At 35.0% G+C, this 124,247-nt stretch overlaps 2 protein-coding genes and 1 non-coding gene across 7 annotated transcripts; all 3 read right to left on the reverse strand.

The window, feature by feature from the left end:
- Window positions 1-276: 276 nt before the first annotated feature.
- LOC123717766 (rho GTPase-activating protein 6-like) lies at window positions 277-107,307 on the reverse strand. 5 transcript variants are annotated; one of them, XM_045673940.1, is made up of 15 exons: window positions 107,212-107,307; window positions 72,599-72,871; window positions 59,795-59,907; window positions 49,856-50,012; window positions 35,104-35,217; window positions 27,850-27,980; window positions 15,574-15,744; window positions 9,777-9,924; window positions 8,886-9,108; window positions 7,443-7,610; window positions 6,004-6,117; window positions 4,885-4,983; window positions 3,205-3,307; window positions 1,628-1,863; window positions 299-630 (listed from the first exon to the last, which is right to left on the reverse strand). In XM_045673940.1, exons 2-15 carry the CDS (start codon window positions 72,639-72,641, stop codon window positions 360-362), a joined length of 2,091 nt encoding a protein of 696 aa, XP_045529896.1. In that variant the 5' UTR covers window positions 72,642-72,871; window positions 107,212-107,307; the 3' UTR covers window positions 299-359. The 5 variants fall into 5 exon arrangements, with proteins under 5 accessions (XP_045529894.1, XP_045529895.1, XP_045529896.1 ...); XM_045673941.1 differs by lacking the exon at window positions 107,212-107,307 and adding an exon at window positions 107,090-107,105; XM_045673939.1 differs by lacking the exons at window positions 72,599-72,871; window positions 107,212-107,307 and adding an exon at window positions 60,206-61,539 and having other exon boundaries at window positions 298-630; window positions 49,856-50,007.
- Window positions 107,308-111,289: 3,982 nt separating this feature from the next.
- Window positions 111,290-111,361, reverse strand: Trnam-cau. The gene has a single exon. It is a non-coding gene; the product is annotated as a tRNA-Met (tRNA).
- A 3,688-nt stretch (window positions 111,362-115,049) lies between these two features.
- On the reverse strand, window positions 115,050-121,748 carry LOC123717798. The gene is made up of 5 exons (XM_045674003.1): window positions 121,626-121,748; window positions 120,245-120,314; window positions 119,761-119,866; window positions 118,713-118,907; window positions 115,050-115,700 (listed from the first exon to the last, which is right to left on the reverse strand). The coding sequence occupies exons 1-5, from the start codon at window positions 121,685-121,687 to the stop codon at window positions 115,489-115,491; spliced, it is 645 nt and encodes a 214-aa protein (XP_045529959.1). The 5' UTR covers window positions 121,688-121,748; the 3' UTR covers window positions 115,050-115,488.
- Window positions 121,749-124,247: the final 2,499 nt, after the last annotated feature.

The raw sequence follows: 124,247 nt of genomic DNA on the forward strand, positions 1-124,247 counted from the left end.
CATTTTGACAAAACCTCACCGATATCCAGATTTAACGATCTGATAAACGAGATAGTCCTGGATAACCTAAGCGAGGACCACACTATGAAATCGATATTTAATGCCTGCAACGCACCCGCTATTTCTCTGCCATTGAGTGTCTTTGGTCACTTAACATCAGATGAGTCTACCCGTCTTCCCCTTATCAAATAATTTTGGAATAATTTTGTGATTCTTATAATGTGTTTGTCACATTTAAACATATTGTTTTATGTTTCTTGTACTAATGCATTAAAAAAATATTAACCAGCTGTTTAGGGTTCAATAATAACACACATGATAAATAGTCGTTTATGTATAAAATCAAAGTATACAGTATGTCATGCGGGCCGAGTCTGTGCACTGGAGATTAACTCTCCCCGCTTGTAAAGCATTGTCCCATCTCTCCTCTCGTCTTTGACTAGATCTCTCCTGATCTGTTCATCTCTTCTGACTAGATCGTTTCTCACTGGTTCTTCTTTTTTTATGGTCTGGTCGTTCCGGATGACTTCTTCCCGCCGTATTTCGCGAGATATTCTCGTGGCTCGTGACACTGTTGTCTCGTCGTGTTGTCTCACTATGACTGCGCGCGCGTCTGATGTGTTTCGTTCCCTGAAATCAGAATGATTTTTAAAAGAAGATCAATACGGCGTGCTTTAGCAGTCCCTATGCGTACTGAACATCTGGATTAAACTTTCTCTCTATTGCTTTACGTGAGAGTGCCGTCCACGCTGACCTAGTCTTAAGACACTTGCGTTATTTATTTTATGTACCACCCCAGTCAACCTGTCTGGCATGTCCTCGAAGTGGATCACGCGTGCTGAACAGCAATGAGCGTAATGAAAGAATGAAAGTAAGTGCTTTTTCAGTGACGATCGCGAACGATCTCCCACTGATGCTACACCTGTAATATCTCCTTACACTGCCAGATTAGAGTTAAAGTCAACAGTGTCTTTCCCCTTGGCGATGGAATAAGATATAATGTCTGAATATAAAAGGGAAATAAAATTCTGAATATTTTTATAGTTTGATTTCAACACAATGTTCGCATAAGGTGCTGTTAAGAAGATTGGAGTATGCATATGGCTCTCTATAGTTCTCTTCTTGAGTGAAACTTAAAGAGTAAGTTAAAAACGGTGTAATGTAAACGGTTTCTGATGACAGATGGCTCAGAAAGACCCTTACATAGAATGGCCCAGAATGAAGAAAAGGGAATGCCCACCAGAAGCCAGAAAAATGGTGGGAAGGATTAGTATATTTTTTTAAATTAATTCACTATTTCATAACTCCAATCCAATGAATTCTATTCAAGAAATCATCTTTCGTCGTCAATTAAGTATTGTGTTTCTACTACTTAGGGAATGTTGCATCTATTGTAGAAATAGACAATTACAAAAGGCTCATTCACAGGGCATACCAGATAGTTATATGTAGCAGGATGTACAGGTGTACAAAATAATCACATGAATCGGGATCTACAAGATAATCATGTATCATGTACAGGGTTAATACACAAGACGTTCCTTTTAGAAACTCAATTTACAGACGAGTTTGACAATTTGAAACGGTTTCATTAGTAAGCTTTTTTCAAAATCTTGTTTGTTCTCACCGTCCAAGAGTTACGAGTCTCTCGATATCATTTCTTCTTTCGGGCGCGCGTGGGGGCGGACTGGCCGGCGGTGATGAGGCATTCGACACCGAGGCGGGCGAGGCCGGTGATGAACCGACTGCCGAGTCACGTTTCGCTGACGACGACGACCCAGAGGTGGATCTGCGCCGCGGACGCATGGCCGGGATGTGCAGTGATGCTGTGATCACACATTCGTCCTCTGAACACGGGCCAGTCTGGAATTATATTTATTCTAATTGGGGCAATATCTTTGTTTATTCTTTTTTTACATTGTATGCCTAAATTCTAGAGTAGAATCTTAACATAAGTGACAACACTCCCTTACGAAAAAATTCAAGTGTACATATTTTTTAATTAATTAAAATCAATAGCGGATAAAAAATTTAAAAGCACTCCTAACAGAGCATAATTAAAGCGATTTTATTCCAAAAGCGGGACACGTAAAGAAATAGGACGAATCTAGAATATATAGAATACCGTGTCAAACAATTAAAATGGCGAGAGACATACCTATTTACATAGATATAAATGGACTAAATCTAATGGGTATCCAAGACAAGGCAAAAGAAACTGAGGAAGACCATGGATCCGATGGGAAGACGATCTTAAAAAGTAGCAGGTCCACATGTATATTCATAATTAGTTATTAGGTATAAGAACTTGCTTGTTTGAAATATAGGCATTCATAATAATAATTGATTTGCAAGAATATGGTACAAAAATGTTATAGTGGTACAATCTATGGTTCGCTTATTCTTTCACACATAATGGCGTGCAAATTTGTCTTAAAAGGTAGAATAGAAGTTTACATTATGAGTCATATCCTTATGGTCAATTCCGATATTATTTTATCACTACATTATTAAAATATATGTTTTAATAGAAAAGTATAGTAGGAAGGGCTTTGAATGTTTTTAGTAAATCATTATAAACCTTGATCATTTCTATATATACACTTTTGCCGTCTTATAGGTAGATTGATCCCATTACTAAAACACAATTCTGACGGAAATCAATAAGTCTGAAGGCGTAATAAGTTATCCAATTGCAATAAGTTATCCGTTGGAGCCTTGTACGGTGAGTACGATGACATCTTAGTTATTCCAATGAAATTGAAATAAAAACTGAATTTGAAATTCCTAAACGATTTGATATCTTTGATATCAAAACTCTCATTTCATTTGTAAGGACCTTATATTTATGTTTTTGAAAGAAAACATTTTTTTTAAACGGATTAAAGCTATTTGTATTATTATAAACATATAATTATTTATAATAATACATAATAAAATATTATAAGTTTATAATAATACAAATAGCTTTAATCTGTTTAAAAAATTGTTTTCTTTCAATGTGTAAAAGCTGTGTTAACCAAAGACAATTTATGTTTTTGTGTACGAATAAGTGTAATGAATGTTCATTCATTCAACTGATGTTATGACACTTCGTTGTATAAAAGGGCGATCGCGTTATCGCTTCAAAGCGATGTCTTCCAGACCACTGTGAGAAACAAAATCAAAATGAAATGTTACCTACGGATATAAAAAGAGATATACCTCATTATAATCACTGGCCGAGTCGTTGGAGTCCGGCGCTGAATCTCTTAAAGGTGGAGAACATATAACGCCACTACTCGTACACTCCTCACTGCTTCTGACCCTGTAAGGGACGAGTACATCATTTAATACTTTAGTAAATTAGGTTAGACTTAAAGTAGTGTAAATAAAGTGCGTGCGTACAAAGTACAGATGTCAGAAGTGGAACGTAAATTAATTACTTAAGCAAAAGCCCCAATAGATGTTCGTGTACCATGTATTTGTATATCTATATTCACACTGTTTACACACGGTCTGCGTGCTGACGATAATGATGAAGTAATGCAACAGAATTGCTATCTAAAGTTCTAATATGTATAAACGAATGCATCAACCAATAGCGTGTAGTTTTTCTCGATCTCCCTTTCTCACTCTCTCTCAATCGCTCTCTCCCTTGTCTCCGACGAAAACGCTGCACATCTTTGTGGCGATCCGTAAAAAAACTTATCCCCATGAAAAGAAGTTTTTAAAGAAGTGTCGCTTCAAAAAAACAGTATTTACCAACCTGTCTTGTGCCATCCTAAGTTCTTGTCCCTATGTGACATTCATAATTTTTAAAAGTTAACAATTGATTTTTTCTTATTATCCTATAACCTTGCTACATATACAAAATTAATTTAAGAAACTTAAATGATAGGTTTTAGGAAATTGCCCCCCTTCACAATCACACTGCCCCCTGTGGAGCATGGGCTATACGTTGGAAAACACAGGGCTAGATCAGAACGTTCTTAAAATCAAATATGTATGGCTGTCGTAACGATTTGTATGATTCAAAACTTGCTGATAAAAAGTGGCAGAGAGTTTCTTGCCAGTTCTTCTTGGCCGCTTTACACCCTTGACTTACGAACTGGTAGTAATTCCAATGTTAATTCAGAATCAATTTAACATCTTTTCTGTTGACGTTCATAAGTATACTTGGCTACCTATATAAAGTTAGAGTGAAAAAAAATCTTAATATATATAAATCTCCTGTCACGATGTTTGTCCGTGATGGACTCCTAAACTACTTAACCGAATTTAAATTAAATTGGCACACCGTGAGCAGTCTGGTCCAAGTTAAGAGATAGGTTAGCTTAGATCTTTAATTATAGTCGCAATTTTATTTTATTGCAAATTATTTGTCTATAATTAATTGACAGTTACAATTATCTGTTAACTCCAAAAGATACTTTTCGACTGGATTGAGTAAGTAATCAATAGATGCCACTGCTATGTTAAACCGACAAACGTGTCATATAAGCTACAATTCAATATCATGATTACCACGTGTTATTGAGGCTAAAGTATAAATTCAATTTATTTTGTAGTAAACGAAATACCGTGAAATACAATTATTTCTACTTTTTTTAATTTTTGGTGTTAGCATAGCCAACCACGTGTTACTAAGACAGAAGAGTAAATCATATTCAAATTATAGTGACGATAATACAGTGAAATTATTCTTTCGTGTCACGGTATCAAGGCTAACTAAAACCACATTAGGGAGAAACGAAGTTCGCGGGGGCAACTAGGATGTCTTATATACATATATTTTTTATGTAATAGAAATAGTTGATAGTTTGATAAATAAATAAATGCATAAATGGTAATAATGAGTTGTCTACAATAAAAACAGTACACAATAGAATTGTAAATATATACCGCGTAACAATCGTCATAGCAGAAGATAGAGAGCCAGACGACGTATCCGAGGCGGCGTCTTTTGTTCGCGTCCGTCGAACCGGGACACGATCATTGTTCCTGCAAAATGATATCAATAGATATTATTATGTCTGGTAACTCAGGATAGCTATAGCTCTGGTTAGCTCACGATGAACTCATGGTCACACTGTTGCACACGTAACCCAACTGGACACAGTATTTATCATCTTATCCAATTTTTATATGTACTAGGATGCAAACTAGTAGGAAGTTCAGCCGATGTTAAGTGATGGACAATGGGCACTTAAGAGACACAGAAGGCTCGTAAATGCAACAACTTTTAAGAATTAGTACGCTCTTTTCATAAAGTGGGAAGCTGGTGCGCGGCAGAAACTGCCTTAAAAACGTTCAGATGTAGAACGACGGACGGTGAGGTGATACGGATGGTATTTTCTATTCTGCCGGAATGTCCGAAGTTGTGTTATTCTAGCCGCATTTATATCACTGCCTTTTGAAGAATGTATTTCAGGAGTTTTAATTATTTGATACATTCGTGTGTTACGTGTGTGTTGTGTGTTGTGTGTTGGTGGACAATTATTGATACTCTAGTATAACACTCCTCTTTTCCACCGCGTCGGTGATTACCCTTATGTGTGACACGGGCGTGGTAGGTGGAGCCGAACTAATTCATTTATTCGTTATTTTCTTTACGCAAAGTAATAATCAATATAATGTTTTGAGGCTTTGGACGTTTTTTTTCCATCCTGCCGTCTATAATCTTATATGGTGCTCGCATCACGCGCTCCTATAGGTCGACATCCTTTTAATTAAATTTTAAGGTCTGTATATATCGTGATCTAAATGGAAAAAAACAGCCTGGTTAAAAGGCCGGCAACGCACTCGCGAGCCCTCTGGCATTGAGAGTGTCCATGGGCGGCGGTATCACTTAACATCAGGTGAGCCTCCTGCCCGTTTGCCCCCTATTTTATAAAAAAAAAAAAAAAATACTTGGTAAACATTATTTATCAAATAACAAGTCAGCCTGACGACTTATCATGTACTAAAACAATTGGGATCAAGAAAAAGAAAAGTTGGGAATAATAAAAATTGCTTGCTTACATATTAGAAGGCAGAGGCTGTGTGGTAGCAGTCGCAGTGGCAGCGTGCAAGAAGTGGTCTCGAGCCCACACTCGTCGCACACCACTCTCCGAATTTGCGTTGGCCTCCGCTGTTCTGTGGACATCCGCTCTTATACAATACCCATCACCATGCACATGCCAACACAGAACTTGCAACTCGCAACGCAGTTCTGCCGCAGTCGGTTGATTTACTCTAAAGGACCTTCTGTCTTCAGTGATTACGTAATTAGTTAACCTGACAACATCTTATGAATGAAGCCTTTCCAACTTATTATTTAATAATGAATCTACTTAATCTTCCTCGGATTTCTCTTACGACATCAGCCTCCTCCAAAATTGTCAACTGTATTCTGTCCTTCTTAATGGAGCTGGTACTTTTCTAAGACGTCTTCCCATCGGATCAATGGTCTTCCTCAGTTTCTTTTGCCTTGTCTTGGATACCTTTCTTATATCTTTAATATGTTTAGTTAGTTACCGATAAGTGATGATACCGGTAAATGGACCTATTATCTCTTATCGTACGCCAATCGCCATTGTAATTGCTTCACGCGGTATTCTATATTTTCTGGTTTCGTACTATTTCTTATTTTTGTTAGTATTACTCTGTCCCGTATTTAGAATTCTTATAGTGACCTTATCAATATTAATTTACTATCTAAAACAGCCAGAATTTATTGGGGACTAAATGTGAATATTATCACCAGTATATACCACCACCACACATAATGGAGCTTATTAATGCTGCTGCGGCCTGGGCACCACCTGTGTAAATCCTCTATGTACGCAAGCTGCGCAAGCTACAACGAGGCTTCGCCCAGAAAATATGTAGGTCCTACAGGACGGTTTCATTAAACTCCTCGAAGTAGGTACACTGCCCCTGGATTTAAGATTACAAGAGGAACCTACTATGTATGAAGACAGAAGGGGTTTATCTCCGAGCGGATTAGAGGATCTTAACATAAAACGAAGGTCATTTAAGGGTCTACCACACCCTGCAACAAGCCTACATTTTAAGATTAAAATTTATACCGATGGTAGCAAGACCAACTAAGGAGTGGGCGCGGCTTGTTCAAAATGGGAAAATGGAAGTGAAAAGAAAAATCAAGCTATCACGACATTGTACTGTATACCAAGTTGAACTAACAGCCATCCGCAGTGCAGTCGATGATGTCAAAACTCACGCGCGTCGCTGGAAGCCGTCACGCACGAACGCTCTCTAAATCCTCAACTACTAAAGTATAATCTAATCGAATCTCCTAAGTAATAATATTTCTTATACCGCAAAATTGCGTTAGCAGATGGCGCTGTTTTACATTTAAAATATAAAATACATTTAAATCTGAATATTAATTTAAAACATTTGTTAATATGTGTATATTTTTATAATATGATAATATAAATACTTGAATAGATACTAACTCGGCTCTCCGAAGCAATAAGGAATCTAGGTGGGCAGGCTGCGTATGCGCAAGGTGGATGTAAGCTTCGTGAAGGAGTTCAGCCGGAAGTGTCCACAGTTCTGTCTGCCGCTCAACTAGTTGTCGGACCACGTTGATCACGTCTGTTCTCTCCGCTAGCTCTTCCGCGCTGGAATATTTAATCTTATAAAAAATTGCTACTTTCAAACCTAGTTTTTTTTTGTAGAAAACAATATAAACTTAAAAAATATAAAAGGCCGGCAACGCACTTGCGAGCCCTCGGGCAATGTGTCTATGGGCGACTCTAATGTGATCGTCTTGCCCGTTTAACCCGTTATATAAAAGAACAAAATCGGTGTATTCGCACTGTAATCTTGTCTCTTTCTAGCAAATGATGATAACACTGTGCTGAAACGAAACGGATGATTACTCTATATAAACTGTACCAAATGAATGCTATCGAGAACAAAATCTGTTAGGCATAAAAATCAGGGCTAGAAAGTCAATACAATTAATTAACTAAACCAACAAAGGGCTGGAAAATGCCAAATTTAAAAACGTCCAGTTCTAATTCGCACTTGGAATGACAAAAGCTCGATGTTGAAATATGTATTGCAGTTTAAGTATTTATTTAAACAAACCAATTCACAACGTTGAGGATGAACACTACTAGATTTATTTTTCATATGGAAAGAGATTTTATAACGTGGATAAGGTGATTTTTGAACCACGATATACAAAAACCTAAAAAGTATATAGTAGTATATAGTAGTAAGTAATAAAATGATACCATTGACACAGACTGAGTCTACTATTATATATTAACTAAAATGGTAAAGAAACGTAAAAACTATAAAATCAATGGGCTGAAGACATCATAAGGGTTTCAGAATAAATGAATGGAGGAAGCAAAGAACAGATCCAAATAGAAAATTTAAGAGGAGTCCAGCAGAAAAGGAATAAATGGAAATAACTATAAGTAACTCGAGTGGCGTAACTATACCATCTGGGGCCCGTGGCAATGTCTTTTAATGGGGCCCTATGAGTAAAAATCGTCACGCTGTACTCAGTTTAATTTTAATCAACTTCGAGATTTTCAGCATACTCAATTACACGTTGTATATGTCCCACTAATACCAAAAGAACTTCTCTCTTAGGTAAGAGGAAATGGTCTGGAGCCCTCACGCTAGCCTAATGCGTATTCCATTCATCCATAGAACATAATTCATCATCATTATATTTTCGGTAAAGGAAACGTGGGGAAAACTGGATACATTTACAGTGAAAAAAAAAATTGAGCTCGCGGCCTGTTGGGCAGGGGCTAGGGGCCCGTGGCATTTCGCCAGCTCTGCCACCCTATTATTATACCACTGACTTACACCCATTTTATTTGTAAATTTTATAGTATGAAATGGACTTCACTATTAGTATATGTTGTGCGTACCTTGCGCATTCATTTGGCTTATTTTTATGTAGAATATTGGGTGCGAAGATAGTGGCAATGTTAGCAGCATCCATCTTATTCCCCGGCTGGTGATCATCAACAGAGTGTGATGCCAATTGCGACAGGAAGGAGAGCAGAGCGTTCAATGTATCCCTGTGAGCTGATGGTAATAGCTGGACTATGTACCTTAGTGCTTCCCATTGCAAAGTCCTATTGTGGATTTCTGAAAATAAAAAGTATTTTCTATGTGATGTTGTTCTCACTAAAGGCGTTGTGTGGAAAATAATAACTTGTACAGGTACCGGCAAACATCTTGAACAAATGCAGCAATGTCCTTGCCTGTGAAAAATCAATTTTTAGGTATCACTGGGAGGGGGGTGTGGGAGAGTGACGTTCGATGCCGTGATTGGTTAATCAATTGACGTTTGTGTCCCGCGCTGTGTAAGATGCGCAAACTTTCCCCCACTCCCTTGTTTAATGCTCTAGAAGTTTGCCGGTATCTGTATAAAGCATGTAACAAAATTCACAGGTCTTTACTAAAAAGTGGATAAAGAATTCTACATAAACATACATATACAAGAAACAAGTTAACAAGAAAAGATAAATTAACATTTAATATGTAGGCGAAATCCAGAAACCTAATTTCCTGCTTTATTTAGGTTTGGTAGTTTATACTTTTATTATTGACTGACTGCCAGCAACACATTTGGATCTTAATTTTGGTATAGCAAAAAAAAGATTACACAAAGCTGTTGTGTTTAACTTCTGTTGTTTTCAATAAGCCTAACAGCTTTAATATTTTTGTGTATCGTTCTTAAATCCCAATTCCAATTATGTTGGTACATTAATACCGTAATAAAAGAAGAGATAGAGAAAGTAACCTTCACTCACTCTGAGTCTGCAAGAACGCACAGTAGAGATCTCTACATAGCAATGGATCTGGAAGGTCTCTTAGGAACTCTTTAAGAAGTGTTGCCACGTCATGAGGTAGGGCATCGTCCAGAGCACATTCCTGGCCCCTCTCCCACTCTTCCCGTAGCTGAAACATCATTTACTTAATTATTAATTAATTAATGATTTAATTTTGTTATAAATTTAAAGACACATGGCCCATGGGCACATTTATTGAAACGCTTTTTGTTGTTGAAGTGTTTTTGATTATTTATTAAGATATTATTTCACTTTCTAGATAGTTTTTAATTTATGTAAATCTAGTACACAGTAAAAACCATGTACTACAACAAATCTTATTTAGGCAATTAACTTTCTCCTAAAATATTTAACAAAACCTTAAAATATTTTCTTACAATGAATGTTTAGTGACTAAATCAAACATATCTAAAATCTTTGGCATATGTTTTGATTAATTGTTGAAAATGGTTTGGCGAATTACTTAATTTAAAGACGACACCGCACTGCAATCTGCATCTGCATCTTTTTTATAAATAAATCGGAATCCATGGTGTATCTGCCACTTATTCATTTGACTAGTTAATTATTACCAACCTTGAATAACAATAAACAATAGAATCTTAAGCATAGATTGGCTAACTAGATGGCGTTTGTTCATATTAGTTCATTATTGCGGTTTAGCAGCTCATACTATATTTTATTGTTATAGGGATTTTCTATATTGAGTTTTTATTTCTTCTTTCGCGTCTTTCTTGTCCCTACCACGGTTGATTCGAAGAGATTCGAAGCCATTAATAACGAAATATATAATAACGATAACAATGATAGTAACAATTCTAATTTTAATGGAACTTTGAATAACCTAAGTAGTAATAAGGTAAGATAAAATAATTGTATTATTTGTATTCATGTCTATGATAATAAAAGCCTTTTGTTAAAGTTTATCTCATTTAACTTTATTTAACCAATTTCTGTTAAGTTGCATACAATTGATCATTTTTCGAAAAATAAGGTCATAAAGAAGTTTCACTTCTTACGTGTGTACACTGTACATGCACACTTTTTTTTAATAGTTCTTTTCTTACTAGGGTTGCCTGCAAGATACGGCTTGTAATAAGGCAGCCCGTTGCATCCTTAATGTTATATTTTTGTGTTTTAAAGTAACGAATTTTAAACATATACGTTATTACATATAATGGCGCGTGTCGTTTGTGATTGGTCAACAATATCTAATCATAGACCCGCTAGACATTGTCTCTTCCTTGTTAGCAAGATTGTTGCATTTACTTTGAATTCCCTGAATTCTTAAGAGCGTAAATTTAGCTGTCGTACGTCTTTATATTTACAATTATTTAAATTATATAGAAGAAGTACTATTTTAATTTTTAGTTGGTTGGTTTTGACTGTATTTCGTCTTTGTTTCTGATAGTCTTATGTGACTGACATCCTCGATTTTTGGGTCTAAGTCAAGCTGGTTTTCATACAATGTTTTCCCTTCCTCCAATCTAAAGTATGGACCACTAACTGGTCAGGAGGCGTTAGTGCAGTGGCAGTTAAGCCCCAGTGCCTAAAATTAAGAAGTTGTGTATTGCCGCATCGGCCGGTATCTTCGTAGTAATTTAGAGTAGATTATACCTGCTTTTGTAGTTTAATATACGGACTTTTCGCATCGCGGATTGCAGTGCGGTCACTCACTATGCGCTGGGCAGGTGCCAGGCGTAAGATGGAGTGTCTGCCCACACTGACTAGTCATCGCTTGATATTTCCATATTTCTTACATACTTGCATCGCGTTCTTGGTTTTTGAATGGCTTATGGATCCTCAATTTCTGTCACCATGAAGGTTTTTAGGTTACCTGAACTGCTAATATGAGAGATTTGAAGTCTATTTTCCGGAGAGGTGATGCAGTCGAGATTGGACATTATTTTTAAAAGATTTTGGATAGCTAGCTAAAAAGTATACTCAGCATCCCTTGGTATTGTGTAGAGATGTGCGCTCTTTGCATTTTCCACCGCATTTCCTTCAGCAGATTATTCAGATTTTCATCGGAGGCAGCATTTTCATCAACAGACGCCGAAGCGGTTAAGGCGGTCGCGGTCGAAGTTTTTCCGCAACAATTCGACTGAACAATAGGTTCTTGAAATTCTTAAAATGCCGGCAACGCAATCGCAAGCCGTCTAGCAATGTAAATCTAAACAGAATATTAACTATTTAAAATGGCGCCATCAATGGCAGAGGGCTCGCGAGTGAGTTGTCGGGCTTTTTAAGAATTCTTATGCTCTTTTCTTGCGTAAACGTAATCTAATAACTTACGTAACCAGTTTTTATATGTATGTCAAAGGTAACGATGTGTAAATAAATACATTTGTAAGTATTGAATGTTAGGAAATGAATATTATATATTTTTTATCGAAACGTCGAAAATCCCAGTTGACCCAGTTCAAAATTATTTATACACATCTCTCGTGTAGTGTTTGTAATCTAAATGAGGCAACAATCCACGCTCAGACCAATTCAATTAATATGCAATCAATTTTACATACTTTATGGCCAATTCAATAAACATATATATATGTCTGTGTATTGGCATTAAACAGAACTTATGTGTATAAAGTGTAGTATCGAAAAGAGAGTTCTAGGTCTGAAATTGAAAGATAAGAGTGAGTAAAACTAGAAGAAATAAAAGACATGACAAAACTTAGAAAAGACTGAAATGGAAATGGACAGGACACATTATTAGAAAAGACGAAGAAGAAAGATAAAAGGACGAAAAAAGCAGAATGGCTTCCTCGTTATGACAAAAAAAAATGTGTGTGTGTGTCAGCTACGACGCACGATTGGAGTTTACTCCTTACGAACGATAATTATGATATATATCGAATAGAAAAAATGGGTAAATTAACGCATCTGCTAAAATGATAAGAGAAACAAACATATATCTGTAATTATTCGGATTATTTATATTACTTCAATAAAGCGTATTACATAAAGTATGTTACAAAACAATATAAATAACAATAATAATTGTGTTCAATTTATACAAATCCAATTTTAGAGAGAGAATGAGTTCAATCCTACATATATATATGTTTGTCTCTTTCTACATAACGCCTCAACTTTTCGTGTTACACTTGATTTTACTCCTCATAAATTTCCGTACCGGGCCTTATAACTCAAATCGTTTCTTAAGGAGTAAACTCCAAAAATCGAGGAAGAAAAGAAAATATAAGAAGATGATATAAGTAAAGAGAGAAAATAATCGGCTTGCTGATTAATATAAACACTATAGAATTTTCTTGATTTTTATACAGAACTGTACAGAAGTTTGGCTACCTGATATTAAGTGAGGGCCTATTGGAGGGCATGCCTATCCAGAAGATGCATTTCATGGAAGGAAATCACGGATTAACGTTAAGGAGTGGACGGATATTACATATGCCACAGGACAAGTTACGATTTTTAAGACTGACGGCCAACCATTCAACACCTCAGTTCACTGGAAATAATCCAGATTTGTTTTATATCAGGTTCATTTTTCCTACATTACTCGAAGGGTCCTATCAGGAATTGATCACTTTTAAAATTGTATCCATAGAAAAGAGGTTGGACTTGTTGTATAAATAATAATTATCAAAAGCCCATTTTACATTTGTCCCCCAAGTGGGGCAGAGCATCCAGCAGTGAAAGCCAACCGGCGGATCTCTCAATTTCACTCCACGTCATTCCAGCTTCGTTCGCCTTTCTACGTTTGTTTTGCTATCGATATGGATAGTATATAGCCCGTTATAATTACGTCTTGACGGTCGAGAAGAAAAATTAGATTCTACATGTAATGTTTTCATAATATTATTAAAGATTTAACATACAATGCGTTTTTTCTATAAATCTGGCCCTCCACTAGAATTTCCTAAACTTTGTGACCTTAATTAACCAAGACCAATTGTGAATATTATAACATCCTTAGTTTTACAGTGAGTGTTTGTGTATTCTGAACTATTTCAAGGCTCCCCATACTAATTCCTTCTTCGTACGACGGACAATTGTATACCTTTCTTTTCGTTAAGAAAATTTAATATGTGGTACGTATTCAGGGTTTATTATTTAAAGTTATACTTAAGTTAACGGTCACCGAATTGTCCCTTGTGGTACATACCGCAAATTGTAGATGTCGCTACTACAATATAAGATTATATATTTCCAATCAACCTATTTTCTGTCGTAGTAACGGCCTTCAAATGTTACAACAATGTTGAACAGTTGCGTTAATTGGTGTTTTGGTTAGTGTTTGACGTTAAATTTGGTTAAATTTAGTTTTGTTTGCTTTGAGAGTTGCACGTTCATGTTTCGCAATTAACTAATCAACATTGTTGGATTTTATAATTGTGACATCAAATACAATGTTATTAAAAGGGAAGCACAAGTCTTAGTTGTTAAAACAAGATGTATGTACTTACATTATTATTTTGGTTCATCGCATCACGTCAAAGACATTAAAGTAACTCAAACTCAATATGTAGGTATATACACTTATAAATGTTAACAGAAAATATGTGAAATTGTTTGTAGATTTGCATTTACTACCAGTTCGCAAGACGAGGGCGTAAATCGGGCCAGAAGAACTGGCAAGAAACTCTCCGCCACTCTTTTTATTCGCCAAGTTTTGAGTCATACGAATCGTTTGTAAAGCCGAAGATTAGGATCATTTAAATAATCGTCAAATTTATAAAAATCTTTATTGAATCATTTATGTTTAACGAGAATTTTGAATGTATTCAGTGATAATTCTCTAATGTCGTTTGTTGTAAAAACGAATACAATTTCCATATAAGGAGTGGTTTATCTTCTGGAGCCTGGTTGGTCGTACACTCAATTTAGTTCTGTTTCGAGTATTATATTGCTGAACCTCACTATTTGTTTTAAAATCGCTTATATTTTTTTACATACAACAATTCTTCAAGAATGTATTGACCAGATAGTGTAATAATATTTAATTCCTGGAACTTATTCCGTACCGACTCCCTTGGGGTAACACAACAGATACCCCGAACAGCCCGCTTCTACAGCACAAATATGGATTGAGCCTTTGCAGCATCGCCCCACAGTAGAATACCGTACGACATAACACGGCTATCATACACAATTTTAGTCTTGTCCATATTAGTTAAATGTCGGAATTTCTTTACTGCATATGCTGCAGAGCTCAGCCTATTCCAAAGAGTGTCTATCATCTATAGGTGTGGGCCCCAATCGAGTTTACTATCTATTGCCTAGGTAAAGGAAATTTCGTTAAAGTTATAAAGGGTTGTTTATCTGTGATTTTTATAAAAAAAATATATTTATTTCGGCAAATTGGGATTTCATACTTCGTCTCCTTGTAGCTCTATACATTTCGTCCATCGTAAGTTTGAAATAATAGGATTTCTGAAGGGTCTCAATAGTTATACCTTCCAAGGATTAGATCCTATTGCCCATAATATGAGGTTTCAGTGCTGACGTCTTTTCGACCCTAACCTCTTTAGCAAATTTACACAGTTAACCACATTTTAACCATTGAAACTAATAGTTCAGTTCAGTAGTTTGTGATGCTTTTTTTACGCAAAAGTAATTATTTTATTAATATTAATAATTATTTTATTTTTATTACTATTAACGTTGTCATTAAAATGACGATGATTGTCTGATAAAAGTAAATGGTGTAGTTTGTCCAAATTTTTTCAACTTATTTATTAAAAAAATATACTCACTGAATTATCAAACAGCTGTACTTTCAACTTACTTGTCTCACTCTCTTCTTTGAAGCGGAGACCCGGAAGAGGCCCATGGTATGAAGACCATGTCGGCGAAGGTGAGCCAAGCAGGCGGAGACTAGTGCTGGAACTCTGGGTCTGCCTCCACCTGCCTCTTCTAGACCTGCCCAGCCCCAATCCCCCGAATCACAGGATTCACTCTGAAATTTTTTTCACTTTACCTTAGTTTTCTTCCGAAAGGACAAGATGTATTGTTAAATAAACCCGTTTAATTAACAAATTGAGTAAAAAAATCGAATAAAAAAACAGAAAATTTTGAAGATTTATATATTAATATATCAGTAACATTACGATAACGTATTATATATATTAGTACATGTTTGACATTCACGCGTGGCAGGAACTTTACAAGGCTTTCGTGTGGACACAGGTCCAAAAAAAATACAATTCTAGACTAATTATATAGTATTTAGTGGCAGTTCGTAATACCGCCTTAGGCAATCCACTGCCAATGTAGGTCTATAAAACGCATACATTTATTATAGAACATTTCACAAACGTTATCATCTGATATTAAGTACCCATGGATAAGTACCCTCTCAATCCCAGCTTTTGCATAACAATGCGGGGCAACCACCTGAAAAACCCTAAGACCTATGTCGAGGTGATACGGGTGGAATCTCGTATTCTGCCTCGACGTCCGATGATGAAACTTTTATGGCTTTGAAGGCATTTTATTTTTCGCTGAGATCCGCTTCTTTCATAGACAAAATTGACTAACTAATGCAGAAATCTGAAGATCCAAGCGCACAGATGGTGGGTAGTGACTCCTCTTTTGAATTACTCTGTCTAGTGATGGAAACTGCTGAATACAGGTCAGCAGGTATTAAAGGTCCTTTCGTGCTTTTTAAATTAATATAGGAAAGAACCAATGACAAGCAAAGATGGGATGGGCTTTGGTCTCACCTTCTTCGGACGAGCAAAAACGCGGAAAATATTAAACGAAAGAAAGAAAGAAAAACTAAATTATACACAATATACAGGACATATATAACGGCTTTATAAAAGTCTTTCCTCCAAATTCGATTTTGTTCCCTTTGTAGGAGACTCTTATGCCGTGGGGTTCAAGTTAGCTTCAAGCGCTTATTAAAGACTTAAGTTGACGCCTGGTAGATAGTACTGGTGACTCCAGAGCTGGTGGTTTCCTCGCTCAACGAATAAGTATCGTAAAACAGGGAGGAAATTCTGCCAGCATTAAAGGTACACAGGGACCTTTTTAAATTTGTTTTAATATTATTTTTATTATGTAGGTTAAGAAAATTGTAAATATTGTATCTTTGATCGTTATGAGTAGGTTTTATAAATAAAAATGAATCACAAACATTGATTTGTAAACGAACGTAAAAAACTTACCAACAATACATTTTTTCTTTGGTTAAATAGGTATTTTTTATCTGTGATGATTCTGTTTCTATATAAATTACCACTTGTACGAGTTGTTTCAATAGAAATGATGTTTCAATGCATCATCAACAGGCACATAATGAAAGCCTAAACGGAACTAACATGGCTATTTCGAAAGACCTAACACCATCGTAATTTATATTTTAAATAACATAGTTTTGCTTTGACATTGTCTCCCCATCGAAGTGAGGGCTCCACACCGTAGTTATACAGATAGCCATACAGTCTTTCTTAATAATCATCATCATTATCATCTTTTATTAACTACGATTTAACGGTGTCTTGGATGTTTTTCTTCTTTATAAATTGTAATGAAAGATCTCACTCTTCTAGAGCATTTACCATGAAGAGTGTTCGGAGGAGTTATTCGACGTTTAGGCAGAATATGAACCACCACCCGTATCAGCTCGACCTCCGTCGTTCCACAGGTTTTGGCGGAACTCTCGGTATAGTATAAATAAATTATGATCCATCCTATAGGAAAGGAGGTGACCAGCCTCCTGTTCCTGACACCGTCAACTTTTTGAGTCTAAGGCAAGCCAGTTTCACGATATTTTCACGTACGAGCGTATCTTAATTGCCCACATAGACAGATAGTCCATTGGTGCAAAGAAGGTGATCGAACCTACGACCTCACGGATGAGAGTCGCACGCTGAAGCCACTAGGCCAACACATCTCTCAAGACAGGTACATATGCAACTCTGAATCACCTGTCTTGTCTGAAACATAGAAACCAGCTCATTATATACATAGAAAAACGTTCACCCGTTGGTAACGAATTGCTCTATTTCTGTACATAGCGTCATAGTATAAAATTATCATGGCCTTTTATTAAGGCCAGGTAACCAGATACGTGACGTCACGATGACGTCACGTGACGTCAATTTTAGCCTATTCCATTATGTCTTAATTACACTAGCGGGCAATGAATTTAGGCGAGTTTTTTAATTGGATTTACATTTTATAAACATTAAAAGGCCGGCAACGCACTCGCGAGCCCTCTGGCATTGAGAGTATCACTTAACATCAGGTGAGCCTCCTGCCCGTTTGCCCCCTGTTTTATACTTAAAAAAAAAAGATTATTTGATCACTTAACCATGCAACATACGTATAATTTATATTTACATAACCTACAAAGAAATAATAGTAACAATTATTTATGTTTATTTAACCAAATACTTAAAAAAAACCAAGCAAATACAGATTAGGTATCAGGTAGGAACCTAACAACGCTTTAATATTTAATAATAATATTTTTATATTTGCGTGTGTGTTCGAGTTATTTGTAGTTCCTTCGTATTATTTTAGATTATTTTCTCTTTTGTGTTGTAACTGTTAATTAATATCTTAAACCGTTTGACAGTCCGTTAATAACAAGAACAATTAGATTCAATTTTTACACTGCCAGTGACCTAATTTCTATTTATTATAATGTAGGTTAAGAAATAAATACTGTACGTATAGATTTGTGTGTTGGAAATAAATATTACGTTACCTAGTTATTGATTTATGATTGTTGTTAATAAGGCTAATTCAAGATTTAACTTGGCGCCTGGTAGATAATATCGGTGACCACGGAGCTGGTGTATTCCTCGCTCAACGAATAAGTATCACAATACAGCGAGCGTTAATGATACACTTCCACAGGTACCACAGTTTTTAAATTTGTTGAAACTTTCTATTTATTAATTTTTAACAGTAATTATATATATATTGATTATTGAAATATCTACAGAATTATAGTAAACAGTTTCGTTTTGTGTTGATGCCTATAATTTTTCAATCACAAAGCCTTTCGTCCTTGACAAAGGGTTTCTTGCACTTTCATTTACGCCGTTAGCTATTGCTCAGGTACACTCTCTTTCTTCAGTCGGTAGCTCATGTCTGAGCGTTGTGGTTAGCAAGGAAACATCTGAGTGGATCATCTGCTTGCTTCGGTTTCTGTCCAGCATTTCTCAAGATTGGAAATCGGGCTTTATTATTATTATTGGAGAGGTGGAGGGAATGGCGAACGACAGAATCCCATCGTTTTTGCTGAGCTCACAACCTGGTGGCAAGAGAAGTGGTAGAGCGAGGCTGCGTTGGTGGGATGCAGTTGTCAAGGACCCCGAAACAATAGGAGTTCGAAGTGGAGTGCGATTGAGATAACGAAATAGACATGCAGAGGCTAAGGCCCACAGGGGATGTATAGCCATTTATGATGATGATGATGATGACTATAATTGTTATTATTGTACTATATGGAAGCATTCAAGTATTACGTCACGCAATATTTGTAGATTCTTGACCCTTAATTCTTACCTTTTACTATTGTATCCAATAGTAAAAGGTTTCGTGACCACCCCCAGTGACTCTTTATACCTCAAAATTACCATTATGGGGTATAAAGTACTGGAAAGTGGAAAATAATATTAACAATAACGCGTAATTCAATCCCCGCCCCGCATCGTAACGTTTTACAAGTGGACCCCCCCCCCCAAATTCGTTACGTAATACTTGAGCGATCCCTATGACTTACAATCAAATTCAATATATGTTTATTACAAGCTGGTTTGATTGTACGCTTAAACATTACATATTAAACGCATCATTACTCATTTTCAAATCAAGAGCGTAAAACGAGAACGGGCAGGAAAATGTCCGCGAAAATGTTTTGATTTTATCATTAACAAATTGTGTCACGTACATAACATTTGTCCGTGAGTGTAACTGGAACAGCTGGACAGCTGGGTGCATTTTGATAGCTTTTTTATGGACTTCCGTAGAGCGTTTCGTTATAACAAAAGTTTATGCAAACAATTCATCTTTCATCAATAGTATATTTTAGTAGCGAATGTTATAAGCCATTTGAATTTCCAAGTCACCTAATAAAATATGATACGTTATATTTTTTATAGTATGCCTACGCCCAAAAAGGGCAGTCATCGCAGACCATGGACACCTAGTTTAGTGGGTGCGTTGCCTGCCTTTGAGGAAGGAGTATACTCATTCTTTAAACAACCTTCACATTTCACTAAATGTGGAATCGACTCCCGGTGGAGTTCGCAAAAGATAATGTCTTGTAAAGCGGACTGTGGAAGATTTCCAGCCGTTAAGTTGATGCTGATGAAATGTTGACTTAGTACCGCTCGTACGAGGCTCAAAGGAGGAAGACCAACCCAAATAGCTTTTCACAACACTACAGGTACACTCTCCGTAGCATAGACACGCAATGTCTCTACGTAAAGATCGCCGATCAGTAATTCGTAGAAGACTGACAATTCGACAAGCATGTCGCTGAATTTCTTGAGGTATTGACGAATTTTATATTTACACGCCCAGGTCGAAGGCAGTCCTTCTATGGGAATGTTTGTCCCAAATAACTTATTAGAAGACCCGAGAGACGTTATCCTACTTGAAAATCTTAAACTCAAACGATAAATAATTCAGACGGCTTGGACTAGGAATCGAAACCAGATCGTTTAGTTACTAGTACTACGCGACTAGTATAGGTACTAGTATTGTTTAGCATATATAGATATGTAACCTAGATACCTCCTGCTGCGCCAACTGCCGGGCTGATTTGTTGACATAACTGATTCAATCAAATCGGCCCAGCCGTTTAATAGGAGTTCAGTGACATACACACGTGTTCTTTAAGCGCTTTATAATAAGCATAAGTCTGTTAGTTTAAACGAGATAATTAAAACTGCTGGAGCCCACGAACATAGGCTCCACCAGCTCGTGAATGTCGAGAATATTCAACTTGACAACACGAGCCTAGTACTCTCACTGAACTGACTGAAAAGGACAAAAACCACCAAAGAAATTCAGCATTAAATATTTTATGTAGATAAATACTTGATAGATGAAACAAGGAATCTTATTTAATTCCAGCATAAGCCCCTCCTAGCGCCATCCATTCCTCGACTTCCTCTCAAGTAACTCTCACTTTTGTCTTTTTATACAATACAAGGCAAACTGGCAGGAGGCTTACCTGGTGGTAAGTGATACAGCCGCCCATGAACTCTATTACTTGTGAGTGCTTACCGGTGTTTTAAAAATTAGTGCGCTCTTGTGAATTTCATCTTAGACACCTTGGACCAGTGCTTCCCAAACTATTTTGTACCACCCTTAGCCTTCCCAAGATTCTTAAGACCCCCCTCCCTATGAAAGATACATAACTTTTAATATCTAAAAATGAATTTCAAAGAAATTGTTAACAAAACACATTCAGTAAATTGTAAAATATAATGAAAAATTTACAAATAATTTAAGAAATTATACATTTTCGAAAAGTCTAACCTAATCAAATTATTTATTGATTAGGATAATGAGTAACAAGAAAAAAAATGTATATAATAATAATTGGTTATGATAATTGTATTATATATAATAATTTTAAAGTATAAATCTGTACTGTATATTCAAGATTTGTAAAGATTGTAAATAAACAGTATTCTCCATGTGAAATAGGACGCAAAAAATTATGTATTATTAACTATTGTAAGGTATAACTAACCTAAAGTCAGACCAACACCAATTACAGAGGGAACAGGTATAAATACCGGCGGGTAAGTTTAAAAAAATCTTACCTTAGGGGCTGTGTATAGTAAGGTATCCTTGTGTAATTATTTCTAAACTATTTTGATTTCTAAACCGAAAAGCCGCTTGTGGTGTAACCTGGACTCCCAGGTTAAGACAAGGAACGAAGTACAATGTATGTTTTGGCATGATTACACTATTCCTTTAATATTATTTTCAATCTGCTTTCTGTCTAGACATTTTTGCCATGGTCTTTAATTTTCTAGACTAGGATTAGATTATAATTTTTACCGGTACTCCAAAAAGTAGGTACTAAAAATACACGTGATTTTTAGTGGGGGGTAGGAAGAGGGTAATCTTAAACCTCACCACGTATCACCACGGGGATGGGAGGGATTAATTAATGTTAAAAAAATCATCACGTTATTAATGGACAGCCCCTTAGACAATTGACAAAAGGATATTGACCTGTTCGACTCGAGTGTGGTGTGGACAAGAAGAGCTCTGTCATCAGAGTTCCTCAGTATCATAAATAGTGTATCATCAAGTTTTATACGTGTATAACCCTAAGTGTTCTTCAACTTATTTTTAGTTACTTTATTGTTTTTTTAAAGATCTCACGGGGGGGCAATTTGATTGTTAAGGGGGGAGATCGAAATCAGCTGGATGTAGCACAACGTGGAGACTTGACACTGAAGCTAACCAAATAGGAACCCAATATATAATCTCTGTGCAGCAAGAATCAAGCGCAAGGATCTCACTAGATGAATATTAAAAAATATTTTTTTTCAGTGTTCCGTTATGTTTAGAAAATTTACATTTTGCATCACTATCAATTTCCCAGTGATTTATTCCTGAAACCTACCATTTCTTAACTGAACAATTTCACAATAGAACAACAACTGAACATAAATTATGTATAATAGGAATAATAGGTAGGCTGAGGTGGGGCACGATACAAAAAAGGTCGGGAAACAATGATATAGATAGTTGTATTCAAATGATTTTATTGTTCCCAAAACATTTAATTATTAAGGGTCTGTTTGACAATGTATGAATAAAGTACCAAATAGCTATGCAACACATAAATTATTTGAAAGATAAAAAACTTCGCTCGGACTATAACTTTTGATTGACTTTATGTGACGAATAGCGCTAACTGACAGCCGTCAAACGTAACAATAGTGTTTATCCTACCAATAAGTAATAAATAGGTCATTTGGAACTTATGTAGAACTTATCCGTACATTGTGAAACACTTTCTAATTAATTATATGTAATGATTAGTTTAATGACGTAAAAAGAACGTTATATTTAGTAAATTATAAGTTGTAAATCTTTGTCAATAAATATATTTTTTATTATTGTTATTTATTTGAGGTCTCTATACGGCCTTATATTACTCAATATCTATTGGACCCAAATTTACGTAAGGCAAATAAAAATGTCATATAGGTTTTATAACAAATGTCTTTCCATCCATCACCAAACACTAAACAGATATATTGGCTTATGTCATGTTATACGACGCCCACTGATCGTCTGTGATCGTGTCTGCCATCTCCAATACGTCTTTATGGATTGTTGATTGGTCTATTTATGTCTCAAGTGCAAACGTTTCCCTGACCGTGTGTTTAGCCACTTGCTGTTTACGCACGGAACATTTAAAATTAGATTCGAATTTTGAAATAGGTAAAATAGCGCCGAGAGACTTACTTTAAAAGGTGTTCTAAATTTAAAACATATACGAACTTTGTTTCGTCTGAATATTATTTTTAGTTAGACTACCTTTTCAGTAGCTACGAACTTAGTATTGTCTTTTGTTAACATAGCTTTTACACATTAAGAAAACACTTTTAAACCGAATTGAAGCTATGTATTATTATGATAAAACCCGTCATCTTTTAGTCGATATCAACTCCGGGGAAATAAATACAAATAACACAACTTTCTCTACAGCTGTGATACTTTTAACATTCAACACCTTTTGTCTTCAGTCACCGTGACCAGGCACGCTGTAAAGCCCGCGAAACGTCAGAAATTTTTAAATTTAAAATTATGTAAATAATTATAAGTTTATAATAATAATACATAGCTTCAATCCGGTTAAAAAGTGTTTTCTTAAGATACAAACTTATAAAACATTTTGCTACCCCATAGAGATAGGCTTGTCTGGAACAAAAAGCTAAGTACTAAATAAACTACAGTTTTTTTTTCCATAAAAACCTTCGTATAAGGAATAAATAAAAAATATTCAAATCAGTCCAACTTACCATTTACCAAAATCGTATTTATTTTTGTATATATTTGTTGGTACGACACAGCCATAAACTAAAATATTTAAAATTGTACGAATTCTCCTTACCACGAGTTGTACTAACAAACATCAATAACAATCACATTAATTAAACAGATTTTAAATATTACCAAGATATTTTTTAATTCGTAGAAAATCTTTCAAACAGTATATATGTTTAATTTAGTCTTTGGATATTTTAAATACACAAATGTATATAAACTTCCAGTAGTATCTAATTTAATGGTAACCGTAACATATCTGAGGTCGTAGGATTGAACCCCGGCTTGTCACCAATCGACTTTGTATGTGCGTTTTTAACAATCGCTCGTACGTTGAAGTAAGCCATCGTTCCTTATGCCTTAGGCCCTAACCGGTGTAACACAGAAGCCAGATTACCTGCTTGTCTATTAAAAAATATCACGAAATAGATATATAAATCTTATAGACCTAAAAAGGTTGTAGCGCCTGTTAATATAAACGTTATTTTTACATTTTTTATATTTGCTCTAAAATATCGAACAAGTGAAAATAAGGACAATTAAAATATGTTATAGAAAGGATATGCACGTGTGAAAATTCAAATCAGATGCATATGCAACTTTCTCACAATCGAGTATCCCATATCGCACCACAACTCACTCTTTGTATTGAAGACGCACGGGGTCCGCCATGCATCCGCGAATATACAATGTAAATACATAATTATGTAGGAATAAAGTAATTTCAATGACATTTCTAAAACGAGTCAGTGAAAGGCTTCTATGGAGTTGCTGAAAATGGCTACAAAGTCATTTTTTAATTAAAGTCCATTATCCGACCCAAATAAACCGACCTACTATAACTTAACTATACTACTATACTATAACTATTGTTTAATATCGCGATTCACTAATACCAATCTATTCCATTAAGATTTGTAGGTGATTAAAATTGAGGAGAATTTGTGATTTTCATAAGTAATTTCAGCAATGGATTCAAACGTGTAAAACAAAAAAAACTTGGCGATTAACAGTGGCGGAGAGTTTATTGCCAGTTCTTCTCTTCCGTTCTACGCCCTTGATTTGAGAACTGGCAATAAATTTAAAATCAGAAGCATTTAATGTATTTTTCGACGTTCATAAGTGTACATAGTACATATATGAATAAATGATTATTTGATAATTCAATTTCGATTCCTGATGCAATTTAGTAAACCGTCTTGAATTTTCGTATACTTTGCTAAAACGATGCTAAATATATGAAAAGTGACACAAATTTACGAAAAACAGATGTAGTATGTGACCTACTTTGTAAGTATCGCAATACTGAGAGAATACTTTGTTAATATAAAAAGATCTTTACTTATATCTAACCTCAGGGTTCAAATCACAATAAATTATTTATTGAAAAATTCGACTGAACATTTTTATTCCTTTTATTTGGAAAATAATTTTGGGCCTCGCCTGCACACCTTTGTTGTCTCAACGCCTCTAGACCTCTAAATCTGACCTCGTCTCACCCAACTAGCTTCTGCCTGATACATCACTATCAGGTGGTTATTTCTAATTCGCAGAGCCATCAATCCTTATTGTTTTTGATTCGTTATGATCAAGCATGGAACGGTTCTTGCTACTCCAAAGGTCGACGGTAAACTAAAAGATAGGTTGCTCTCCTGTTAAATATGGCAGGAGGCTCACCTGATGTTTAGTGATACCGCTATAGACACTCACATTGCCAGAAGGTTCGCGACTGCGTTACTGGCTTTTTAAGAGTTGGTACGCTCTTTTCTTGAAGGACCCTCGTTCATTGGTTCGGCTTATTATTATAAACATTATATCATTTTGTGCTACCTGTTGTGTCAACTCTTAGGCGTGAGGTTCAACTACACAGGCGATAGTTAAAGATTAAAGTTGGTATCTGGTGATAAAGGTGATCCCAAAGCTGGTACTTTTATCAACGAATAAGCATCTGCCACAGGGACCACAAATTTTAAATTTGTTTCAAATCCTTTAATTTTTTTGTATTACTATGGACGTTTATACATATTTATTCTCATTACAGACAAAAGACACTTACATGAGAATTTTACTATATAATACTAAAAATTTAACACGTCAGTAACCCACTGAAGAGCTTCAAAGATGAATAAGCGAAGTAGAACTTGGGTGGACTTTCATTTACGTAGATAACTGGGATCACTCAAGCGATGGTCTTTTAGTCTTAATTGAAATATTTCCAGGCTGTCTGCATTTTTTATATTTTATTGAAGTCTGTCAAACCTTTTTTACCGTTATTGGTTCTATACTTATGTAGAAGTACATTATGAGGGCATCGTGAACTGTGCTTCTGAGTTTAATTTATTTTAGTGAAAGTAATGTTAGCTTGTGTATTTAAAATTTTGTAGATTAATAAGCTGTATTGTATTGAAATAAGAAAATTTTAATGTATATTTTTGTTCGGTATATAACGTTTTCTTCGGGTAAACGTGTGTTTTTATATTAATATTCAGCTGGATAGGCCCAGGTGCATTTTACGTGTCTTGGCTCACTCGCGCCAACTATTTCTGAACTTACAAATAGCAAATGCCAAACACCTATTTACTATTTAAATATCCATTTAATATAATTTTCTATAATTTCTAGAACAAGTAAAATATGCCAAAGTTTTAGCGTGTATTATAAGCGTATTTATTAGTAAGTATTATAAGCGTGGCGATTATCTAAATAGGAGTTACGCCACAACAGTAGCAAGATATAGGCACTCCCTTCAGCATAATAAGGATATTCATGATTATCATAATTCACCTTGATAATACGTGTTTAAGAGTTGTTCCCACAATAAAATGTATGCTCCTATTTACTGCACCTTGCTGATAGATCGGAAACATTCATTCAACTGCTTCTAAATATGATAAGAAGCATGGAGTGAGAGAGTGCCAGTTCTGCTACGCCCTTGATTTGAGAATTGACATTGAATTGGAATCCTTTTCAATAGCAAACAATAAGTTTTTCTAACGAGCAACTTTTGGGGCGGTGTAGAGAACCACCGATTAGCCAGCAGATCAAGCGCCGCAAATGGATAGGCCATACATTCCGAAGGGATTCCAATCGTATCCGTTCAGTCAATCAATCCGTTCCAAGCAGACGCTTGATTAGAACTCGCAAAGAAAGCGGAAACGTGGCCGTCCCAAGCAAACCTGGCAGAGGAGGCAAAGAGAGCGAGAAGGAACGAACGCGAAGACTCAGTGCGGACTCCTTCCTCCCTGGGTTATTAGATGGTAAGTAGTAGTTAGTATTTAATTTAAAGCTGTAGCCCGTGATATACAGTAAGTCCTGCGTATCTTCTGTTTTCTGTTTCGTATATTTTGTTTAACAATATAAATTAGGCTTTGAATGTTGTGTATGAAAGTGGAATATGTATGGTTGTAAAATTATTTATAAAGAAGTTGAAAAACAAAAAAAAACCTTCAACGGTTTGACTTTTTAAAATTTGTGCATTTACATAGAAACACACACTGGAAAGCCTTATTCCGTCACCCAGCTTCTAAACTTAAACAGAACTAATCTTAAAACATTAATGACAATTAAGGACCATTGTCTCCTTAATAAATATCTCTTTGTCCTAGGCGCGACAGACAGCCCCATGTGCAGAGGCTGTTTCAGCGCAGAGGAATCAGTCACCCACGTAGTCCTGGAATCTGAGGCTGTGGCTAAACAACATGCAGAAATCCTCGGAACAGTGAGGTCGCTCCGTGAAACTTGCGAAGTTACCAAGAGTCCTCTGTGCTTTTGGAAGCAGTTAGGCTGGGTTAGTTAGCCAGGACTTTACGTACATCGGACCTACTGAGCGTCTATGTGCAGAAACCGAGTCCACAAACCATACCATACCATACATAGTCAACCTATTAAAGTATCTGAAAAATTAGCCTAAGCAGTCACTGGATGTGCTGTGCTAATCAAGGTACATGACAAAATCTTAGTTGTACATTGAAGTGTTCCGCCAATCATACGAAAGTCTAATTAATTAGCTATTACTTACATCATCTCCTTTCTCAAGTGTGTTGAGAGAGGCGAGGGAAGCCCGAGATCCCGTGTGTTGTTGTCTTCTTAAGGCACGTTCTGTCTCCACACATTGCGCCAGAGGGACTCCAAAAATGCTCCCAGTTGCTTCTGCAGAACGGAATTTTCATGTAACTAATAATCACCAATCTTTGTTCCCTTTGGAGTAGAGACTGGGTGTTAAAGTGAACGCTTAATAAAGATATAAGTTGGCGGTGACTCTAGAGTATACTATATAGTATAGTAGAGAGTATACCTCAATAAATAATTATATAAACATCTTAACTAAAGGTATCTCAATGTTTAAACATTTTGTCGTCGATAAAGTTCTCGCTCATTCCATTATAAAATGTATAGAAAAATTTCAAGTAATATATAAACTAAAACCGTGTTATTTTTAAATACACAAATATACAAAAAATAAATCAATGGCGCTACAACCTTTCTAGGTCTGGGCCTCAGATTTCTGTATCTGTTTCATGATCATTTGGTAATCTAATAGGCAAGCAGGTGATCAGCCTTCTGTGCCTGACGCACGCCGTCGACTTTTTGGGTCTAAGGCAAGCCGGTTTCCTCACGATGTTTTCCTTCACCGTACGAGCTAATGTTAAATGCGCACATAGAAAGAAAATCCATTAGGCCCAAGCAATTGTGCTTATCCGAGGGAGGTGAAACGTTTCCGCACAAGTAGCATCCCATACCACAGCTTGTTCCAATCTCCAAGTGCCTCCATGTCATAATCTCTAACCTAAGCCGTGTTCTAACAAAAAAAACTAAAATTTCTATCCTTTGACTAACAGTATTATCAATTTGCTTAAAATCTTTATTTTGCATATGTCAGAAGCGTTCTGGAGTATGCGAGTGTTAGCTGGTATAAATATAAAAGAGCTGTAGAAAATATACAAAAAAAAGGTTGGTAAAATTTCTTAGTTTTAAAAAATATCAATATTTCGATAGGTATGCAGGTTCTAATATATATTTTAATTTAGACTCATTAAAATGCCGGCGGAGTCAGCAAGACTTGCTATTTTTACATGATATTCTTCATGAGTTGGTGTCATAGTTAGATATAACTTGAAACATTGGCGAAGACAACAGCAAATAGGGGCTCCATTAGCTATCGTTAATTTCTCTTAAAGCCTCATGCAACAAGATACACAAAATTGTTCCATGGGCCTCGTACGAAATCGAATTACCTGCAAAATTCACCAATGTTTCGGGTTTTATCTAACTATGACACCAACTGTGATCATATTGATATTTTCCACCTCACGAAAGAAGATGTGAGGATATATTTGAAGAGGCGTGAAGAATCTGATTTTGTTTAAGCAGTAATTTGATACATTAAATATTATTTGTTGTTTCAAATGTTAAATATCCGTTTTCTTAATTTACAACTAATATTTTGTCCAATAATGTCCTTACCTGTTTTCTGTTTAATACATATTGTTTATATATGTAATGTTGGCTTTGTATATTGTCTAAGTGTTTTGTTTTATAATATGTATGTTAGCCGTAAGATTACTTATAATTAAATAAATACTTAGACAGTCAATAACTTATATTAATATTGGTGTGATAGTTCTGTAAAAGATTCATTCATTCTTAGCAAATTCATTCCGATGGCTTACTTAAATGTAACAGGAGTCAAACGGGCAGAAGGCTCACCTGATGTTAAGTGATACCACTGCCTATACACTGCCGTCACCCGCATGAGCCGAACTCTTCAGAATTGGTACCCTTTTTGCTTGAAGTCGAATTGGTTCGGAAATACATAGGTTTTCATCAAGCGAGTTATTCTTGCAATCAAATTTAACTTCATAACTAAACAATATTTATGACGTATCAATCCTCATCATTATTTGTGTAAATATTGATTATAATTTTCAAATAAGACATCATTTAACATAACCTAACCTAATATCAAACCTCAATAACAAATTGGATTTGTTTCAATTTGGGGTGACTCTTGCCGTGGTCGTGGCTTAAGTGACAAGCGCTAATTAAAGATTTAAGTTGAGTTGAAGGTCGCAATACAGCAGGAAATGCTGCCAGCGTTAAAGGCTGCCATAGGGACCGATCTTTTTTATAAATACTTTGTAGGTTATGAAAATTGTAAATACAAATTATACCTAACTTAAGACTAATAAGTAATTTAAGTTTAACCTAATTTATTAAAAAGGATATTTAACATAGTTCAGTATGTTCATAGTACAGTGATTTAAAATTTTATTAGAGACTAAACCCGAATTTTAGTCTCTAATAAAATTTCTTTTTAACCATAAACCAAACTTTGACCAAATTATCTTCTGATTCCTGTATCTGTGTTCTGTGTCGGGACCCGTCATGCAAATAAATAAGACTTACGCTACACTACAATCGACCCATAATGTAATGAAGTACTTAGTTTCTGTAGTTAGACGCCCATTTGGTCTGTAGTACATCAAGTCCTGGCTAATTAAGCCTAGCTTCTTCCAGAAGATCAGAAGTTACCTGAGCACTTGACAATCTTGTGCGACCTCACTGCTTCTGTTCGTTTGGAAGCTACAGCTACGCAATCCAAGACTACATGGCTGACTGATTCTTCTGTGATGGTACAGCCTCTGCACATACTGTCTGTCGCGCCAAGGACATAGATTTTATTAAGAAGACAGTGGCCTTAATAAACCTTTACAGAGATGTCTCACTGGTCCGAGGATTTCTGTTCATTCGGAAGCCACAGCCACGCATCCGTCATGCAAATCCCATGTCATGTGGAACATGATAAAGGTTGCAGCTCCTTACAAACGTTGTGTAAAACAAAAAAAACTTGGCGATTAAAAAGAGTGGCGGAGAGTTTATTGCCAGTTCTTCTCTTCCGTTCTACGCCCTTCATTTGAGAACTGGCAGTAAATGTAAAATTAGAAGCATTTAATGTATATTTCTTTTTTTTTGACGTTCATAAGTGTACATTGTATTACCTATACGAATAAATGATTTTTGCCTTGACTTTGCATCCTGGACTGCGGTAACTGATTCCTCCTGACTCCCTGAAGTCACGGCACATACTGTCTATGGCGTGAAGGACAGAGTTTATTAAGAAGAGCCCGTAATAAAATATAATCGCCCCATAACCCATTGGTCCAATTTCGCGGAAGAGGTATCGCACGATCTAAAAGCGCGCTCGGCATTGTGCAAATTTAGCGCGCTCATAATAGTTCGACGCGAATAGACGGTGAGTATCACCTAGAAACGGTTATTACCCGTGAAAATATGTGATTACCGATTACAATAGCTATTTATTTACACGCCACGCTGTAGGTATATAGGTCGAGAGTGAAATTCAAAATACAATTATGCTATGAAACATTTTTATGGTCCTTTAAACTTAAAAATGTTGGTGGTAACATTCAAAAGAATGTTGGCGGATTTTGTTATCGTTCATGGGTCTCCCCATGAGAGTTATAAGGACTGGAAAATGGACTGGTGTTGCAGCGCATTTGTGTACACTAGGTGAACCTCAACAGCGATAAGCCGCCGTGTCCGCGTCAGTCTGGAAAACGTTTCAGGGTTCATAATTCAAGGTGTTCCTAGTCTAATGATTTCCCACTATGTGTTTTTCTATAGCATAGAGAGACAGGAGCCTATACGATACGGTTCCCACTGCCTCGCAATCTGCGTAAATGTGATCGCCCCGAAGTCATCAGTGTGAGCATGTCTACCAGACACATGCTGAAACTGCAAAAGCGTGGCAGTCCCAACGTCATCCCAAAGGCGGTATTTACGCTCTAGGCACTAAGGCAGCTTTCAACTAACCCATAGTATGCTGGTGTAGAAATTAAAAGCCTTAAAAAATGTGTTTTTTTTATTTTAGCTTACATCCGCAGTATCGCGTGGATGTCGCGTTAAATTGAACTAAAACCCTCCTCAGGATTCTCTCTGAACATAAAATAAAAGTTATTCTATATGAAAATCACCTCTTTATAATTTTTTTTTTAAATAAACAAGAAATCTTCTCATAGTGACAATTTTTTGCGTTTTATCTAACGAGAATAAAATAAAAGATAGAACAACTATATGAAAATCACATTTTTGTAAAATATTTTTTTTATTCAACAAGAACAAGAATAGTGAGAAGATTGAAAAGGATAAAACCATTTGAACTAGTGAATTAGTGTTAGTGTACTTTAATATTAAGTGCTAAACAGTGAATGAAAAAATGAAAACACAAGAACAGAGTGTCTTCCCTTTAATAGAGACTATAAGTAGCGTTATTGGACACTTACTTATTACAATCCTTTTTAGTAAATTAGGTTAGACTTAAATTACTTATTAGTCTTAAATTAGGCTAGATTGTAATGTTCCATGATGTCGTAGTAAAGACACATGCATATAAAAAAAAAAAATTCAACAAGAAATCTAACAGTGACTAGACTATTTATTTTAGATTTAGTTGTTTAACCTAAAACAAATCTAAAAACAGTTATAACGAAAATTACGTTTATAAAGCAAACTTTATTAACTCAAAACCTCTTTTGTTATTCATTGCCAACATTCACGATATATTTTTATACTGTTTACTTGTATCACGGCCATTATATTAATGTTCATTATGGAAAAAGTTACTATCTAGGTCAAGCTGTCAAGAATTTTGGGTCGTACCCGCACAATATCACTCGCCATCTCATTCTTTCACTTAACGTTTAATGTTTGTTTCTCTTTCGATCATTAACACAAATTATTTTCTGGAATTCAGCATTGTAAAATTCGTAGCGGTTTTGTAATACAGGTTTATTCAACAAAGTGGTTCGAATTGTCGACGACCTGTCACTTTTCCGCTAAATAAACACCCTTTGTAGTTACTACTCTCTTCTTAAACACTCTCCTTAAAGCATCAGCTTGTATCGGAGTACTAGGCATATCAAATGACAATCAGTTTTGCGGTCATTTCGAAGGCTACGTTGAGCATAGAAGCTTGCTGTGCTCAGCAGGGCGAGACGGTACTTCACTCCGGGCCACTGCTTGCAACCCTGTAAACTGCAAATTCGGCTCCACATGGAGTACTGTTCTCACCTCTGGAGAGCAGCTCTCCAGTACCAGCTCCTTCCGCTTGACCGTATTCAATGAAGAGCGATACGAATTGTCCACGAACAGTTATTTTCCTACATCTCTTGGCGTTGCGAAGAGATGTCGGTATCTCTGCATCACTTTAATCTAACCTACAGCTGACTTCATCCTTGGACGTCGTTCCACTACTGAGCTACTACTTTTTTAAGGTATTTTTTGCTGCGCATCACCTATATGTGGAACCAGCTGCCCGCCGAGGGTCTTTCAAGAAAAGAGCGTACCAATTCTTAAATTACCGGCACTCGCGGTCCATACCACTCTGGGATGGAGTATCCATGGGCGGCGGTATCACTTAAAATCAGGAGAGCCTCCTGACCGTTTGCCCTCTGTGTACAAATAATATTTTAATAAAAAATATATATTGTATATTTTATCTACCAAAAGCTTATCTAAAGTCAGGCTGGCTTTAATCGTTTTAAATTGCAATAAGGAAAACTGTCTACGGACATTTCCTATGTATTGGCGAAAGTATGTATGACTAGAAACCAAAGAATTTGTCGATAATGTTAGGCGCCACGTACACACGCTATTATTAGACACACTTTGTATGTGAGCAGTGTCAGTCATCACATCTTGATATATGAAACAGTTTGAACGCACGTTTGTTGTAAAATTAGCTTTATTGTGCTATAAATAGAGGCGAAATTGTAGAAATTTTAATTACATTTTGACATTTACTAAGAAATCATAACAGTTGTATCTTCGTTACTATAAGAGTTATATCTGGCAATGTGAGTAAGTGTCCATGTGCGGCGGTATCACTAAACATCAGGTGAGCCTACAGCCGGCAAACTGGCTGGAGGCTGCTACATAAAAAAATGTATTTTTATTATAGTGTTAACACAATTTGGAAGAGCGATATTAGTGAAAATTTTCCTCATACAATAAACAATTGTAAATTTTCCACTAAAACAGTCGTATATCGTTTGAAAACCAATAAAATCCGAACACTGTACAGTCGCTCGGTTAAATTAATAGATCATTTTGATTTATTAAACGACTACCACCTCGTAACTTATGCCCGATTTTTATAACCAAGGTTTTCTAATAAAACAGATTTCTAACAGATAGTTACACTAATGATAATTGAACAATACATACATTACATAGCTTAATCCGGTTAAAAAAGTGTTTTCTTTCAATACATACATATTTATAGATGGCAAACGGGCGGCTTTCGGTGGATTTGGGAAAACTGATGAGAGTAAATTTTTACGATGCGCGCGCACACCGTCACAAAAAACCGACACCCTGAAGTATGCTAACTTTTGAAATAAAAAATGTCAATTTCTTGAATTATGTACAAATACCTTTTTGTGGCAAACGGGCGGCTTTGGGAAAACTGATGAGAGTAAATTTTTACGATGCGCGCGCACAAACTTTTGAAATAAAAAATGTCAATTTCTTGAATTATGTACAAATACCTTTTTGTGGCAAACGGGCGGCTTTGTGAAAACCGATGAGAGTAAATTTTTACGATGCGCGCGCACAAACTTTTGAAATAAAAAATGACAATTTCTTGAATTATGTACAAATACCTTTTTGTGGCAAACGGGCGGCTTTGGGAAAACTGATGAGAGTAAATTTTTACGATGCGCGCGCACACCGTCACAAAAAACCGACACCCTGAAGTATGCTAACTTTTGAAATAAAAAATGTCAATTTCTTGAATTACGTACAAATACCTTTTTGTGATAATTTAACTTGATAATAATGTATTAAACACCTTTTTTCTATTGTTAGTATCGTTATTTCTACAAACGTAGAATAAGGCGAAATATAAGAATTTTAAAAATATTTTTATCTTGTTACGCCAATGAAGTAAAACTTCTAACTCGTGTACATAAGTTCACACATATGTTTTTATCTGACCTGACCTCTGTTCATACCTCCTTTCTCTTGGTGCACGTTACAACTCTATGGCTCCGGTTTTATCTTCTACAATGACTATTAGTCTACCATTATATAAGCAAACTTTACAGTCAACTGGCAAGCTATTCAGATATTATGTAATGTAATAAGAAACTGTAGTGGTCATAGGTTTCCATGCAAACAGCATGTATATCTGTTTAATTTGAATGAAAAAGACTATATTATAAATGGTTATCCAAGGATTATATAAAGGTACCTTTTTCCTTGTCGGCATCCTTCCGACTCTGGTCAAAGAAGCCAGTTGTGAGCGCTTTCCTCTTGAGAAGGTACGCTCTCCGCTTCGGTTTTGTAGTCACTGCTGACGTGTTATCTGTGGATAATTTATATAATATTAAATTACCGCTATAAGGTAAATCTATTTACGATAAACTGGCTGGAAACCACAACTTCTCCCGCATGGGATTTTTTGACAAGATTTTTGGAGCTCAGATAAATAAACTTCAAATTTGAAATCTCTCTTTTGGGGTTGGGTTTTGAGGTCAGTTACAAATTAAGTAGTTTAACTCAAAGTGATGTCGTTGGAAATAATATACAGTAATTTATTTAAGCGTGTATATGTCAGGTATATCGTGAATAGAAGTCACATCATTTAATTAAAATATATAAAGAAAGATAGAGATGTACAGTGGGATGACGAGCGTAAGGATGTCAGTAGGATGTAGGATGTAGGGAAAAATGTTCTATGTTTTGCTTAGTTGACTGATCGAGTTTATTAAGCCTACCCACATTTTTCTCTAATAATTAATCTTAGTTTTACATATTAACTCAGTATGTGAATTATGTATGCAATTCTTATGAGAAATAGTTATTCTTAAACCGGATAAATGCTCAAGATAGAGAGATGGAGCCGATTGGAGGAGGTCCCGGCTCTTTAAATAGTTGTATATAACTTAGGTTTGTTTTGTAAACAGTTTGTCTCAAGGTATAAATGAGGTGTATGTAATTAAAAAAAACCCGGCTCCTTATCTTTTATTTTTGATTATTGTTAATTTATGTGTTTCTGTGTGTGTGTTTTGTTAGTAATAAATGTTATGTCTATGTCAATCAAACTAGAAAGATTAGGTTAAGTTTTTTTTTCCAAAGTAATCCACTCTGACATAACTCTCACACTGCTTGACTGTATGTTAATTATTTATTTTTCTATAAAGTCTATAGTTGCAATATTTGTGATCACCATGTATCTACATAATAATGTAGTTATCTGCTGTTGTGTATTGTTTTTAGCACAAATACATGAGTAAATAGCTGTACAAATTTGAATTTGAAATTCCTAACCAAAGAGGAGGTATTTGAGGTCAAAGTGGTCAGTACGACAAAACGCCAATTTCATATGTAAGGGCCTAATATATTAAAAGAAACAGGGATCCCTAACAAAAATGCCATAATATAACCCACGGTTTACTATTATCCATACAAAAAACTGTCATCGCGTGCGTTGTGGAAACTATTGCTCATAGAACAAAAAAATCAATATATACAAAATAACCGAACAATGTATCCATGGGCAAATGTATGTTGGCCTATCCCGAGACCCGAACTCCAAAACATGAAATTATTTTTCTGCCTCAAAACAAAACTACGTCAAATGTTGTGTATAGGGAAGTTCTACAAATAAATCTCTTCTCTAACATTATAGAAGAAAATTTGCATTTTGAATTTTTGTTTTTATTTCCAACAATTAATAATAAGCTTAAAATTCGTGGACTGAAAAAAAATCTCATTACCTACTTAAAATCAAGAATTTATCAATACCTATACAGTATTTTAAAATTTACTTATGTCGGACTTTCTACGTAAGTCATGTTACGAATTTGTATATTCGTTGAGTAAAATCTGTATATTGATTAGATTATGAATATGTGTATCCAAAGCAGTGTTGGCTTAGTGGCTTCAGCGTGCGACCCTCATCCGTGAGGTCGTAGGTTCGATCCCCGCTGTGTACCAAAGGATTTTCTGTCTATGTGCGCATTTAACATCCGTTCCAACGATACAGGGAATCATCGTGAGGAAGCCGGCTTGCCTGTCGACGGCGTGCGTCAGGCGCAGAAGGCCGATTACATTTTTCGGTTAAGCGCCATCTTTTCCTTGATGGTTAGATTTGATGAGATTCGAAGCCATTAATAACAAAAATATATAATAACGATAACAATGATAGTAATAATTCTATTACAATTAATGAAATTCTGTAATAATCTTAGTAGTAATAAGGTTAAAAAATTATGTTATTTGTATTCATGTCTACGATAAAAGCCTTTTGTTAAACTTTATTAAACCAATTTCTGTAAAGTTGCATATAGTAGATCATTTTTCGACAAATAAAGTCATAAACAAGTTTCACTTCTTACGTGTGTACACTAGTACACGCACATGTTTTTGGAGTTATTACTCAGCGAATAAAACTACGACCTATCAGAGCAGCGCAACTTCATCGAGTGACAATATTACTCCGTTATACATACTTACGAGATACAATAACAGACACAATAAAAATACTAATAACTTTTATTTAAATGTAAAATATCCCAGTGTAAGTCATTAAACAAAGATTCGTAGTTCGATATTTGTTTTGAACGAGTTTTATGACAAACTATTTTGGTACTAGTTTTTTTATTGAAGGCAACGTGAACATTGTAAACAATGTCGACACGACAAAACACGTTTTGCTGAATCTAGATTTACAGTTGTTAATTAAAGGCAAAGTCTAAATTCCATTAATAGTGAAAAGTACAAAAACTCTGTTGATTTCGTAATATTTGTTATAACTATTGTTAAATTGGATTAAAAAACGCGATATTGGTGTTACAGTCGGTGTACTGAAAGACTTCTAGTGAAACTTCCATTACTTATAGGTTGGCCGACAATTAGGCGTAAAGTTATACCTTCCAAACAGACAAATATACAGTATTAAAAATATTCTTAAACAACATAATCATAATTAAAAGTTTATTAAAACAAATTTTAAATGTTTGGTCTCCGTGGCAGGTATACTTTATATTTAAAAATAATTAACTCTGATAAATAGTTAATACTAACTTAATATGTAATACACACAGACATAGACATTACATTTATTACTAACAAAACACACACACACAGAAACACATAAGAATAATAATAGAGAGATAACAATTTTTTTAAAGAAAAAGCTTTAATTGTGTAATGCGTGTGTGCTGTGGTTGTAATTGGCCCTGGCTCAGCATTATGCTGAGCTGCAGAGTTGTACCACAGCGCTGGTCATTCCGCCAGAGACCACAGCATAATAGGTGCCGCCCTACTACATAAAAAGCCTACGAGGTGCCCGAAAAGGGCAGTCAACATATACTCATACTCACTCACCCATAGACAACCATTTTTAATTAGTTTTGTGTATTGCACAGGTTCCTACTTGTTATAAAGGTGACGTGATAGAAAATAATTACAACATGCATCGCGACGTGTCACGAAGATAATGCAGTGGGGATAGATTATATTTAGAAAAGCGAATTCCGACATTCCTGCTGTAATACGATACACCTGTATGACCTGTTAATGTGTTTATGGATTCCAAATGTTTTCGGTTATTTCAATAGTTTAAGGGCTAAGTAAAAGTTATGAATATATATACATAGGCATCGCGTGGCAAGCTAGGCAGAGGAGTAATAAATCTAATTCCTAAAAAGGATTTACCTAAACTTAGAGTCTGACGCCGGGCCCGGGAGAGAATTAACAACTACTCCGGAAATATCCTCATGATATTTAGCGACCCACGTCATCTCTTGTGATAATCATCTTACTGACATATTTGACAATTCTATGGCAGAAACTTTTCAGCTGCGATCTGCGCTCGAGCAATTCGGAGAATTCCAGTCTCAAGCTCCAGACGGCACCTGGCTCTTTCGAAAGTGGGACACTCATCGTTTAAATGAACCACCATTTGGTTGTTTCGTCACAGTCACACACGGGGCATGACTCCAGTCGAAATCAGTGAAAACATCTAAAACCCCGTGACAGTCAATTAATAAAACTATTAAAATATATCTATCACTCTATTATGATGATAGATGGGGATATTTGAGATAAATATGTTGATAAGGTGATAAATGGAAAACGGGTTTATTCCGTGATTGGACTGGATTCAATCACAATTCAACAAAACCTGATATTTCTTTATAATTTCTCATCCCCATATCAGCAGAGGATTCGATATTTTATTAATTTTCAAATGGTGGTCCCTCTGGTGGTTTAACTATTGCGTTCATGCATCTTTCCCTAATATATGACCAAGGGGCCGATGGCTGACCATGCGTTATACTTGTGAACGGGTGCTACTTGTGGTGATTGAATTCGTGTATGCGGTGATATTAGTTATTTCGACTGTATTTGCGTGTTGTTCCCACGAGAATGTAAGTGCGTGCTCCTATTTCACCATGCCTCCTGCTGATAGAGGAGCTTTGACAATCTGAGCCAAATCTTTGTTTTTAATTAATTTTATTATTATTAATTACTTAAGATGTCATGAGGAATATGTTGTAATGGTTGCAGCTCCTTACAATGTTAAAACAAAAAACTTGGCGATTAAAAACAGTGGCGGAGAGTTTATTGCCAGTTCTTCTCTTCCATTCTACGCCCTTGATTTGAGAACTGGCAGTAAATGTACAATTAGATTTTTTTATTAATGTTCATAAGTGTACATTGTGCTACATATATGAATAAATGATTTTGAAATTTGTTAACAAATGTAAAAAAAAATCAAGTGATTAATGGACAGCCCCTAATGTTATCTAAGCCCATGTTTTAAACGATTCAAGTCAGTTGTTACCCAGCTTCAAGCTAAGTGTTTCACTTAACATATATCTGAACATATCTACCCACCACCGAACTAACTCAAGGTATTGCTAATAGATTTTAATAGCAACGCTTTTGAAATACTTTATTTTAAATAAAGGCGTCTAAAGACACATTATCAATCCATATTTCAGTGGTTATCATAACATTTCGATTTCACGCGCTTCAAACATATTTGATGGACATTCGTTAAATCATGTTGCCAACTCGATAAATGGTTACCGTACACAAGCGATATTATTTTTATGTCTATACAACATTATCAGAACTTGATTTAATTTAAGTTCACGACAAGAGCTGTCGTAGAGCGGATTTAATTTGTATTATTTATATTAATTTCTTATTGGCTGTCATATGTTTTTAAAGGCCGGCAACGCACTCGAGAGTCCACTGACATAGAGAGTGTCAGTTACTTTTTATTTTTCGTGTATACTTTTTTAGGTTAGTTTGTTTTTTTGGACCTGTTTGGTTTTGTCTTAATAACATGTAATATGTATTTTTTTCTACATTATGCTGTCATTAAAGCTACACTGGCCCAGGGACAAAACATTTTTAAATTTGTTTATATTTCTATTTCCCTAATTATTATTACTATTTAGGTTAAGGATATGGCATATACTGTATATTTTTCTGTTGTAAACAAATAACATATATATTTGCCCTAATGGACAAAAATACATAAAAGTTTTTGAGCCAAAAAAATAATGAGAGTAAATTATTAGGAGGCACGCGACACCGTCACAAAAAACCGACGCCCTGATGTTAGCTATAGTCAAATTTTTTTACCTAGATAATGCATTATAATAAAACTTTCAATGTTTTAATATCTTTTTTCTATTGTTAGTGTCGTTTTTTCTACAAACGTAGAATATGTCATAAGATAAAAATTATGAAAAAAAAAATTATCTTGTTACGCCAAACAAGCATAACTTCTAATGCGTGTGCGCACATGTTTTTTCTGTCTTGGTCAGCAAGGACTCATCTGAGTCGACCGGTTTCTGTCCAGCTCCTCTCTTATAAAAGTAATGACAAGTCTTTCACTTGATTCATGGATCTGGTTGGTTAACGGTGTCGAGATCTTTGGCCTTCTGTGTTACCAACCATAAACAGTTGCTCAATGTGGTTTTAAAAAAATCTCTCTTCATTTCTAGAACATAATTTAATTTGAATTTGATCTAACCATATCGTATATGCGTTGTACGCAATTCCACAAACGATTATTATACCGTAGCTACTATGAACTGTTTATGCATTCCTTGTCTGATAAACATCACACGACGATAGCCAGACAAAAAATCATCCAAATTTATCACATTACTGTTGAGTCTGATCGATTTTTACATTATCTTCATTAGTGTTACGTTCTTATACACATTGTTAAATGGTCCAATACAGATCAGTAACCTCACACAGGGCATTAACATTGTCTTTCCTTCATTTCTAAGGTTCAAAATAAGCAGAATTTTCCGAATTCCGTCTGCAAAAACCAACCTAGGAGTTGAGGCTCTGATTCGAATTCTTCGTGAATATGACAAAATAAACTCTACTCATCCAGAGCTTGATATAGTTGGTAGTGAGCTGATCGATTTACTGTGTCAGATTAAAGATCACTATAACATACGTATGTGACGCTAAGAGAACATATACTCTAGGGTTGTTAGGTGCCTCTATCTGATCTGATCCGATATTCACGTCACGCAATTTTTGGAGATTCTTGACCCCTCCCCCCTTCGTGAAACGCACCGTAACTTTTTCTGTATCCGATAGTAAAACGTTTCGTGATCATCCCCAGTGTCGAAAATAATATTATCAATAACGCGTATTTAATCCCAACGTTTTACAGGAGCGAACCCCTAATTCGTTACGTAATACTAGAACGCTGCCTAATCCGCTATTTTTTTTAAAATTAGAAGTAAAAAAATTATAGTTTTTTTTTACCTTTATTTATGATTTGTAAAATTTATGCTTAACATAATTGTCATGTATCTTAGAACAGATACAGTTCTCAGTACTACCAAAGTAATAATGCGCATACATATTGTTCCACTTCACCCGAATTGACTCCTATTTGTTTCGAACAAGGTGCAAAATCCAAGTGAATACGACTACTGGCGAAGATATGTATGTGCGTTATTAATTTGGGAGTACTGTACTCTAGATATAGCATTATATATGATGTGGTGTAATCTAATTAGTGTTTAGATTCAAATATTATATTAACAATTGCTCCTAAAGTAAGGTACGGTCATTAAAGTCAAATTAGTTCAAAACTGTTAGTGGTTAATACGATTATTCAACTATCTGTCAAGATGTCGCCATTTTGTCCCTGTTCCTCGTTCCTGTCATACCCAGTCCGTCATACATACGTTTATTACAGTATAAATTACAAACTATATTTTTTCAATTACATGAAATTTACGGTAAAGGTAAATATTACAGAATGTACAATTAAAACGACACACTTCCAACTAATTTTTTTAGTCTTTACTATTTTTTTCAAATGTGTGCTTGTACTAGTGTACACACGTAAGAAGTCAAACTTGTTTATGACTTTATTTGTCGAAAAATTATCTACTATATGCAACTTTATAGAAATTGGTTAAATAAAGTTAAATTAGATAAAGTTTAACAATTATATACAGGCTTTTATTATCGTAGACATGAATACACATAATATTTCATTTTACCTTATTACTACTAAGATTATTTCAGAATCTCATTAATTGTAATAGAATTATCACTATCATTGTTATCGTTATTACACATTTTTGTTATTAATGACTTCGAATTTCTTCGAATCAACCGTGGTAGGGACAAGAAAAAGTAGGCATATAACGGAATAATGTGACGCGTTACCGAAAAATGTGACGGTAAATTTTGTTCCAACGCCGATAGTGAAACTTCACTTCAAAATACTCATTCGCATTTCTGTAAACAATAATCAGAAAAAAAAGAGTTTACAACAGTGCAGTGAAAACACAAACTGACACACAGTAGTAATAATAACATGTAATGGAAAACAATACGCCAACATTAAAAATAATTTTGGTTAAGATGATCAGCAGAACTCTTTCCTAGTGGGTTCAGCGTGTGACACTCATCCCTGAGTCAAGTAGATCAATGGACTTTTTGGGTATGTGGGCATTATACACACGAACGTGAAGGAAAATATCATGAGGTAACCGTCATGCATGTACGTCAATCTACGAGTCACAGTAAGGTCGCCAACTAAAATTCAATAGGTTTCAAAAGTGGTTTTTCTACCATGACTTTCGTTACAAATTAAATATGGCTAATGAAAGGATTATATGTAACCTCCATAATTATTTTACTGGTCTAGTATATGTATTATGTAAACGTTGTCATGTTCTACATTACCTAACGCAGTTAAATAAATCGATAAATAGCCTTTATTAAGAAATTGACAATTCAAAGAACTTTTCAAGACACACCCCACATATACACCCTCACGTACAGACCCGTTTTTACTTTTGTAAACTTATTTTTACGAGCTAGGGGATCGGATAGAAAATGCCGTGGATTTATTCAAGGGTTTATTTCTTTATAAATCAATGAGGAATTTATGGGCACAAATTAATTGCAGGGATGCACTAATAACACACAAAAACACAGTCACTAATTACTTCACTTATGCACACTTCACACAGTACTTTATCACTTGTAATCACTTTATTCGCACTTTATCGCTTCGGTGTTTCGCTCTTGTTATCGCATTCAAAACCAAAGGCCTAATCGCGTTTCGGCTCGCTTATATATCCCTGGGAATAATTCTAAACAATATTCGAGAACTTTCTAGGCGGGCTTGCTACTGAGTAGCGATTGCACAATTCTAGAACGTCCGCACTCTGTGTCTCTTTCGCACGTTGCTCCGTCCTTGTCGTACGCCGTTCTAGAGTGCTCGTCTAGTTTCGAGAAAGTTCTGATCTTCTCTCTCTCTCTCTCTCTCGTATCATTTCGTCCTTGTCTCACACCTAGAAAGTTCGGTCTAGAATATTCCTTCATCCGAGGGGTATACCTAGGCCTGAAAACGCCTGAAAACGGGTCTCCTGAAAACTGCACCAATCGACTACACATGTTCTGAAACTGACTGAAAAAAGGTTTCAGCTTCCCGAAAACTAGGGTAACATTATGGAAATTACAATTTTCTAATATGTGATTGAACCTCTCCTGAAACGGTCAGAAATCATATTACAGCCTGCTGAAAAGTTCTCTAACTAGTGGGAAAATCTAGAAACATTGCAGTCGACCCGTCTTCGTAACAATATTGTATATATTATGTATTCAATCGTTGGATATATGTTAAGTATAATTGTTTTTTGTTATATAATTTGTATACGCTGTAGGGTTACTAAATAAATAAAGATTAACCCGAACGAGATAAAGATCCAAGAAACAAAATCCGGAAAGCTTTCAAAAGGATATTTTCAATATTTTTATTTAAGGCTCCGTAACGTGTTGCTTGCGGGACGACGACGCGACCTGGTGCAGTGCCAGGTGGGCCTAGCAAACGTAAGTAAGGGAACTTTTTAAGGGCTTGGAAGCGGCCTTTCAATGGGTTCTAAAAACAGAGTTACGAATCCATACTTAATTGTAATTAAGTAATAATGTATAATATTTTGGAAAAAAGGCTTTATTGTAATTATTATTCGATGATTAAAAACGTTAGTCTTTTACAGGTGTCGGTGAACGTGAAGTCTAGAACTTTAGTACTAGAACTAGACCAACTAGATTGGCACCCATTATACTAACAATAAAATATCTTTACCTATGGTTTGGTTTGAGACCTACATTACCAGTGGGCTCTTTTGAATGCCAACTCAAAGTTAAATCCTCCTACAATCAAATTCTTAATCGAAAATAATCTCTTAAAATCAAAACATCACGCGACCTCACTATGTTGCCAACTATTAAATATTTACGTAAATAGCTTATAAATTAGCTAAATCTTTCGATCATTTGTTCTTAGAGAACTTCCGAACAATCAGACTAGTACCCAGATGGTCTAATACTTGCAGTTGCATCATCGGACGTCAAGGCAGTATACGAAATACCATCTGTATCACCTCGACGTCCATCGTCAACTGAGCGTTTCTTAAGGCAATTTCTGCCAACGACCGTGTGGTGGTTCCACTGAAGTATTTCCGAACCAATTCGACTTAGGGTCCTTCAAGAACAGAGCGTAACAATTCTTACAAACGCAGCCCTATGCCAGCAGTCTAGTAGTGCAAGTGTACACTAATAGTATAAAAAGGAAAGATTTCGCTTGCTCCGGGGAACAAAGTCGTAAAGCACAGTTACGACTCTTTTAATGTTTTTTTCTCATTTTTGACTTCCTCGAGTGTTGTACTATAACTGTAATTTTATTCAGAATTTTCGCAAAACATTTACGATAAAAATACACAATGATGTCTTTTTTCAACAGATTTTGTTTGTGCATGTTAGTAATACTTGTTTATGTAATTTTACTTTAGTGTAACACAGCAACAACCATAAAGATAGTTTTAGTTTCGATTGTAATTCTACTAAATAATCATAAAGGTTAATACGACAGTTTAAAAACGAATTAAGAGTGATAACTTCTTGAGTGGTACTTTCATCAAGGTCATAATATTTACGAGAAAATATTGGTAATAGATTAATTTCTAGCTATTGTCAATATATGCTATTTGTTATGTCGTCTATAATTATATTAAAACGGTGACGTAAGCGTAAACGCTTTTACTCTTTAATGAGATGAATTACTCTAATAAATATTATTTTTGAAAAGGGAGATTGCGATTCAGACTGATTGACAGATAGTAAGAACGAGAAAAAATACAGGCTATTGGTTGGTGTAATCGTTTAGTTACATATGAGAACTTTAGATGTAATTTCTGTCTCATAACGTCTTGTGCAGTGTGTGCAGATTTTTTATTTATTTATATTATCATTAGCAGGTATAAAGTGTGTCAACAGTGTAAATATAGATATACAAAAACATGGAGTGATCATATACTGGTACATGATTATTTATTGGGGCTTTTACCTTAGTAATAATTAATATACAAAGAAGTTTCACTACTAACATGTGAACTTTTTACGCGCGCACTTTTTTTTTTAAACTAAAGCTTTCTTTTGTTTAAAAAAATATAGATTTTGCTTTTACGACTTTGTTAACCGAGGCAAGCGATTTGTAATAGTTTTTAAATTTACTTTGGTAATGAATAAACTTAAGAAATGTTTCTGCATATTAGAGTGCTTTTAAAAATTATATCACTGTTCTATGTCGAATTCTCCGATTAACACAGACACAGAAAAGCAGAAAAGGACAGATCTAGCCGAAAGGCAGTGCTAGCCATCTATCAAACGGGAATTAGTGTATTGGATAAATAGGATAAATCAAGAGGAATTGACAAATCATTAAACAACAACCAATCTTCTTTCGAAGGTATCATATTTTTTACTAAAAATGGCTGTTTCTGTTTTCTAGGGAGGAAGTTGTCAGCTGTTGGAGTTTAGATTGCCAAAGTTCAACCATCATTTATTTATTTATTTACTGTGTTAAATGTTACAATAAAATACCATGGTTTATACGAAGAGATTCGAAGCCATTAATAACAAAAATATATAAAAACGATAACAATGATTGTAATAATTCTATTACAATTAATGAAATTCTATAATAATCTTAGTAGTAATAAGGTAAAATAATATAATTGTATTATTTGTATTCATACGTCTACGATGAAAGCCTGTACCACAAAGAACGGTTCGGTGGCCGTCGATACACAATTTTATACTAGAATAATAAGTGAGTACATACCTCGTTACAATATCTTCTTACCAGGAAGAAAGGCACACAATTTTATCAGCCGTAAGGATTTGGAGAAATTCTATTAGTTTGGGAACAAAGAGAGGTTAGACTGATGCTAATACCTTGTCTCACGATAGTTCTCAAAAACGCACTAAACACTCACTATAAAATTCTAAATAGTGGACGTAACTATTATCAATTATAATTAACAAAAAGTATCAAAATAAAAATGTGTCTAACGTAGCCCGAGTAAATCTCAACAATGACTCAACTAACAAATGTGACGGCCGTGAAAAAATATTTGGGATCACCTTCATCAAAAATTATTAAATTGAATTTATGTATTTCGAACAAAGCCTTTTGTTAAAATTTATCTAATTTAACTTTATTAAACCAATTTCTATAAAGTTGCATATAGTAGATAATTTTTCGAAAAATAAGGTCATAAAGAAGTTTTACTTCTTACATGTGTATGCTACACGCACACATTTTATTTATAATACTACAAACTGTAATTATTTTATGTTTATCTCACACACTGTTTTATTATTTTTTTGATTACTCCTTAATGTATAATATTCTACGGGTTCCATGTTTGTAAATATGTGACGAAAATATATACTAACAATTCAATAATTGACCTGTATAATAGTTGTATTTTTAGGAGACTATATCTTCACATATAATTATTTAACTAATATATGCTAATTTAAATCATATTTTAAAAGAGTAAGTGCTGAGTTTCTTGCTCATTCTGCTCCACACGAAACTACCTTTTGGAAGGGGCAACTAGAACTATCTTTATATTTTATTTAACGTTTAAAAGTGCCATTTTAGGTGGTCTAATTGAAATAAATACAGAGCTGTGTTGACCTAGTGGCTTGAGCTTGCGACTCTCATCCCTGAGGTCGTAGGTTCGATCCCCGACTGTGCACCAATGGATTTTCTTTCTATGTGCGCATTGAACATTAGCTTGAACGGTGTAGGAAAATATCGTGAGGAAACCGGCTTGCCGTAGACCCTAAAAGTCGACGGTGTGAGTCAGGCACAGAAGGCTGATCAAAAATCAAAATCAAAAGTTTTTATTTCAAATAGGCCTTTGCAGGCTCTTATGAAACGTCTAGTTGCACGCTTCCAAAAAGTGGGTCTCATGGAGAAGAACCGGCAAGAAACTCCATGGACACTCTTTTCAACAATGGTTTAGCTTACAAAGACTCGGTTACAATTGTAATAATCGGCTGAGAAGTTTATATAATGCAAGGTATACAGAGATTCTATACAATGCAAAAGAAAATTGAGTTTTTACTACTGAGATCTGATACTGATACTGAGATCACCTACTTGCCTATTCGATTAACAAATAATCATGAAACAGATTCAGAAAGCTAAGGCCCAGACCTAAAAAGGTTGTAGTGCCATTGTTTTTTTTAAATTGGAATAAATGATTTGACTTGACACCCTTGTGCGTTACTAATCACATATTATTCTACAAAGAAGCTATTAATAATCACTGTACGAGTACTAATTGCTAACACTATACCTATCTAATAATTAAAATGATTTAAATATTGTTATCTGACGTCATGCCTTGTCACAAGATGTCGCGTGACGTTTGTATGCGTCATGTGTGTTTATTTTAAGCGCCGTGTAAATAGAATGTGTCGCTCGTCAACATTTTATGTTTAAACCCAAAAGTTACTGGGTCATCTGTATATCTAAACTATGAGTTTACTTACAGGAAGCTGTTTTTATTTTATTGTAATTTATCATCTCTCGACACATTTCTGTGTTGAATATTAAATAATTATTTGGCTTTGAGTGTCAGTCCAACGCTCAGTGTGCGACTCCTGAGGTCGTAGTTTCAAACCACAGCAGTGCATCAATGGTATGTCCAAAAAGGCATGCGCGTGTCAGACATTTCTGTATCTGTGTTATAAAAACAAAACAGATACAGAAAAGCATAAACAAAAGGCTGTAGTGCTCCTTGCCTGGCAGAAGTCGTCTTCTATAGAGTAGGATCTATATGTTACATTTTCACATTTATATATTTGTCAGCTTAAACTTATTAAGGTCATTGAACTGAATTAAGCAAACGTAGGTATCCTAAATAGATTAAATATTATCTAAGTCTATCTATTTCACATGAATCCTGTTTTTTTGAAGTCGACTATACATTAGACCACCTGTTTCAAGAATAATTATTGCAGATATTCCTGGCGCGGTATCTCCTCAGAATACCGTGTTTTCTTAGTTTGTTGAATAAATCACCTCAGTTATTTCGAATAGTTTTTTTATTTGAGTATCACTTATGGTTCCTAAAGATACATTTTAAAACAAAAATTTGTATTTTTCATTAGGTATTAATAGTGCCTATTCGAAAAAGGATTATCGCCTTATTTATAAATCTATTAAAAACAGATAAAGCTTTATAGAGCTTTAATTAGAATAAAGCTAAAACTTTAAACAAACATATTGATAACTAAGAAGCATGAAGCATTATTTTTTAAGTAGATTTTTACAATTAACTACAATACACAATAGCACAAGATCACAGAAATTGTATTGTCATGGGAGATTTCTATGGGAGAATATAGACATGTTAAGATGGCAAATAAAACACAATTGGAAATGTTTTCCAAACAATTACTAAAAATCTTTTTCGACAAAGTATAAACGAAAAATATTTGTATATAACCGTGCCTGTTATATGCATGTCAAACCTGGCCACACACTGACAAACAAGAAAACTAACAGTATGTCAAAATAGTATCGAAAGCAGTGTTCTAGGTCTGAAATTGAATTCTAGAAAGAATTCTATTACTTCTAGTACATGATTGAAATGTAAATGGACAGGACACATTAAGAGAAAGGATAAACATGGCTACCTTGCTATGACAAAAGAAAATGAGGAAGACAAATAGCAAGATGGGAAGATGATATAAGTAGAACAGCAGGCCCTGTGGCTACGTAACGTTAGACACTACGAAGAATGGAAGCTCTTAGAGCAGGCCTATGTCCAAGGACAAGCTGTAAAAGGGAAATTAACCAGCTTGCCGATTCAATATTCGTGTTTATTATAATAATAATATTTTTGTGTACTAGGATAAGTATTTATTAGTATAAGAGCGATAAAGGCTATTATTATTATAAAATATACAATAGAGTATGAGTCTATAATTATAGTAAACGTAATAGGATAGTAGGCAGGACCATAAGGGACCCCTAGAAGATGTTTCATGAAAAACTGTATATATTTTTTAGAAAATGCGTAGACAGCTAAGTATCATTCTCCGGGTAACGTAAACCTTACCTTCAGGTATCTTGATAGGTGTGCCAATATTCAGCTGCTGGAGCCTCGCCAGCGCAGCCTGCTGCAACGCTCTCCTCTCCACCTCGCTCAGTGTCAGAAGGCTTGTATCTGTTAGCCTCACGCAGCGCCCGGCGCCATCTGTCCAACAACAGCTGCCCTGCACAACGCGTCAAGTCATCAAACTGAATAATCAATAATACATCTTTATTTTCTACTAGCTGCCCTCGCGAACTTCGTTTCTCCTTAATGTGGTTTTAGTTAGCCTTAATAGTGACAGGAAATAATAATTTCACTGTATTATCGTCACTATAATTTGAATTTGATTAACACTTCGGTCTAAGTAGCACAGGGTTGGCTATGCTAACACCAAAAATTAAAAAAGTAGAAATAATTGAATTTCACGGTATTGCGTTTACCACAAAATAAATTTAATTTATACTTCAGCCTCAATAACACGTGGTAATCATGATATTGAATTGTAGCTTATATGACACGTTTGTCGGTTTACCATAGCAGTGCCATCTATTGATTACTTACTCAAACCAGTCGAAAAGTATCGACATGTGTTAGAATCTTTTGGAGTCAACAGATAATTGTGACTGTCAATTAATTATAGACAAATAATTTGCAATAAAATGAAATTGCGACTATAATTAAAGATCTAAGCTATCCTATCTCTTAAGTTGGACCAGACTGCTCACGATGTGCCAATTACATTCAAAATTGGCTAAGTAGTTTAGGAGTCCATCGCGGACAAACATCGTGACAGGAGATTTATGTATTAAGATTACGATTTCTACTGGATGTTATATATTCGGCCTCAGGACGTGTTAAATATTATAGGCTGGATTAGTGTCGACCTGAAGTGGGTGATTTTTAACAAACAACAACAATTTTATTAAAGATTTGTATTTGACGGTTGTATGTGAAAGTAATAGTCAAAAATTAAGAACGAAATTAGATGCAAGACCAGGATGAGAATTGGGAGATACGAATAAATCCCTTTTTCCGTTGAACGCAATCAGACGTCGCTGTTGCGTCGTTTCGTTATGTCACCTTTGTACCTATTAATTTATTTTATAATTACAGCGTATATAACAAAAAAATTGTACTAAAAATATAGCCAAATATGTAATACATAATATACAAAATGGTTCAAATATTTACGAAAATAAGATAATTACGAAACATTAAGGAAAAAAAATCGATAAAAAGTACTAAATAAATACCTAATTCGACTGTGCTTTGTGATGAGAAATGGGTATGTACGTAATGGTGTATATGTGAAGTGTGCTCATGTCGTAGGTGATTTAGGTATATTCTTAAGGACCTATCCGGTCACCAAACTCCAAAAAAGTACATTGTTTCTTTCCATATTTGTCATCGTTTCTTGAAGTAGGGCGAATGGAAAAATATAGGGTCGAGTTGAGGAATTTCTGTATCTATGTTAAAAAGGTCAATACACGATTTAAACAACTTTGCTCGATAGTAAAATTTTTGACACTTTACATTCATGTTATGAACTATATAAAGAACATGATTTTGAAATTTACACGATATATTTCATTGCAAGCCAAGTTACACATTTCAGTTTTTTTTTATTACATCAATTTAATGTTTTACATAACTAATTGTTATTACGGGCCGGCGTGCCTCAGCGCTCCAGCTCTCCATGGCGTAACGCAATCCACCCCGAGACACTGACACAGCAATTCGTGCTGGAATAGGGCCATAATTCTTCTTATTTTGCGATAGTTTAAACAAGTAAAAGCTTAAATAGTGGTCGTACGTTCGTGCTGTGCAGTACAAAACATAACTGTATAGTTGGTGTTGATGTGGGGAAGGTGAAACAAAGCCTGATTCTGTTATATGCAGGAACAAGCACGTTCAATAATTCTATGAGCTCCAATTAAATTTTTGAGATGATGTCATACAGCATGACATTAATAACGTGATACCGTCGAATTAATTTTTTTTAATTCCACATTGTACCACAAAGAACGGTTCGGTGGCCGTCGAAACAAAATTTTATACCAAAACAATAAGTCCTGAGTGTCCTCGTTGCGACATATCCTTAAACAGAAGAAAGGCACAATTGTCAGTCGTAAGGATATGAAGAAATTATAGTTTGGGAACGATAAGAGAGGTTAGACTGATACCTTACAATACTTAATATCACTACAAAATTATAAAGTTGAGGACGTAACTGTTAAATACACAGGGACCAAAATTAAATTTATTTTTATTGTAGCTGTAGCTTGTAGTATGTAGGTAAAGAAAATTGTAAATATTGTATATTTGATTGTTATGATTACATAAATGTATACATCAGTTTATTCTAGTCATAATGATTCAATTGACAGTAACTTATGAGAACTATATATATGATCGTTACTTTTTAATATAGTGATTTTGGTTCTTTGATCTCGAGCGATAGACACGTGGGTGAGACATCCTGTCTGGACAAATTAATACTAATGTACAACGCTGTTAGTTGCCGTTGTCACGTTGAATGTAGTAGCGAGTTTGAAACTCGTTAAAAATTGTAGGTAAAATATTAATGATATTTTTATAAAATATCGGATGTTAAAGAATTAAATAATAAAATGGAAATATGTTTATTATGGAACATAAGATACAGGTATCACTTATTCCACGTCATTAAATTTGAGAAGACAGAGGATGTAGACCGCGAGAAAAAGCCAGCGTTAAAAACTCTCGGTATTCTTTTAAAATAGCAAGTCATCAAACAACACTTATTTTAAAACAATTATCGCAAATTAATTAGACGAAGCCTGTCCAGCACTAGTCACAGGCTCTTTTATCAACTAGATACTCTTTAACTTTATAGTAAGCCTTTTTTACACAGCTTATTAATTTTAACTCTTAACAATTTATTAAAAGGCGGTGATAAAAAAGCCTCTGGGATTTTATTAAAGAAGAGTACCTATTTTCCAAAAAAAAAATAGAACAAATCAAAACCCCATGTGACACTCGTAAATATTAGTTATGAAATTGGCGTTCTGTCGTACTGGCCACAATTCATTTTTTTACTCTTGCGTTATTTACGAGTACTAGTTCCACTGTGGCACCAGTGCTACAGAAACAGCTCTTAGGATGAGTGGTTTGCATAGCGGCGGTGTCGCAAAAGAAAAATATATAGCAGTGGTACATACTTTGATTCATTAAATATATTCTATTTAAAAAAATCTACTCATTGTTCTTCCCTAGTATATAGGTTCCCTAGGACCTATAATTGCGAAATATCATTTTTTTTTAAATTGGAAATTTTTAATACATGATGTTTTCACTTTTTGGAACTGTGTAGAGTCAAAATTCACTTCAATAAAAATTATCGCACTCATCGTGTCAAAATCCGGATAATTGACAAGGCAGGATTAATAAAATCAAAATGATTCTTATAACAGCCTTCTGTTTGACAGATGTTTAGAATCACCCAGAAGGCAACCTTTACGATGTTTCACCGTTTGAGTGAGGGTTAGGTTCGTGCATAGTTAGAAAATTCTTTGGTGTATTTTCGGGATCCGACCTAGGACCTCAGTGATGAGACTCGCAAGCTGTAACCACGAGATTTATCCTGATTTTGTTAATTCCCTGTGTATTCTAAATTAATAGATAATTTCACGCAAACAAAACATTTCTTTAGTCCTACCTTTTTAAAATAAGCTTGCCTCAGAATCGAAGCGGCAAATTACGTCAAATCACGTTACCATTGTGTCAATTACAAAAATCTGTTAGTGGTACAATTCTCGTTTAAAACTATTTAAAAAAGAGAAAAAGGTGATTCAGATAAAATATGTTTGTCTCCAACCTACGCATTATAATTTTAATCTATACTTTTTTATTCGTTCGGTGTTGCCAAAATTAAATTGAATGTCAAATACACCAAAATAATGTTAAAAACTCAATTCACAGAATGTAGTTTTTAGTTAAAGCAATTATGTGTTGTTTGTGTAAAATTTCTTGGTATTTTCGATAATGAAACCTGCTTCGATAGATCCTTGCAACTCCTGCTGTCCTGGTATATTATATTAAATTTTATTAATTTTTACCCAACCAGCATGTACGGAACAATCTTTAATGTATCTCGACCTATCTCTAAGTGTGTGTGTGTTATACATAAAATAACATCAGATTGTCATGATACAAGAAGTAATCTTGTTGTTCCCACGAGAATGTAAGTGCGTGCTCCTATTTCACCATGCCTCCTGCTGATAGAGGACAAATCTTTGTTTTTAATTTATTTTATTATGATTAATTACTTAAGATGTCCTGTGGAACATGGTGTAATGTTTAAACGTTGTGTAAAACAACTTGGCGATTAAAAAGAGTGGCGAATTTATTTTGCCAGTTCTTCTCTTCCGTTCTTTGATTTGGGAACTGGCAGTAAATGCAAAATTAGAGGCATTACAGAGGCAGTTATATCAATTTGCGAGCTGTTATGTATGTTTATATACTGAATAATTGCATTAATATATTACACGTATTGTAAATCTAAAATAAATACCTTCACGATCATCGATTTACATCACCTCAAAACAAAAAAAAATATTATTGTCTTTGGTTAACATAGCTTTTACACATTGAAAGAAAACAATTTTTTAAACGGATTAAAGCTATTTGTATTATTATAAACTTATAATTATTTTAAGAAAATTGTTAATTAAACTTATCGCCGGACACAGAACGGAGTATCAACGACTAAACATTCAAACCCAAAATGAAACGGATGAACTACGTGAGTTGCTAACTAAGCTTAATAGAAAATCTGTGTCGTCAGCAGTCCCGTAGATCGTAACAATGACGTCATTGAGCACGTAACGTCAAACGTGTCAATAGGATATGTCATCACCAGAGTTTATACGACATTTATTACTATAACGCGTTTTTATCGTCATAACACAATATTTTTGTTCCACCTACAGTTCCAGCAGAGTTGGCCTTGTGTCTTCACCGTGCGACTCTCATCCCTGAGGATGTAGGTTCAATCCCCGGTTGTGTGCCAAAGTACTGTCTATGTACGCATTTTCTTGAACGGTGAAGGAAAACATCGCGAGAAAACCACCTTGCCTTGAATATTATCGAAATGATCACGAAACTGATACAGAAATCTAATCGCATTTAACACTCTCTGGTAGAGTGAAGGAAGAGTTTCTGAGGAATGTCTTGCCTTACACCCAAAAAGACAAGAGTCAAGACGGCATCTGACGCACAAAATGCTGATCACCTGCCTATAATGATCAATTTCAATGTTTGTTTTCAACGCTCTGACCGTGGACACGCTATTAGTCAAAACAATGGCGCAATTATATTACGCAGATATCTGCATCTGTCTCTGTGGAAATAACATTCTTAAGGTCTGGTGAAATTCAGGTATCATAGATCCCGTAGATTGGTTTAAAGTCCCCCCCACCCCCTCCCTCATCCTATAAAAAATATCCAAAACCTATATCGTGTTTTGGCTATGACAGTACTTCCCCATGTAATAATGGAAGAAACTTTTTAATATCGCTGATAAAGCCGACATTTTCCACAATTCTTGCTAATGTTTTGAAATTTTGTTTTCATTTTTTATAAATTTTTGTAAATAAAAATTTTGGAGATGAATCTTTTTACAGAACGCAGTTTGCATGCAAAGTTTGGAACTTAAAAAAACTATTTATCTGTGCACCAACAAAACGTGGAACCAGATGCCCACTGAAGTATTCAGAATGCTCAATCATCATTATTTCCCAACCAATTCGACTCAGAGTCCTTCATGAAACGCACGCAACGATTTAAAAAACTCAACAACGCACTCGCGAGGCCTATGGCGTTGAGTGTCGATGGGCGGTATCACTTATCCTCAGGTTAGCCTGCTAATAAAACAAAGCTCCACGTAGCTCAATGACCTATGCAGTATATACTCGGTGATAACCTACGCGAGCGAATTAAACATGATGAGATCCGTAGAAGATCTAAAGTCACCGACTTGACTGGGGCAGATTGCCTGAAGAACCGGTAGGTCAAACAAGTCCTGGAATGGAGGCTTAGGACCAGTGGATGAAGCGATGGACAGCCTTCCACTAGCTGGAAGTGACCTGGTGAGCTTGATGGGAAGGCTTTGCAGAGGGACGTTTAGAGAAAAGGTAATTTTCCAGCAGTAAACGTCAACAGACTGAAGCGAACGAACCTGAACGAACGACGCATTCCGCTATATTTGAAATTTCTAATGGAGACACTCCCACATATCTCGACCTCTTAATAATAAATAAAATCATTATAACAAGCTAAAAGTTATGATGTTTTTAAATAGAAGTAACTAATAGGCCCAGCGTCGACAAATGTGTCAATAAGCCTATTTCCGGGAACCATAACACTCAGACGTTATAATATTTTGCTGATAGAAATGTTGTTCGGCACACGTTGTCACCGGAAGCGATTTTTAGTCTTTGTTACGTTCACGTACGACATCATTTTAGGATTTACTTATTTTGTTTATTTAAACATAAACACACATACAGTAATAATAATTTTCTAACTTACATAGTAATAATTTTAAAAAAAATGTAACAAATTCAGAAAGTTTGGTCCGTGTGGCGGTGTTTTTAAATCCAAATATATACTTTCAAAATATGCTGAGCTGATAAAAAGCTGGAGGAGGCACACGTGAAAGTGTTCCAAATAAGGATAACAAGAAAAAATTATGTTTTTAACCAATCCAAGCTATATTCTACTGTTGTAATGATTGGAAATCAGATATTTATTATTATAAATGTACGAGCTGAGCTAATTTGCTTACTCAGCGTTTCTTAGGCACCGCACTATCACTAACACTAGGCCCCATGACGTATGTGTTCTAGTTGTTCTTTTCAGTCTTTTAAGCATATAATGAAATTTTGTATAGCATATACGTATTAAGAAAGAAAGAAAAACTTTATAATACACAATATTCATCTTGTACTTGTCTGAGGGAGTATGTACGAGCCAAGGCTATATATGTTGATCACTCAGGCTTTCTTAGTTTTACAAACGTGGCAATTACCTAAATCAGAGCTACTCCTCCAGAGTATACGTAGCTCTCTTCAACATTGCATTCTTATTTAAAGCATCCCGATGAGCCAGGAACCTGTACGGCTCCTAATAACCACCAAGTAACAGCTCAGTATTATATTTTTCCAGTACATATTACGTTCGCTTGTCACTTAAACCATAGAGCAAGCGGTCAGGAGCGTAAAATCGTTATTCACGGATTTATAGTTGTGAGAAATTATTTGCCCATTTGTTCAAAACTAATGTGGAATGCGGCTTAAAATCGATTGTATACGTATGGTTTTGTTTATATCAATGTTTAAAAACTATTGAAACATGTGTTTGTTTAGCGATAAACATATAAAAGAAAAAAATCAGTGGCGCTACAACTTTTTAGGTCTGGGATATTTGTATCTGATTCATGATCATTTGTCAATCAAAGGCAAGTAAATAGAATATTTAAAACGAAAACTGTCGTAAAGTTCACTGACCCCGACACTAGGATTCCCTGTGTTGTGTGCAACCAGTCTCATCATTTTGACGTGATAACTGAACTTTATGATTTCTACATTACACAAATTTATATTTAAACTATTTTTTCACGATAAGAATATTTTTCCTCTATTATTTAATGGCCTAAGAACAGTACGATCATAATTTAAAATAAATATTTTCTTTCTTGGGTTATTGTCACAAATGTCTTACACAAAGATTCGTAGGATTTCAAATTTCGGCGTTAGACACTTAGACGGTGATCGTTTGAATTGAGATAAATATGATAATTTAGTTATTCAAAGACAAAGGAAAATAGAAAGTGAATCGCTGTTTTTTCTGTTTTTAAAACTAAGTGATAAATTGAACTAGGCTGTATAGTTATCTTTATTTAGAACTATATACCTTATCTAATTTTTTTTTGCTCAGTGATTGCCTCTAAAAAAGAAACCTCCGAAACCAGTTGCCCTCCTTTTTATTAATTATTTTAATTGTACTGTATTTCTGTTAACTTGCAACGAAGTGTTAATACAAAAAAAATCAACGGCGCTACAACCTTTTTAGGTCTGGGCCTCAGATTTATGTATCTGTTTCATGATCATTTTTTAATCGAATAGGCAAGTAGGTGATCAGCCTTCTGTGCATGACGCACGCTGTTGACTTCTTGGGTCTAAGGCAAGCCGGTCTCCTCACGATATTTTCCTTCACCGTTCGAGCGATTGCGTATTATTAAATGCGCAGAGTATAATACAGCAAAGTATTAAATACGCACATAGAGAGAGTCCATTGGTGCACAGCCGGGATCGAATCTTCGACCTCAGCCAACACTGATTAATACACAAAAATAATACAGGGGAGACGATTTATCATATTACCATGATTTGAGTCCTAAAGCATAGAAACTCTGATTTACGTAACGTAATTTTATTTTATAGTTTCTTTATTGTGTTTTTATTGTTATTACGTTTTTATATATACGTAAACTTTTTATTTTCAATATTTCTAGGTAGCTTTAAATTGAGCTTTAATCACATCGTAACAGTAAGCATACTACGTAGTAAATGCCTTGCTACGACAGTGCTACGCCGTAGGAGGGTACATACGTAAGTATTGTAACGATGTAGCCATCATTTGAAATTTTATTAAATATTTGAAAACTGATTAGATACCTATTTTAAATAATATTATTTAAAGCAAATTCAGTCAAATATAATTAAAATATATAATTAACAATTAATAATTAGCGTTAGCAGCATTTCCTCGCTGTATTGCGATACTTATTCGTTGAGTGAGGAAAGCACCAGCTCTGGAGTCGCTGGTACTGTCAGGTGCCAACTTCACGCGCTTGTGCACATTAGAACAACATTCAGAGTTGGTTATTTTACTTGGAAACAATAACTTTTATCCAATTTGTTTTATAATGTAAAATGTTCTAACAAAAAATCTTCGAATTAAACTAATTAAATGAAATATGTGGTAACACATTATAATCTAAAGAATCTAATGTAAGAAATACACTTATTTTTGTACATATATATGAAATATTCATTATTTATCCATTAGTGTCTGTTGTGCTATAGATAGTTTTATTTGATTCTGTGTAATGAAGGACGGTGAAGGAAAACAACGTGATGAAATCGGCTTGACTTAGACCCGAAAAAGAAAATATTCTAGATTTATTTTTACTACCACTTTTAAAAATCAATCAAAAACTTTATTTTTAAATAATCAAGCTTTTTGTTTTGGAAAATACTGCACGTTCTAAGGAATTATACATATTGAAAAGCTTAGTCTCTATTAGCAATGTACTGTTAAATAGGACCATACTCATAGTGGGAAAAAGCCACACGTTATTTGCTACGTTTACCGATATTTACTACAAAATAATACTTCTATATGAATTTTATATTAATAAATATTCTTACGAACATTATTTTATTTATTTATAAAGTTTGACACGCGCGGCACACACAGTGGAACAAGAAAAATAAAATATGTAATGTGACAAGCACTTATAAGCTAATGTTAATACACGAAAATATATTAAAAGCATAAAAACTAAATCAAAATATTGGTCTATCTGGCCTACACGCGTTCTTCTGAAAGGAGGGACAAATGATGTAACGCTTTGGGCATCAGAAGGTTACACAAAATTTAGTTAATCTGATTGTTTGATATCATAAATGCAAACGATGTATCAATTAATTTTCTACGATTCTCTAATTATAACATCTTAAAGTAAACTAGCCTGGTTTCGTATTGGCCACTCTTTTTTCGAGATGCCATTGGAAAAAAGTAGATGCTTGATCTGAGTGTATTCAACATATTTATAATTTAATTTGAAGATTTAATAATATATTGTATGCGGAAACAAAAAATATTTTAATAAACAAAATTAAACAATTAACGACTGACCTGAGGTGTCCAGGCAGCGGCCGCACGGCTGGAAGACCGACTCCTCGTCCGCCACAGCCGCTTGCTGACAGTCTGTACCACGCTGCTGGAAGACCGTGACTTCTGCATGCCACCTGCGGAAGTCGTTGATGTACTTCTACCCAAAAGCGATGAAAGCAACGAGTGCGACTGAGATGGAGATGTCGGTGTAGTTGCCACGGACGCGAATTGTAACTCCTTATACGTAAGGATCCAAGCTTCATCGGTTTGGACGCCTTTATTCAGTCCATCATCATCTACATCACTGGGCACACGCGGTTTAATATTACGAAGATTTTGATCATAGTTAATACGCTTAAAACGATCTGCTTTATCCGAGTCAACGCTTTTTTTCCGCGCCATTTTCAAATATAGTTTTATTTTGTCACTCACGGATTGTGACACGTCGTCGTGGTCGACGCTAGAGCGGCGCCGCGGCCGCCTCTCTGGCGGAGGGCTAGTCGGACTAGTCGGAGACGTGGGAGCTTCTAATTTCTCACGGTAAGCTTTTTCTAAATCTTGTAACACTTCTTCCGGTATTGGATCGGTTTGCGTGCCAATATCAGAAGATGCTTTCTCCTCCTGTGACTCACTAACGACTTCGATAAGAGGTGGTGGCGACATTGGTGGTGGATAATCCTCATTACCGTAAGAATCGTACACATTTCTACCCCTAAAATGACCCCGCGAACTGGATGCACTGAACACGCACGGACCACTAAACCCACCCCCACTGCTTCCGGTTCCTCCACTTCGTCCACCTCTGTATGTTTTCGTTTTACGAAGATCATGATACAAGTTTCTTAAGAGATTCCTATCGCGTAACAAATCTTGAACTGGCTGGTTACTGTTCGACTCTCGACTATAATATCGACTTAGATGTTCTTTGAGAACTCTTTGGGCGGGGTCTGAGTCAGCCGGGGCGCTTTCTGACTGCCTTTTAAGGTAGCCTCGTAGCGCTCGTACTAGCTCTTCGTGTTCATTCCTTGGGGTCGGACCTTTATCCTCCTCTAATCTCAGGTACTTTTGTAATAAATCTACTAGAACTCCTTCATCATTATCTCTAGGTGCAACTTGTGGACTAGCTTTTTTTGTAATGGCATTAAATGCCCCATTGGACGGAGTAAAGCTGGTTGAGGGCGGCGGCGTAGCGAAAAAATCGCGCCTTAATTTGGCGATATCAAATCGGCCACCTGATGTGTGTGGAATAAAAAGCTCTGTCGGCCTTATGGGGACCGGCACATCGTCAGAGGGGGATCTTGCTCGCACAGATCCACCCCGAGGACGTTTCTTGCGTCGAGGTCGAGCTACAACTCCAGGGTAGGAGCTTTTCCTCCACAACAAGAACCTCGGCTCTTTCTGACACATCTCTTGGAAGTAGGCCTCTATTCGCGGGATGTCCTCCTGTCTGTTTTGGGCTCCCTCGGGGATGAGCCGGCGGCCGGCATCGGCCATGTACTTCCATGTCTTGCGCGTGAGGAGCCATCGTTCGCGCGGCTTTTCGCGGCGTCGCACGGTCTTGGCCATGAAGTCGGCTTCGATGCGCGCGGGACGGCGCTCCATGCCGGCGGTCAGCGCGCGTGGTCCGTTCGCCGCATGTCTCCTCGGCGCGCGCACCTGCCCGCCCGAAACTGAGCGTTCCACAGCACTACAGAATATTATGCCCGGAATAGACGTCCGGTAATAGAGCGGCCGTGAACTGAATATAGGGTGGTCTCGCGCGGTGCTCAGCGCGCACTGCGAGCAGCGTAAACAAATGTGCGCCCACGCAGCGGCCGGCGCGCGTCGCCCGCCCCGCATCCCCTTTCCTTGACCTATGGTGACAACTTTCCTCACCTGTCGTTACAACTAGTCAGGGCTAGCCCTTGGCGTAAAGATGCCATAAATAATTCGAGTCGTCTACACGTTTTAGATCTTCAGCCAACTTCTTTAGATAATTTTCGATTATTCGATCCGATAGGTTCCGAATATGAGCTGTCACGTAAGCCAAGAATTTCATAATATTATTTATATATTAGTTAATATAAAATATCTTGTGTAATTAAAATATTTATCTTTAAACGATTGAGTTTGATAGAAAACTGTGCTTCTTCAACTGTAAAGCGATAAGTATTTTCTTAATTTTCTTGGAGGTTGATGCTAAAATTCTATCACAATAACTCAGAGCATGAAATTCCTTGGACGAAAACCAAATTCCGATTAAATTTAGGAAGACAATAGCAACAGTGGGCTAATTAAAAATGTCGTTTGCTTTATATTTAGCAAATTAAAATATATCATTTTAATAAATAGATATTACAACTTTCAAATGTAAACTGTCTGAATTGCCAATTGTCTAAATATTAACATACTTAAGACGGTTACAGGTAAAATATTGTATCAACACACAAACGTATCGATCTCTGCGTGTTTCATTTTTGGACATGTAACACGAAGATACCCAGAAGGTCAGAGAACACCTGGCGGGTACCAAACCTGAGGCGGATCCCCCACTCGTTGGACCGATCAAGTAAAGGTCCTTACAGGTCTCTACCATCACCCAGGAACAGAGGCTTGCTGAAGATAGGGGAGAGTGGAGAAAGTTGTGCAGTGCCACCAACATTACTGTCAGAAATGAAGAATACGACTGAAGAAGAAGAAGAAGTAGCTTATTCATAATTTAATTTACTGAACGGATGTGTAGCTTGGATAATTAAAGAAGATATCCACCGGCGCTAAGAAGCATTTGAGATGTGGTGTCATCGTCACATGCTGCGTATAGGCTCCATCCAGAAGGTCACTAACGAGAAAGTTCTTAATAGAGTTGGAATGCCGAAAAAAGTTATGTAGAATATCAATCAAGGTTGGACACGTGTTGTGCTACCACCATTTTCAACTAATTATAATGTCTAAAATCCAGGGCAAATGGCTTTTTGGTAGTAGGATAAAAGCATGGCTTAGTAACGTTGACGGGTATTGCGCTTGTGGAAGAGATGAATCTGGTACAGAAGAAGACACGCCTCACAAGACTGACGGTCAACCTTCAGTAATGAATATGCACCAAAAGAAGAAGAAGAAACTTTTTTTACAATCTGATAATTTAGGATTAAAAAGAAGGATTTGCTAATCTTTCAAAATACGTTAATTAGATGCGTCCATAGCATAGCATGCGCTATGCTTGTAAATGTCATAAACGTTTACAAAATACCTGAAAGGGCAAGATTACGCCGTCCGTTTGCAAAACTACCAGGAGGCCTTGTTCTGAGAAGAACGGGACAGAAACCCTGCAAGTTATCACCCTCCATTAAAATTATTCAAAGGAAAATGTCATAAACCACAACGTCATTAATGTTAAATAAGTAAAAATCTAAAAGACTTCATAGCTTTGTTAAGGCTTTCTTTATAGAACATGGGACAAACGGGCAGAAGGCTCACCTGATGTTAAGTGATACCGCCGCCCATGGACACTCTCAATGTCAGAGGGCTCGAGATACATTACCTTTTTAGAGTTGGTGCGTTCTGTTCTTGAAGGAGTCGACCCTAAGCCTATTGGTTTCTTCAGTTTTTTTATAGAACAGGGGGCAAACGACACTGTCAATACCAGAGGGTTCGTGAGTTCGATGCTGGCGTTTTAAGAAATGGTACACTCTTTTCATTAAGGGCCCTGAGTGGAATTTGTTCGGAAATACTTTAGTGGTATGGTATTTGTTGCGCGAAGCAGAAATTTCGCAGAAAATTGATTACAAAACTCTACTAAAAAATTGTTCATTTTCTCTAGAAAAAGAATTTGGGGCCAGGAGGCCTCCACTCCTTTGTTGCCCCGAGGCCTCCAGATCTCTAAATTGGCCCTATGCGTGAGCAACAACAGAATTTCAACAAAAAAATATTTACGTTCACTAAGGACGTAAAACTAACAGCTATTTATAATAGCAAAGTATGTTACGAGGTGTTTGTAAATTGCTGCAAGCATTACACCATCGTATATATGAAATAATGCAGCAATTAATCATCTCCATAGCTGTCACAGTAACCATGAAGAAGGAAACCCAAGATCAAAAGGTAGCCTTGGCTCGTGTAATAGGTAGATTTTCTAAGGTAGTCTTTCAAACACAATTGTATAATAACGCCATCTAGTTGATGTGAGTGAAACCAATGCTTACTTTGGCAAAGTTTCAGCATTTCGAATTTCAACTTCAGATGTTATTCTGCTTTATCATGGTGCCACTAGATGGCGATACTTGTATTACAAATTGAGATTATAAATTTACCCATTCCCTTGATATAATTTTTGTTTTGTTTTAACTGCCGTTTAAACCAATCAAAAATCGGTAAATTTCAATTATTAAATGGTTAATTACGTCAAACACAAAAAGACCCTTAACGCTTAATATATTTATGGACATTATATATACTCTACGGTTTAGTTTAGTTAGACGCAGAGAGTGCCTACGTCTAGCTATACATTCTCTCGAGGCGCAACTTCGACGATTTAGAAAATCGCCACGCTTATAAAACTAAGATAATCCAACACAGTCACATTGACCAAAACTTTTTAAAATTGTTTTAGTTTTCTATTTATTATTACTATATAAGTATATAGGTTAAGAATATTTCAACTAGAATCAAATTAAATTTAATTCATGTTTAAATGAAACTTTACAATATTATTTTAATATTTCTCCGTTATTTACATCACACCCCAGATTCAGGAACCAAACAACGTGATGACAACAACAAAAAGTGTTTTTCTTTATTTTAATCTAACACAAGCGTGTATAAATACGTTCAGTCGTATACGTCCCAGTAAAGTAGTTAAATCAGAGAGTTAATCGAATCTCTAGTCAGGTAATTAAAGATCGATATTTAGTCAGAGTAGTTGTCGCCCGGTCCCGATGGGCTAGACCTAAGTTTAAGCAAATAACGTCCCTTTTTAGGAAAGGGATAAACACTCCCCTGCTACCAAGCTGCTCGGTCACAGATCTGCATGATCGGTTGGCTACTAAGTAGTTTAAAACCTATGCTGAAACGGAAAGAATTCCTAATAATAATAATTTATTGCAAGAATATTGTACAAAAAGGTGGAACAATAGTAATTTCGCATAATCTGCCATACAATGGTGCGCAAATTTGTCTTTAAATGAGTTTTAATTTTTTACATTATTAGTTTTTTTCATTTTACATTATTAGTCATATTAATATTGGTCAATTCTTCTAGTGCAATTTCACTAGCTTACTGGTACTCTTACTCTCTTACTAACGTTTATTGTTTCCAGGAAACATTCATAGTTCAATAAAAACAACCTATCTACTGTAATAAAAATGGGGTTAATCGTAGAGGGGTGACAATTAAGGGTTTAAAAAATAATTAAAGATATAAAAAGAAAATTAAAACGAATTTAAAAAGTTTGGTCCCTGTGGCAGTATGTGTGTCTGTGCTCTTAGAACCCCACGGCCCAAGAGTCTCTACTCCACACATATATTGTTTTAGACTGAATTACTACATTTTTTATCTATTATAATGTTTTTTTATTAGTTTACATATTTGTAAAATCTAAATTAAGCCCGAGTTAATTTAAAATACCTAATCTGAATACGACCTGTACCTACTTAAATGACGTGAGATATACTTTTGTGATAATTACTTAATGTTAGTATATGTAATTGTAATGCAAAACTTATTAATTAGCAATCATCACGAGCTGTAAAGCTCAGTAACTACAAAATACTGTATTGTATTTAGACCAATTTTTATTTTGTTGATGTTTGTAATTATAATATTAATAAAACTGAGTATTACCTAATTATTAAGTTTTTTTTTAGTACAAAAACCAATAGGCATTTGTAAAGTTATTGATGACAAGCAATGTATCTAAGGGGGTATCTAATTAGCTCCTTTTGCTTAATGACAAACTAACACTGAACTTTATGGCTTATTCACATATATGACGTTAAATCAACCAACCCGTTTCTACGTAATCTCAGCGGTAATCAGATTTCGTTCGAAACCTCGCGACAGTACCTAAATATGACCGTTTAGCCCTCAAACTATGACAGCGAACTAATAAGCGATCCTGAAAAAGTTACTATTTGTAAAAATGTTGTATCATAAAAAAATTAAACTAAAAAATTGCCTAAAAAATAATAAATATTATTTTGGGGTGGACCTTATCACTTAGGGGTTTGAAAATATATTGTAGCCGATTCTTAGACTCACTGACTATACATAAAAAAATCATAAGCATCGGATGAGCCATTTCGGAGCATGGGAACAAATAATGTGATACGAAAATTTTATATATATAGAGATATTCGCGGATGCGGACCCATACGTCTTCTAGACAAAGATTCCCTTCGTGAGTTGTGGTGCAATATTGCGGACTACTCGATTGTGAGGATTCCATGGATCTGGTCTGGCGCCTTAAGGTCTCATGTCATTTTCACACGTGTATATATATCTCCATAAGATTGTCCTCATTTTAACATGTGTGATGTTTGAGAGCATATATTTAAAAGCATATTTTATTCAGCATTCCAGTGACGTCACAAGACTTATTGATAAGGATAACCGACCTACTTGTGGACGTCAAGTAACCATTACAGGAACTCAATGCCAGAATCGCTATAAAAATATAAATATCGATTTGCAATTCTAATTGCATTGTTGGCCTGCGTATGCGCATTGTATCACGAATTCTAAATACGTGTCGCATTCATTAATAGTTCGTGTTAAAAAGGATAACCAAAAAACATATAAAAATACTTCGAACAAAATGGATGCAGTCGAATGAAAGTATAAAATAAAGTGATAAAAATATACTCCCGAAATGGCTTGTGGTGAAAAATATGAAGAAAAAAAAAATATATATATATATGTCACAACACTCAGACTCAAAGATGTCAGTGGGGGTCTAGGGAAGCTGGTCATTGGCGTTATGCTTATCATCCGCCAAACACCATTGAACTCCCCATTAGTGTCCCTATGCCCTTGAACTTGGACACTATGCCATTGCCAGAAGAGTGCAGGTTCCAGTCATTTTGGAGAGACCGGGAGATGTCATTGATCGCTTGTAGGATGGGATGAGCTTTGGTATGGCTCCACAGGACAAGCACAAAAGCTGACGCAGCCACAGAGTAGGCAGAAAATAATAAACGGCTCAAATATAAGAGTCTTACCTTCAACTTTGATTTTGTCTCCTTTGGAGTAGTCTCTTTGGCAGTGGAGTTAAAGTGCCCTGCTAATTAAAGATTTAAGTTGGCGCCTGACAGTACCACTGACACACTGCCACAGGGACAAACTTATAAAATTCGTTTTAATTTACTATTTATCAATTTTGAATTATTAATATAATTATGTGGGAAAAAATTATTGTAAATATTATATATATATATATATATTATACTATTGTTATGTTCCGGTTTTATTAAACGATATAAAATAATGGGAAGTTCTAACATCTTGAGCCTAGGATTGTTTTACGACTTGTTTGATGGTATATCATTATCATTATTACTTTCAATTTGAAATGAATTATCAAATAGCTGTTATAGGATTTGTAAATAATTGGGTATAGAAAATGTTTTAATGATGGATTTAGAATAAAAATTCTAAATTCTAAATTCCGACTAGTATACACTAGTTAACAACTTTTGTTTTGATATATTTTTATTATATAGTAAGAACATCTACTTCGTTTCAAAATGAATTATTGCTTGTAAAACTGGACTGAAAATATTGTTAATTTTATTTAGAAAATAATTAGGGGCCACTCCTTTGTTGCCGCGAGGCCTCCAGACCTCTAAATCTGGCGCTGGTCAAGTAGCAAAAAAAATACTAAATTTATTTACATTACATCAGTAATTAAACCAGTAAGAAAAAAGTTTGTTTTACGCTCCTACTGGTTCCAATTGAAGAATTATTTTTGGCTTGGACATTTCTTAAGAAATGATATTGCGCTAATATTATATTTCTTAAATTGATATAGACATATAACTGTTTAACGTTATAATAAGAGTCCATCCAAACGTAAATATTGTTCTGTACGAGCCAAGTAGTCTTTGCTCACACAGACTTAGGCCATTGTCTTCTGCATACGTCTTAACGAATAAATAGTGGCATAACATAATACTATTCACGTGTCGTTTGCAAATCGAATTAACTTAAACGTGAAAGGTCGTACAGATGGCTTATGTCATTTTTGTCAAATCGTATTTGTTTTTGGTAGGCTTGATTTACCAGTGGCTTTAATAGACATCCGAATGAAACAAAAATAACTATTTTTAATCATTTTTAAGATTTTCGTATAGCTTTCCAGATGCATTCATGATTTAATTTTTCACGAACAAAATAAAATCAGCTGATTGTACTTTAAAAACACAATTCCTTGTGAGCCTGGCCTTAGTTTTATAATTGTGGCAATTACATAATCCAAGAAACTCCGTAATAGTATAGCCAGACGCTCTCACTCTCTTCAGCATTATAAACATAAAAATCACATTACTAAATCTTTTATTAGACACACGTACTGAATATTATATCCGCTATTATTAAAAGCATCTCCGTGACCCAGTATAACGTCCGATTAGTATTTTTATTGAAGTATGAAGCCTAAATGTAGGCAACGCCATCTCTTGCCGCGAAGGTGGTAACTGCAACTATTACTGCATTTTTATTATTTAATATCCTCTACAGATGATTTTGAGGCCAAAAGCTTGCATCCTGAGATACGGGAAAAAGCAGAGGACCCATTTCGAATAGGCCTTTGAAGTTTTTGGTTGACTTTTTAACGACGTTCTATGTTTATTTACATTTGAAACTTCTTTAGGCGCAGCAGGGTAAAATTTTTGCAGCGTTTTTGTCGAAGTAAGAGAGCGATTGAGACCAATTGAGAGAGACTGAGAAAGGACGAACGTAGCATGAAGCAAATAGGCATAGAGTGAGAGTAGGGAGGAAGCAAGTGAGAACGATCGAAAGAGAGATCGAGAAAAATACACACTATTGGTTGATGTATTCGTTTAGTTGTTACATATTAGAACTTTAGAATATTTTTTATTTTTATTTTTAATAATTTATAACACTCTACTATGCCAGGGACTTTTAATACCACATTTTAATAACATAAAAACAATATACGTTTAATTAATTCTACTAGTTCGCAAATGGCAGGCTACGCGTCGCGAAATACGCCCCGGCTGCATCGGTAATATTTTTATTTACAATATTCATGGGAGAGCCGGGGCGCAATTCCTCGCGAGACCCGCTCTTTCGGTTTTGTTTGCCTCCTTTAACTTTAGAATTTAGATGGCAATTAGTCGTATAACGTCTTGTGCAGTAAACGCAGATTTTTTATTTATTTATATTATCATTAGCACGTATACAGTGTGTAAACACTGTGATCATAGATATACATGGAGTGATCATATACTGGTAGAAGAAAGAAGTTTCAATGGCGCAGAGTTTATTGCCAGTTCTTCTCTTCTGTTCTACGCCCTTGATTAAAGAACTGGCAGTAAATGTAAAATTAGAAGCATTTAATGTATATTTCTATTTTTTGAAGTTCATAAGTGTACATTGTGTTACCTATATGAATAAATGATTTTTGACATTGACATCTCTTTACACAGCTCCATTTTTTTACCCTTCTTGACTACTTGTATGTAGTACGCCAAGTAATATTAATGAGGCATTGTACACCAGTGCCGAGTGATGAAAATATGAAGAAGAAAAATTGACGCTGTTTTAAGGCGTAGACGTGATCCGACAAATTTTCCGTCGGTTTTTAATGAGAACATCTTAAACCTAAGCTCTATATATTAATGGATTCGTTCATCCAATCTCCAAGATACATACAAAAATACAATTGTACACGACCGCGAAAGTTCATTAATCGTGCGGCCAATGACATTATAATATAGGAATAAAGAATTTATTTTTGTTTGTAACGAATCAGTGAAGATAAGAGCAGTGTTGGCCTAGTGGCTTCAGCGTGCGACGCTCATCTCTAAGGTCGTAGGTTCGATCCCCAGCTGTGCACCAACGGATTTGCTTTCTATGTACGCATTTAACGTAAGCTCGAATGGTGAAGGAAAACATCGTGAGGAAACCGACTTGCCTTAGACACAAAAAGTCGACGGCGAAAGTCAATTTGCAAATAATCATGAAACAGATACAGAAATCTGAGGCTCAGACCTAAAAAGGTTGTAGCGCCATTGATTTTTTTGTAATCAATCTACTATTGGGTGATTTAAATTCACTGTTTTAATATTGCATTAGTAATAATAATAATAAATATAGAGCCAATTTAAATTCTTTTTCATATATAACATTACATATAAAATTCGTTTTGTTTCATTTTTAATTAGTAATTACTTTAAGTTGTAAAGGTCTTTTAGTAAAAATAGGGATTTAAAATAGAGACGGAGATTAAAAATATATAATTAGCAATTAATATGACGCGAATGATTATTTGAAAGACCGGCTACGAGTTAGCATTCGGGCAGTGTAAAGGTCGATGGGTGTCTCGCCTACAGGTGGGCCTCCTACCCGGTAAAAAATATATATGTTTGTAGATAATACATGTATTTTTACTAATTTTGTGTTGCATAAATAAAAATAAAGTCAATATTAAAAATTTGAACTATGATCAAACGGGAAATCTGCCAGATGTATCAAAATAATTTTCACATATCTCAAAGTCAAAAAGCATTCAATAATATAGGTAACACAATGTACACTTATTAATGTCAATAAAAAATAAATATACATTAAATACTTATACTTTACTGTGCTCAGGCATGTGCCTGATATACACCCTTTCAACACTCACACACGCACGTACACACCCTCTCACGCACACACTAACATACACTCATACTACATTATTTCTACTAACTTTTTTTCGTTTTTGTTTTTCTACCTACCCAACACAAAATATCTATATTTTTACAACGGTCCGAGGTTTTTAAGGGTTCTTCTAGCGGCGGCTTGACTACTAACACCATGACCTCTCAAAATAACGGGAAGGGTTTTGTTTGGTGGGAAAGAGAGCCAACGGGACGCCAACTATTTGAGGTTGTCCCAGGGAAGACCCCTATCCACATTCAAAAGTGTTTTAATCCCTCAAGAACCGTATAAACTCAAAATTTCATGCGTATCACCTCGACGTCCGTCGTTCCACAACTGAGCGTTTTCTAAGGCACGCACCACCACTACGTGGATCCAGCTGCCCACTGAAGTATTACCGAACCAATTCGACTTAGGGTCCTCAAGAAAAGAGCGTACCATTTCCTTGAAAGACCGGCAACACACTTGCGAGCCTTCTGGCAATGTGAGTGTCCATGGGCGGTGGTATCACTTAACATCAGGTGAGCCTCCTGCCCGTGTGCCTCCTATTAAAAAAACGCACCCACTAAAATGGGTGTCCATGGGCTGCGATGACTGTCCTTTTAGGGCGTCTCGTAGACTCGTTTATAAAATAAAAAAATCTCCACTGGTCAATTCAAACGATATATACCAATATAAATCGCCTACTACTGCAGTACCTACTCAATAAAGTAAATGAAATATCGTTCTAATTCCTAAGATCAGTGTATTTGCGTGATCCGTAACAGAAATTATTAGCGGTGGCTCGTCTCCATCGCCCTCGATATTTCAAGGTCATTAAAACGACATTGAACTTTTAAAATACTTTGCAACATTATTAACGCATTTCTAATTGAAAAGGCTTTGTATAATCGCAAATCTTAGTATTGATACTGTGATACAAGAAAAAAATAGTGGTCTTCTGTTCTAGAAGAATCTGTGTCTAGAATAATGCGACTTTCAACGCATTTCCGATGAAAAATATTTGTATACAGCTAATAGATTATCACTAAATAAATTCAAAGCCCTCGGTAAACGTGAATTCATCAATAAAGCTTTTTATAAATTTGTCGATTATTTAAATGATCCAATCCTTGGGATTGATTTGCTCCAGTTCAAACAATTTGTATGACAATAGTTTCTTGCCATTTCTTCTTACCCGCTCTACGCCCTTGACTTGCGAACTGGTAGTAAATGTAAATTAACAATTAATTTAACTTCTTTTTGACGTTCATAAGAATACTTGTTTACCTATATGAGTAAGTTTGAGTTAAAATCAATTTGATACTGTGATACTCTAGGAAAGAATATTGAACAGAATAATTTCTATTACGCTATCGAGCTAATTATAATGATTGTAAACTTTTACTTTAAAAATACTATGCAATATTAACGCTTTTATAATGCAACGGAATTTGCATCCAGCGAAAATCAATTTGATAAAATAAGATAGTTTTCAAAACAGCGTGCTGACAATTTGACAGTAAAATACGAAATAGTACTCTAGACTACTCTAAATATAGTTTTTATGAATAAGAGCGCAAATATTAAAATGCAGGAACGTCTGGCACTGAGAGTGTCCATTTGTGGTGGTATCAGGTGAGAATCCTGCCCATTATATAGGCGAATCGCCTGTTTTATAAACCAAATATGTTTAAGGAAAAGTATATGTAAAATTACGTATGAGGCTATCTATATTTATTTTGATTAAGTTCTTCACAAGAGTTGCCCGGAAGAGATATTTTAGCCATTAGCACAATTTCCCTGCAGTCCTGATATTATGCAAGCTTTTTAAATGAAGCACGACATTTTTCAATATTTAGGGCTAAGCTAGACTCCTATATGTATGTCAAAACTACGTTTCTGATATATGGAGACATAGACCCCGAAAGACTGGACATTACTAATCAACCATTATAAGTAAAGTGTATTTCAATAGTAATACTTACATGTATTATTATAATTAACACTATTTTCAATCTGAATTCCCATTTTTATTAGCTAATATCACATAATTAACTTGTCACTAAACGCTCAAAGCGTTAGAATCACTTAATTTTACATTTCACTATATATCACCATTTTTCACTTCACTTCAATGTCAATTGTCAAAGTTTAAACGTGCATACTTTATGAACGAAATGTGAGGCCTATGTTTCCCGCGTTACGCTCCCATGTTCAACACGTGCGTAATTCTGTCCAGTCGCCATGACACTGCGCGTCTGAAAAGAGAGATCAATGTTACCAACTTCGTAAATGTAAATCCCTAAACTTTAATATTAGATACAAAAATTAACGTCTGTCAAGAAGAGAAACATCTTTGAAAAATTAGATTTTTTAAATAATGTAAACTGCGTGTCGTATAACCGTAAATATACTTTTATATTAATAACAAAATAAAATTGAATTAAATATTAAGATATTTTTTTAAATAGTTTAAGCGTAAGTCTTTAGCTGATAACAACAATCTAATCATAATTATGAATCGTTTATCTGCCAAGAAAGTGTACAGATTGATATAATATATAAAACCACACAATAAAAAAGTCACATTCATTATCATAATGTCATTATAATAACAGTTAAATTATTTATAATTGTTGTCAAAAGTTAGCGTCTAAATACTCTCCTTATAAGGCACCTTGCTTTTAAAAAGAAGAAAGAAAGAATTCCCCAAGAAAGAATTACACTCCAGTGATCTATAATTCCTGGGAAAGTGATTGATGAACATTTTTTTTTAATTTATCGTGGTGTAAAGTCCGTAATATAAATGAAATATTAACATATACAACAATCTTCCAACTTACCGTAACTTCGTTTATCATGATCCCAATGATATTTAAATTTAAATTTAGTTTTAGTTATTATTTTATATTTTACTTGCTTGTTTAATATTTTCCCTTGCTAGCTTGTTTATGATCTAATATAATTGAAGTGAATGTAACTCAACGTGAGTCTTAATAAATATTTATATAAATAAATGCAAGATAAAACAAATATATTGTTATTAAAGTAAACATTGATTAATAGTTATTATTAACCTAAATTTAAGGAGAATCCGCAAATTGGCTGATTCAAATCGTGGTCATATTTTAAATGTCACGCAAACGGGAATATAGATTTATCATATTTTTTGAGTTATTGCTTTAATATTTTATAAATTTATCTAGCAAAACAAATTAGTTTAAAAATATATATTAATTTTTAATTCTGCACACAGGTGTGGACACGTTTGCCTCGTCTCAACTCCCGCGGACAAGCACAAAAACTATAAAGCCTAAACGCCTCCCTCAACGTTGATTTTGTTCCCTTTGAGTGGAGACTCTTGGGACGTGGTATGCACAGCTAATAAATGATTTAAGTTGGCGCCTGGTAGATAGTACAGGTGACTCCAGAGCTGGTGCTTTCCTCGCTCTACGAATAAGTATCGCAATACAGCAAGGAAGTGCTGGCAGCGTTAAAAGTACACTGCCACAAGGACTAAACTTTCTAAATTTGTTTTAATTTTCTTTTTATTAATTTATAACTATTACTTTTATTGAATTTTTTTTAATACTGTATAATTGATTATGTTTAGGTTTCATTTAAATAATATGGTTTTTTTAGTATTATTATTAATAATATAGACGTGAAAGCAACACACAATTTAGCAGTATTATTTTGTCATCATATGTAATCGTTACATTGCCAACGTAGCGACAAAAACACATTAAACACATACTTACTATTCTTGCGCCCGCGCAAACAGAATGCATAACAAAACACAAACATTATTATTAGTGGTACACACGGATCTTTCGACTTTAGGACTTTTTAAATTGCTTTTAATTTTCTATTTATTACGTTAAGAGTATTGTAAATACTGTATACTTGTGTGTTGGAAAAAAATAATAATTAACCTTCCAGTTCATCACTTAAGTCTAAGTGTAAACGAAACTTCCTGTACGTTATAAATTTTGGACTTTGATAAACGAGAGACAGATCACGCTATAATATTTAAGTCTATTTCTGAGTATATAGTTATATATGTACAGCTTAAGTTTGGCCAAAGTTTAAGTGTATTATGAAACTATTACATAAACAGTTATAGTTAAAAAAATAACCAGAAAATTTTCTTTCCAATTACATTTTCCAAGGACAATAAATCACGATTCCATATTACAAATAGATCGCTGTCCAGCGACGAGGCGAGAAAATCTGCGATTATACTATTAGCTGCGAGAGTAGGAATGGGATATTGCTGACGGTGGACAGTGGTAGTCGAATACACAGCAAAATGTTTCCACCATTCCAACCATCAAGTATGCGCTTTCCGTTGCCTTATTTAACATTATCGTGCCTTATTCATTCCCATAATTTTACAAATTCCGTCTGCAAAAACCAACCAGAACTGGTGGTAGTGGGTTGATCAATTTTATAAAAGCATTGTTAAGCGTGTTATATTTGAGACGTTTTACGACGCCAGCTTTTGTGTTTGACTATATAAATTTATGTAACATCGTTTTACATACAAAAATTTGACATAAATCGTGAGATAAAATATTTCAGTTCCAACCTATTAACACAATTTTCTAACGATTTTATCAATGAGATTATATGAGAAATGTTGTATTTTTGTGTTTTGTGCTCAAAGTATTTGGGTCAAGATACGCTATTCCTATTTTATTGTCGTCCACACATCACCTGCGCGAGCGCCGGTCCCCTGAACTTCTAACCTTCATCCTAATCTACCTTCTGTATAGCGGTAGGGATCATGGTATCTTAACACTTTCGGAAAATTCAGTCCTCTCCGTAGCTCTCCGGTCTCCAGTGCGATGTCATATATGAGATATATAGAATTGTAAAACAAAAGATGATACACGAAACGTGTGTGTTATTGTACAACTGACGTTATATTAAGTATCGCGACAACGCGTACGGAACTAGTGAAGCTAGACCAATCAGAATCAGACGAACAATCCGTTCGTCTTTTGTTTTATATTGTAATTTCCTGCGCACATGGCATATATCGATATTAGGTCCTTAATTAAATTATTTGTTTGTTTATTAACACTGCGTTACACTACAATATAAAAATTGAACATAATTAATTTAAAATGACGGCAACTGGCGGCCTTATCGCTTTCGAGCGATCTTTTCCATACAACCACTGTGAGAAGTGTAAAAAAATGTATTAGATTAGATAAGGTGGGCAAATATACACATAATTATTAAGACAAAACTAAACAGGAACAAAAACAACCAACTAAACTAGAAAAAAGATACATGAATAATAAAGAGGAATGCAGTTTGCACATGAATCACGATAATTTAAGATCAGTCTTAAGTCCGTTACTAGTTAGTAAGAAAGTTAGGGATACGATGTGGAAAGGTAATTTTGTACAGAACATATTTAAAGGAAGAAAGAGAATGAGCTAAGCGAATAGGGACGGGAAGTGAATTCCATACCCTAACTGCAGAGTCCTTAAAGGATTCGCCAAAGAAGGAGGAGTTTTGAGATGGGCATTTTGTGTGGGACGAACAATTTTTTTGAAATAGAATATTTTTAATTAATCAATGTATGACGGGAATCAATAAAATCTTTGAAGGCGGTTTCGACTATCAGAGTATTTTTTTTACCTTGTAATAAGTTATCTAGATTTAAAAAATCTAAAGGAGCAATACCTGGGGACTACGAATGTCTTAGACATTCCAATTAAATTGAAATAAAAAATTGAATTTGGAACTCCTAATCAAAGAATATATATTTGTGGTCAAAGTGGCCAGTACAACCAAACTAAAAATAATATTTAATAAAAAGTTTTTAGTCTATTTCGTATTTTGAGGGGGTCTTCTGGCATTGAGAGTGTCCCTGGGCGATGTCACTTAACAACAGACCCCTGCTCGTTTGACACCTGTTCTATAACAAAAAATTGTTCAAGCCTTTTAATAAATTTAAGGAATGTATAAAAGACAATACATACATACAATGTTAACGAGTATCTAGTTGATAAAAAGGCCTGGGACTAGTGCTAATCAGGCTACTTCTAATTAATCTGTGATATTTGTATTAAAATAAGTGTTGTTTGATGATTTGCTGTTTTAAAAGAGTACCGAGAGTTTTGACGCCTGCTTTTTCTCTCGGCCTACATCTTCTTGCCTTCTTGGTCTTCTTGCCCGATGAGTAGGGATGTCTAACTATTATTTTATTAAATATAATGACGCGATAAGTGATACTTGTATCTTATATTCCATAATAAACATTTTTTATTTTTTAAGTTTGGTATGAATTTGGTATTTTGTTTCTATTGATTATACACTTCTGATTTTTTTGTTATTTTCCTTAGTAGGGTTGCCTGTAGGAGATCGCCTGTTAGCGATAAGGCCGGTGCACCCCTAATAATGTGTAACTTGTTTTTATTTGTTATAAAGACGTTCAATAAATAGATAAAATCCTTCCAATGGGTTTCATCCTGGAATAATGAATTTATTATTCCCACGTTGTGTTGGACGAGGTGAGATGCAATGTCGTTGCCTCGGCTAATAATATCGCGTCTGAACTTGGCTTAATTTGTCTTTTATTTTTACTCTAAAGATTGCACCCTTTTATAGCGTGTATGTGTGTATATGTTTATTCTTGTATCATTCTCAATAAATCAAACATGGAAATGATATATGCGAGAATATTTGTATACTTAAATGTCTAAGAACTTTCTTTATTTAAAGTCGGAATATAGATTATCAGTAACCGTAACAGTTTAGATATTTAGAAGAGCAGTGTTGGTTTAGTGGCTTCAGTGTGCGACTCTTATCCCTGAGGTCGTAGGTACGATCTCATTACACTCGGAAAGAGTTGCGGATAGTTTATTGCCAGTTCTTCTTTTCGGTTCTACGCCCTTGATTGGTGGGAACTGGCAGTAAATGTAAAATTAGAAGCATTTCATATACATTTTTCTGTTTGACGTTCGTATGTGTACATTGTGTTACCTATATAAATTAATGATTTTGACTTTTGGTACACCAATGGACTGTCTATGTGGGCTACATTGGAAAATATCATCGTAGTGTTGAGTTTTATTAACATAACTTTTACATATTAAAACTGCGTTAAAAAAGGGTTTTCTTTAAACATCATTGTGTCAACAACGTGTATGCACAGGTTGATACTTGCTATTATATTGACAAATGATTATGAAACCAGATCTAAAAAGTTTATAGCGGCTATGGCGATTTAAAACAGTACACAAGACTGGCCTGAATACTTCTTTAAAATATTACACTAGGTCTTACATAACAGAAATGTATTAAAAAAAACAATACGTACGGCACCTGTTAATATCAGCCGCACTTAATATCAAATTCTTTTCAAATTATGACTAATAAATATCTTGAGGTATTGCGTAAACACTTTGCAGACTTGCACAGGCACAACCGTGCGAATTTTATATTTAGAACGTTATGTAATAGGCGAGTCTAGGTATGTATTACTTCCGGCCGACGCTGAATAGATTAAAGATAGTGTTATTTTGAATTACGAATCATTTTTTAAAATATTTGTGTAAATAAACAGTGGTCTGTGCTACTTCCAGCCAGCTTGTACTTAAAAACAAAAGATATTATTTTTAAATTTGGAACATCATGTAAATTGACGAATACTTCCGGCAAGCGCGGCGCTGAACAGATAAAGATAGCGTTGTTTTGAATCTCGAACGAATTAACAATTTTAATTTAAATCATTTGTTTTTTAACGGAGATCTGTGCTACGTCCAGCGTGCTTCTACTTAAAAAGAAAGGACATAATTAATTTCAAATTTGGAATTGTTATTCATATGTTACTCGGCCAGCATCTACCTCACAGATTAAAGATATTGTTATGTAATAATAATGGTTCTTCTATAACTTGACGCAGATCTGTGCTAAGATCAGCCATTACATAATATATAAAATATTATTTTAAAATTTAGTATCGTCAAAAGCCGATAGTAAAAAAGTAATATTTTTTTCAAACGCAGCTATGTATTACATTCGGCCAAAAGAGTTGATAATGTTGGTTTTCGAATTGATATTTAAAATTTAAGTGTATTAAAAATTGATAAAACATATATACATTAGGTAAATATCTTTCAATTGTAATTAATAAATGTTTATCTATGCTATTATTATTAATATCACATCTCAGTCTTGGCAAAGCTAGAAATATAGCCAGATACAGAACTGAGGAAACGAGGAACCAGCGAAATCATAAGCGGAATCGGAGACTGTTGGTGGAGCATCGTGAGCTCCACTCAGACGACACGCCTCCGGGATTTTTATTTTTTAGGTTACAGCAGGCAAACGGACAAGTAGCTGTTCAGTTGCTTCAGTTGATTGTACTTGTAATAATTTAGAATTTACATGTTGTGGATGAAACAAAGTAATAATTTTTAAAAAGCAGGTCGGGTTACAATATTTTGTGATTTTGACATACATTTTGACATTTTAATTCTATAGAAATAGGGTATTTAAGGCTCCAAAGAAATGTATTAGAGCAATTTGTGGAGCAAACTGACTTGATAGTTTTATTTAAGAAGCTCAAAATTGTGGTCTCTTCCCTGTATTTATATTTTAGAAGTGTCCTTATTCGGACACAAACAAACATATTTTTAAGTTGAAGTAAGGAGTAGATATGGGGAGAAATTGGCTGTGCCAAAAATCAATCTGGAACTGTTTAAAACACCTTTTGTATGGCTATTAAAGTTTACAATAATTTACCAAAAGAATTAAAAGATCTTCCGACTTTAAAAATCGACTTGGTGTGTTAGTTTTGGACAAAATGTATTACTCAATAAATGATTATTTGCGTGAAACACTGTAGTTGATATAAATTTAATAAAATATGATACAAATAATATAAGACTAATAATGTAAAAATTCCTTTAAAGAAGCAGTATAAGCGAACTTACTATTGTACCACCTTTTTGTACCATAGGAATTAAGGAACTTTCAGCGTTGCGTCTCTGAACCTTCTACCGTATTTAACATGGAGAGTTTGCTCGACATCGAGGTAGAATACGACGTCCGTCGTTTACAACTGACCATTTTATGGCAGTGGTGCGCACTACCACTATGTGGAACCACTGAAGTATTTCCGAACGAATTCGACTTAGGGTCAAGATAAGAGCGTAACAATTCTTAAAATGCTGGTAACGTATATTCAACCCTTCTGGCAATGTGGTGTCCATGGGTATGACTTAACGTCACGTGAACCTGCTGACCATTTGCCTCCAGTCTCATAAAAAACGAATCATATCCCGGAAACGTGCCCTATCGTCTGAGTGGATCTTATGACGCTCCACCAGAAGTCACCAATTCCAAATTAGACTTAGGGTCCTTCATGAAAAGAGCGTACCAATTCTTATAAGAAAACGGCCTCGCGAGCCTACTCGCAGAGTTCATCGGTGGTACACTGAACATCAGGCGTCTCCTGCCCGTTTGCCTATTCTATAAAATAAATAGTTATTATAAACGTCTGTCTTGACTCACGGAAAGAAAAAATGGCCTAGTAAACGGTATGCTTACAACTGCCAGGGAATGTTGGCACAAACGTGTCACCGTACAAAAATAATATTTACAACAGATTCCGCGTTCAATTAAAAATATTGTGTGTCAACATTCATCGCTTCCTGGAATCATGTTAGAATGTGTTAAATAACTGGAGCAATGAAGTAATAAACTGGTGCCTAACAATAAAGGAAAAGTGGAAGACAGAAGTTATAGACCAAATAAGAGAAACAACAGGTACATGGCAGATGGAGATGATGATGATGATGGATGGAGAGTGGCACAGTGCAGGAAAGCCTTTGACAAAAAGGGGCACACAGAAAAGACTATAGAAATATAGATGTGTTTAAGTGTAAAAGTATCTGAAATTAAGGGCTTTTATTCTCATTAAAATTATTAATTTAATTAAAAATTGTTCATTAGGCAGAAGAGTGAGTGTGGTATTGCCTATTTTCAAAACAATCAGAGGCCAGTCTTTCCAAATCTGTCACAAATATATCCTAACTGGATACAGCAGAACTCAAGAAACGGTTAAGCTGCTAGATCATCAAGCGGAATCGGTGACTGCTGGTGGAGCGATCTAAGCTCCACAGCAAGGACGCTTCCCGGAAGCATCCTTGCTTTGATTGTTTGCATTTGATTATTTTGTTACAGCAAACTGCCAGAGCTTCTGTCCAGCCCTGCTTTGGACAGAAGCTGCCACTGCCAATGGACACTCACATTGCCTCGCAAATGCGTTGCCGACCATTCGAGAATTGGTACGCTCTTTTCTTGTAGGACCCTAAGTCGAATAGGTTCGGAAATATTTATCGAAAATACTGTTCAGACACATACCACTTGTAAGCAAAGCAATTCCGGAAGCAGACTGCCCCTTCAACTGTTAAGTGCAAATGATATCTCCAATTTCCCTCTTCGTAGTTCAAATGATTCATACACCAACGCGTCGGATTTGTCAAAAACGCAGATATGTACAAGAAATACGGCGTCCATGCGTCAGGTTGTCTTTCTCCCTAAAATATGGCGAGGGGGCCGATGGCTGGCCATGCGTCATACTCGTGAACGGGTGCTACTTGTGGTGACTTGAAGTCGGACTTGAATTCGTGTTTGCGGTGATGTTAGTAATTTCGACTATGTGTTTGCGTGTTATTCCCACGAGAATGTAAGTGCATGCTCCTATTTCACCATGCCTCCTGCTGATAGAGGATCTTTGACAATCTGAGACAAATCTTTGTTTTTAATTTATTTTATTTTTATGTGTTTACTTCAGATGTCATGTGGAACATGGTGTAATGGTTACAAACGTTGGAATGGGGGAGAGTTCATTGCCAGTTCTTCTCTTCCGTTCTACGCCCTTGATTTGAGAACAGGCAGTAAATGTAAAACTAGAAGCAATTAATGTATATTCCTTTTTTTGACGTTCATAACATACATTATGTTACCTATATGAATAAATGATTTTTGACTTGTATTTGAAGGGGTAGTAATTCTTAAGCCGCTAAAGTTGGCTTAAGAACAGTTTTTGAAGTTTTTCTAGAAATAGCTTATATTATCTGATTTCGTTTTCCAACGACATAGACTGATCCTGTCAAATTGTGACCGCGACTCACAATTGCGTAGAGAAATTAACCTGTGCAGATTCTTCAATTTATATCAAATTCTCGCCAAGACTAATAAACAGGTAATGACGCAAGTTTGAATAGTAAATTATGTCTCAGATTAGGAATAGTATAGTATAAATACACAAAGTTCCGACGTTCAGGAAACAATTTATGGTTGACAGAGTTGACAGACTTCATCATTATTTCCGCAATATGAGGAAGTTTGAAGATTACTGTAAGCACACTGTGACGGCTTAAACACTTAAAGTGTTCTTTTTCTTGGAAAGGAAATCAACACTTCCAAGCTGGATAGCTTCTTGGCTACGGATCAGCTTGATTGCTTGGTTTGTAGTCTATCAGGGGTCTTTAAAAAAAATTAATAATTCAAGCGTAATTTTGGGTTGACAGAGTTCATCTTTAGAGCATTTCCTCAAGATGAGGAACTTTAAAGTTTAGTATAAGCACACTGGTAGTGTTTAGACACTTAGAACATTTGGAGTGTTCTCTTTCTTTGAAAAAGAAACCAACACTCCCAAGCTATAGCTTCTCATCCACGGATCTGCTCGATCGCTTGGCTTATAGTCGTTTTAATAAATCAAGCATATGAATGGTGCAATAGGAAATTGCGCCCAAAAACAATTGAAACTTAGTACGCACACACACCCATTCACATTGGGGCTGTTCCAGCGCAAAGGAATCAGTCAACCACGTAAACCTGAAATACGAGTCTGTGGGAAAATAACGCGCAAAAATCCTCGGAGCAGTGAGGTCGCCCCGTGAAACCTAAGAAGTGCCCAGGAGACTTCTGCACTTCTGGAAGGAGCTAGGCTGGCTTAGTTCGCCAGGACTTAACACACAACGGATCGAGTACGAGTCTAAGTGGGGAAACTGAGTCCGCCAACCATACCCATTCACATACTCATACATTCACGCATAATAGGCTTGCACGACTAGTGTTTAATGTAACGGTCTACTTTTTCTTAATTGCTTTAAACATGCACCATATTCCATGGAACAAACATCTTGTAACCACTAGCGTTACATAAATTTTGTCACAACCATATTGCTGTCATGATAAAGAAAATCAACCTGTTTAGGTCTGAGCCACAGATCTCTGGATCTGATATGCAAGTAGGTGATCAGCCTTCTGTACCTGACCCACGCCATCGACTTTTTGGGCCTAAGGCAAGTCGGTTTCCTCACGATGTTTTCCTTCCGTTGGAGCTAATGTTAAATGCGCACATAGAAATAAAATCCATTGGTGCACTACCGGGGATCGAATCTACGACCTCAAGGATGAGCGACGCACGCTGAAGCCACTAGGCCAACACTGTTCATTGCTGTCATGATAGTTTTATTATTATTGGCAAATGTATGTCAGGAACGGAAATTGATCCGAATTCCTTCCGACGTGCTTACAGGGAAAAAAACTAAATATCAATTAAATTAATAGATATATTCAGTTAATGAAGAACTTCCGAAATTCGAATTATTTCCGTTGGTTATTTTTTAAACATGAGTGCTATGTGGCTACAATTATTGAGCACTAAGATAGAAACTCTTTTATCATGAAGCAAGAATATAAACATCGTTTACAATGTCAGCGGTCGGCGCGTTAGCAAAGACTTTTCATACTTTGTACCCCGCTCTCGGCATCATCAGTCCGTTCTGCCCCACCAAACCAGCTATGTCATAAATTCCGAGCAGGTTCACACTGTATTACAATACATAATATAGCAATGTTCTTATAATGACATTTTATGAATTTAGTTTTCGCCTTTCTCTGATGTGAATAAAGCGGTAAAAATCCCGATGGCAGTTACGAGAAAAGAAAAAGCGGTAGACGGGTCAGACGATAAGGGACCTGGAAACCGCAGTGCAAGCGCTATGTCCGTGCCCAGGATAGAACAAGAGAGAGCTATAATAGTCCTACGTGTCTGTCCCAGCAAACACAGTAGCAAATACTTTGCAAAATTGTGTCAGAAATTCCTCTTAACATTACTAGAATTGAATACTGCATGGAAGGCATAAAGGTTAATAATGATAAACTTCTTTTGACAGTTCATCACTTCATTCTACGAAGGAAAAGGTAAAAGAAGCTTTTATACATAGCCGAGATTCGATGACATATCAAGATCTATAAAATAAATTATACTCTGTGCAGCTGTCACAAAACTAGCCAAGCGTCATAAAACCAGATTTTTAAGTATATATCTGTTGTAAACACAGTCTTGTAGGCGCCAGCTATTTGAGATATGTTTATGCTTTAATCAAATATTTTGTGAAGCGTAAAAGTCCATTGGTTTAGAGCTTCTGCCCTGGACCCTCGTGAATTTTTCTATTAAATCTGGATTGGGGAAATCTTGTCAAATAATCAAGATTTTTAAAACTATTTCAAATTATTAGACACTAGGAAACAATTATACATAAGTGCTTTAAAAATATAATTAAATATTAATAATTTTAATAAACCGCCAAAACACTTATCTATGCAAGATGGCGTCGCACTAGTTCATTGATATACCGCGCACACCCGTAGACAAACGTCATGTTTTTAGCGCGTCAATTGTCATTATGACATATTTACATGCTCCGTCATCGCCGATTCGGCTAATCTGTGTTTATTTACATGTTCTATTCAATTTTGCTCTCAAACATTACACATCAAAATAGGGACAATCAAATTATGATACGTTATAGAAAGGAGTGAAAAGAAATGGAGGATGCCTTTGCGAAATTTGGGCAAACAGATAGGTTGTCGGTGTCACCAACTCACTAGATACATTAGTTAAGACTTAAAATATGTAAAATTCTGTCTGAATAAAGGTTTACATTATTATTATAGAAAGGATATATATTATATACGTCTGAAAATGACATGAGAACTTAAGGAGGCGCCAGACTAAATCCATGCAACTTTTTCGCATCGAGTAGCCCGCGACATCGCAGCACATCTCACGAGGCTCATCGCAGCTTTGTCCATGGAGTCGCATTGGTCCGACAAGTATCCCCGAATTTACAAATTTATATAATTATGTAGAAATGTGACAAGGTTTTATGACTATAACAAAAATAAAAAAATTTTTTTTTACTCTAAACATATTAGTGACAAATGCTTTTAAACTATTTGTATTAATAAAACTTAATTGGAGATGCAGCAGTGTTAGCTTCAGCATGCGACTCTCATCCCTGAGTTCATAGGTTCGATCCCCGATTGTGCACCAATGGACTTTTACATTTGCTCGAACGGTGAAGGACAGTATCGTGAGGAAACTGGCTTGCCTTTGATCCACACAGTCGATGGCGTTTGTCAGGCACAGGAGGCTTTAAGATTGCTTGACAAATGAAATAGACACAGATATCTGAGGCCGAGTCCTAAAAAGTCTTGTTGCCATTATGATCAATGGATACTGGCAGGGCACGTAGCCTTTAGAGTTGACAGATCGTCTAAAACAGTTATCGAATTAACTGACCGAAAAGTAAAAAGGACTAGGATAGCTGGGAAAAATTGGATGACGTTGAAAAAAAATTAAATTGGGTGGAGAGTTGGAGGAGAGCTTCTCGCGAACAGAGTAATGTTCTAAGAGTGGTAAATATCTATTTATATATTCTTTTGTAAAATGTATATCAATAAGAAGTGGATCAATAAAGGTTAATTTTTATTATTATTAAACATATATAAATGGGCGTAAAACATGACACTCCAGACTAAATAGCAAATGACGCAACCACTGAGTCACTGTAATAAATAGCATCCGTCTGTCACAATTTCTGCATAAACAACTCGATATTTCTTGATTTCTTGACGAAAAAAGCGACGAAATGGCGTCCGGAAAGAAAACGAGGAAGACAAACAAAAAGATGGCAAGATATAAATACAGCACCTGGCCCTATGGCTACGAAAAGCTAGACGAGAAGAGTTGAAGCTCTTACAGGAGGCCTATGTCCAAGGACAAGCTGTAAAACAGAAATTAACCGGCTTGCCTAATAATTATTAGTACACGCACGCGAACCCATGACTCAATGTCCCGTTACGCTCACTGTCTCGTTGTACGCCTCAGTACGCTTACGCCGCATCTCTCTTCCACTCGATTGGACAATGCATCCGAGGATTCACTCCTTTGTATCCATAAAAAATAGTGATAATTCAATAAAAAAGATCAAAGTCAAAGTCAAAAATCATTCATATAGGTAACACAATGTGTGTGTTCATAAGTGTCATAAGTGTAATCATTTACACTTATGACACTTATGAACGTCAATAAAAAAGAAATATACATTAAATGCTTCTAATTTTACATTTACTGCCAGTTCTCAAATCAATGGCGTAGAACGGAAGAGAAGAACTGGCAATAAACAGTCTGCCACTCTTTTTAATCGCCAAGTTTATTTTTTATTACATTAGTAAGGAGCTGCAACCATAACACCATGTTCCACATGACATCAGCAGGAGGCATGGTGAAATAGGAGCACACACATTCTCGTGGGAACAACATTCAATTTTGTTCATAAAAGTAAGCATTTTTGTTATGATGTTGTCTCGTTAAACTATCTGTAAACCGACTTAACAGATAACCATTTTTTTAGAAATTCCAAAATAGCGCTTAATAGCAATGGACCCGACGAATGAAGCCAACATCTGGAGAAGCCAGTAGCTGAAGGTCTTGTTTAATGTCGAATGTAAATTATACGTTTAACGGTTTGCCAGTTCTAGTTTATTTATGACATAAACGTCTAAAATCGATCTATATATCAATTGTAATTGTGAATTGAATTAAAGCATTCTTATTTTACGTATAATAATAATTAATTGCAATTATAAATTTAGTAAGTACAACTGAAATACTAACTTTAATACAGACATCAACAATATATTGTCGTGATTCATGTGAACTTTTTATTTTTCATGTATCCTTTTTTTAGTTTTATTTGTTCTTGTTTAGTATTGTCTCAACACTTATGTATAATATGTATTTTTGCACTTCTTGTCTACCTTATCCAATTTAATGCATTTTTTCTCTTACAGTAGTTGTCTGGAAGAAATCGCTCGAAAGCTATAAGGCCGCAGGTTACGCTCCTTTTAATTTAATGTTAGTAAATAAATAAAAAAAGATAAACGCACCAATAGGACTTAGTGGAAGTCGACTTAGACTTCAAGAAAAGAGCGTACCAATTCTTAAAAGGCCGGCAACGCACTCGCGAGCCCTCTGGCATTGAGAGTGTCCATCGGCGGCGGTATCACTTAACATCCTCCTCCCGTTTGCCCCCTGTTTAATAAAAAAAAAATATTAAACAGGGGGCTTTTTTACCCTAGACTTAATTAACTGATTGCAAGGAGCGTCCCTTAAACGGTGGACACAAAAGCGATTACAAAACTTTCGTTGTGCTTTACTCAACGAAATCACATCGCAACAGTTCGCCTCTACTGCGTGCGCGCGGTTTCCTGCCAGACCACTGCTACATAGCGATCAAAAACTCCGCACTCGTCACCTGCTGAAGACTATCACTCCGCTCCTGCTGGCCTTGTGTGTTACCAGGAAATTTGTGTTTAAAGTTTAAAATCGGCGCTGAGACAGGTTGTAATGGCGGATTTTAGGATTTTTTGTGTAAATAAGCTTTTCTGATCCTCTCGCCATGCGCCCCCACCCATTTCCACTTTAGTTTATTTGTTTGGTGGAATTTTGTATTCTGCCTGGACGACCGATGATGAAACTCAGCTGCAGGTATTAATCCAAACAACTCCTCTTAACACTCTCCATGGTAAATACGGTAGAAGATGAAGAGGGCCCACATCTACGCAACGCCAAGCGATCAAGTCGCAGGGAAAGTGACTGGTGGTTTAAGATTCAAATCGCTCTTCGTTGTATACGTTCAAGCGGAAGGAGCTGGTGGGGAGCTCCCGCCTAGGGTGAGAACAGTACTCCATGTGTGAGTGTCCATGGGCGGCTCACTTAATATGAGATGAGCCGATTGCCCTCAGTTCTACAAAAAAGCGAATTAATCATTTATGAAAAACTAGATATAGGTCACTTGATCTGAGAACTATAAAGTTTTACCATTTATGCGCATGCGTCGCTCAAAGTATGACTGAACAACACTTTGTATACATAACATGTTAATGGTGAAAAGATCACTCAGTAGTAGACATTAACAGTCTTGTCTGTTATCGATTACTTGTTTATATGTTAAGGGAATTAGAAAGATATATAATAGTTATATTTAACATTGTACATCAGTTACACGAGTGATTTTTAAATACATATTTATTTATGTACACCACATCAAACGCAATGCTTAATATTCAGTTTATATTATAAGGTATTTATTCTAAAATTTATGCCCATTATTTTAAACATAAATGTTACAAAAAAGTAAACATACAATAAAGTTCGAATTTTAGATTTTACTAGTAATTTTGAGCTTATTATCTATATCAGATAGGCATTTAACAACGCTTTTTAATTTATAATATTCGATGTAGGTAAAGAATTAAACACGTCCATCTCGTATTATAATCAAGTGTATAATTCAACTTATTAATAAGATATGTCTATTAGCTTCACATACGTATTGATCTTTAATCTGACACCATAAATCGATCAGCTCACTACCAAATATCATCAAGCTCTGGATGAGTAGAGTTTATTTTGTCATATTCACGAAGAATTCGAATGAGAGCCTCAACTCCTAGGTTGGTTTTTGCAGACGGAATTCGGAAAATTCTGCTCATTTTGAACCTTGAAAATAAAAAGACAGATTAAGAAGCCGATAAGTGTACTTAAGTCGTTCCTAATATCTTTAACGACAGATTATCTATGCATCGAGCTACGCTATTTAACTGTAATTCATTTAACTGTAATTCACTGATTAACACAACATTTGACTTTGACTTTCTAGGTCGTAATTAAACGAAGAAAATTTTTAATAAGGAGACCACTGCAGGACCATTGTGAGGAGCAGTGTTTGGCGTGGGACTCTCATCCGTGAGGTAGGTTCGATCCCCGGCTGTGCACCAATGGATTTTCTATTTAGCATTCGTTTGAACGGTGAAGGAAAACATCGGGAGGAAACCGGATTGTCTTAGAGCCTAAAAGTTGACGGCGTGTGTCAGGCACAGGAGGCTGATCAATCTATCAAATACTTGCCTAATTGATTGACAAATAATCATCAAAAGGTTTATGCGCAAGTGATTTATTTATTTATTTCTATCATAAAAGCAAACTTTACACAAAGAGGTTTATTTTCATTTTATGCATAATTAACTGATAATTTCTACTTCAGGACAAACTTTTTCGCTAGTGTCGTGATATAGGCCATGCTGTTTACATTCTGATTTATAATTTAAAATATATATATTTAGTCAGACAAATTGATAAAACCAACTTTACACATACATAAATCTATTTTAAATTCTGGCTAAACTTCAACATTACTATGTTTATAAAATAAAACATGAATCACTTGATTATCTGTTAATGATTCATGGATTTAATATAGTAACTCTATCATATTTTTTAGACTAAATTTGTATGACTTAGAATTTACTTATTTACAAAAATGCATACATTATTCAAGCCTATATTATTAAATACATAATATACAATATCGCTACTGTGAACTCACTCTGCGAACATATAAAGATGTCGACAGTGGGAAATAGCATTCATTAGCAACGCCTATGTAAGCGGGGATCTGTGCAATTGGTTCTGGACGTTGGTATCGCAAACAACCTCGCCGCCATATCCCCCAGGTACAAAGAAACCCAATTCTTGGAGAACACTTGAGGAGTGTTCACGCAAAAGGTTATATCTACATGTTAAGTAAAATTTCAGGAAACAATAGAAAAGTGAAATAAAGAACCAAGCTATAAATGTAATCGTTTTTTTTTCTCTATGTTTGAAGTAGGGAACTAAGTTACCCGTAGTACAATTTTTTACCCTCTACACACAGAATATTAAGAGATAAAAAAATCTTCTTGTATCGACAAAACAGAGCAATGGAAAGTCTTTGTTGTTTTGTGTTTACAGGTTTTTTTTAAGTTCGTAGCTAATGTGTCCATATTGCACTTTACATAGGGTACATTGCAATGGACATTATATGCCGGTTAGCAGATAGCACTCTTGAGACACTTTAGAAGATACTCTTTTTTTAGAAGTTACTTTCAAAATCACCAATTTTAATCTCCTTGAGCTATACCTACTTTTGTTTTGATTATGTTCATGTAATTAAAATTGTTAGTTGCTTAGTTCGTAATGTTAAAGGATAAAGGCTTTTGTTTTCTTTCAAATACTATCACAAACATGCAGTTTTCATCGTATTCAGTCATGTGAAATATTTTTTTTAAACTATACGAGATCCCGAAAATTTCGGGATCTCGTCGGATTGATATTTCTCATCCCGCGGGATCTCGAATTCACGATCTCGAGTCGGGATTGCATTCCCTAATTGACAGAGTGCCTGCAATGCTTCTCGTTTCAAAAGCCAGCGTGAATAGTAGAAGTACTCATTCATGAGTAGTAAATCCAATTATAAATTATCAAAATTTAATAAATTTAATTTGTTTTTCTTTTTAATTATTTTTTTGTAGGTTAGGAAAATTGTAATGATGTATTGATTGTAGTCAATCAAATTAAATAAAAAATCCAATGATTAAACTGGAGCAATCTCCGCGTGGTCAAAATTGTGTTCAAAATCAATTGTTGATATTCGGTATAAATTACGTAATTAAATTATTTTCAGCAAGAAAACAACAAGAAACATTCCAGTCTTGCCAGCATGCAATCTTAAAGTTGAGAAGAATAAACAAAACAAGAAATGCTGACATTCGTGAAAAAACAAAACTGACTGATGCACTTATACACGCTCTGAGGCTTAAATGGAAATGGGCAGAGCGTGAGATAAAAGATGGACACTAGCAATAACAAAATGGACTGGACCTACTGAAAAGAGATGTATAAGACAACAAAAGAAAAGATGGACAGATGACATTATAGAACTAACGGGGAAAAACTGGATGAATGTTGCTCAAGACCAAGAGAAATGGAAAAATATGGAGGAGGCTTTTACCCTAAAAGGGGCCATACAAAAACTAGACCACTAACTTATATTTTTTTAACTTATACTAACACAACTTATACTATTATTAAGGAATGTAAACTAACCACTTGTTGTATAGATTAATTAATAAAGCTTTAATAATAATAATAAATTACCAACCGTATAATAAAATCCTAGTTTGACTATTAGTAGAGTTTTCTGTAGTTGTACCTGAATTTGATGAAACCTACTGTAACCTATGCGAGCCAAGAGTTCTTAAACTAATCCGACTGTCAAGAAGATCAAAATATCATTTACGTAATGTACACTTATGAACGTGAGTAAAAGTGGTTTTATATTTACAATTAGTGCCAATTTTCAAATCAAGAACGTACGACGATAAGAAATGTTAGGTAGCACCTGCAACTATTGCATCATTTCCTCAAGCAGTTAAGACTTGTGATAACGTTTCACCACTCACCAGCAAGACGGACTTTAAGCATCCCCCCCGAGTCTTATTAGTGGAATTTTAAAAGTTTATTTATTTATGCGGTGTAAATGTAATATTAAATAATTACATTTGTTAAAATCCTAATAATAATAATAATAAATGTGTGCGTGTACACACGTAAGAAGTGAAACTTCTTTATGATCTTATTTTTAGAAAAATGATCTTCTATATGCAACTTTACAGTAATTGGTTAAATAAAGATAAAGTTTAATAAAAGGCTTTTATTAAGACATTAATACAAATAATACAATTATTTCATTTAACCTTATAACTACTAAGATTATTACAGAATTTCATTAATTTTAATCGAATAATTACTATCATAGTTATCGTTATTATATATTTTTGTTATTAATGGCTTCGAATCTCTTTGAATCAACCGTGGTAGGGACAAGAAAAATATGGCGGGTAACGCCGATAAAGATGTTTACAAACAAAATCATCCTTTATTCACTCTTGCAATGACAAAAACTTTCAGTTGTAGGAGAACACGACACAAAATACATAGGAGCCTACACTGAGTGACAACTGGGCTGTTTTGATCTCAAAATGACCCTTAACAACTAATTTCGTTATGTTGCGTATTTCGTTAAAGCCTTCATTATAATAATCGTAGCTATTTACGTAGCGCGCTACGACAGTGCCTCGTAACCAAAGGTCTACGCTCGTTCCGCCCATTACCAATGAATTAAAAAAATATGTTATAAATAGCAATTGCTATGATGTATCAGATCGTAACTGGACATTGTATCTTGCCAAATCGCATACGTTAGCATGATCAATTATTGGCAAGAAAATCGTCATCAAACGCCATACAATCGAAAACCAAGCCTAATACTAGGTAATTAGGTCCAATTTACAGTGAACATATTAATCTCAGTCGTGCAATGTAAAACATTATCTATTACCGAAGCTTAGAGTTTATATTTTTCGGACACATGACGTCACTATTGCATATGAAATCTATTTTTACGCAAATATAAATAGTGATCCGATTTCGTTGAAGATGTCTTATAAATAAATAATTTAAATGTAGAAACATTTTGATATATGCCTATATTACCACGACTTTTATTAAGTGTCATTGTGGTAATGGTTTGAAAATTGCGTCATTACATCATATAAGTCTTCTACCGTCTTTTAAAAATTAATAATAATAAATCATTTCAGGCATGCAAATGTCAAATTAATTGTCATAATAATAAGAACATTATAATTGTTGTCAAAAGTTATGGTCTAAATACTTTTCATATAAAGGTTTCTTTCCCTTTGAAAGCATTACACGGCAGTGATCTTTAACTTCTGAGAAGTTGATTAAATTTGATAGCCTGATATTGTCCTTTAAGCATCCACAGCCGTGTTGGATACCTCGGTAGATACAGGCAAGTTTCTTTTAAATATCTTAATAGATTATGATTATCGATGTTCCAGTATTTAATTGTAGCATCATGTTGTTGTTGTTTCTTAAAGAATTTTTAGAATCGAATGAGTAATTTTAGTGTAACCATTACTAACAAAATCGAATATTTAGACTTTGTTATCTTAATATATATAAATCTCCTGTCACGATGTTTGTCCGCGATGGACTCCTAAACTACATAATCGATTTTAAATTAAATTGGCACACTGTGAGCAGTCTGGTCCAACTTAAGAGATTGGATAGCTTAGATATTTAATTATAGTCGCAATTTTATTTTATTGCAAATTATTTGTCTATAATTAATTGACAGTCACAATTATCTATTAACTCCAAAAGATTCTAACAGATGTCGATACTTTTCGACTGGATTGAGTAAGTAATCAATAGATGGCCCTGATATGGTAAACCGACAAACGTGTCATATAAGCTACAGTTCAATATCATGATAAATTTATTTTGTGGTAAACGAAATACCGTGAAATTCATTTATTTCTACTTTTTTCATGTTTCTGTGTTAGCATAGGCAACCACGTGTTACTTAGACCGAAGTGTAAATCAAATTCAAATTATAGTGACGATAATACAGTGAAATCATTGTTTCGTGTCACGGTATTAAGGCTAACTTAAACCACATTAAGGAGAAACGAAGTTCGTGGGGGCAGCTAGTATTTGTATATATTACTGATCCATCGATACAGAAGAGAGGTTATGGGTTATGAGAAACTACTAAGTTCTGGGCATTCAATTAATGCATTTGTTTTTTTAATAAGCAAGTAGTGATCAAGATTTTTGTGTCTGACATTCAGGGTCTGGTTTCCTCACAATGATTACTTTCACCCTACGAGCAAATTTTAAGTGCGCATTTGGGCAGAATTTTACAAATTCTTAGTTCTTAAATTTCTAGTTCTCTGTAGAGTATATATTGTTGTTAGTCTTACTACAACCGCAATAAATCATACTTTAAATAATGTAGTTTATTTTCTGTTGTGACCGGACTTGATCATTTCAATTATTCATTGATATTTCGATAGCAAGGAACGAAACAATTTTATGACTAAAATCAAGTTAATATCGCAGATTGCTACATTCAAAATAATTTATTCATAAAGGTTATGCTTCTAACATTCACTGCCAGTTCTCAATTCGAAGAAGTGGAAATAAATTATCCGCCACTCTTTTTTTTGTCAAGTTTTTTGTTTTACACAACGTTTGTAAGGAGCTGCATCAATTACACCATGTTCCACATGACATCTTAAGTAATTAATAATAATAAAATAAAAACACAGATCCACTATCAGCAGGAAGCATGGTGAAATAGGACTTACATATATACATATATTGTATATTTAAACAAACGAATTTGATACGTGCGTGAAATCATTAATTTTGTCCACACGTCAAAAGAATGAAACTTCCATTTTCCGACTATTTGCAGAAAAATAGAACATAGCTCTGTTCAAGAGTCGACCAAATATCAGTCAGGCGTGTTTCACCTTAGCCTTCAAGTAAGGCCAAACGCCTGTCTGGAAGTGAGGTATGAAAAACGAACACTGTTTGTATGTGAATATGTATACTATCATAGTTATATAATACACAGAACAATGCATTTCATCTCGTATGGCACATTGACGCCTCTTATATCATACTCCGACAGAAGATCACTACGTTTGTAAAGATTTGTTCACACTATGATACTCTGTGGATTAGTTCGATGTCCGATTTGTAAATTAGGTGCAACTATTCTCAAACTCAAAATACAACCTCTATTTAGGCTTTAAGCTGTTGAAGCTATTGCCGAATCTTAAAAGCATATTAAGAATATCCATAGCATTTATTACTTAGTTAAATGTATTGAATTACTTTTATATCCTTTCGTAAATTTTTGTATCATTATCTATATATATAAATGAATCCCTATTTACCCTGGTCACGGCATCACGCGTGAACAGCGGGACCAATTTCGCTTATTATTTTTTTGTTGTGTTTATAACCCTTGCTTTATATCTTTTTTATGTAATAAGAGGCAAACGGGCAGGCCTGATGTTAAGTGATTCCATCCATGGACGCTTACAATGCCAGAAGGCTAGCAAGTACATTGCCTGCCTTTTAAGAATTGGTACCTTATTTTCCTAAAGAACCTTAAGTCGAATTGGTTGGGAAATACTCAAATAGGCACCTGGTTCTTAAGAAACGCTCAGTTGTGGAACCGACGTCGAGGTGATACGAATGGTATTTTGTATTCTACCTTATCGTCGCTGATGAAACTCAGCTGCAGATCCGAACAACTTCTCTGAACACTATCCATGGTAAATGCGGTAGAAGATGCAGAGAGACCCCACATCTCTATGCGGTGCCAAGGCCACACGGAATGTGCAGTCTGGCCTGTCTAGAGGTGAGGTATGAAAAACGAACATTCTTTGTTTGTGAACATATAGACTGACATAGTTATATAATACACAGAATACTTTTCGTTTCGTCTGCCACACTGACGCCTTCATGAATTGATACGCTGTTAAAATTATTAGATCGCCAACACTCTAATCACCTAATTAGCAAGTAGGTGATCACCTTTTTTACCTGACAAACGCCGTCAACTTTTTGGTTCTAAGGCCTTTTAGCGTAGATAGAAAAGTCCATAAATAAAACTACGATTTTAGGGATGAGATTCGCACTGTTAGTATGGAGGCTATATTTTTAACCTTTCCTAATACACTAAGCAGTAAAATCTCGAGGCTCACATATATTTCCTTAATTTCAAACTTTGAAAAAAAAAACAGAGACTTTTTTGTGGCCTGGAGGCACTAGGCCAACCAACAATCTTAATATTATGATAATACAATAACTAAAATTATCGTTATAGAGTTTGTGACTAGACAAAAGGAAGGACAAAGGAAGAAGTGCAACAAAAACGAAAGCTATGAGAAATGTGCAATTCCCCTAAGCGCGGGCGCATAGCCAAGTACTATGCACCGCTAATTGCGAATTGTGTTCGCGTTGGGGCGTAAAGTAACTATTAATAGACGTTTCTAGAAGACGAATTTGCACGTGAATGTTATAGCTTTTACAGCATACAATGTTGATGAAATCTTATCAAGTATATAGACAGATGAAATCATTTATTGAACTTTTTAAAATTTAGATCAAAGTTCCTAATATTCTTACTTATATATTGCAAACATGAACAAAGTTTCGCGAATGCCGAAGCTTGGGCTTGCGATGCGAGCAAAGAATATTGCCACCTTATATATAACATTTACAACAATAAATAAGATTACAGTTGAGAAGGTATTGGGAGACTGGTTTCCAAACTAGGTAAGATGGATGGATGGACCTGTGATATGGATAACCAGGCTTCCATTGACAGCAAAGTTATATTGAGTAGTAACAAAAAGTACATACAAATATGAGTAGGTAAACAAATTTAACGTTTTAAATAAGGAAAGTAAAACAAAACAAAGCAGTCAACTAGTTAGGAGGTAGTAGAAATAAAGTTGTATCGTTGGGTGTGTGTATATAGTGGATACATTATAAAAATACAGTTAAGCTCAAATAATATCAATACGGCCCGGCGCACAAGCAGAAACGCAACCACTGTTAGGGAAATAAGTGACTACAACATAATATGATAAAACAAAAACAAACAAGACAATGTAAAAGAAATTAATCACGATGATTAATAATTCATATAAGGGACACTGTAAGATTCCCCTAGAACAAGATTTTTTTTATAGACTTGAAGCTCTAGCTCTGAAATGGACAGGAATCTCATCTGATGATCAGTGTTAACATGGAAACTCACTCTGGCACCAGGCTCGCTAGTGTGTTGTTGGCAATTTAGCAGTTGGTACGCTCTTTTTTTTGTAAGATCGTTAGTCGAATTTTGTATTCTGCTTCGAAGTCTAATAATGAAACTCAGCTGCAGGTGCATCCGAACAACTCCTCTGAACACTTTCCATGATAAATGCGGTAGAAGAAGACAGAAAGAACCTACCTTCCTACTCAACCCCAAGGGAGCAAGCCGCTCGGAAAGTGACTGATCGACCCTTCGAAACGCTCTTCGTTAATTACGGATTTGGAAGCTGGAACTGGGGATATCCCAGAGGTGACAAGAGTATGCCCTCCAAATTACCGCAGATACCTAAAGAAGTGCTAAGTGGTTTAGCCTACATGGCTGGCTGAACGGATGAATGATCATTATGCAGTGGCAACAGGCAAACATGAGATCGGGTTGGGTAGACCTTGTCACGCCAAATTCAGAAGGTGCTCGAGAAATACATGTCATGCAGGCCAGGTATGCAAGGTATCCGTACTCACTTCCTGCCCTTCAGAGAAAAATCGTGATGATATAAATATCTAGGTATAATGTTGACAGATTTTCGTTAGATTACTTTGAATTTAGCTTGTGTTAGAACGTCATTCGTTTAAAGATGTTATAACGCGCGTATCATAATATACCACTTGTAATTGTAAACTATGATTCGATGACCACAGTCCATTGTGTTGTATTGTTTAGATTTCTGACACCTTTGTGCGATGGCAATATGAGAAATAGGTGCGGATGGTAGATTGATATTTTAAACTGAACTTAAAAAGGAACAATATTTGAGAGAAATTTCGGCGAATTTTACATAAACATTACATTTATTATTTTTTCTACTATTACTATTTACATTTCTGTTTTTGAGGTGAGGCCTCACCACAAACTGTTGTGGAGTCTGGCAGTATAACCAGTTCTATGGAATATGTCTGCTCCACATCATAATGATCTGCCAGGGTTAACAACCACAACACACTTGTGTACCTTATTTCTGATTTTTCCATGATTTTTTGTTAATTTTCTTTTTTGATGATAATTACCTATTTCTATTTTGTGTGTGTTTCGTTAGTTATAAATGTAATGTCTATGTCAAAATAATGCAGGTTAGGTTAGTTATTTTGTATCATAAAATAAAATTTTATTATATGCGGTTCCACTCGCATTCATTCAGCCCGAGGTTGCAGTGTATCCCAACCTGGGGCCCAGTGGGCAATTAGTTGTTAATATCCCTTATATTCGAAAATTTAGTAAAATTATTTGGAATTTTTACTTCAGTTCTTCATTAGAAAATTTACATTCCTAGTGATTTCCTCCTAAAACCTATAATTTCTTAAGTAAACAATTAAATTTTTTAATATTAAAATTATGTACGATGCGTATGAATAAGAATTCTACAAAGGTTAAGGTCGCACAACACATCGCACAAAAACGGATAGCTTAACGTACTTTTTGTTCCTTCCATACAAAACGGCAATTTCATATGTAGGGACTTTATAATAATTTATTAATAATTAGCAGCAGCAAGAGCAGTGTTGGCCTAGTGGCTTCAGCGTGCGACTGTCATCTTTGAGGTCGTACTTTCGATCCCCGGCTATGCACCAATGGATTTTCTTTCTATTTGCATTTAACATTAGCTCGAACGGTGAAGGAAAACATCGTGAGGAAACCGTCAGGCAAAGAAGGCTGATACTTGGCTATTAGATTAACAAATGATCATGAAACAGATACAGAAATCTGAGGCCTAGGCCTAAAAGGTCTTAGCGGCATTGATTTATTTATTTTATTAATAATTAAGTGTATTTTTCAAAATTGTTGTCACAAATAAAATATAGTTTTGTAAAAAAAATAACCCCAATTCGTATATGTATGATTTATTAATAACTAAATTAGGGCTTAGGTGGTTTGGCCATGTACGTACAAATGAGAAGCTGTTAACAAGGATATACAACACAGCCGTGGCTGGTGAAGTCAGTTTGGGTAGGCCTTGACCAAATACGGGAGGTACCTGTCAAGAGGATCCATAACCAATGCATGCTATGAAAGTGGATAATGCAAAAGGTGCTAGAGAAATCCACGTCATGGAAGTGAATGAAGCGAGAGAGGTATGTCAGGTATGCAAATGGATATCCGTGGTATCGACTACACTACGGGAAAAAGGCGTCATATGTGTGGTAAACTGGGATGTCTTAGATGTTAAAAGGCTGATGTCTTTTCTAAAGACAAATGCCTGATAAACGTATACGTTACTATCACACGCCCCATTTTGTTGTAAATCGAAATTTTAACTCGATAACATTTATCTTTGAGTGGTGTATACCCAAATAAACTTGTACTACTCCGTCTCAATATATTGAGGATATTCTGTTGTTAATATATTTTGTGAGAAGCGTGATAGGATATCCGTTCTACATTGGCAACCTTCTAATTGCCGTTAAGTAAACTTCCATGGCCATCTTTAGCTCACCCGGATATTGTATCAGGGTAGCATACGGTTATAAGGGCAATACAACATTGGTTGACACCAAGATCGGGCTGATTCGAGGTGTGATTTCTTGGTAGAATCCTATTCGGTGGCCCATGCTCATAGCATGTATTTCAGCATGCAATGGACGGTCTAATAGGATATTTTGCCGCGCACCACCACTATGTGGAACCAACTTCTCACCGAACCGACTACCCGACCGACCACCGACGGTATCGAGTAACATCAAATTAAAAAAAATATAATCCATGATTTGACTTTGCAACTGTACGCTGTCATAGAACCACGTCTCCAAGCATTAGGTCTTCAATCTGCTGGCTTCAGCGTACGACTCTCATCCCTTGGCTGATAACTTAATAGAAATAGCAGGAAAAGACTGGCTGACTATTGGCAAACATAGACCTGGAAAGGGTGGGACATACAAAGACATCCACAGATGACTACGACATTTATCTATAAATAAATATTTAAAATGGAAGTTAAGGATATGGGAGTAAAAAACGGTTTATTATTATAAAGTTTCGTAACTGTTTATTCAGGATTTAAAAATTCAAAATCATTTATTCATATAGGTACCACAATGAACACTTACGAATGCCAAAAACAGAAATGTATATAAAATGCTTCTAATATTACATTTACTGCCAATTCTGAATTCAAAGGCGTAGAACGGAAGAGAAGAACTGGTAATAAACTCTCCGCCACTCTTTTTAATCGCCAAGTTTTTTTTGTTTTACACAATGTTGGTAAGGAGCTGCTATCGTTACAGAATGTTCCATATGACATCTTAAGATTGAATGAACCAATTCTTATACCACGCTGCACACGGGCCTAAGCCAAGTGAACACAGTTTTTATGGGTTATTAGACATTTGCGAGTTATTCTTTGGTTATGCTTATGTTTTTACGGACGGTCTAACAATTTGCTACATTCGTGTTTATTATTATTATCACGGGGGTGGACAATTGTAGCGACTATTGATACTTTAAGAACATCCTTTTAATGTATGGGTTTTGGGGATTTATCTATTAAATGTACTGTTTTTTTAACTGAATCTATTTATAAGTGTTATATTTGGTTTATCATTTTGAGTATGATTTTTTTTATGTTATAGGAGGCAAACTAGTAGGAGGCTGACCTGATGGTAGCTACCGGCACTCACGTTGCCCGAAGGCTCTCATTACGATTTCAGAGTTTTCAAGTTTATATATTTAACTGCAAGTTTCAGGAGGTTAAGGAGTGCGCGCGTATTGCGATTGCAGAACTGTTGTTGCATCTGGCACAGGACACGACAAGCTTCAAGAAACTGACGGCCAACCTCCAGTTATGAAGAGGAACTAAAAACAATGCAACTTGATCATGATGGTGTTTATAGCACTGGTAGAATTTCCGACATTTAACCAGCGCATTTGGTATATACGAGTTTATCTCGTTTCGTAACCTAAGTCGTATGTCATAGCGAGTTCCCAATCGAATTAATTCAAATGCCATTAATCACCACCTCCTCAGTAGTTTTTAAATAAGTATATGATTAAGAAAACACTTTTAAAACGGATTGAAGGTATTATTATTATAAACTTGTAATTATTTACATAATTTTAAATTTTCCAACATTTCGCGTGATTTACAGCGTGCGTGGTCACGATGACTGTGTAATTAATTTTAAGAGTATAATAATAATACATATGTTTCTAAAATGTGTAAAAGCTATGTTAACAAAAGACAATACTATAAGTAAATGATGTCATCTTCTTCGGACCCATGGTTATAAAAATAAATGTGATAATGTTTAGTAATAGTCTTCGAAGAATGACGAGGGAAACCAGCAAACAGACTGGTGTCTAGTCCGAGGTGGTTGAAACTGTTAGTGTGGTGTGTGGTATGCGATTTCTCGTATCTCAAATCTTTCTGGCATCTCACAGCAAAATATCGCTCATGTCTCATAACATTCGTATATTACACAGTTTAGTCTAGTGTTATTCCAAAGCAGTGCTGTGACAAATGACAAACGATAAAGCTTACTGAAACGTACATACAGAAACTAGATACTCTTATTGTGTAAACAAACAGACGACTGGACTTTGCTACACAATGGATTTAGCGCAAACGATTTAAACATTTCTTAAACGACATGCAACAGAAAATTTAATAACAATATTTGTATGTGTATTGATGGTATTGCCAAGATAATGAATATGTTAAACTTATCGTTTCACTTTATTTATAATAAATATTTTTAGCAATCATAACAATCAAATATACGGTATTTACAATGTGTGTGTACTAGTGTATACACGTAAGAAGTGAAAATTCTTTATGACCTTATTTGGCAAAAAATGATCGACTATATGCAACTTTACAGAAATTGGTTAAATGAAGTTAAATTAGATAAGGTTTAAGAAAAGGCTTTTATTATCATAGACATGAATAAAAATATTTTATTTTACCTTATTACTACTAAGATTATTACAGAATTTCATTAATTGTAATAGAATTATCACTATCATTGTTATCGTTATTATATATTTTTGATATTAATGACTTCGAATCTCTTCGAATCAACCGTGGTAGGGACAAGAAAAAGACGTAACGGGAAAATGTGACGGTAAGTTTTTTTCCAACGCCGATATTGAAGTTTCACTTCAAAAATAATTAAAATTAATAAAAAGAAAATTAAACCAAATTCTCTCTCTCCCTGTTTTACGATACTTATTCGTTGAGCGAGGAAACCATTAGCTCTGGTAGTGAACCACCAGTACTATCTACCAGGCGCCAACTTAAATATAATTGACTAAAATACAATACAGTATTTCGACTATAATACTTTTTTTTTTCAATGAAGTCGGCTCAAAAATACACAAAAATGTTTTAAGTTTGTTATTTGAATTACATTGCTAAGATAATGGACATGTATTAAACGATAACTATTTATTTATAATTTTTTTTTAAATATATTCGAATCTAAACGTGTTTAATTCCTTAATTGTATTGTAATACTAAGTTAATGAAATGCATTATACAGTCAGTAATTAATGGAAGTCGAGCCTGAGTCCATATTAGTCATGTCTCAATAATATTTAATTACATTAGATTTTTGATGACCGAATCATTTGATGGATCATCCAAGACGTTCCATGGACGAGCTTTACTCCAAAAAAAAACATGAGCCGTCACGGGACACCTGGCAGATGTGAAACATCGACATTATTTTGTGCAGAAAAGAACATATTGTGATAGGAACTAAATATGTCATAATGATAAAATAAAATATCACGATTTTTTCCCAGATATCGATGACTATTTATTGAATAAACATTTATTTTCATTAAATACAAAAAATTACGAATTTATTTCAAACCGTGACTACTTAATTCGTTTAATCAGTGACTTCATATAGACTGTATATATATACCATCGTATAGGCATGCGTCGCCACGCCAGACATCGGTTTTACGTGCGGCTATAGATGTTTCACATCAAAAAATCTTTATTTAAAATATACGAAACATTTTCATTTTTCTTCCTCAACCAGTAATAGACATTTATCAACACGTGATTTTAGAAAAAGAATTTTTTAGATCCGTTTTGTATCCAGCCGCATGTTAAGTGTGATGCAACCTCATCAGCCTGTCCCAAAGATTGCCTTTTTTATTCCTTGAAGTAGCTGTCTAGGGACGATGAACCACTTGTACTGCCACACTCCAATATTGAACCATTCATTTATAAAAGAACCGTAACGTATTTCAATAATGCAATTTTGCGATAATAAGTGGCAACCTCGTGATGCTGGTCCTCAGATTCCCGTATATTTAACATTTACATTGTTGTGAACATTTGTTTTTTCTAACAGGCCTGACAACTGCCGATGGCCTTTCACGGCCAAGGAATGTCGGTTTCCTGCACCGTTCAATCGAATATTAAGCATAATTAAAATACATATATTTAATAAAGCGAAATTGACTTCGTCCAGTACCAAGGCGTTTCGGGTTTTCGTTTAGGATTTATTTGGAAAAAGTCAGTACTAGTTTATAATTAAATAATACATTTTACAGGAAGAGATCGCACGAAAGCGATAAGGCCAGTTGTCATCTTATATATTTATTTATTTTAATTGTATTTCTGTGTGGGTGGTTGCAAAATCGTGATGGCGCTACACCATTCCCGAGTTCATTATTCCCTGAATCAAATGTGACGTCACTCATACATCTGGCACTCAAAAATACGCACAAAACATCCACAATACAGACGTAATAAATCTTACCATCGAGATCAAACAGAATATGTTCTGACATCAAACAATGTCCTAGTTTCTGAGATTATTTAACACCGATAAACTGATTGTTTAGGCGTGGTGTCACATTTTGCTTTATTAATTATTGGATGTCAAATCCTCCAGCTTTTTGTTTACACATCGCAAAATCCCAATACAAATTAAATCACAGGTTATTAGAGGACGAAAAAAAATATAGATTTGTGTAATTTGTTAAGTTACTCTACTAGTATATATTATTAATTGTAGATAGAAGATATTTAAGGGTTTGCAGGAAGCGAATGGAGAAATGAAGCCGTGGATATTTGGCAAATGCTGGAGGAGGACTCCGTTAAGGGGTTAATAGTATTTAAGGAAGTTAGAACGGGGCTGAAGAGGTTTGCAGGCCTATGGGCAAGAAAGGAGTGGAGGCCTCCTGGCATAAAAATGAATTTTTTTTATCAGTCGAGTTCTTCAACCAATAATTGATTGTGAAATCGAATATTTAACAAAGATATAAAAAAATGTCAAAAGATAAGTTGTTTACTAGTTGGAATTTAAAACATTTGTTTTTCCGATGTTGTTTATTTTGGCCCCTCTTTTGTGGAGGTCCCGGGTTTGTAGCCCGGTTACCTTCCCCTAAATTTTGGTGACTCGGTCGTAGTTGAATTCGTGTATGCGGTGATGTTAGTTATTTTTGACTATGTATTTGTGTTGTTCCCACGAGAATGTAAGTGCGTGCTCCTCCTGCTGATATCATGTGGAACATAGTGTTATGGTTGCAGCTTACAAACGTTGCGTAATACGAAAAAAACTTGGCGATAAAAAAGAGTAGTGGGGAGTTTATTGCCAGTTCTTCTCTTCCGTTCTATGCCCATGATTTGAGAAGTGGCAGTAAATGTAAAATTAGAAGCATTTGGATTTAAATACGGCCCTGAATTAGAATATCGAGTAACAAGAAAATATATATCAGATCTAAAATATATATTTAACATTTGTAAAGATTGGATAAACTTTTTTTGTGTAAAATTAATAAAGTTGTAGCAGAAACAAAAATTCTAAAACAACATAAAATGGTCGTATATGTACACAATGTACACGTACAAATATCAATTCTTCGTATAGTCTTTTTTTTTTTTAATGGAATCTCGCTGTTGGCCTTAAGGGCCTTTACAGCTCAGCTCGGGCTGTTTTGGCGAGCGTAGCTCGGCCAGAATGTTCGTATAGTCATGTGTTCCATTCGTTTTTATATATTTTGTGTTTATTGAAATATAACACAAACCAATTGCATTAAAAATATTTGATTTGCTTTTTACTTTATAATTTAAGTTGGAGCCTGGTAGACCCCAGAGCTGGTTTACTCGCTCAACGAATAGTTATCGCAATTCAGTGAGGAAATTACTCCAATTCCAATTAACTCTGGCTAACGACTTCTTTAACACGTAAATTATATTCATTCGTGTTTAAGCCCGTTAAACGCTTTGTTTCAATAAGTTTTAATGTCACTAGATGGCGTTAGAGTACCTTCTATATATTCAAATTATAATTATAGTCTGTGCATTAAAAAACAAAATGTCGTGACTTTAATGCGAGTAAATTGTTGTCTAATCTTAATCATCTAAAATCAAATTATTCTGAAAAACTATTGTGTAATTGCTTTCAAGGGGAAGGTGATACATTTCAAAGCAAGGTTTCTCTAGTGGTAAAGTATTTGGACCATAATTTTTTGATTAATATAACATTTGCATGCGTATTTTTATAGTGCGTTTTTTTTTTGTAATAATTCATTAAACTAATCGACTGGATCGGCAACTACGATTTGTTTAACAGTATTGCGTCACTTCCTAGTTCCGATTCTATTTCGGGCAATGGAAACGTATCTACTAACCTTTGCATTGTAAGACTACTAATGATATATTTTAAAGAGTCTTCAATCATATATACAGTCAGTCATAGGTCATCAGTTGAATCAGTGTTAAATCATCTGCCAAAAAGATTTCCTTTTTGCAATGCCTTCCATTGAAAGGAGACAAGAGAAAGGATATTGGGGCGGACCTATTATTTCCCCAGATAGTCCCAGATGGATATCTATCTCTCTTTATATTAGTCCTAGTAAGAAATCCTTGCTATGTTTTCCTTACAAATAATTATTGCCAATTGAATGTTCGAAGTTTTTAAATGCTGAGAATTATATTAACCATTTGATAAAAAAAAACTGTCAGTATAAATAATAGATTACAATATTTTTCGTTACAATTATAATCATTCATTTGTTGAAATAGTTTTTGTGTGTGTGCCTATTTTTATATAAAAACTATACCCTTGAAATCTCATCTCAGAACTCCTACTTTCTTGGCGTATCCTTTAAGGACTGCAGTTAGGCTATGGAATTCACTTCCCGTTCCTATTCACTTAGCTCCTTCTCTATCTTCCTTTAAATTTCTTCTTTACAAACATTACCTGTCCACATCGTATGCCTAACTTTCTTACTAACTACTAACTGACGTGAGACTGATCTTAAATTATCGTGATTCATGTGCACTTAATAAAATAAACAAATAAACTAATAATCGGGCTTTATTATTATTATTAAGTATGCTTATTTGCTCTCGAGACCTACATAACTCTCTCATTTATTGCGTAGTTATTATTATCAGTGGCTTCAGCGTGTGACTCTCATGTCCGAGGTCGTAGGTTCGCTCCAACTGTCCACCAGGACTTGGTTATGTACGCATTTAAGACTAAAAAAATAAAAGCAACGTGAGCCAACGAGCATCCTTTCAGATACAAAAAGTCGAAGGTGTATGTCAGGCATAGCACAAATTAACACGAAAAATACTTCTGAAGCCTAAAAGGTTATAGGCTATTGGTTTTTTGTCTTTATTATTCCAGCTTAAAGACGTTTTTGGAAAAGATTGGGGAAAAGTGGAAGAGGTCCATGAAGCTTAATTAATTTGTTTATTATGATAACATTTTAAGTGTATGTTGTGTATTGATGAATGTTACAAGATATAATAAAGCTTAATTAATATTATTCCATTAATTTGCAAAGTCATAGTTTTGCAGAATCTTTCATACAGATGACGCAGTCAAGCGTTTAATATTATGAGTTAATGAAATGATTTTATACTCTAGAATTCGCACACCTATAAAAACTTTTGTTTAGTTTAAACTTCCTGTTAACAAGGTTTAGAACGTCCTTGGTCTATTTTGTTAAATAATTAAACACAGTATGACGTCCTAATATTACAGCTATTTCCTTAAGTGTGTATCGCAAATTGTGTTTTATGTAAAAGGAGGCAAACGACCAGGTATATAGGCCACAGACAGGTAATTATATAAGGCCGGACTTATAGAAAACGCTCTTTTCTTGAAGGACCCTAAGTCGAATTGGTTCAGATATACTTCAGTGGGTATGTTTCACAGTGGTGGTGCGCTGCAAAAGCTGGCTTAAGAAACCCTCAGTTGAATAAATAAGGATGGTAATATGGCTATGAAAACAATTATCGTTTTAAATTAAACCTCCGAATAATAATCGGAAACGCAGACACGTCACGGAAAGTCAACACCAAGACATTTCATAAATTAACTAGGCAAGCTTTTCTGTTTTTTTTCTAATTAATATTGATAGAATAATGTAGTTTTTTAAACCTGTAGATGAGTTGAGTTTGACACAATGTAATTCAATTCACGCCACTTTCAATTATCTATTTAACCTATGTTACAGTATTTATAATTATCTTAGCCTACATAGTAATAATAAAAATTATTAAAAAGAAAATTAAAACAAATTTAAAAAGTTTTGTACCTGTAGCAGTACCTTTACAGACAACATTTCCTTGCTGTATTGGGTACTTATTCGTTGAAGAAAGCACCAACTGTGGGGTCACCTAAGTTATATACAATTAAATTATATAAGAGCATACTTACATTAAAATAACATCCTCAAATAACACAAACACAAATCACAAGATAATCTCACCTCACTCGCGAACGTGTGCAAGAAACGACGCTCGGTCATCAACTGAGTTATTACTGAAACGTTTTTGTCGTCTGTTTCAGACTTGAATTTAATTTGATTTACATTACGAGTAGTGTTGGCCTAGTGGCTTTATCGACTCTCATTTCTGAGGTCGTAGGTTCGATCCCCGGCTGTGAACCAATGGACTTTCTGTCTCCGCATTTAACATTCTCTCGAACAGTGAAGGAAAACACAATGCGTCGAAAAAGTCGACGGCGTGTGTCTGAAGCCTAATCACCTACTTATATAGTTTGGCTCTCATCACCTTAGCAGGATCGCTCCGACTATGCACCGATATGCTTTCAGTCTATATAACACTCGCTCATACGGCGGATGAATCATCGTGAGGAAACCTAGATGCTTTTGATTGAAAACGTCCACGCTGATCACTCTTTATATCACAGTATGATGATAAGAGTTTGGGAGCTCTTCACAAATAGGTCACTTTCTGGTGAAGAGTGGAACTACCAGCGGGGATTAAGAACTAGCTGACGCTGCTCTGTAATAGCAGTTATGTTTACGCAAGCGATAATAATTATGTGAAATTAGTTATTCCAGTTAGTCAAAGTCACAGTCAAAATATCTTTATTCATATAGGTAAACATGTACACTTATGAACGTCAAGAAAAACAAATTAAATTAACTGTAAATTTACATTTCCAACCAGTTCGCAAGTCAAGAGCGGGTAAGAAGAACTGGCAAGAAACTTTCCGCCACTCTTTTTAATCGCCAAGTTTTTAATACAAATTGTTTGAACTGGAGCAAATCAATCCCAAGGATTAGAATGATTTAGGTATTCGTCAAATTTATAAAAGGCTTTATTAATTAATTTGCTTTTAACAAGGGCTTTGAATTTATTAAGTGACAGTTCTCTAATTTCGCTTGGGAGTTTGTTGTAAAAACGAACGTTAACGAAACGTTATTAAGGTAATACAATTGATTCGTGCCTAAATAAATGTATTTTTACTAATTTATTTATTAATAAAAAGCCTTATCTCATGCTAGCTAAGGTTTCAATTAAATTTGCTTAAAATACATAACGAGATGGAAAGCTCATACATGCCAGGAATAATGTTTCAGATTAACTAACTTTATACTAACTATTGGTGGTACAACCTTTTTAGGTCTAGGCCTCTGATTTCTGTATCTGTTTCATGATCATTCGTCAATCTAATAGATAAGTTGTTCCTGTGCCTATTAGGACTCTGTTACGTATTATAAAAAAGTCCTCAGGCTCAGTGCTATACAGGATAAACCCTAAATCGATATTTACAATTAAAAAGAGTGGATCAAAACGTCTTCTGTTGCTGATCAAGTGGTCGGAAAGGTAGAACGTGGTCATCATCCTGCTTTAGTGATGGTTTGGTGGGGCATGTCCTATCAAAGAGTCACAAAACTACATTTTTGTAAAAAAACGAGTGGAAGCTTCAGCTAACGTGTATCAAGATACAGTCTTAGATCTTGTGAAGACTTTTTAAAAATATACCGTGGACTTTCCAGCAGGATTCTGCGTCTGGTCACAAGGCACGAACTACCCAAGCCTAGGTTGAGACCAACAATCCGGACTTTATAAGACTTTATATAGCCCAGACCTAACTGTTTAGAGTAGACACTATCGTCAGTTTTAGAGGACATTTCGTTTAAAGTCTTTGAAGCAAGCAGTGGCAAAATTTCCCTCAAAACAGTGCGTAAATCCATACATAGGCCAAGAAGAATAAAGGCCTGTATAAAATCCAAAGGTGATTATTATTATATATGTCGCAGGTTCAACGCGATTAATAATTGCAAAATTGGTGTTACTACCGTCGTCCGACGTTATAACACAGTCAGTGCGCACTACCGTCGCAGGCGACGTTCGAAACTCAAGTGACTAAAGAATTCACTTACTGCCACGAAACAGTCGCGCCACTGTCATTTGGTGATCACACAGACTAGGTATTGTCAATTGTCAACGTTGACAGTCTACCTTACCATACCACACCGCATTCTACGACTAACTTCAGAGTGGCGGGAATTTTAAAATATTCATTCTCCGACATATATATTTTATTTTATTTTTTGCTGATACTTTAATATATATGACGGTATACATTTTAATAATATTACAAAACTTTATTTAAAAATACGCATTTTCATTTGTTACTTATAGCTGGAATAGGTATATAATATAATAAAAAAATTCCTGTATTTAAAGAGTCATTAGGTTTTCACAGAAAAGTATAATAATTTAAGCGTGTCCCAGAAGAAATATCGCGTTGAAATCTCGAAGAAAATCGAAATGGTTCTGAGTAATTCTACGTCTTTGGATTATTTATAAACATGTGTATATTATTTATTTATAAACGTTACAGGAGATCATTCTAATGAAATATAAAGGAAAATGTGTTACTTAGCCCAACATTGCTTCTCTTTCAGGGACCCTTTCAACGTAAACCACTTTCACAATAAAAACTATTATACACAATAAAAATGATATTTGGTATCCAAGATTGCACAAACACAAGCACCTTATCTTTCTTGCCTTAATAGGCAATCTAATGATTGACATGATCATACAACAGATGCCCAGACCTGAAAAGGTTGTACTGTTGTGTAGCGCCCGATTTTTACATCAGATTTCTTAGTACTCTTTTAGCATTTTAAAAGATGGCTTCTAAAACCAAAATTAAAATACATTTTTGTGTACTGAGTGTTATTAAAAAAATGTGTGCGTGTACTAGTGTACACACATAAGAAGTGAAACTTTGTTCTGACGTTATTTTTCGAAATGTGACCTACTATATGCAGCTTTACAGAAATTTGTTAAATAAAGGAAAATTAGATAATGTTTAACAAAAGGCTTTTATTATCATAGACATGAATACAAATATTTCATTTTATCTTATTACTACTAAGATTATTACAGAATTTCGTAACGTTATCATATAACGTTGTTATTAACGTTATTATTTGTTTTTGTTATTAATGGCTTTAAATCTCTTAAAGTCAACCGTGGTAGGAACAAGAAAAAGATGGCGTGTAACGGAAAAATGTGACAGTATTTTTTTTCCAACGCCAATAAAAAAGTTTCACTACAAAAAAGTTTTACGTGATTTGATTTGAATTTACGTGTTAATATGCTTACACTTCAATAAAAGCTTTTAAATATACTCGCGAGCCCTCTGGCATTGAGAGTGTCAATGGGCGGTATCACTTAACATCAGGCGAGCCTTCTGCCTCTTATTACATAAAAACAAATTATGGCGATACTTAATTTTCTTCATAGGCAGGTGTTCTACCTGGTGCCTAACACATTCCGTCGACTCATGGCCAGTTCTGCAATGTTTTCCTTCACCGTACCAGCGTGTTAAAACACAGCCCGAATTCGTGTATATATTCTTGTTCAGTTAAGCTGTTTTGTGTTTGAAAAAGCAAACATAATTGGGTATATTAATGAATTAGGAAGACAATGTCTTTGTGGGAAACTGGCGAACTGCCAACGCATTGTTGTCATGCGTGAGACACATTCTATTATTAGATTTATATGCGTAGAGGTTTAACGTGAATTTAGTAGGTTATAACCAATAGAGAAGCGCAGAAGATATCCTACTGATTAGGAAGTGGAACTCTTTTTGCACGGTGCTACTACGCACTAATGTGACAAGGCTGACTTGGCTGATCCCATAGCGGGACATGGAACGGATAAGTAAGTTCGGACGAAGTAACTTTTTTTTGCCGCAAATCCACTATGTGGACGCTGAAGTATTTCCGTACCCATTTGACTTAGGGTCCTTTTAGAAAATAGCGTACCAATTCTTGAAAGGCTGGCAACGCATTCACGTGCCCTGTGGCATTGAAAGTTTCCGTTTTTTTTTTAGTTTTTATTGATGACAAGTATCTTATATTAATTTTGTAATATTTCGTGATTCATTCATGCCAACAGTTTGAAACTTAGTATTTTAAGGTATAACCTACCGCTGAAACAGCTTAGAAAAAAACAAAAATATCTAGCAGAGCGTGGTTTCGATCCACGGACCTCTGGGTTATGGGCCCAGCACGCTTCCACTGCGCCACTCTGCTCTTTGCTACCGTTTCCAAATAGCGCTTTAGTTACTTATTAAACAATAAATATTAAAAATTTACCTAAGAATAATATTAGTATTATGTTTCATAAGACGTCCGAGGTCCATTACTAAAGAGGTCTTTGTTATCTCCTGGTGGCTATAACATTATACAATAACTAAAAACGCATCACTGTGATTGGAATTATTTATTTCCGATTTATTGTATATATAATCTTAAATAGAAAAGAAGTTGGTGTGGTGGAAACACAAACTGGACACAGTTTTTCAGCCCACCAGGACGTCGAACATTTTTAAATAATCAACTTATATACTTAGCCCAGTGACATATACATAAGGTTACCAACTATACTCATTTACTGAGTTTTGTACTCTTTTTTCGCAAACTGTACTCTTTTCAAATCCTCTACTCTTAAAGTACTAATTTGTATAGAGTAGTACATATCTTTATATAGAAAAGAATAGGAATTTCCTTATGTTGTTGTTAGCACTAATGCTGCAGTTGAAAGAATATTTTCACTGGGGAATGATTATTGGAGCAGTGAGAAGTCGCAATTTTCTGTAAAAACATTATCTGCCGTCTTAACGTTCAAATTAAATATGCAAAGGTTGGTCACCATAAAAGACACTATAACATTATTAACATTAAACCATTAAAATTACACGTAAAACGTGACAAACCACACACATTGACGCTCCACAGTTAACAGATACAAGATACCCGTTCTTGACGAGAATTCTCATTCGAATACAGATGTTTTACTATATTCGTTGTGTTGTGTGATTTATGAAATATTTTTATTACTTTAAATACATAGAATTAGATGATTTAATAGATATAATCTGTAGGTCATGAGAGTTTAGAATTTTTCTGTACTGGTGGTTGAGTAATCGTTCAAGAAAACGAACACTCGAAATCCCTGACGGCATACCTCGGCTGTCAAATTTGTCACATACACAAACCTTTTCAGAGCTATGGCCAACCCAAAAGGTAGACATGTCAGCCATTTTGAATATTTAATTACGTTAAATACGTTATAATTATTTCCAGTTGTAAATATATCGTAAGTCGATATAACTATAAATTTACTGCTTCGTTTTTAAGTTTGCACTAGCGACTGTGGTAGACGAAGAACGTTGCAACAATAAACAACAATTCGGCTTGCTTTAGCGCGGTAAAAAGTTAGTTCGAATTGCAAACGCTTGTTTATGTGATAGAAAAGGGTCGGATACTAGGTAATTGGGCGAAAAAGGAATCGTTGTACTCTCATAATGGACCTTAGACGTCAAATGAAACATATAATATTATTAAAACTAGTTCTTTAACACAATTTATATACTTTACCATTTCTATAATACCCATTATTGTCTGTGAGGTATAAGGCCCAACTCCTAAAAAGGTTTCTTAATTATATTTATATATGTTTTAAACTTTTTAAGATATAAATACTTTTTAAAGTAAATGCTTAACAAGCTTTGTGCCAATTTACTGCGAATAAAGGTCGTATATCAATCACGACTAATGCGAAAGATATCTTTTGAGAATTGGACGGAAATGTATTTTACCTCAAATACTAATCCAATGTATTTGTATATGTCGCTGCCAACTAGCTTAATTAGACGTTCAATGAACAGTCTAGACTACTATGCAGCGCCGTTTAACTAGTAGCCTCAATCATATTCAGCCATTTGATCACACAACTAGGCATTACTTAGATCAATGACCTGATTGGCCTATTCTGTTCAGTGTTATTTATAGTGTTAAAAGAAATTAATCTGAATAATATATTCTACGATTGTTATTCGTGTCTTTTGTGGTCGCATTTTACCAACATAACGCCCATTAAACCCACAAATCACGTTGTCAATATTAATAGAGTAACGATATTGTATTTATTTTAAACCATATAAATCATAATCGGTAGTGGGCCTATCAGGTAGTCAGCCTGTTTTATTTTATTCGAGCAGTTTTGGCCTAGTGGCTTCAGCGTGTGATTCTCATCCCTGAGGTCGTAGGTTCGATCCGCATTTTACGTTAGCTCGAACGCTGAAGGAAAACATCGTGAGGAAACCGGCTTGCCTTAGACCCAAAAAGTCGATGGCGTGCGTCAGGCACAAAAGGCTGATCACCGACTTGCCTATTACATTAACAAATGATCATGAAACAGATATAGATCTCTGCGCCATTGATTTATTTTTTATTTTATTTAGAATTAAAAATTCAAATAAACAATTGTGTTGCTCTGAAAATATAGAAACAACATTTCAAATTTTATTATTTAAATTATCAATAATTTTTTTAAGCTTTTTAAAATAAGCTCACGGTTAAACAATAATCAATTCAATTCAATGACAATGGACAGTGACTTTGACTTCTGTCAACTCCTATCGCTACCCGCGATAGCGCCATCTAGTATATAATAAAGAAATGTCTCTATTTTGGAAGATTTTTATTTATAAAGTATATGTAGTAAACAAATACTGTGGTGTACGTTAGTAAAAATCTTTTCTACAAAATTGGCTTACCAAAGGCATCTAAAAGCTCTTAGATTAAGCTCATAACTTGTAAAGCGTATTTTACGTAAAACTTAAAACTTTACTAACATTTATTATATTCTTTAACACTGTGTATTTCAGTCATTTATAAAATCCTAATGATACAGTCAATGCTTTAGCAAAAAAGCAGTATTGGCCAAAATCTCCGTTCGTAGGTTCCATCCCCAGCAGTGCACCAATGGCCTATCAATGAGCGCAATACAAGTAAAGTAAGATATACAAAGAGTGGTGGAGTGTTTCTTGCCAACTCTTCTTGCCCTACACCCGTGACTTAATGGTAGTAAATGAAAATTTAGAATCAATTTAACATCTTTTCTGTTGACGTGTCCTTGGTTACCTACATGAATAAAGTTATTTTGAGTTTGAAATGGTTCATCACCTACTTGTCTATGAAATAAAATTTATCAAACGGATACAATCTGAGGCCAAACCCCATATTGGAGCGGCACTGGATAATTATTATTTTACTCTAATTTTGCTATCGAACGTCACACATGTTAAAATGAGGACAATCAAATTAGGAAAATATGTTATAGGAAGAATATACACATGTGAACATGATATGAGAAGGCACCAGACTAGACCCATGCACCTTCCACACAATCGAGTAGCCCGCAAGCAAAGCATTAGTGAGAACCGTTTCAGTTAATCGTACATATAGACAAATTCTAGAGTTAATATAACTAAAAGTCCTCTATACGTACCTACGGCTCGCTTATCTACTGCCTTTAATGGTCCAGTGAATAGGCTATCTCGCTCTAACAACTGTATTACTAACACACTATTATAGATACCGGCAAACATCTTGAACAAATGTCCTTGCTTTTCCACCATCCCTCCCCTTGAGTTTAATGCTCAAGAAGTTTGCCGGTATACTGATGAAAATATTGAAGTATTTTACAACAATCTTCCGTAACTTTGTTTATCGTGCTCTTAACTAGGCTTAAGTCTCAATTTCGTTTCATTAATATGTATTACTATATTTAGGTTATATTTCCCTAGCTAGCTTGCTTTTGTTCAAATATAATTGATGTGTAAAATTTGTGAAGTCATATTTTTTAGATACGTTGTTTTAGAACTTATTTTCAAGTAAATAAATAAACACAGCTGTCATATATCTTTATAATATTTAAAGGCATAGAAGTATATATTTTCAGAAGTAAAATAGACTTCTGGATGTACATAATTCACATTTGTTCAGTTAAAAAATTTAATTAAATTAAATTTAAATATTATATTGCTAAGACCTAGTCAGGGGATATTTAATAGTCGTACTCAGAGTCGCTAATTAAGTTATTAATTTACTTCCTTGAAAGTTATTAAATTTTCCATCGTATATGTATTAATATTTATTTAGATATAATGAACATATCTGAGTATGCTGTACGCTGAAATCTCCAAATTACTTTAAATGTCTTATAAATTGTGGGACAATACATACACAATTTAGAACAAGTGCTTCTAAGCTTCTCTGAAGCTTCGAAACATAGAATAATAATATTATTAAATTCCAAAAAAAAGTCATAGACAGTTCAGATCCTCCCTAAAGTCGTTTCAATGCCAGAGAAATTAATACAATCGTTCCCCATCAAAAGGAGCTCCGTCCAACTCTGGCTGCCTGGTACCTTCTGGCGGAAGACCCCATCTAGGTCGACACCCATTATGGGCATGGTACCGAGGTATCCTGTCATCCCTAATCATTTCATAGGCAACTCTTGCTGTACTATTCTGGTACTCTGATATACCGGTCTTGTATAGGCATGGACGTACGTAACCAAGAACTGTAAAATTAAATTATTAATTATGTTAATTTATCAGGGAATTCACCTGCAAAAGTTTTCTTTTTAACTGAACTTAGACAGACATTTGGCCACAAACCTACATGGTGTTAGGTGAGATGTGGCCTAATGGAGGGTACGTCTGTTAAGGAGACGCCTGGTGAATCGCCGTTTGGAAATATCAATATCATACTGCGAAGGTAAAATGGAAGAGAGCTAGGAGTTACAGTTTTTTTAAGGAATGACGAAGAACCAAATCGTGCAGTCCACTTGGGCATGTCAACAACGAAGGGGTGAAGTTCCAGCCTTCTAGATGAGAGTTGTTTGAAATAGACTGCAATTCTTCTTATATGTGCATTTTTACAATAAGAAGTTTAATATTTAAAATTATATATGCATACAAATACCAACATACATAGCTATATATCCTAATGTCAATATTAAAATAATTAAACTAACCTTTTAATTAAAAGGCGCGAAACATTGACAAGAAACACTTTTAAATTATTAAAAAGTCTACAACAAATAATGCCACCTATTGCAACCTGGTAAATAATAATAATTATAAATCGTTTATTTGCAAAGTGGAAAATTCAGATTGATTAATTATAAGCCCACAATCAGCCATATAAAAATACGCATGCAAATGTCATAACAATAACAGTTAAGTTTTTTACGAACATAACTTTTACACATTAAAAAAAACACTTTTTAACGGATTGAAGCTATGAATAATACATATTATATAATATTATAAACTTGACGTCACCATGACGACGAACGCTGTCAAGCACGCGAAATGTCGGGAAAAAATTAAAATTAAGTAAAATAATTATAAGTTTATAATAATACATAGCTTCAATCCGTTTTCAAGTTTTCTTTAAATAACAGTTATGTTATTTTTAATTGTTGTCAATACTTATGGTCTGAATATACTCCCATTAAATACACCTTGCTGATAGGTTAAGAAAATTGTAAATACTGTATATTTGATTGTTATGTGTAGGTTTTATTTAAATAATATGTTAAATTTTAACAAAACAAAACGTATTATTAATATAGACGTGAAAGCAACACACAATTTAGCAGTATTATTTTGTGATCACATGCAATCTTTATTGCCAACGTAGCGACAAAAACACATTAAACACATACTTACTATTCTTGCGTCCGCGCATACAGAATGCATAACAAAACACAAACATTATTATTTCAACAAATCTAAATCATTAATATACCGCCAGACCAAACCTTACCAACACTGCTACTCTGTAATTTCCATATGCGATACTGACGTTTGTGTACGTTTCACGTAGTTCTCCGTAGCAATGATTTTCCAATGCATCATCACGAAAGGAGTTGGATGGTTGCTTTTGGAAGTTACAGAGTCCAGATCTGTCATCTTGCCGAGACAATAACACGATTTACTTACATATTAAAAAATTAAAACAAAAGTCATTGTGATTTGAAAGATAAATGGACAAGTTTTTATATATAATATAGTTTAATATTAATTACGCAAAAGCAACTTAAATAATTAAAAAAGAAACATTTTAAATCTCATTTAAGAACGATTTTAACGCAGATTATTCATTCATATGAAAACAAAAAGTATCAGTCATAATTTATGTGTTTTGTTATTTTTTCACTAAAATATAAATTCTATTAAATACCTTAAAAAAACGTTAACGTTAACAATCTTGTTAGTTATTTAATAACGTTAGCGTTGTTGTATTTTTTGATATGTTTTCACAATAGATATTATATAAAAAAAACACTAACAAAAAACTCTTTAAAAGTCTACAACAAATAATCCATCAATACGATTAATAATAATAATAAACAGTTTATTTGCAAGATGGTACATTCTGATTAATTAATTATAAACCCACAATCAGCCATATAAAAGTAGACATGTCAAGACAAATGTCATTAATTCAGTCATAATCATAATAGGTTAAGTTATTTGCTATTAGCGGGAAGACTGGAAGACCTTACATGAGTCATTGCAATGGATGTCATGTGACCTTTTTAATTTAATATACTCTAAAGCTACTAATATAATATTTAGGACAATATTTTAACTAACACAATAATATACGTTAACGTTATGGAATTTGATTTGCAGATTTACAAATATGTGCGTGTGTACACGTAAGAAGTGAAACTTCTTTATGACCTTATTTTTCGAAAAATGATCTCCTATATGCAACTTTACAGAAATTGGTGAAATAAAGTTTAACAAAAGGCTTTTATTATCATAGACATGAATACAAATAATACAATTATTTCATTTTACCTTCTTACTACTAAGATTATTACAGAATTTCATTAATTGTAATAGAATTATGACCATCATTGTTATTGTTATTATATATTTTTGTTATTAATGGCTTCGAATCCCTTCGAATAAACCGTGGTAGGGACAAGAAAAAATGGCGCGTAACCCAAAAATGTGACGGTAATTGTTGTTCCAACGTCGTTAAAAAAGTTTCAAGTCAAAAACATAACCCATAGTGTTTGATCAAATTACTAATAGCCATGTATAGCCAAATAAAAAGTCTTGTTTTAACCTTAACAGTTATTATTAAACCTACTTTCATACGCCTAAAGTGTTCCTTATTTTTAAGACACTTATAATAGATACAAGTACGGGCTATCACGGCAAAGACGGCATAGCCCGTACTTGTATCTATTATAGCAGTTATCTGGCCATACACATGCATCAGGGGACACGGTTTATGCCTTTAAGATTTGAAGGCCGCGAGGCCGTCGTCACAAAGAGAATACTGAGCGTCAATGTGAAAACGATTCGTTACCAGCCTCCGCCCATTGGCGAGCTAAAGGCATCCGTAACGTTTATTAGGTATATATGTAAGTTTGAGTACCACATAATCCGAAGACCTCGTGCTGATGCCCACGAAATAATCAAGAAATTATGTTAAAGCCCATTAGGTTTAGAACCTGATAACAAGCATTTGGAATAAACAGTCTTTCGCTATCTGAAATACTAACTTCTAAAATTTGTCCTTAAAGGTTCGAGGGTTGGTTTGTTCATATCCCTCTCGTATAATTCCTTGGCCACTTTCATCAGCTCCGTGTCTTTGATGTTGAGCTTCGGAGCCGGCGGTGGTGGAGCCTCTTCAACCTTCTCTTCTGTCTTGCATGGACGCCTTTTCTCACGTGGTTTAAATGGGCGCGTTTTAAATTCTATGAGAATAAATTATCAATAATTAATTAATTGTATAGGGCAGTGTTCAGATAGTGGCTTCAGCGACTCTCATCCTTGAGGTCGTAAGATGTAAGAGCCGGCTTTGTAGCAAAGGCCTTTCTTTCTATCTGTCGACTTTTTGAGTCTAAGGCAAGGTTTGTTTCCTCGTGATGTTTTCCTTCACCGTTTGAGTCAATGTATATAACTTTACACAGATAGAAAGTCTATTGGTACAAAACCATGGATCGAACCCACGACCTCATGCATGACAGTCGATTGTTAATTCTGGAAACAAAGACTAAATCATCATACTAACAATACAAAGCAATTATTCATGAGAACAAAGCTGGAAAACAATAAATATTGAATGCGGAAGTTTGTCATAACGTTGACCGAATTAAGCCAAATGGGAGATCAAAAATAGTATAACACATATAATGAGACTTACATTGTGCCTTAGAACAGATATCAAGGAATCGTATATTTAATTGTAAACAAATTACGCTAGCGGATATTCGTGAGTAGTTGTTGGCCTAGTAGCGTGCGAGCAGGAGGCTCACCTGATGTTAATGACATCTACTAAACAGAGAAGGAAAACATAAACAAAAAGGTTCCTAGGAAAAAGAAATATAAAAGTTTCAATACATCTAAGTAATACCTAATGTGTGTGTTCTGTGATGGTGTAAAAGTGAGGTGTGCTGATGATGTAGGTGATTTAGCGCTATGGATATTCTTATTACTCCATTAAGCATATTCCGCTTCGATAGTGGTCAAGCTAATATCTAGGCTAAAAGACCGGCAACGAGCCCTCTGGCATTCTTTAGTTTTATAAGTATATATATTATTATATACCTTGGGAAAGATGGGCGCAATAGTCGTTGAAGTATGTCGATTGGCCCCGAAGACTCCTCATAGTGTCCTTTATAAATTGTTCAATCTCTTCGTCAGACCATGCTTTCTAAGAAATAAAATAGGAAAACTTTGGGGAATCGTATTTTTGGATTGCTCCAATGTTGTTTTTTGAATAAAATGCTCAAGTATGCAACACTACAAGGTTCGATCATGTCACTATAAGATACTTGAAAATTAATTTCATTTTAAATAGGTTCTATAAATTACGATGTATAAAAACAAGTACAAAATTGTTTATAAAAAATATATTATAATATTCAGAATCAGTCAGGAGTTTTCTCGCTGAGACGCTGGAAGTTTTCATTTTGTGACCTAGGCATTTAAAATCTCACCAACAAATGTATGTTAATACTAGGATCTTACTAACGATATAAATATAGCTAAAAGGATGACATTACAATTGATTGAATTGAATTATTCTTACATTTTCTGATCCTACTTTAGGGTCCAACCATTTGCCCTCGAGTTTTGCCCAACGGTTTTCAGGTCGACACCTACAAATATTTGTATGATTATTTATTTCGCGATAACTCCAACTGATATAACCACTTAAAGAGGAATAGAAATGGATCGAAAAGTCACAATGATTGATGATGAAAACAACAGATTTCAGGTATAAAATCTAGAGCAGTCTTATCACCTGTAGTCTACCATACTTAACCTATGGCTGCGAACTTGGGCACTCCAGGGCACCAGCACAGGGACTTGCTAGCACACTGCCAAAGAGCCATAGGAAGAAGTTTGCTTAGAAAGAATTAGAAAGTTCACAGACATAAGAGAACAGGAGTGACAGACATTCTCACTAAGTCAGACCAAATGAAATGCAGATGGACAAATCGAGTAAAATATTGACGGAATGGCACTCTAGAGACGGGAAACGAGGAACTGGCCAACAAAGAAAAATATGGAAATACCAATTGAGACTAACAGTAGTACATAATTAACAAAGAATTGAGAACAGTGGAAACTGAACTCCGAGATATACTGTAGTGAAAATATATTAAAGATCACAGATGTCACACTGTTTCGGAATATAAAGGCTATATCATTATACTTTGCTATAAAATCCAGTGGTAACAACTTTTGACAACAGTCTAAAACACATTGGATTTAGACATACGGGACTCATTACCATACCTTGGTCAAGACCTGGAAAGTGTTCTAATAGGCGAGTAGGAGATCAGCCTTCTGCTCACAGGCTCCTAATGCTTCTAATGCCGATTTGTATGTCTTAGACATGCGACTTCCACGCTATGTATTTGGAATTGCTATTTTTGAACGAAGACAATATAGAACCATAGCTAAAAAGAAATACACTAGCTGCCCACGACACCAGGAATCCTAGTGCCCGGGGCCTAGTGCACTTTATTTTACCTAAAAAATCTTTTTATTGTGTATATTAAAGACTTTTCTTCCTGCCTTTCAGTTGAAAAGGCCTAAAGCATGGTGAAAGCAGTTATCAGCTACCAACATATATATGTAACATTATATAAACAAGACTGTGTGGCATCTGGGACCTTTCCACCAGCAGTATAAGTTCTTTAACTTTATTTAATTTGCTTTCAGTCAGTGAAAATTTTCTAAATCAATGTTAATTCGTTAAAATAGAAACAGTTATATCACGAATATGGAATTATCCTTGCGGAAGTTATGACACGTTATTGAAATACCAAATCTCATGAGACAAAAACGTTAAATAATAATATAACTTATATAAAAACACTAAGTTTAATATAAATATATCCTCGAATCAGTTGTTCACGAGAGTTTTACTAGCTTTTCTTGTAACAGCAGATGTTACTTACATTTGTGTCTTCCTTATGGGATGTTGTCGATATTCATCGAAATATTCTGTTAAAAAGGACATTTTTCACTCAGTAATTTAATAATTTCCAATAAAAATCTAAACGCGTTGCAATATATCAGTTACAAAATATCAAAATGGCATCTCAAATTTGAACAGATCATAATAAGTTATGGTTTTTAATAAGCGAAATAGTTCTTATTCAAAACAAAATGGCGTATGACCATTTTAATAAATTTAAAGTGAATATATTTTTAGATTACGATTTTATACGGAAACGTTTCATGTTCCCATTGGAAGAACATTATCAACTGATGTTTTGTCTAATTTCGATTCTTTCATAAAGTCGTGCTTTCATGGCATTGCATGTTTTGCGATTTGCAGATGTGTACAACGTTTTCATTTTTAATGGTCATATTTAGATCAGTGTCTCTTTTAAATGATAATGTATGTTTAAAGTTCTGTTTACACTACAGACATTTTTCTATATTTACAAGATATACATTTCCTGTATAGTTTTGTCTTAATATCTGTGTATAACATGTATTTTTGCACGTCTTGCCTATCTTATGTAATTTAATACTTTTTTTCTTTACTCACTTATATATAGTTTTTTAAATGTATTTATTTATTAACACTTCGTTACATTACAATATACAAAAAAAATGAACATATTTAAATCAAAAGGAGGGCAACTGGCGGCCACATTGCTTACGAGCGATCTCTTCCAGGCCTCTTCTTATTAGGCCGTCATATCACTAATAAGTAATATCTCTATATATCTTCCAGGCTTCCATTTATAAAGGATAACTTAGTCAATGAGACCAAGATCGGGCGGTGAAGAAAGTTTACATAGGCTAATGGTAGAAACAGTAGGAGGCCAACGCTGCATCAACAGAGTGTAGGAGCTGAAAACCAGCAATTGGCGGGTGGCACAGGATAGGGAGCGCTGGACAAGACAAACAATTGACAATAATTTGTTAATCATATTAAAAGCCATGGTATCCAGCAGATATAATGTTAATCATATTAAAATCCATGGTATCCAGCAGATATAATGTTAATCATATTAAAAGCCATGGTATCCAGCAGATATAATGTTAATCATATTAAAAGCCATGGTATCCAGCAGATATAATGTTAATCATATTAAAAGCCATGGTATCCAGCAGACATAATGTTAATCATATTAAAAGCCATGGTATCCAGCAGACATAATGTTAATCATATTATAAGCCATGGTATCCAGCAGACATAATGTTAATCATATTAAAAGCCATGGTATCCAGCAGACATATTGTTAATCATATTAAAAGCTATGGTATCCAGCAGACATAATGTTAATCATATTAAAAGCCATGGTATCCAGCAGACATAATGTTAATCATATTAAAAGCCATGGTATCCAGCAGACATATTGTTAATCATATTAAAAGCCATGGTATCCAGCAGACATAATGTTAATCATATTAAAAGCCATGGTATCCAGCAGACATAATGTTAATCATATTAAAAGCCATGGTATCCAGCAGACATAATGTTAATCATATTATAAGCCATGGTATCTAGCAGATATTAGTTCGTAACACGTCTCGGTAGCACTCGAACTATAACCATGACGACGGCTAGCGTTCCATAAACGCAGTACTTTTTAAGGCACGTTCTGTATTCTGTATTTTCGAGTCGATACGACTCATCAGCATTGGAGAAAAAAGCGTTCCCTTCGGTCAACGAGTGGGCAGGCCAAAAAGAAGATGGAGTGAAGAGTTGATAGTAAAAGAAAGGGTTTGATTTATTATTATTGTAAAGTTTTATCCTCTCTGCAATTAGGAAAAAGACTTCATTTGAATGAAGCGGTAGTTGACGAACCCTGCCAAATAAAACTCATAATAACCAAGTCGTACGTACAATTTTTATCGTTGGCCGCAGACTGCCGCAGCCATGCCGCGGCCGCGCGACGTAAATCGAAATGATATTTTTGGATAGCACTAATTTGTCGTGCATTGAAGGTTATACACGGTTCACATGACAGCTGATTGATTTAGAAGTAGGTATCATTTTTAATTTATCGTTGTAATGATACAGCTCACGCAAACAGGAAATTATGACTAAAAAGTATATAGAATATATAACAATGATTATTTATATTATAACAAGTATTTTGAAAGGCAACACGTTGGTTTATTTATAGGAAAGGAAAGTCTTAGCCCCTGGACACCCTTTTTAGTGAGTACGTTGCCGGCCTTTGAGGTAGGAGAATGCTCTCTTTATAAACAAGGAAAAGTCGATTAATTATTTGCGTTTTATGTTCCTTACCAACAAAATGACGTCTTTTTAAAACAGTATTTTAAAAAAATTACACATAAAGTAATGGTACATAGCAGAGAGAGAGAGAGCTACAGTGCATACAGAATTGGCGGAATCTGGAGGAGAGCACGATATGCCCACCTCTAGTAAACTGCTGTATGAGGAGAGCGCCTCCAAATTTATGAGGCAACCCAAAAGAATCCTTCTTCTTCAAACGAACAAACCTCAGTCTTAGTAGGGTTAAACAATTTTGATACTATCCCAGAAAGAAACTTTCTCCAGTATCGTTTCAATCTTGTTATGGCTCTCATCCACT

The sequence above is a fragment of the Pieris brassicae genome, chromosome 13 (assembly GCF_905147105.1).
Source record: "Pieris brassicae chromosome 13, ilPieBrab1.1, whole genome shotgun sequence".
NCBI classification, from domain to species: Eukaryota; Metazoa; Arthropoda; class Insecta; order Lepidoptera; family Pieridae; genus Pieris; species Pieris brassicae.

Coding starts and splice junctions, on each gene's coding strand:
- LOC123717766 (XM_045673938.1), bottom strand. CDS start 61,375: ATGGAGCGCCGTCCCGCGCGCATCGAAGCCGACTTCATGGCCAAGACC. Junction 50,013..59,794: donor CCGCTGCCTGGACACCTCAG/GTCAGTCGTTAA, acceptor CGCGTTGTGCAG/GGCAGCTGTTGTTGGACAGA. Junction 9,925..15,573: donor CAAAGAAGAGAGTGAGACAA/GTAAGTTGAAAG, acceptor ATGATGTTTCAG/CTACGGGAAGAGTGGGAGAG.
- LOC123717798 (XM_045674003.1), bottom strand. CDS start 121,687: ATGTCCTTTTTAACAGAATATTTCGATGAATATCGACAACATCCCATA. Junction 118,908..119,760: donor TTGCGCCCATCTTTCCCAAG/GTATATAATAAT, acceptor TTATTCTCATAG/AATTTAAAACGCGCCCATTT. Junction 115,701..118,712: donor TTTAAGGACAAATTTTAGAA/GTTAGTATTTCA, acceptor TTAATTTTACAG/TTCTTGGTTACGTACGTCCA.